Source organism: Macrosteles quadrilineatus, unplaced genomic scaffold, assembly GCF_028750875.1.
Source record: "Macrosteles quadrilineatus isolate MER2022 unplaced genomic scaffold, UCM_ALF_1.0 Scaffold_2__2_contigs__length_208266976, whole genome shotgun sequence".
NCBI lineage: Eukaryota > Metazoa > Arthropoda > Insecta > Hemiptera > Cicadellidae > Macrosteles > Macrosteles quadrilineatus.
Genome location: NW_026542595.1, coordinates 115,596,228 through 115,715,137, shown reverse-complemented (window position 1 = coordinate 115,715,137; position 118,910 = coordinate 115,596,228). Strand labels below are relative to the sequence as shown.

At 36.1% G+C, this 118,910-nt stretch overlaps 2 protein-coding genes across 2 annotated transcripts; one reads left to right on the top strand and one right to left on the bottom strand.

The window, feature by feature from the left end:
* Positions 1-32,200: 32,200 nt before the first annotated feature.
* Positions 32,201-32,689, bottom strand: LOC128984797 (uncharacterized). Its single transcript, XM_054404165.1, has one exon. The coding sequence runs from the start codon at positions 32,687-32,689 to the stop codon at positions 32,201-32,203; it is 489 nt and encodes a 162-aa protein (XP_054260140.1).
* Positions 32,690-46,197: 13,508 nt separating this feature from the next.
* Positions 46,198-104,185, top strand: LOC128987830 (paired mesoderm homeobox protein 2B-like). The gene is made up of 4 exons (XM_054408866.1): positions 46,198-47,081; positions 60,609-60,805; positions 86,448-86,622; positions 101,972-104,185. The coding sequence occupies exons 1-4, from the start codon at positions 46,790-46,792 to the stop codon at positions 102,232-102,234; spliced, it is 927 nt and encodes a 308-aa protein (XP_054264841.1). The 5' UTR covers positions 46,198-46,789; the 3' UTR covers positions 102,235-104,185.
* Positions 104,186-118,910: the final 14,725 nt, after the last annotated feature.

The window sequence follows — 118,910 nt, the reverse complement described above, 5'->3', positions numbered from 1 at the left end:
CCTATCAGACAAGCCACACCACCCAGTGAAAGATGCAGTACCTCACAGACAAGACACACCACCCATTGAGAGCTTCAGTACTTCATAGACAAGACACACCACCCAGTGAGAGCTTCAGTACTTCATAGATAAGACACACCACCCATTGAGAGCTTCAGTACTTCATAGACAAGACATACTACCCAGTAAAAGCTACAGTACCTCACAGACAAGACACACCACCCAGTGAAGGCTTCAGTACCTATCAGACAAGCCACACCACCCAGTGAAAGATGCAGTACCTCACAGACAAGACACACCACCCATTGAGAGCTTCAGTACTTCATAGACAAGACACACCACCCAGTGAGAGCTTCAGTACTTCAAAGATAAGACACACCATCCATTGAGAGCTTCAGTACTTTATAGAAAAGACACACCACCCAGTGAGAGCTTCAGTACCTCACAGACAAGACACACCACCCATTGAGAGCTTCAGTACTTCATAGACAAGACATACTACCCAGTAAAAGCTACAGTACATCATAGACAAGACACACCACCCAGTGAGAGCTTCAGTACCTCACATACAAGACAGACCACCCATTGAGAGCTTCAGTACATCATAGACGAGAAATACTACCCAGTACAAGCTACAGTACATTATGACAAGACACACCACCCATTGAGAGCTTCAGTACTTCATAGACAAGACATACTACCCAGTAAGAGCCACAGTACATCATAGACAATATACACCACCCAGTGAGAGCTTCAGTACCTATCAGACAAGCCACACCACCCAGTGAAAGATGCAGTACCTCACAGACAAGACACACCACCCATTGAGAGCTTCAGTACTTCATAGACAAGACACGCCACCCAGTGAGAGCTTCAGTACCTCACAGACAAGACATACTACCCAGTGAAGGCTTCAGTACCTATCAGACAAGCCACACCACCCAGTGAATGATGCAGTACCTCACAGACAAGACACACCACCCAGTGAAGGCTTCAGTACCTATCAGACAAGCCACACCACCCAGTGAAAGATGCAGTACCTCACAGACAAGACACACCACCCATTGAGAGCTTCAGTACTTCATAGACAAGACATACTACCCAGTAAGAGCTACAGTACATCATAGACAATATACACTACCCAGTGAGAGCTTCAGTACCTATCAGACAAGCCACACCACCCAGTGAAAGATGCAGTACCTCACAGACAAGACACACCACCCATTGAGAGCTTCAGTACTTCATAGACAAGACATACTACCCAGTAAAAGCTACAGTATATCATAGAAGAGACATACCACCCAGTGAAAGCTTCAGTATCTCACAGACAAGACACACCACCCATTGAGAGCTTCAGTACTTCATAGACAAGACATACTACCCGGGAAAAGCTACAGTACATCATAGACAAGACATACCACCCATTGAGAGCTTCAGTCGTTCATAGACAAGACATACTACCCAGTAAAAGCTACAGTACATCATAAACAAGACACACAACCTAGTGAAACCTTCAGTACCTCACAGACAAGACACACCACACATTGAGAGCTTCAGTACTTCATAGACAAGACATACTACCCAGTAAAAGCTACAGTACATCATAGACGAGACATAACTCCTGGCGAGAGCTGCAGTACATCACAGACGAGACATAACTCCTGGTGAGAGCTGTAGTACATCACAGGAGAGACATAACTCCTGGTGAGAGCTGCAGTACATCACAGACGATACATACCACCAAGTGAGAGCTTCAGTACTTCACAGATGAGACGTAACTCCTGGTGAGAGCTGTAGTGCATCACAGACGAGACATAACTCCTGGTGAGAGCTGCAGTACATCACAGACGAGACATAACTCCTGGTGAGAGCTGTAGTACATCACAGGCGAGACATAACTCTTGGTGAGAGCTGCAGTACATCACAGACGATACATACCACCAAGTGAGAGCTTCAGTACTTCACAGATGAGACGTAACTCCTGGTGAGAGCTGTAGTGCATCACAGACGAGACATAACTCCTGGTGAGGGCTGCAGTACATCACAGACGAGACATAACTCCTGGTGAGAGCTGCAGTACATCACAGACAAGACACAACTCCTCTGGTGAGAGCTGCAGTACATCCGAACAAGACCTAACTCCTAGAGAGAGCTTCATTACATCACAGACAAGACATACCCCCCAGTTAGAGCTGCATTACATCACAGACAAGACATAACACCAAGTGAGAGCTTCAGTCCTTTACAGACGAGACGTAACTCCTGGTGATAGCTGTAGTACATCACAGACGAGACATAACTCCTGGTGAGAGCTGTAGTACATCACAGACGAGACATACCTGGTGAGAGCTGCAGTACATCACAGATGAGACATAACTCCTGGTGAGAGCTGTAGTACATCACAGACGGAAATAACTCCTGGTGAGAGCTGCAGTACATCGCAGACGAGACATAACTCCTGGTGAAAGCTTCAGTACCTCACAAAAAAAACACACCACCCAGTGAAAGCTTCAGTACCTCTCAGACAAGACACACCACCCATTGAGACCTTCAGTACTTCATAGACAAGACATACTACCCAATGAGAGCTTCAGTACCTCACAAAAAAACACACCACCCAGTAAAAGCTACAGTACATCATACACAAGACACACCACCCAGTGAAAGCTTCAGTACCTCACAAAAAAACACACCACCCAGTGAAAGCTTCAGTACCTGATAGACAAGACACACTACCCAATGAGAGCTTCAGTACCTCACAGAAAAGAGACACCACCCAGTGAGAGCTTCAGTACCTAACAGACAAGACACAACACTTAGTGAAAGCTGCAGTACTTCATTGACAAGACAAACTACCCAGTAAGAGCTACAGTACACTATTGACAAGACACACCAACCAATGAGAGCTTCAGTACCTCACAGACAAGACACACAACCCAGTGAAAGCTGCAGTACCTCACAGACAAGACACACCACCCAGTGAGAGCTGCAGTACCTCATAGACAAGACAAACTACCCAGTAAGAGCTACAGTACACTATTGACAAGACACACCAACCAATGAGAGCTTCAGTACCTCACAGACAAGACACACAACCCAGTGAAAGCTGCAGTACCTCACAGACAAGACACACCACCCAGTGAGAGCTTCAGTACCTCATAGACAAGACACACAACCCAGTGAAAGCTGCAGTACCTCACAGACAAGACACACCACCCAGTGAGAGCTGCAGTACCTCACAGAAAAGAATTACTACCCAGTGAGAGCTTCAGTACTTCATAGGCAAGACACACCTTCCAGTGAGAGCTGCAGTACATCATTGATGAGACATACCTCCCAATTAGAACTACGGTACATCATAGACAAGACACACCACCCAGTGAGAGCTTCAGTACTTAATAGACAATACATACTACCCAGTAAGAGCTACAGTGCATCATAGACAAGACACACCACCCAGTGAGAGCTTCAGTACCTCACAAACAAGACACACCACCCAGTGAGAGCTTCAGTACTTCATAGACAAGACACAACACCCATTGAGAGCTTCGGTACCTTACAGACAAGACACACCACCCATTAAGAGCTTCAGTACTTCATAGACAAGACATACTACCCAGTAAAAGCTGCAGTACATCATAGACAAGACACACCACCGAGTGAGAGCTTCAGTACTTCATAGACAAGACATACTGCCCAGTAAAAGCTACAGTACATCATAGACAAGACATACTACCCAGTAAAAGCTACAGTACATCATAGACAAGACACACCACCTAGTGAAAGCTTCAGTACCTCACAGACAAGACACACCACCTAGTGAGAGCTTCAGTACCTCACAAACAAGACACACCACCCAGTGAGAGCTTCAGTACTTCATAGACAAGACACACCACCCATTGAGAGCTTCGGTACCTTACAGACAAGACACACCACCCATTGAGAGCTTCAGTACTTCATAGACAAGACATACTACCCAGTAAAAGCTACTGTACATCATAGACAAGACACACCACCCATTGAGAGCTTCAGTACTTCATAGACAAGACATACTACCCAGTAAAAGCTACAGTACATCATAGACAAGACACACCACCCAGTAAGAGCTTCAGTACCTCACAAACAAGACACACCACCCAGTGACAGCTTCAGTACCTCACCGAAAAGTCACACCATCCAGTGAGAGCTTCAGTACCTCACAGACAAGACACACCACCCATTGAGAGCTTCAGTACTTCTTAGACAAGACATACTACCCAGTAAAAGCTACAGTACATCATAGACAAGACACACCACCTAGTGAAAGCTTCAGTACCTCACAGACAAGACATACTACCCAGTAAAAGCTACAGTACATCTTAGACAAGACACTTTACCCATTGAGAGCTTCAGTACTTCATAGACAAGACATACTACCCAGGAAAAGCTACAGTACATCATAGACAAGACACACCACTCAGTGAGAGCTTCAGTACCTCACAGACAAGACATACTACCCAGTAAAAGCTACAGTACATCTTAGACAAGACACTTTACCCATTGAGAGCTTCAGTACTTCATAGACAAGACATACTACCCAGGAAAAGCTACAGTACATCATAGACAAGACACACCACTCAGTGAGAGCTTCATTACCTCACAAATAAGACACACCACCCAGTGAAAGCTGCAGTACCTCACAGACAAGACACACCACCCAGTGAGAGCTTCAGTACTTCATAGATAAGACACACCACCCATTGAGAGCTTCAGTACTTCATAGACGAGACATACTACCCAGTAAAAGCTACAACACATTATGACAAGACACACCAACCATTGAGAGCTTCAGTACTTCATAGACAAGACATACTACCCAGTAAGAGCTACAGTACATCATAGACAATACACACCACCCAGTGAGAGCTTCAGTACCTATCAGACAAGCCAAACCACCCAGTGAAAGATGCAGTACCTCACAGACAAGACACACCACCCATTGAGAGCTTCAGTACTTCATAGACAAGACACACCACCCAGTGAGAGCTTCAGTACTTCATAGATAAGACACACCACCCATTGAGAGCTTCAGTACTTCATAGACAAGACATACTACCCAGTAAAAGCTACAGTACCTCACAGACAAGACACACCACCCAGTGAAGGCTTCAGTACCTATCAGACAAGCCACACCACCCAGTGAAAGATGCAGTACCTCACAGACAAGACACACCACCCATTGAGAGCTTCAGTACTTCATAGACAAGACACACCACCCAGTGAGAGCTTCAGTACTTCAAAGATAAGACACACCATCCATTGAGAGCTTCAGTACTTTATAGAAAAGACACACCACCCAGTGAGAGCTTCAGTACCTCACAGACAAGACACACCACCCATTGAGAGCTTCAGTACTTCATAGACAAGACATACTACCCAGTAAAAGCTACAGTACATCATAGACAAGACACACCACCCAGTGAGAGCTTCAGTACCTCACATACAAGACAGACCACCCATTGAGAGCTTCAGTACATCATAGACGAGAAATACTACCCAGTACAAGCTACAGTACATTATGACAAGACACACCACCCATTGAGAGCTTCAGTACTTCATAGACAAGACATACTACCCAGTAAGAGCCACAGTACATCATAGACAATATACACCACCCAGTGAGAGCTTCAGTACCTATCAGACAAGCCACACCACCCAGTGAAAGATGCAGTACCTCACAGACAAGACACACCACCCATTGAGAGCTTCAGTACTTCATAGACAAGACACGCCACCCAGTGAGAGCTTCAGTACCTCACAGACAAGACATACTACCCAGTGAAGGCTTCAGTACCTATCAGACAAGCCACACCACCCAGTGAATGATGCAGTACCTCACAGACAAGACACACCACCCAGTGAAGGCTTCAGTACCTATCAGACAAGCCACACCACCCAGTGAAAGATGCAGTACCTCACAGACAAGACACACCACCCATTGAGAGCTTCAGTACTTCATAGACAAGACATACTACCCAGTAAGAGCTACAGTACATCATAGACAATATACACTACCCAGTGAGAGCTTCAGTACCTATCAGACAAGCCACACCACCCAGTGAAAGATGCAGTACCTCACAGACAAGACACACCACCCATTGAGAGCTTCAGTACTTCATAGACAAGACATACTACCCAGTAAAAGCTACAGTATATCATAGAAGAGACATACCACCCAGTGAAAGCTTCAGTATCTCACAGACAAGACACACCACCCATTGAGAGCTTCAGTACTTCATAGACAAGACATACTACCCGGGAAAAGCTACAGTACATCATAGACAAGACATACCACCCATTGAGAGCTTCAGTCGTTCATAGACAAGACATACTACCCAGTAAAAGCTACAGTACATCATAAACAAGACACACAACCTAGTGAAACCTTCAGTACCTCACAGACAAGACACACCACACATTGAGAGCTTCAGTACTTCATAGACAAGACATACTACCCAGTAAAAGCTACAGTACATCATAGACGAGACATAACTCCTGGCGAGAGCTGCAGTACATCACAGACGAGACATAACTCCTGGTGAGAGCTGTAGTACATCACAGGAGAGACATAACTCCTGGTGAGAGCTGCAGTACATCACAGACGATACATACCACCAAGTGAGAGCTTCAGTACTTCACAGATGAGACGTAACTCCTGGTGAGAGCTGTAGTGCATCACAGACGAGACATAACTCCTGGTGAGAGCTGCAGTACATCACAGACGAGACATAACTCCTGGTGAGAGCTGTAGTACATCACAGGCGAGACATAACTCTTGGTGAGAGCTGCAGTACATCACAGACGATACATACCACCAAGTGAGAGCTTCAGTACTTCACAGATGAGACGTAACTCCTGGTGAGAGCTGTAGTGCATCACAGACGAGACATAACTCCTGGTGAGGGCTGCAGTACATCACAGACGAGACATAACTCCTGGTGAGAGCTGCAGTACATCACAGACAAGACACAACTCCTCTGGTGAGAGCTGCAGTACATCCGAACAAGACCTAACTCCTAGAGAGAGCTTCATTACATCACAGACAAGACATACCCCCCAGTTAGAGCTGCATTACATCACAGACAAGACATAACACCAAGTGAGAGCTTCAGTCCTTTACAGACGAGACGTAACTCCTGGTGATAGCTGTAGTACATCACAGACGAGACATAACTCCTGGTGAGAGCTGTAGTACATCACAGACGAGACATACCTGGTGAGAGCTGCAGTACATCACAGATGAGACATAACTCCTGGTGAGAGCTGTAGTACATCACAGACGGAAATAACTCCTGGTGAGAGCTGCAGTACATCGCAGACGAGACATAACTCCTGGTGAAAGCTTCAGTACCTCACAAAAAAACACACCACCCAGTGAAAGCTTCAGTACCTCTCAGACAAGACACACCACCCATTGAGACCTTCAGTACTTCATAGACAAGACATACTACCCAATGAGAGCTTCAGTACCTCACAAAAAAACACACCACCCAGTAAAAGCTACAGTACATCATACACAAGACACACCACCCAGTGAAAGCTTCAGTACCTCACAAAAAAACACACCACCCAGTGAAAGCTTCAGTACCTGATAGACAAGACACACTACCCAATGAGAGCTTCAGTACCTCACAGAAAAGAGACACCACCCAGTGAGAGCTTCAGTACCTAACAGACAAGACACAACACTTAGTGAAAGCTGCAGTACTTCATTGACAAGACAAACTACCCAGTAAGAGCTACAGTACACTATTGACAAGACACACCAACCAATGAGAGCTTCAGTACCTCACAGACAAGACACACAACCCAGTGAAAGCTGCAGTACCTCACAGACAAGACACACCACCCAGTGAGAGCTGCAGTACCTCATAGACAAGACAAACTACCCAGTAAGAGCTACAGTACACTATTGACAAGACACACCAACCAATGAGAGCTTCAGTACCTCACAGACAAGACACACAACCCAGTGAAAGCTGCAGTACCTCACAGACAAGACACACCACCCAGTGAGAGCTTCAGTACCTCATAGACAAGACACACAACCCAGTGAAAGCTGCAGTACCTCACAGACAAGACACACCACCCAGTGAGAGCTGCAGTACCTCACAGAAAAGAATTACTACCCAGTGAGAGCTTCAGTACTTCATAGGCAAGACACACCTTCCAGTGAGAGCTGCAGTACATCATTGATGAGACATACCTCCCAATTAGAACTACGGTACATCATAGACAAGACACACCATCCAGTGAGAGCTTCAGTACTTAATAGACAATACATACTACCCAGTAAGAGCTACAGTGCATCATAGACAAGACACACCACCCAGTGAGAGCTTCAGTACCTCACAAACAAGACACACCACCCAGTGAGAGCTTCAGTACTTCATAGACAAGACACAACACCCATTGAGAGCTTCGGTACCTTACAGACAAGACACACCACCCATTAAGAGCTTCAGTACTTCATAGACAAGACATACTACCCAGTAAAAGCTGCAGTACATCATAGACAAGACACACCACCGAGTGAGAGCTTCAGTACTTCATAGACAAGACATACTGCCCAGTAAAAGCTACAGTACATCATAGACAAGACATATAACCCAGTAAAAGCTACAGTACATCATAGACAAGACACACCACCTAGTGAAAGCTTCAGTACCTCACAGACAAGACACACCACCTAGTGAGAGCTTCAGTACCTCACAAACAAGACACACCACCCAGTGAGAGCTTCAGTACTTCATAGACAAGACACACCACCCATTGAGAGCTTCGGTACCTTACAGACAAGACACACCACCCATTGAGAGCTTCAGTACTTCATAGACAAGACATACTACCCAGTAAAAGCTACTGTACATCATAGACAAGACACACCACCCATTGAGAGCTTCAGTACTTCATAGACAAGACATACTACCCAGTAAAAGCTACAGTACATCATAGACAAGACACACCACCCAGTAAGAGCTTCAGTACCTCACAAACAAGACACACCACCCAGTGACAGCTTCAGTACCTCACCGAAAAGTCACACCATCCAGTGAGAGCTTCAGTACCTCACAGACAAGACACACCACCCATTGAGAGCTTCAGTACTTCTTAGACAAGACATACTACCCAGTAAAAGCTACACTACATCATAGACAAGACACACCACCTAGTGAGAGCTTCAGTACTTCATAGACAAGACATACTACCCAGTAAAAGCTACAGTACATCATAGACAAGACACACCACCTAGTGAAAGCTTCAGTACCTCACAGACAAGACATACTACCCAGTAAAAGCTACAGTACATCTTAGACAAGACACTTTACCCATTGAGAGCTTCAGTACTTCATAGACAAGACATACTACCCAGGAAAAGCTACAGTACATCATAGACAAGACACACCACTCAGTGAGAGCTTCATTACCTCACAAATAAGACACACCACCCAGTGAAAGCTGCAGTACCTCACAGACAAGACACACCACCCAGTGAGAGCTTCAGTACTTCATAGATAAGACACACCACCCATTGAGAGCTTCAGTACTTCATAGACGAGACATACTACCCAGTAAAAGCTACAACACATTATGACAAGACACACCAACCATTGAGAGCTTCAGTACTTCATAGACAAGACATACTACCCAGTAAGAGCTACAGTACATCATAGACAATACACACCACCCAGTGAGAGCTTCAGTACCTATCAGACAAGCCACACCACCCAGTGAAAGATGCAGTACCTCACAGACAAGACACACCACCCATTGAGAGCTTCAGTACTTCATAGACAAGACACACCACCCAGTGAGAGCTTCAGTACTTCATAGATAAGACACACCACCCATTGAGAGCTTCAGTACTTCATAGACAAGACATACTACCCAGTAAGAGCTACAGTACCTCACAGACAAGACACACCACCCAGTGAAGGCTTCAGTACCTATCAGACAAGCCACACCACCCAGTGAAAGATGCAGTACCTCACAGACAAGACACACCACCCATTGAGAGCTTCAGTACTTCATAGACAAGACACACCACCCAGTGAGAGCTTCAGTACTTCAAAGATAAGACACACCATCCATTGAGAGCTTCAGTACTTTATAGAAAAGACACACCACCCAGTGAGAGCTTCAGTACCTCACAGACAAGACACACCACCCATTGAGAGCTTCAGTACTTCATAGACAAGACATACTACCCAGTAAAAGCTACAGTACATCATAGACAAGACACACCACCCAGTGAGAGCTTCAGTACCTCACATACAAGACAGACCACCCATTGAGAGCTTCAGTACATCATAGACGAGAAATACTACCCAGTACAAGCTACAGTACATTATGACAAGACACACCACCCATTGAGAGCTTCAGTACTTCATAGACAAGACATACTACCCAGTAAGAGCCACAGTACATCATAGACAATATACACCACCCAGTGAGAGCTTCAGTACCTATCAGACAAGCCACACCACCCAGTGAAAGATGCAGTACCTCACAGACAAGACACACCACCCATTGAGAGCTTCAGTACTTCATAGACAAGACACGCCACCCAGTGAGAGCTTCAGTACCTCACAGACAAGACATACTACCCAGTGAAGGCTTCAGTACCTATCAGACAAGCCACACCACCCAGTGAATGATGCAGTACCTTACAGACAAGACACACCACCCAGTGAAGGCTTCAGTACCTATCAGACAAGCCACACCACCCAGTGAAAGATGCAGTACCTCATAGACAAGACACACCACCCATTGAGAGCTTCAGTACTTCATAGACAAGACATACTACCCAGTAAGAGCTACAGTACATCATAGACAATATACACCACCCAGTGAGAGCTTCAGTACCAATCAGACAAGCCACACCACCCAGTGAAAGATGCAGTACCTCACAGACAAGACACACCACCCATTGAGAGCTTCAGTACTTCATAGACAAGACATACTACCCAGTAAAAGCTACAGTATATCATAGAAGAGACATACCACCCAGTGAAAGCTGCAGTATCTCACAGACAAGACACACCACCCATTGAGAGCTTCAGTACTTCATAGACAAGACATACTAGACGGGAAAAGCTACAGTACATCATAGACAAGACATACCACCCATTGAGAGCTTCAGTCGTTCATAGACAAGACATACTACCCAGTAAAAGCTACAGTACATCATAAACAAGACACACAACCTAGTGAAACCTTCAGTACCTCACAGACAAGACACACCACACATTGAGAGCTTCAGTACTTCATAGACAAGACATACTACCCAGTAAAAGCTACAGTACATCATAGACAAGACACACCACCCAGTGAGAGCTTCAGTACCTCACAACGAGACACAGAAAGCTGCAGTACCTCACAGACAAGACAAAACACCCAGTGAGAGCTTCAGTACTTCATAGACAAGACTCACCACCCAGTGAGAGCTTCAGTACCTCACCGAAAAGTCACACCACCCAGTAAGAGCTTCAGTACCTCACAGACAAGACACACCACCCATTGAGAGCTTCAGTACTTCATAGACAAGACATACTACCCTTTAAATGCTACAGTACATAATAGACAAGACTCACCACCCAGTGAGAGCCTCAGTACTTCATAGACAAGACATACTACCCAGTAAAAGCTACAGTACATTATAGACAAGACACATCACCTAGTGAGAGCTTCAGTACTTCATAGACAAGTCACAGAAAGCTGCAGTACCTCACAGACAAGACACACCACACAGTGAGAGCTTTAGTACTTCATAGACAAGACACACCACCCCGTGAGAGCTTCAGTACCTCACCAAAAAGTCACACCACCCAGTGTGAGCTTCAGTACCTTACAGACAAGACACACCACCCATTGAGAGCTTCAGTACTTCATAGACAAGACATACTACACAGTAAAAGCTACAGTACATAATAGACAAGACTCACCACCCAGTGAGAGCTTCAGTACTTCATAGACAAGACATACTACCCAGTAAAAGCTAAAGTACATCATGGACAAGACACACCACCTAGTGAGAGCTTCAGTACTTCATAGATAAGACATACTACCCAGTAAAAGCTACAGTTTATCATAGACAAGACACACCACCCAGTCAGGGCTTCAGTACTTCATAGAAAAGACACACCATCCAGTAAAAGCTACAGTACATTATAGACAAGACACACCACCTAGTGAGAGCTTCAGTACATCATAGACAAGACATACTACCCAGTAAAAGCTACAGTACATCATAGACAAGACACACCACCCAGTGAGAGCTTCAGTACTTCATAGACAAGACATACTACCCAGTAAAAGCTACAGTACATCATAGACAAGACACACCACCCAGTGAGAGCTTCAGTACTTCATAGACAAGACATACTACCCAGTAAAAGCTACAGTACATCACAGACAAGACACACCACCTAGTGAGAGCTTCAGTACTTCATAGACAAGATATACTACCCAGCGAGAGTTTTAGTACTTCACAGAAAAAACACACCATCACGTGAGAGGTGCAGTACCTCACAGACAAAACATACCTTCCAGTTAGAGCTGCAGAACATGATAGACAAGACGTACCACCCAGTAAGAGCTGCAGTATATCATAAATAAGACATAACTCCTGGTGAGAGCTGCAGTACTTCACAGACAAGACATGCTATCCAGTGAGAGCTGCAGTACTTCCCAGACAAGATATACCACCCAGGAAGATCTGTAGTACTTCTCAGACAAGACTTACCACAAATCGAGAGCTGCAGTATTTCACAGACAAGACTTACCAACCATTGAGAGCTGCAGCACTTCCCAGACAAGACCTACCACCCAGTAAGAGCTGCAGTACATCACAGACAAGTTATGACACCTAGTGTGAGCTGCAGTACATCACAGGCAAGATATACCACCCAGTGAGAGGTGCAGTACTTCACAGACAAGATATACCACCCGGTGAGAGCTCCAGTACTTCATAGACAAGACAGGCTACCCAGTGAGAGCTTCAGTACTTCATAGACAAGACATACTACCCAGTAAGAGCTACAGTACAACATGGACAAGACACACCTCCCAGCGAGAGTTTTAGTACCTCACAGACAAGACACACCATCCAGTGAAAGCTGCAGTATGTCAAAGACAAAACATGCCTCCCAGTAAGAGCTGCACTACATCATGGACAATACGTACCAGTCAATAAGAGCTGCAGTATATCATAAACAAGAAATAACCCCTGGCGACAGCTGCAGTACTTCACAGACAAGACATACTATCCAGTGAGAGCTTCAGTACTTCACAGGCAAGACATACCACCCAGTAAGATCTGTAGTACTTCACAGACAAGACTTACCACCCAGTGAGAGCTGCAGTACTTCCCAGATAAGACATACCACCCAGTAAGAGCTGCAGTACTTCACAGACAAGACCTACCACCCAGTAAGAGCTGCAGTACTTCACAGACAAGACATGACTCCTAGTGAGAGCTGCAGTACTTCCCAGATAAGACATACCACCCAGTTAGAGCTGTAGTACTTCCCAGACAAGACCTACCACCCAGTAAGAGCTGCAGTACTTCACAGACAAGACATGACACCTAGTGAGAGCTGCAGTACTTCCCAGATAAGACATACCACCCAGTTAGAGCTGTAGTACTTCCCAGACAAGACCTACCACCCAGTAAGAGCTGCAGTACTTCACAGACAAGACATGACTCCTAGTGAGAGCTGCAGTACATCACAGACAAGACATAACACCCAGTGAGAGTTGTAGTACTTCATAGACAAGACATACCACCCAGGGATTTAGAGCTGCAGTACTTTACAGACAAGACATAACTCCTAGTGAGAGCTGCACTACTACACAGACAAGACATACCACCCAGGGATTTAGAGCTGCAGTACTTTACAGACAAGACATAACTCCTAGTGAGAGCTGCACTACTACACAGACAAGACATACCACCCAGTGATTGTTGCAGTACTTTATTAACAAGACATATCTCCTAGTGAGAGCTGCAGTCCATCTCAAACATGACAAACCTCCCATTTAAAGCTACAGTACTTGTGATACAAAACATACTGCCCAGTGAGAGCTTCAGTACATCAAAGACATGTCATACCTCCCAGCAAGAGCTTAAGTGCATCATAGACAAGACATAACTCCCAGTAAGAGCTGCAGTACTTCACACACAAGACACAACTCCTGGTGAGAGCTGCAGTACTTCATAGACAAGATATACCACCAAGTAAGAGCTGTGGTATATCATAGACAAGACACACCATCCAGTGGGAGCTGCAGTACTTCACACACAAGAGATAACTCCCGGTGAAAGCTGCAATACTTCACAGACCAGACACAACTCCTGGTGAGAGCTGCAGTACTTCATAGACAAGACACACCACCTAGTGAGAGCTTCAGTACTTCATAGACAAGACATACTATCCAGTAAAAGCTACAGTACATCATAGACAGGACACACCACTTAGTGAGAGCTTCAATACCTCCCAGACAAAACACACCACCCAGCGAGAGTTTTAGTACCTCACAGAAAAGACACACCATCCAGTGAGAGGTGCAGTACCTAAAAAGACAAAACATACCTTCCAGTTAGAGCTGCAGAACATGATAGACAAGACATACCACCCAGTAAGAGCTGCAGTATATCATAAATAAGACATAACTCCTGGTGAGAGCTGCAGTACTTCACAGACAAGACATGCTATCCAGTGAGAGCTGCAGTACTTCCCAGACAAGATATACCACCCAGGAAGATCTGTAGTACTTTTCAGACAAGACTTACCACAAATCGAGAGCTGCAGTATTTCACAGACAAGACTTACCAACCATTGAGAGCTGCAGCACTTCCCAGACAAGACCTACCACCCAGTAAGAGCTGCAGTACATCACAGACAAGTTATGACACCTAGTGTGAGCTGCAGTACATCACAGGCAAGATATACCACCCAGTGAGAGGTGCAGTACTTCATAGACAAGACATACTACCCAGCGAGAGTTTTAGTACCTCACAGTAAAAACACACCATCCAGTGAGAGCTGCAGTACTTCACAGACAAAACATACCTCCCAGTTAGAGCTGCAATACATGATAGACAAGACTTACCAACCAGTGAGAGCTGCAGCACTTCCCAGACAAGACATACCTCCCAGTTAGAGCTGCAGTACATGATAGACAAGACTTACCAACCAGTGAGAGCTGCAGCACTTCCCAGACAAGACATACTACCCAGCGAGAGTTTTAGAACCTCACAGTAAAAACACACCATCCAGTGAGAGCTGCAGTACTTCACAGACAAAACATACCTCCCAGTTAGAGCTGCAGTACATGATAGACAAGACCAACCACCCAGTGAGAGCTGCAGTACATCACAGGCAAGATATACCACCCAGTAAAAGGTGCAGTACTTCCCAGACAAGATATACCACCCAGTGAGAGCTGCAGTACTTCCCAGATAAGACATACCACTCTGTGAGAGCTGCAGTACTTCCCAGACAAGACATACCACCCAGTAAGATCTGCAGTACATCACAGACAAGACATGACACCTAGTGAGAGCTGCAGTACATCACAGACAAAATATACCACCCAGTGAGAGGTACAGTACTTCACAGACAAGATATACCACCCGGTGAGAGCTCCAGTACTTCATAGACAAGACAGGCTACCCAGTGAGAGCTTCAGTACTTCATAGACAAGACATACTATCCAGTAAGAGCTACAGTACAACATGGACAAGACACACTTCCCAGCGAGAGTTTTAGTACCTCACAGACAAGACACACCATCCAGTGAAAGCTGCAGTACCTCACAGACAAAACATACCTCCCAGTAAGAGCTGCATTACATCATGGACAATACGTACCAGTCAATAAGAGCTGCAGTATATCATAAACAAGAAATAACCCCTGGCGACAGCTGCAGTACTTCACAGACAAGACATACTATCCAGTGAGAGCTTCAGTACTTCACAGAAAAGACATACCACCCAGTAAGATCTGTAGTACTTCACAGACAAGACTTACCACCCAGTGAGAGCTGCAGTACTTCCCAGATAAGACATACCACCCAGTAAGAGCTGCAGTACTTCACAGACAAGACCTACCACCCAGTAAGAGCTGCAGTACTTCACAGACAAGACATGACTCCTAGTGAGAGCTGCAGTACTTCCCAGATAAGACATACCACCCAGTTAGAGCTGTAGTACTTCCCAGACAAGACCTACCACCCAGTTAGAGCTGCAGTACTTCACAGACAAGACATGACTCCTAGTGAGAGCTGCAGTACTTCCCAGATAAGACATACCACCCAGTTAGAGCTGTAGTACTTCCCAGACAAGACCTACCACCCAGTAAGAGCTGCAGTACTTCACAGACAAGACATGACTCCTAGTGAGAGCTGCAGTACATCACAGACAAGACATAACACCCAGTGAGAGTTGTAGTACTTCATATACAATACATACCACCCAGGTATTGAGAGCTGCAGTACTTCACAGACAAGACATACCACCCAGTGAGAGCTGCACTACTACACAGACAAGACATACCACCCAGTGATTGTTGCAGTACTTTATTAACAAGACATATCTCCTAGTGAGAGCTGCAGTCCATCTCAAACATGACAAACCTCCCATTTAAAGCTACAGTACTTGTGATACAAAACATACTGCCCAGTGAGAGCTTCAGTACATCAAAGACATGTCATGCCTCCCAGCAAGAGCTTAAGTGCATCATAGACAAGTCATAACTCCCAGTAAGAGCTGCAGTACTTCACACACAAGACACAACTCCTGGTGAGAGCTGCAGTACTTCATAGACAAGATATACCACCAAGTAAGAGCTGTGGTATATCATAGACAAGACACACCATCCAGTGGGAGCTGCAGTACTTCACACACAAGAGATAACTCCCGGTGAAAGCTGCAATACTTCACAGACCAGACACAACTCCTGGTGAGAGCTGCAGTACTTCATAGACAAGACACACCACCTAGTGAGAGCTTCAGTACTTCATAGACAAGACATACTATCCAGTAAAAGCTACAGTACATCATAGACAGGACACACCACTTAGTGAGAGCTTCAGTACTTCACAGACAAAACGTACCTCCCAGTTAGAGCTGCAGTACATGATAGACAAGACTTATCAACCAGTGAGAGCTGCAGCACTTCCCAGACAAGACATACCACCCAGTGAGAGGTACAGTACTTCACAGACAAGACAGGCTACCCAGTGAGAGCTTCAGTACTTCATAGACAAGATATACTACCCGTTAAGAGCTTTAGTATTTCCCAGACAAGACACATCACCCAGTGAGAGCTTCAGTACTTCATAGACAAGACATACTACCCAGGAAGAGCTACAGTACATCACAGACAAGACACACCATCCAGTGAAAGCTGCAGTACTTCACAGACAAGACATACTCTCCAGTGAGAGCTGCAGTACTTCATAGACAAGACACACCATCCAGTGGGAGCTGCAGTACCTCACAGATAAAACATACCACCCAGTGAGAGCTCAAGTTCTGATACAACACACACCATACACTGAGAGCTGAAGAACGTCACAGATAGAACAAACAAAGAAAACAAAACGCACATCATCCAGTGTAATCTTAAATATGTCACAGATAAGGCCCGCCATGCAGTGAGAGCTGCAGTACATCTCTGACAAGACAGATTAAGCAGATACATCATGGGCAAGACACAGCACCTAGTAATAATTCTGTATGTTTACACTAAACCCAGTGCGAGCTACTCTTCTTCATGGATAAGTCCCAGCACTCAGCGAGAGCTACAGTACACCACTCAAGTTACACTATTTTGTGACTGCTTTTGTACCTCATAGACAAGACACACCGTCCAGATAGAGTCTACAGTACAAGACACGCCGCCAAGTGCATGTTAATGTCGGGAAGGCGGACAATCAGAGGGTTGATTGAGTTAAGCGAGGGTCAGGGGTCGTGTTTGACTCATTAGCTCGACAAACACTGTCTGTCCGTCTGTCTGTTGTCCGTGCTTTGGCTCTCCTTCTCTCATTAATAGTTGCCTTCCTCCTGCGAACTGTGTTAGTACTGTAAATGCCATAGCAGTATACATTACAGCAATTTTTTTCTATAGCGATATAGTTTCGTTCTTCGTTGGTTGACATTCTGTACATTAACTATTAGAGATTCATGTAGAATGAAGTAATTATTTAACGTTAATCAATTATTTACTGTATCAATCACAGTATTTGTAACAAATGTGTTACTATGCATTCCTCCATTATCTACTTTGATGGGTACTGACATTGAGTATACACGTAACGTACTGTTTTTCATTCTCAGAATTGAATGGCTTAAATAGGTTTTAAGGTGATTAAATAATCTTAGCAATTTTTAAAGCAATAGTACGAGTAATCAATGGAAAATTATGATACTATACTTCCTACGTTAATCCAAACAAACTTATTGTAAAGGACAACTTCAGGACTACAAACAGCACTCTCCTCTTGAGCATATGATCAATTCAAAACTATAAGACAAGAAATATGCATAACCATTTTAACCTCAAGATACTTGTCCATAACGAACTGTAGCTCTCACTCGGTGGTTTATCTTGTTCACGACGAAGTGTAGCTCTCACTCGGTGGTTTATCTTGTTCACGACGAAGTGTAGCTCTCACTCGGTGGTTTATCTTGTTCACGACGAAGTGTAGCTCTCACTCGGTGGTTTATCTTGTTCACGACGAAGTGTAGCTCTCACTGGTTACTGTATCTTGTCCATGACGAACTGTAGCTCTCACTGGTTACTGTATCTTGTCCATGACGAACTGTAGCTCTCACTGAGTAGTGTGTCTTGTCCATGACGAACTGGAGCTCTCACTGGGTAGTGTGTCTTGTCCATGACTAACTGCTCACTGTGTAGTGTGTCTTGTCCATAACGAACTGTCGCTCTCACTGGTTATATATCTTGTCCATGACGAACAGTAACTCTCACTGAGTGTTGTGTCTTGTCCATGACGACCTGCAGCTCTCACTGAATGTTTATCTTATTTGTGACTTACTGTGGCGCCAGTAATTCACAAATAAATATTTTTGGTTCGACGTGATTCTAACAATCTTTTTTTTACTAAATTCTTCGTTTCATTTTTATTTTTTTCTATAAAGTTATAGTTACATATATTTCAGTTGCCTAACTCTCGGCGAGAAATAGTTATCAAATTTATCCCTCACGATAACTTTCGTTACTTTAGTTTACCCCATATATTACCAGTTGTCACATAAATATCACTGGTTTATTACTAGAACTCTAAGCGTTATTAGGTACTTCATTTCACTTAACCTGCGTTTACAAGTGTTCGGCTATGCTCGCGAGTTTATTAATAGCTTATTTAGTTTATTTATGCCCCAGATATGTATCTCACTTTAAGTTTCAGATTGTAAACACTGTTACTCAATGTTATGTATTATTGTAACAATTTGCATTTTGATTTTAGCAGAGAATGTAATTGTACCACTTACAATATGAAGAAGTCACAGGTTTAAATGCTGCTTTCTTAGATTTGTTTTTGTTTATTTTAGATGAAAACTTTTTTACTTCATGACGAATTTCAGCTAACCATCTACTTTACTGTAATCCCATATATTGATTAGCCTACCCTTTATAAAAGTTTTCCCTCAATGTACCTAATGTTTTTTAACTTCATCCCAAACAATGCGAATATTATTATTCTTATAGTATCGCTGTCAACAGTTTACAGTGGTCCTACATATTGAACATAAAAGTGAGATTTTGTTGCCTCGAGTTCATGTTTTCAGTTCTGTACTGGGATAGAAAAATCTGACTCTTAGGAAACACTAACCTGCAAAAAAAAAGAAAATACAATATTTTGAGAACAAAGCCTCTTGATAAGTGAAGCACAGTTACCAAACGTAACTTACTCATTGAAAGAACAATGCATTTCATTTTGAGATATTGGTTAAGTTATTAAAAATAGGTGTGTGTTTTTTTTTCTTTTAAGAGGTTGGCGGCCTCTTTTGACCTTGCATTTGCCCGTCCTTATAGACTACAGATCTGTGCGTGGAACGTATCTAGCAAAACAAGAAAATAAATGACAACATTGCTAAATACAATATTAGAATGGGAATTTTAAACAACGCCCAAAAAACGATAGGCTACTTGTGATTAAATAAAAAAGAAAAAAACTAATCTGAAGGAAAACTAATTTTCGGGAGTTGAAAGAATTGACGAGGCTTAAACTTAACTAGTTAAGTGCAATTAATTCTTCTCAATTTTTAAGTACGTTTTATAGTTTAATCATTTTGCTTGCAAAAACACGATACATTTCTACGGTCATATTAAATTGCTTACTGATTGACTAAATGGTGGAATGTTCCCCTCAAACTCAAAGATTGCAGGTTCGAGCCTAAAATGATTACCAAGATTTGTGTCTACGCATAGTAAACACTGTATTGATTACTAGAAGGGTTTTCTCTAAAGAGAGAAATTACCATGCTTAGGGGACCATATTATTTAGTAAGTTAATTTTGTTCCAAACCATAGGCACGGTGTTCATCAAGAAATTGGTGATAGGCGGGACTCGAACCGAGGACGTCAGGACAGAAGTCATCCGCTATAACTAATATACCTAATAGAACATCCACACCCTCAATTAAGGCTCAGACAGTTCCCTTAAAGATCACTGCCTAACAAAAATAGGCGAAATCTAAATTCCCTCCCCCACACTTCAGCATGCTGCAAAGCTACCCCATAACTTCAGGGGAGTTATGTTGGAGAGAAGGCAGGCAGGAAATCTTGGTAGAGGAATTCATTAGAGTTGTCTCCATGTTTAATCACCTGGGCTGATCTATAGCATGAAGTTACTAACCCTCCCACGGGTTACTTACTTAGTCTTGTAACTTATCGCTGTACAATGAAGTTACCCAGCTTGGTTGGTAGACACTAATAGTATTTGCTCGAAATCGGTCAATCGTCCGAGTTTATCTTATCAATATGTAAAAGTTTGGATGTTTTTGAATATGTCAAATCGTAAAATTTACTTGGATTGAGCTGAAATTTTTCAGGTATAGAGCCAAACCAGTCATTTAAAACTCCCATGAGGGTTTACACCAATATCCTCGTAAGCTGCCATGTTATTCTTATTGTGTGTGTTGCTATCCTAGTGGATATTTATAGAGATGCACTGTGGATGCGACACACCCTGGTGTGGAATAACGTCCGCACTAGTGAGTACGACGACTATCCGCAGTACTATCCTGATAATTAGACCAATTCGTTAATACCGAGGCAAAAATGTGGTTCGGATTCTACTATAAACTGTAGGTCCCTTAGTTGCCATTAGCTGTATGGCCTGTTAATTAACAGCTGTATCTAAGGAATAAGTCGGCCTTAGTCACTAACAAGACTACAATATCACGTCACTCATCCTACACTCATTTTCCATTCATACTTGGCTTAAAATACCTACTTTGTATGGTCGCCATTTCATAGAACAGTATTAAAAGTGTGGGAGATATTTGTGATATTTAATAAGAGGGTTATACAGGGTGCGGCAAAATAACCTCCCGATTTTTGTTGCGTCGTGGTGAGTGGTGGGAGACACTTAGAGTGGTGGGGATGGCGGCCGTCGACGCGGGGGAGAGGGAAGTTTATGTGGCATCATTCGGCACGTAGACACCATACGCCACCATGGCGTGGACGAGTGAACACAAAGCCTTTGCAGTTGAAGCGTTCATTCGCAACAATGAGTCTGTTATCGCGGCACAGCGTGCTTTTCGAACGCGATATCAAATTCCTCCTCGTGGATCTGTACCGGACAGAAAGACTATTCTGTATAAAACGGGGTGGAAGACATCGTAGTGCCCGTACACCTGAAAACATCAATGCTGTCAGGCAGTCAGTGTTGCAGTCCCCTCAAAGATCAGCTCGCAAACACGCAGCCGCCCTTCGGATGTCTGACCGTAGTGTTCGTCGAATCCTTCACATGGACCTCCATTTTCATCCTTATAAGATGGTTGTTGTGCAAGAACTGTCTCAACCTGATTGGCAGAGTCGCACGGAAGCTTGTCGAAACATCTTGGAACGACTTCCACCAGACGCCATTGTTTTTTTCAGTGACGAGGCACATTTTCATTTGACTGGCAATGTTAATAAGCAAAATTATCGTTATTGGAGTCAAAACAATCCCAATGAAATCCACGAGAGACCACTTCACAGCGAGCGTGTAACTGTGTGGTGCGCTATTTCACGACTTGAAATCATCGGTCCATATTTCTTCGAAGAAGAAGGCGTTGCAGTGACTGTGAACTCACACAGGTATACCAACATGATTCAGAATTTTTTTGAACCAGCATTGCAAGAGAGGGATTTTGAACATGTATGGTTTCAGCAGGATGGTGCCACATCTCATACTGCTCGGTTAATAATGGGCGTTTTGCGGCAGATGTTTCCTGGCAAATTAATTTCTCGGGGAGGGGACATCGCGTGGCCAGCACGATCCCCAGATCTCACTCCATGTGATTTTTTTTTATAGGGTTACTTGAAGGCCGAGGTGTTCATACGTCGCCCCAGGAATCTGCCAGACCTGAAAGAGGCAATACGCCAGGAAATTCTGCGAATACCTCAAGCCATGCTCGAGAGAGTCCACAACAGCTTCAGAGTTCGTCTGCAGCAGTGTATCAACAGTCATGGTCACCATTTAACAGACATTCTTTTTAAAACTAAGTAAAAGTAAACTTCCCTTGTTAGAGAATAAGTAAAAAAAAATCAAAACTGTTTTATTTTGAAAACCTGTTTTTTTATTTACGTTTAAAAATAGGGAGGTTATTTTGCCGCACCCTGTACTTTAAGGAAAGGAATTAAACTGTAGAATTTTTCTTGTAGATTTCTGTGAAATTTATACTATGTGCTACAGGCAAAGAGGTTAGACTTACAATCAAGAATTAGGTTAAAACATTGTTTTAAGCGGCATCAATGTCGTGAAATTATTTAATTGCTACAATATGGTACGTTTTTAGACCCTTTGTATTGGTTTGAAAGTAAGTATTTTTTTATGTAAGAGTATATTTTTTTCAGTTGGTAAAGTTACAGTACTTTAAAACAAGCACCAGCAACAATTAGGTATACATTCTACTAGACTGCCTAGACAAATTTAAACCCTCTTCCCAGATCAAAAGAAAAGAGTTTTATCAAACTAAACGATAAAAATAAAAAAAGTTATGAATTATTTTACATTTTTACCTAATCAAAGATGCATATCAAACACTTTAAATTCTTTAGATTTGAGAGGTGAATTTACACGCACAAATATAAAAGGTGAGGAGAGATGTCAGCGACGCTATGTATTATTAAGGGCCTTTTCCCCAGGGAATCGGAATTACAATGCACACCTCTTTCTTTTCTAAGCTTTCCTTTGACAAAAACTGAGGATTAAATGTATCAGCTTTTTATTTGCCATTGTAACACGATCAAAGAGTTAAGATTAAGTCGCATTTATTCCTCAGTAAATTATAAGCCATTACCAATCAAGAGTTTTATTTTACTACTTATTATGCAAGGCATTAGGTTAGACGCTTGGGTATTATTATTTGTAGTAAGTACTAATTGTATGCTAAACATATAATTAAGACAATATTACTTCGTAATGCAGTGAAAACGGATGTTTGAATACATACGTTACACGGCAAAGTAAATCTTTTATATCTAGGTCAAATACTAGCTGGAGTAGAGCTCATCATCTTTACTTTTTCCGGTTTTGAAAATTCGTCTGCTAATTGTTCTAGAAATATAATCCCGTTTGGTAAAATTAACTGTCGTATCTCTATTCCATTTTTATATGAACTTTTGTGTCTATTTTGGGAGCTAATTTAAGGTAAATAGCTACTTCCCTATAGGGTAATTCGCTAAAAATGAGGAAAACTTTGGTTTTGTGAGGTAATTAGCTTAAATAATGGCACAGAATAAAATATATAGGGTTCATAGAATTAGTAAAAAATCACGTATTCGTGGTCAAAAATATATTTTCACATTCTCTTTCCACTTTAGAGTTAAAATTGAGTTAGTGTGGAAAAGAGTCACTTTCAGCCCTCTTAATCCTAATATTACCTCCTTTAAAGCTACTAAATTATGTGAAATGTTAATACGCATATCCTAGAGCAAAATCCAAAGTTTATCAAAAGGATCTTTCTAGTGGACCATTCAGCAATAAAATAACGTTCAATTTTTTAAGCATGTCTAAGTAGACTTTTTTCTTGTTCAAGGTTTCCTATTCTCTGTGTATAGCTCTTCATCGCTTCATCCGTTATTTCTGCTGTATCTTTCGACAGAACTAACTGTGAAGGAAAAGAACGTTACGCAACTATTGGAAATCTTGTCTAACGTATCAGATAACAAGCTGAATTATGGAATACTTAAACATACAGCTTCGTCTGAAGCTCTCTTAACAGCCTACTATGGACTTGTCTATCCTTATCTGACATCTGTTGTACCTGTCCGGGGGCATGAAAGCCAAAAAAAGGCTCTCCGAACTGTTTTCCCCCTTCACCGTCGTCAATCCTGCAATGAAGTCTTCAGATCATATAAAGTTCTAACTTTCCCGTCCATTTACATTTTAGAAACATTATCATTTGTTAAGAAAACCCATTTATAGCTCTCCAAGTATCCATAGTTATCCTCTCTCAAACAATTTCAATCCGTCAGTACCACGACATTCAACCATTTCCTTTCAGAAAAACATCCATTTCAATGCAGTAACTTTTTAATGATCTTACTCTACATTTGAAAGCCGAACAGGACATCGGCAAATTCAGGAATTGTTTTAAGTCCATCTTGATAAATAAGGTCTGCTACAGCGTCCGGGTATTCTTTATTGGGGTAGTAACCTTGATTTAACAGCAAAAAGATAGGTTGGTGTGACGCAACTGAAAAATTTGTACATATATTTAGTACCTACTTAAATCATTTAAAAACAAAATGTTATCTTATAAGTTAAGAACTTGGCCAATGCAAAATGTTTGTCAATCTGGCTGAATAAAGGACTTTGGACTTTGTTTTTTCATCACTTAGTTATAAAGAAACTTTTTCAAAACGAGCTAAATTAAGCCACAGTTTAAGTCGGGAATTTTGAGGATCATACACCTTTGGTCTATGTTATGGTCTGTATTTTCGTCATTTTTCACCACAATTCTACAGCAACAGGTAGTCTAGTATATCACGCACTTGTCTACAGGTTCACCGCCTCACAGTATATATTCTGTGATGAATGAGGCAGTTTCCTCTTTGTATTTCGCATATTAAACCTTGAAAGTTATTCATATGTAAGTAGCCCTTGAAGAATGGAGGCGCTATATGTGAAGATTAAAAACGCTTAAACCTATAGGAAGTAACTAGAGTTTCTAAGTTTTATTTTTAAAATCAAGTATGGGGATATTGGAATAATTAATTGTATCTGATATACTTAAATTACTCACAAACAACGAGTTTCAAAGGAACTAATGAATGAAAAAATAATTTTAAGATCGTCATTAAACATGGATGTAAAGCTAGTATTTTTTACTAGATAGTGGTTACAAATTTGTTATTCACTATTAATTGAGTACTAGCTCTGTACAATTTTAATTAATGAACCTTATTAACTGTAAGTGTTTGTCTAAAAAAACAGGACATTTTAAAGTTGTATTTAAAAGAAATTGAATGCAATCGTTTTTGTTGTTATAGATTAGTTTGTTGATATATAACATTTTAACAACTATATACTTCTTGATCTGGAAATGTAAATTAACAAACATTTGAACACATGAATAAATATCCCATCGGCAGCAAACCTACAGTCAACGCGAATTTCCATTTCCCTAGTTGGATTACTAAAAATGTTCATAACAGACGTTTAACTAAATGCTTTTTATAAGTTCGCTTGTTCAGGGAAGATAATAAAATGTGGTTTATTAAAAGGTTAATAGCTCAATACGAATTAAACAAATTTACCAGATATTAAGTTATGTTGTAGTTCCCTTTGAAATTTTTAGATTACATCGATCAAATTTATTTACTTCACACTAATCACGTTTTACTACCATCCCTGTAGCAGTAACCCCCCCCCCCCCCGTAACAGTACTAGTTTAACTTATATTTGATTTTAAAGGGTTAAGTCTGTTTGCTTATATATAATTTAGGAAATATTTTTATTCATTTTGAAGTCTTCCGGAATTGGTAATCAATTTTAACAGGCTACGCACCTTGACGTCCACAATTCCTCAGCCGAACTTCCGTTGACTAGTTTCGACTACTTAGTTATAATTGAAATATTTTAGTAAAAATCCAATAAGGCGAATGGAAATTAGTTTATTTTTCAGGTCTTTTGTGGCAGAATTAGAAACTTATTGTTTTAGCAAACTTGTTAGTTAGAGTGATTCAAAACATAACCTGACAATTGGCCGTATTAAAATGTTTTTACACGAGGGCGTTTGTACGACAGATGTTTCATTGTTGCTATTCAATCTCCTGGCATTGTCATCCCCCCTGTAGGGCGGTCGTGCGAAAACAATTGACACTTGCACAAACGGCGACCCTACTTGCCTCTGTCTTCTAAATGCTCTACCGTCAGTGATATGACTATTGGAAGTCATTCCATTAGTTCAATCATAGAAAAAAATTAATATAGACTGTCAGCCGTGCTGCGGTTAGGTTCTGGCGCAGACCGCTGGAAGCGCCGTCTAGTTACGTAGCGCGTAAGCCTAACTACACGGCGCTCCCACCGGTGTGCACCAGAACCTATGGTAACCGCAGCACAGCGGACAGCCTATATTTTATTTTTGTTTGTCTATGGTTCTACAGGGTAAACAAGATTGTGTATTCAACAGAAATGAGTAATTTAGATCAGCACAATCTGTCGGTCGCTCAGATAAACTACGACGATTTCTATTTAAAACACTAGCGACAACATAGAGATGGAATGTTTAGGTACATCAATAGTCAAAGGTGATATTCTTTGAGAAATATACCAGCTGATGTTATACATTTTGTGAAACTAATGGAATGTTTAGTTTTGCTATTGTTATTGTAATTTTCGAACCGAAATTTTTTGGGTGATTACTGTGAAAACCTATGGACGTTTTCTACAACGACACATATTGATATAGTGATATTTTTCTAGAAAGTTTTATATCAAGGCCTACTATTCAAATTTGTGGTTGATAGATTCAAGGCTTTGAAGCATAGTTCGTGAAATATGCTTTAAAATGAAATCCGCTTCAGGTTTTCCAACATGAGGAGTAGTTTTTCACCATTAAATTTAATTAAGTTAAGTTTTCAGTAATAAAAGCTCACATTTTGGTATCCCTGTACAGTATTCTTTATTTTATTGCCAATCAGCTTATAATCAATGTTGCATGGTTGTTATCTAAACTCCGTTCAAACAGCCGTGGCACCTGAGGGATTAGGAGGCCCCAAGGGTTTCCATGGGGTCTCTTAATCCGTCAGGTGCCACGCCACGGCTGTTATAAGATATTTTTGATGTGTTGATTTTGTGTTAATGGTAATTTATTGTTAATAATACTTAACAGGGGGTTTCCGTGACTCGGAAAGTATTACAATTAGAGTGTATTAAAAGGGTCGATCCTGAGAAAAGTCAGTAGCTTTTTGATGGTTCGAAACTGGACCCAGCTGATCCTGATCATTGGGCTTTAAATAAATGATCCTGGCTAATGAAACAGCTGATCTTAGTCAGTAACAAAGCTACACAAATCATCACACACCATTCTACACTCATCCTGCACTCATATTTGGATTAAAATTGGCACCTATAGTTCGGCCGCTTAGAAAACGACCTGCGCGCTAATGCTAAACCAATGCTGGAGGAGGTCGCTTTCTAAGCGGCCGAACTGGTGGCGAGTCCATCTCAATGATTGATAATAATTGATAATCATAGGTTTTATGCCAAGATAGTTTTGAAGTTAAAGTTCCCATATGGGATTCCAGTACCTACAAAATAGGAAATTGGATGATTAGAAAATAAAAAAAACACCGTAGACCTAATACATTATCTATTTGATCTTGCGAAAATTCAACGTCGAGTCTTATTTTCGTCAAATTCTCAATCACTGACTCGTGATATCTATGCAGCAACGCATATCAGCTGATCGGCAAATTGAACAGAAAACTGGCCAAACTGGGATATAAGCTGTGTTTGTTGGTAGTTAATTATTTGGGTTACGTAAAAAAACACCCTGTATAACATTTGCTGATTAAGTTTTAAGTAACTACAACTTACTAATATAATCGTTACTACTTTCAAACCTTATTTCACGTACGTAGCCTTGTTTAATCATACTCATAATTTATTTACAAGTTGATCACATGTTATTCACTATGCAGGACGGCAAGTGGCGTCCACGTGCCGAACAATCAGCTGTACAATAATACAGTTAGTGTAATGGATCATGCTGTGGTGGCACTACTGCTCCAGCCACGTGTTGTGTGGTTGGTACCCCTGCTGGTCACGTGGCCTAGAGTACACCACATGTCGCTGTAGTGTTTGTTGTTTTTGGAGGTCTTTGAGCGTTGGACACTCTTAGCTTAGAGTTGAGAGCTAAACTATTACTGTATTGTTTAATTTGAGTTTTAGGTAAAGCATTAGCGAATTTTTTTATGTTAAAACAGTTTATTTTATCACTATAGTTGTGGACAGTTTATGGTGAACTAAGGGTCCTTGTTTTAAGACGCGTATTTTCCAACAACCAATGGAATACTTAGCTCAAGACAACGACTGAAACCCTTAGGCCATAGGCTATCCAGAACTATAGGACCTTAAAAGGTTTAAACACAAACTTTAGTTCCACGACCAAAGAAAACCTGAGACTAATCAAACTTTTATTGCTGGTAATGTTTTGCCGATTTCGAAACACTTTGTTATAAGTATTGATAGATTGAAATGTCTAAACAACGAATGATTACTCCGACATTTTAAACTGTTTTTGTCATATTTTAAACTGTTTTTGTCTTATTTGAAACTGTTGTAGATTTACATACAAAAAGTAAATAGCTAAAAGATGTCATGACTACTGTAGCTTAGGATCGATCATGATCTAAAACAAATAAATTAGCACAAACTTATAACTCAATAACTCCTTTATTCGACCAAAGTAACAAAAGCAGATTTGCATTGGTCATGTCAAACAAAATGCATCTTAACGTCTAAAAATTGAAATAAAACAATTGTTCTTAAATCTAACAAGATTAATGAATCACAAGCCTCCTCAAACTTACTAAACTCATCAGCGACACATTCACGGACACTGTAGCAACTCTTGGTCAGGAGTATTCTTTTTTACTTGCCTTTTGAAGCAGACCAAGTCCGGCTCCAGCTGAAGGCAGTGAGGAAGCAGATTGAAAAGTTTAATGCCGTTGTAATGGAAGTGTCTCTTAAAGAATGACGTTGAATGAGATGGTAATTTGAGATGTGAATCGTTATGTAGTGAATATGAATGAGTAGGTGAAGTTTGATATTGGTGAAGGTTCTTTTTGAACCTTGATCGTAATTTAAAATGTTAGATGGTAATAGAAATGATTATTGCATAGCTAATGGACTAAATTATCAAATAAACAAAAGGTTTTCCTCTCCTATATCTTTAGTTACCCAGGGTAACTAGCCTTAATGCATATTGTGTTCTCGCATTAAGGCTGGATGCGAGACAATATGATCATATTTATCCATTTGATAAAATGGATTATAACCATTATTGGTGATTGGAGAATTTATCATTTATTTACATTTCTGCTGCTATTATTATGTATAGATAGGTGCCTGCCACAAACCACCATAGAATTAGTAGCGCTAGAAATATTTATATTTGTTAAAAAGAAAAAAAAAGAAAAAAATGTAAATTTTGTTTGTTAAATTTTTGTGAATCAATTGGACCTCGCTGACAAGTTTTGTAAACCTGGCGAGGCCAAGATGTTGTATTATCACAAATAAATATATTTGAATTTGAATCCGAGTTTTGAAATCGCGCCGTGACATTCTCTAGACGCAACACCCGCAGTACACGCGTGGCTCTGTATTGCTAGACAACGCCGTTGTATCTATGTCAAGAAAGGTAGTTGCCAAATCAAAACAAGATTACACGTTCAAACATGCTCTTTTCATTACACTACTGTTAAATCACCTGTTTTACGTTATACTTTTATCACCTGCGAAAATTCATCATTACATTTTTTACTAGGAACATTATTGTTAACTATCTTTTAAGAATTTTGCCGACGTAAACATACAACGATTTGTTGTTTTTTGTCAACTGTTTCAATTTGCATTTTGCAACAAAACTGTACAATCCATGTAAATTTGAACCTAAAAAATTATATTAGTTTTTAAACGTTTCTAAACGTGACCAAAAATATTCCAACGTCTGGTTTTTATTAGTCTTTATGATGGAGCGAAAAGTAGGTTCAAAACACGAGTGTAAGTGGGTCATTAAATATTCTTGACCATATATATGCTTGATAAATCTCGCACTTTTAACATGTTGTTATGATGCTACTTAGTTGTTGTTTTCAAATAAGTAATGATTCACTTTCTACTCTTGTTACGAAATATACTATTCCATTATTGGCATTAAAGCTGTTTTAAGGCCAACAGAAAATCCACGCTATTGCACGATTATTTTGTAGAATAAAATGTATTTTTCCTACAGTCACCTGACAAAGTGGCCTTCCTTGCACTGATTATAGCACAGAAAGTTGCTAACCGCTGCATCTACCTACTTTTGCCGCACACCTTTTACTTTTTCCACAAAGCTATTTTTTGCCGCACACCAGTATTTCAACCAAACAACACAAAACAGCGTGCTTATATTAGGTACGATACGTGTACCCTTGAAAATAAGTTGGCAACACTAATTACGACAACGATCAGCTGGTGCAGCGTTTCCCATTTCGTTCAATGTAGGTATTTAACCTAACCTAAAAACGAGTTGTACAGTGTTTCAAAGACTAATTATTTGTTTTATAGTAGGCCTAACTGTAGGAAAAATATAATATGTGTTGCTGTCTTTGCCCACTAGTTACACAAATAACTAGTTTTTCATGACCATAAGCTATACTTGTTGTTACTCACCGGTCAGAAGAATACTGCCGCTGTCCTCAGTTGACTCCTTAGTTGACGACAGTTACTGATAGGCTATTGGGCTTTTGGTAATATGTGGCCAGTTCATATCATGTATAACATCCCTCCTTTCATAAAATAAACTTGAGACTGCTGGTAAGATTTTTGTTTCGTTGTAAATTAAATGCTGTCATAACCAATTTCTTCTTTCACAAATTAACACAAAATTCTCCCTTCAAAATAAACTTCTTTCAAAAAAATAAAACTCTTTCTTCACACAGAAAACAAAATAAAAATTCTTCTCGTAAATAATAAAATACTCTTCTTACAGGCCTAGGTATAGAATGTGTCTTCATAATAAAAACAGAACAAACTAAACAAATAAAAATTACTTCGTAGGCCTGTAGTACATGTCTTGCTTAGTGTTTGTATCGTTCTGGAGTCTTGACGTGACGTCCAGAACGTGTCACTCGTCTGTTAGGTGTATTAGTTTCCATATCGAGTGGTCTCATATCTTGGTCATGTAAAGTGTTGTCTACGATTGGAGCTGATTTCTTAGTGGGACTGTCAACTTGGGTCCTGTTGTCGTCTGCTACTCGGTCAGGTTCATTGTGTGTTAGGGCCGCCTTTGGTGCATTTAAGAATTCTCTGTTTCTTCTATACAACTTTCCACTAATATCTACCACGTACGACCTTGGTGATTTCTTCTCAACTATCTTTCCTGGAGACCACTTGGGATCACATTTTGTCGATTGCTTCACGTAAACTTCTTGGCCTATGTCTAAATCAGGCAATGTCTTGGAAGTTCTATCGTAATAAAATTTATATTTTCTCTTCTTTAGGCTAAGTTGGTCTTGGACTGAGCACTCTGCCCTTGGTACTAACAAGTTCTTCACTACTGGTATAAGCGTTCTGGTGCGACGAGACATCAAGCGTTGAACAGGACTTGAGTTGACTCCTTCTGTGGGAGTGTTGCGCCACTCTAATAAAGCCATCCATAGATCTTCTGAATTTCTTTCAGTCTTCTTAATTAAGTATTTTGCTATCTTTACAGCTGATTCAGCCTTGCCATTACCTCTCGGGTGATATGGCGACGATGTGGCGTGATTAAACTCCCATTCTTTTCAAATCTGTGAAAGTTAGCTGTTTGAAACTGAGCTTGAGAATTGTCAGTCACCACTGTTAAGGGGCAGCCGTGACGACTGAAGTTTTTCTTCGCAATTTCTACCGTAGTGGCTGATGTCAGATCAGGTAGTTTGTCCAATTCAAAGAAATCTGAGTAATAGTCTACTGTGACTAGATAATTGTCATTTTTGTGGTGAAATATGTCAAGCGCTACTCTCTTCCACGGTAGATCAGGGATTCTATGGGTCTGCATAGGTAAATGAGCAGGAGCGGGTGATAATTCCAAACAGGCCGAACACTCTTGAACTGTCAATTTAATGTCCTCCGACATATGTGGCCAAAATAACGTGAGCCTTGCCTTTCTGAGACTGGCATCAATGCCTTGATGACTCGAGTGTATCCTGTTTAACATTTCTCTTCGTAGGGATTTTGGCACTACTAAGCGTTCACCCCTAAAAATGAGTCCATCTTGAATACTAATTTCATCTCTGTATGTCCAATATTGTTTCACTTCATTTGGAAGGGCGTCTTTTGCCATTGGCCATCCATCTTGTATGATTTTTTTTCATTGCAACAAGCTCTTTGTCCTGGTTGGTGTGCTTTTTTATCTGATCAAGTCGATCTTTGGTGACATTTAAATGCTCCGTGGACGATATTTCTTCCAATCTGTTAAACATATTTTCCTCCTCTTGTATTTGGTGTACTTGCCATGATTCTAGGTCCTTTTCATCATTTCTCGTCATAGTTTGCGCAGCTCGTGACAGGGTGTCTGCCATATACATCTTGCTTCCTTTCTTGTAAACGAGGTCAACGTTGTACTTTTGTAGTTTAAGCATCATACATTGTAATCGCTTGGGTGCTGACAGAACAGACTTTTTGAAGATGTTCAGCAGAGGCTGGTGATCTGTCTCCACCGTTATGTCTTCTTTGCCACATATATACTGTCGAAAACGATTGCAAGCGAATAGGATGCTCAGGCATTCTTTTTCTATTTGAGCGTAGCGTCTCTCTGTTTGGCTCATTGTCCTAGATGCATAGGCCACTGGTTGGCCTAATTGGATTAAAGCACATCCGAGACCTGTGTCACTGGCGTCACATTGTAGCGTTACCGGTTTAGTGACATCATAATATCGTAATACCGGAGTTTTTGATAGCATATATTTAAGATTCTCGAAGGCATTCTTATGGGTAACATCCCATGTCCATGGCACGTCTTTTTGTGTCAGTTGTCGTAAGACTTCACACCGATCGGATAACGTAGGGACAAACTTAGCCAGATAGGTTACAAGTCCTAGAAATCTCTGCAGATCGGTCACATTTTTAGGTTGAGGTATCTTCTGAATGGCTAAAATTTTTGTATTGTCTGGTTTTAGACCGTTTTGAGTTAGTACATGACCCATATAGGCTAATTCTTTTTCTCGCAGTTTGAGCTTTTGTTTGTTTAACTTCAAGTTCGTTTGCCGAGCTCGTTCAAGTAAATGCTTCAGCTTTATATCATGGTCCATGACCGCTTCATCGTATGTGTCACCACACCCGTAGACCAGAATGTCATCTGCTATGACGTTGACGCCTTCTAAGCCGGATAATACTTCGTTGAGCCGTCTCTGAAATTCCTCTGCTGCCGGTGCTAAGCCAAACGGTAGGCGCAACCAACGGTAACGACCTTCAGGAGTCCAAAATGTGGTTAAGAAGCTCGATGGTTCATCTAACTCAACTTGCCAATAGCCATCTTTGGCATCTAAACTAGTAAATACTTTAGCTTTGGCTAAATTTGGTAGAATTTCTTCAATCGTTGGAATTTGGTAATGCGATCGTTTTAGAGCCATATTCAGATCTTTAGGGTCAATACAAATGCGTATCTTATCGTTACGAGTCACAACAACCATGCTGCTTATCCACTCTGATGGTTCTGCTACTTTTGTGATTACATTTTTTTCTTCCAATTCTAACAATTTAAGTTTTACTTTTTGTTTGAGTGCTATTGGTACTCTGCGAGGAGCATGTTTTATGGGAACAACATTACTATCTAATTCTAGATGGTATTTTCCTGGGAGTTTGCCTAGGCCTTCGAAAACATCATTAAACTCACTAAGAATGTCCGCTCTGTCCCAAGGCTTCATCGTTTCTTGCACGGAGCACAGATTCGCTTTAACTTCTATTAGGCCTAGTTTCGCACAAGATTCAGCTGAAATTAAGGGTTTTTGATAAGGGGACTTAACTATTTGAAAGACTAAGTTGTAAACCTTGTTGTCAATACCACATTGCAAGACTTGTTGCCCTACAGGTTCAATGACTTTGCCATCATAGCATTTGAGTTTGATTTGACTTGGCCTGAAATGAGGGCTGTGATCACAAATTAGTTTATTGTAATCCTCAACGTTAATCACATTACTGGAAGATCCAGTGTCTAACTGACATTTAAAAGTCCTAAATTTACCGTTACAACTTAGTTGTAACTCAGTGAACCATTGCTTCTTAGATTGATTGTGTACAGTAGGCCTACAAGGAATGCTACTACTGACTTGGAAAAGTGAAAACAAAGAATCTTCGCTATCATCATTACTTGATGGTTGTGATTCTTCACCAATAAAATGCAGTTGCTTGCGGTTATATTTAGATTTGGGCCTACTAGAGGTCTGCTGTCTGTTAAAGTTTGCGTTTGGTTTGAAATTAGCTCTGTTAAATTTACCTTGTTTGCATACAATAGAGAAATGGTTAAGTTTACCACAATTTTGACACGTCTTGCCAAATGCCGGACATAAAGATTTTTTCCATTGATGAAGGTTTCCGCAATAGATACAAGTCTTAGGTTTAGAATAACTTGAGTTGGTCCTACCTTGTGAGTAGACAGGCGATGTTTTATTCAATACCTCATCTTCGGTCTCGTTTTGGGTAATAATCCTCTTCAATTGTTTATTTGTAGCTTCATGCGCTTTACAAGTGTCAATGGCCGAGGTTAACGTAAGCTTAGAATCTCCCAGTAGCTTTTTGCGAAGGCTGACATCTGAAACACCTAAAACTAGACGATCACGTATGAGCTCAGACTCCAAGTTCTCATATTTGCATGAGGATGCTAGATGACGCAGCCTACAAACATATTGATCAATGCTTTCATACGCTTCTTGGTTGGCGGAGCCAAATATGAATCTTTCATACACAACGTTTTTGTCAGGTTGAAAATAGGCATCCAAAGCCTCTAAAATTCCTTGGGCAGAACTTTTTTTGTCATTATCTATGTCTAGCCTAGTAAAGATCTTTAAACAATCTTTGCCTATGATTGATAAGAGTGTGGCTACTTGCACCTCACGTGGCTTTTTATCTAAACCTGTAGCAATCGAATAGTTTTCATATTGCAATTTAAAATATATCCAATTTTCTACAACATTGTCACCTTTCACATCCACTTGTGAAGGTGGAGGTAGGCCTAGTGTTACTGCATTTGAGTCTAAGCCTAGGCCTAGGTTAGCATCTACATTTTTTACCTCAGGCTCTGTTGATTGTCCATCTTTTCCTGGTGGCATTGTTTAGAGATAATATTAAAGTAAATTTGAATACCATGTATACTTTTATCACGAAAATCTTGAGTAAAGTAAGTTATTTTTCTTGATGACTGTACGGGCTATGGCTACGACAATCTTGCCGGCTAATCGGTTGATAATGAATAACTGCACATATTTACAAGGTATATTACTTTAAACTGGATTAAAACAATAAAAATAACTTCTGGACTGAAAATAAACTAATATTAGACACTTCCGACAGTTAAAAATGTGAAAATTTGTATTTTTGCAAAACTTTGCAAACTTTTGCAGGTTTATGGTCACCGACGCGCACTGAATAATGGCGATGACGCTTGGTTTCTTTCCAGTCTCTTCTTCTATAAACAGGCTTGGGGCACCACCGCTGCCACCATGTTACTCACCGGTCAGAAGAATACTGCTGCTGTCCTCAGTTGACTCCTTAGTTGACGACAGTTACTGATAGGCTATTGGGCTTTTGGTAATATGTGGCCAGTTCATATCATGTATAACACTTGTCGGTCAAATAATTTCAAACAATTCTCTAGCGATGCAAACCACTGACTCCTGTTGCGTAGTTGATGGTCCATGCAGCTTCCCATGGTCCAAGCGTTGCTCCCCCGTCACCGCGGCGTCGGCGTCGGCGTCGGCATCCCTAGGGTCACATTACAGCGCCGGGACTCCATGGGAGTGAGCGACGCACTTGTTCTCACGGCAGACTGCTCTTAAACCCTACCATAAAACTAATGAGGTTGTGGGAAACAGTTTGGTGGAGAAGTCGGTTTTATGGGAGTTCGAATGTGTGGATAGCGTAACGCACTATGACTTCGGACACTGAAGCACTGAAGGACAACACTAGTTAGAATTAGCATGAATATATTTACAACTTTCAGCCTCTGCCATCTTGAAAATCTAGTTTTAGTAAAAAAGTTTGGAGAAACCATTGGAATAAGTAAATATCTTAAATCGAATCATTGAGCGCATTAAATGGTGTGGTCATTAGGGAAAATTGAAGATAATCTGTGCATTTTAAAGAATTACAAGGAAGAAAATGTGATACTTTAATACTTTTCAATTAAATGGTGACCATACAAAGTAGGTATTTAAAGCCAAGTATGAATGGAGATGAGCGTAGGATGAGTGGCGCGATCTTGTAGTCCTGTTAGTGACTAAGGCCGACATATTCCTTAGACACAGCTGTTAATCAATAGCCCATACAGCTAATGGAAACTAAGGGACCTACAATTTAGTGGAATCCGAACCACATTTTTGCCTTGATATACGAATTGGTCTAATTATCAGGAAAATACTGCGGATAGTCGTAGTACTCACTCGTGCGTACGTTAATCCACACCTTTCCTTGAAAAATGATAAAATATATATTTGGTAATTAATAAACAATCTAGTTTTTACTCTAGTTGTACATGTAAAAACTTCTTGGAAGATGCATACTATAGCCAATGGGGTATTGTTTTCGATTCGACATTTTGCATAGTTTGCTGTGTGAAGCAAGACAGAAGTTGATTTTAAGTAGATTATTCTTATGTTTTAATTTTCAGGAAAAGATTTAACTATAATTTAAGATCAAGATTTATGGCAAAGCCTTTTATAAATAACTTAATTCCCGAAATAAAATTCTCTAATATTGAATCTTGACGACATTGAGATATTTGCCTTTCGTCTATCGTGGCTGATGATGATTGGAGTGTCCAATTGAAATCTATCACCACTCAACATCTCTTTACATTATGTATTTACCGTAGTGGGTTAACAGAAATTATACGTTTAAAGTGTTATTAGACTATTTTAATACACTTTACATAAATTTAATAACACGTACAATTCTGATCAACTAGTCACATAAAGATTCACATTTTAATAAATAATATAAAATGTAAACACCAAACAACTGATAATCAATAACTATTAACCTCTAATTAACTATTGACGATTCCCAAATACCGAAATTGCCAAGTAGGTTGATGAGACGCCCTGATTATAAACCAAAATTGTTTAACAACCCTGCCACAACCCCATTACGCCCCAAACAGTGTCGAATTATGAAAATGTACTTAGCCCATTTTGCTGGTGTAATGGCCAAGCAATTCTATTACGGCTGCTGCCCTTTGGGCTAATTTTCGTTTTTGCCCAACCTGGAATTAGACTCAGGTATCCGTACAATTTGCTGTGTAATTTACCATGTGAGTTTATGAGTTGCAAAATCGTGATCCTTTTTTACGCTTTTAATATTCGGAAATTACCTTAATTGTGGATTTATGTATTCAAAAGTTAGATATTTTTTCATTATTACTAAGGATTATGATAACCATACTTCTAAAAACAGATTTAAAAATGATTAGATGTATTTTTGGTATTTAAAACAAAATTGAATACTCAGGTTCACGAAAGAGCTGGATAAGCTGTATAATCTGTTTGCAAAAAGTTTGGTTTTTACAACCTTTCTTTCTCTAATGTTTATCAAAAGAGGTATCTTACATAATATGTAGTCCTTTTATTCATTTTTAAACCTTTAAGATGAAAATACAATTAAAGGAAAACATTTGTTTTAAAATATTTCTCTTTGTGTAATGAAATGCTAAGAAGATCCTTTAAGAACGTGTAAACCAATTATCTGTATAAAATAGTCATATCTGTAACTACAAACATAAGAATGTATTTTTTATTTAAAATAAGTTTAGGTTTAACTATAGGCCTAGTAAACTAATGTTAGTATACAGAGTGATAAAATAAGTAAAAAAAAAAAACACGCTGTAACTCAATAACTCCCATTTATAAAAAGCAAATTTAAATTCTTAAAATAGCTACAGATCACCCATAAATGTATATCAAAACTCAACTAAGGCCAAACATAATTTCGCAAATTACTAGCGCAATTCCCCATAAAACCACGGATTTAAAATAATCCAAGATTCACAATGGAAATAATTAGTTTCGAACGATCCAGTGCGAGTTTAAACGGAGCTTAGCGTCCTGTCGAAATTCAATACCATTCGCAGACGATTCAGAAAGAAATCCAGCGCTTCAAAGCGTTGGTAATCTCGTGGGATTTTGTACCATTATTTCGGCAGGTTACCCCCGTCAGTTGGCAACAGTGGGTATAATTACAGCTGACTTTCGACAGTGTGATCCACGGCCAGCGAATATCGTTGCTTTTAATAATATCAGTGATGCCAACTCGATTACGCGCTTTTCACTCCGGATTTATTCTAATTTAATTCCGCAATTCAGTTGGTAATTGTGTATTGCCACCTGGTTATTCTAATTACTGGCTTGCTAAACGCTAATGCGAGATTCGATTGGAAAAACATTTAATTAACTCCGCTGTCACTATATTTATTATTCCGGTAAAATTGTGAAAAACATTAAGCGACCATGATTTTATTAGATTAGCGAGTTTATTTTCATCGCTAGTGTTTTAAAAGCGTTAAATGTTAATTGCTTTTCTAGTTTTGTTGCGTAATTGTTGTGTTGATCGTTTTGGCTTTTTAAACTGGTGGTAATTAGTGGGGTGTTTTCCCCTAGAGAAAATATTTAAATTAATATTTTGTTTTATATGTGGTTTTGAAATAATTCAGTATTTTTAGTTTTCACAAATACTTTCCTTTGCAAATAGATATTGTATACCATTTGTTTAGATAAACAATTTAACAAGGTTACTACTAATCTCGTGTTATTACATATATATTACAATCTACCGGCAAAAAAATATCGTAGCTTCCGTGGAGCACTAATAAATTTACCCAGGATGAATATCAATCCTATAAACAGGATTAAAAAATCACAAAAAGTCAAGAATGTAAAGTTAGTTCTCGCAGTATTATTCGTGACCTAATCTTCACATATAGCGCCTCCATTCTTCAAGGGCTACTCACATATGAATAAGTTTCAAGGTTTAATATGTGAAATACAAAGAGGAAACTGCCTCATTCATCACAGAATATACTGTGAGGCGGTGAACCTGTAGACTGGTGTGTGATATACTAGACCACCTGTTGCTGTAGAATAACAATAATACTAAACAAACTCCTTTAAAGTACTACCATAGATAAAACATACTCCCTTATTTCTCATCCTTATTGATCAGCTGAAGACAATGTTACTGTTAGTTCCGTGCGGTGTACTGTGTAGTGTTTTGTTTACAATTTGTTTCTTGTTTTTCAGTAATTTAAAACCTCGTTTAGCGATAAAACTATATAATCATAAACAATAACTCGTCCTTTAGTCACATAACCAAACAGTAAAGCAACAAATAATAAAATTTACCCTAAAATAATATAAACAAAATTTCGTTTGGACTAGCGATTAGTGTCGCCGGACATGAACTAGACACGAGCTTCATTTACAATGGGATGACGTCACTTGTGTGGAAAGTCTATGGTACTAAGGGTTTGCAAAATTTTTGTATGAGTATAAAATAATGTGACATAGGATGAGCAAATGCTGAGTGGTTATAGCGTTCGCTTAGCAATCAAAAGATTGCTCGTTCGATTCTGAGAAAAGTCAGTAGCTTTTTGATGGTTTGAAACTGGACCCAGCTGTTTCTAATCATTGGGCTTTAAATAAATGATCTTGAATAATCAAACAGCTGATCTTAGTCAGTAACAAAACTACACTGATCATCTCACTCTATTCTACACTCATTCTCCACTCATATCTGAGTTAAAATACGCACTTAGGAGTCGTCCCCATACTGGAATCGCTCCAACCGAATGCGAGGCATTTCCAGCACAGCAACTCGACCAGTACTAAGCTGAAAAAAGACCACAAACTGAAAATACCAACCTCAAAATCATCATTATTGATGATAAACCTATAAATAAGTGGCTTTTAATTGATGGGAGCTGTTTACTAATACCACAGGTTTCTTTGGTTAGGCCATTTTGCAACATACTAATGCCAAAGACATTTTTGTCTGGTTTTAAAACATCGAAAACCCTCTGACTTCCCTCGTAATCAAATCAAAGACTTTTTAACTGTTAGGAGAGTGCTATGACCCCTCAGATATCATATCCATCTATCTTTGTTTGAAATCAAGATGAACACTTTTATTTAGGACATGTGCAAAATCAAGATGATAATTTTCTAGGTAACTACGTGATTATGTTGTTTGTCTTATTCTAAAGCCTACTAGTTCGATTCTAAGCGTAATCAATTCTGAATCTAGAAACTATTTGTCTTTTTATTATATAATTAAATTATACAACAAAAGGTTTACGAGCGATATTAACAAGGGTTTAGACCGTGTCCTACAAAAGACATAAAAAATTGCTAATAGGAAAAAATACAAAAAAAGACACCAAACACACTGCCTACTTCAGATTTTACACAAAAATGAAGTATATGATACGAAGTGTAATACAATTAATGCATACAACTCGACTCAATTCGTAAGCATTATTTTTAAAATGTACCAATGAAACCATTTATGCCCTGTGCCCATTTAAATCTGTGTATTTTCTATTTGCCTTGAAACAGCTGTTAATGAAAAAAATGGAAAGATGTTTAAAAGTTGATTTTGACATGGTTAGGTTTAGTCTTGGCTACTTGGTTAGCTTTTACAGACTTGTTTATGAAAGTGTCACTGATAATCCTAACATTGTGTTTGACTTAAAGTTTGTGGTTTGGGGAGCGAGCTGGTCTAGTGATAGAGCACGGGACTCCGGTTCCTGGGGTCCCAGGTTCGAATCCCGCCATTATTTTAATGGTCAAACGAAAGGGATAAATTTCTTCCCCTAAAACCCGCCTAAATATTGTGAACGAATAACCATTTTTCCTACTTTATCATTATGAGAAATACTTACACTCGTACAAAAAACAGTAAAATACGTCATTTATAAAGATTCCCCTAACTGTTTGTAAGTCTCATAGTTAATTAAGTAGCCAAGGCAAAACAAACCATAACAATACTCATTGTTGATTCTAACAGCTGTTTTAATCAATGCAATCTGAAAATCCATCTGTTCAGTTTTGCACCGTTGTTTCTGTATACGTGTGTTTAAGCGATTGTTTGTGTGCGTGAGAGAGTTAGTGTGTGTGTGTGTCTGCGTTTGATATCTGTTACAGTCCCACCGCAGGTAAGTGTAGAGACTTAGCTCTAAGCACATTCCCAGTTATAATGCATAACATTTGCAGGTTCACTGGGACTCTCCCCCAACCTCACACCCCAGCATCACAAAAGCTCCCTTAATTCTCACCCCTTCCGCTTAACACCGCCGTCTAGCGCAATCTGGGCGACTGCTTTATGTCTGCTACAGGTCTCAGTGTCTTTTGGAATCGGAAATACTGACTTTTAATGATCACAGAATTAAATATACGTTTAGGGACAATTTTACAGCCTTAATTGGTGTGTTCACTGTATTTTAATTCTGATTGCGTCGGATTTTATAATTGATCTACTGTCCCATTCATCTAGACCTACCCCTTAAGTCCTGTAGGGGTACTTAACAATAACACATGCTGAGAAACGAAATCTGTATGTCACAATACGATTTAAGTTACGAAAAAACGACGGTTATGAGTTTTAGAATGTGTGCAACCTTGATTGTCCTCGTATATGTACGTAGTGATTATTTGACTCTTTTGAAAAGTTTAGAGATTAATTAAATTGTTCATACATGTAGAGAGGGTAGTACCTCCTCTCTAAATGTATGCAAAAACTAAGAATAAAAAAATTAATTTTACTGTCCTTAAATTGAATTGTGAGTTTGTCAAGTTTGAGCAAGCCCCTGGTATTTTCACACGAAGTTAAGGTGACATTGGCAGTTTTCAAAACCTTAAATAATACTTTCTGATTTATACTTCTAACAATTTTTTATCTTGCCACATGGATGTCAGAAGAACTAACCTTTTACTTAATTCTAATTATCGTTATTTTTTTTTTAACTATACTAAAACCACATCCAGAATAAATATGCATTGCAAAGTTTTTGTTGTTGGCATATACAAAGATAGAAAGTTGGTCTGCTGAAATATGTCATTTATATGATGGATTTTAATGATTAGATTATCAAATAACTTAATCTACCTTTCGTTACCTCATCACTACTCAGCTGTAACTTTCATTATCAGCAGAGTGTCCTCCTTGCTGTCAGTGACACTAGTCTACCTGGCGTTACCAAATCACCATTCATCTGTCACTTTCATTATCAGCAGAGTGTCCTCCTTGCTGTCAGTGATACTAGTCTACCTGTCGTCACATCATCACTACTCAGCTGTCACTTTCATTATCAGCAGAGTGTCCTCCTTGCTGTCAGTGACACTAGTCTACCTGGCGTTACCTCATCACCACTCATCTGTCACTTTCATTATCAGCAGAGTGTCCTCCTTGCTGTCAGTGATACTAGACTACCTGGCGTTACCAAATCACCACTCATCTGTCACTTTCATTATCAGCAGAGTGTTCTCCTTGCTGTCAGTGACACTAGTCTACCTGGCGTTACCTCATCACCACTCATCTGTCACTTTCATTATCAGCAGAGTGTCCTCCTTGCTGTCAGTGACACTAGTCTACCTGGCGTTACCAAATCACCACTCATCTGTCACTTTCATTATCAGCAGAGTGTCCTCCTTGCTGTCAGTGATACTAGTCTACCTGTCGTCACATCATCACTACTCAGCTGTCACTTTCATTATCAGCAGAGTGTCCTCCTTGCTGTCAGTGACACTAGTCTACCTGGCGTTACCTCATCACCACTCATCTGTCACTTTCATTATCAGCAGAGTGTCCTCCTTGCTGTCAGTGATACTAGACTACCTGGCGTTACCAAATCACCACTCATCTGTCACTTTCATTATCAGCAGAGTGTTCTCCTTGCTGTCAGTGACACTAGTCTACCTGGCTTTACCTCATCACCACTCATCTGTCACTTTCATTATCAGCAGAGTGTCCTCCTTGCTGTCAGTGATACTAGACTACCTGGCGTTACCTCATCACCACTCATCTGTCACTTTCATTATCAGCAGAGTGTCCTCCTTGCTGTCAGTGACACTAGTCTACCTGGCGTTACCTCATCACCACTCATCTGTCACTTTCATTATCAGCAAAGTGTCCTCCTTGCTGTCAGTGACACTAGTCTACCTGACGTTACCTCATCACTACTCAGCTGTCACTTTCATTATCAGCAGAGTGTCCTCCTTGCTGTCAGTGACACTAGTCTACCTGGCGTTACCAAATCACCACTCATCTGTCACTTTCATTATCAGCAGAGTGTCCTCCTTGCTGTCAGTGATACTAGTCTACCTGGCGTTTCCAAATCACCACTCATCTGTCACTTTCATTATCAGCAGAGTGTCCTCCTTGCTGTCAGTGACACTAGTCTACCTGGCGTTACCAAATCACCACTCATCTGTCACTTTCATTATCAGCACAGTGTCCTCCTTGCTGTCAGTGATACTAGTCTACCTGGCGTTACCTCATCACTACTCAGCTGTCACTTTCATTATCAGCAGAGTGTCCTCCTTGCTGTCAGTGATACTAGTCTACCTGTCGTCACATCATCACTACTCAGCTGTAACTTTCATTATCAGCAGAGTGTCCTCCTTGCTGTCAGTGATACTAGTCTACCTGGCGTTACCAAATCACCACTCATCTGTCACTTTCATTTTCAGCAGAGTGTCCTCCTTGCTGTCAGTGATACTAGTCTACCTGACGTTACCTCATCACTACTCAGCTGTCACTTTCATTATCAGCAGAGTGTCCTCCTTGCTGTCAGTGACACTAGTCTACCTGGCGTTACCTCATCACCACTCATCTGTCACTTTCATTATCAGCAGAGTGTCCTCCTTGCTGTCAGTGATACTAGTCTACCTGTCGTTACCTCATAACTACTCATCTGTCACAGTCATTAACAGCTGAGTGCCCTCCTAGCTGTCAGTGATACTAGTCCACCTGTCGTCATCTCATCACCACTCATCTGTCACAGTCATCAATAGCTGAGTGTCCTCCTTGCTGTCAGTGATACTAGTCTACCTGACGTTACCTCATCACTACTCAGCTGTCACTTTCATTATCAGCACAGTGTCCTCCTTGCTGTCAGTGATACTAGTCTACCTGGCGTTACCTCATCACTACTCAGCTGTCACTTTCATTATCAGCAGAGTGTCCTCCTTGCTGTCAGTGATACTAGTCTACCTGTCGTCACATCATCACTACTCAGCTGTAACTTTCATTATCAGCAGAGTGTCCTCCTTGCTGTCAGTGATACTAGTCTACCTGGCGTTACCAAATCACCACTCATCTGTCACTTTCATTTTCAGCAGAGTGTCCTCCTTGCTGTCAGTGACACTAGTCTACCTGGCGTTACCTCATCACCACTCATCTGTCACTTTCATTATCAGCAGAGTGTCCTCCTTGCTGTCAGTGATACTAGTCTACCTGGCGTTACCTCATAACTACTCATCTGTCACTTTCATTATCAGCAGAGTGTCCTCCTAGCTGTCAGTGACACTAGTTTACCTGTCGTCACCTCATAACTACTCATCTGTCACAGTAATTTACAGCCGAGTGTCCTCCTAGCTGTCAGTGACACTAGTATACCTGTCGTCATCTCATCACCACTCATCTGTCACAGTCATTAGCAGCTGAGTGTCCTCCTAGCTGTCCGTGACACTAGTCTACCTGGCGTCATCTCCTCACCACTCATCTGTCACAGTCATTATCAGCTGAGTGTCCTCCTAGCTGTCCGTGACACTAGTCTACCTGGCGTCATCTCCTCACCACTCATCTGTCACAGTCATTATCAGCTGAGTGTCCTCCTAGCTGTCCGTGACACTAGTCTACCTGGCGTCATCTCCTCACCACTCATCTGTCACAGTCATTAGCAGCTGAGTGTCCTCATATCTGTCAGTGACACTAGTCTACCTGTCGTCATCTCCTCACCACTCATCTGTCACAGTCATTAAGAGTTGAGTGTCCTCCTAGCTGTCAGTGACACTAGTCTACCTGTCGTTACCTCATCACCACTCATCTGCCACAGTCATTAACAGCTGAGTGTCCTCCTAGCTGTCAGTGACACTAGTCTACCTGTCGTCATCTCATCACCACTCATCTGTCACAGTCATTAAGAGCTGAGTGTCCTCCTAGCTGTCAGTGACACTAGTCTACCTGTCGTCATTTCCTCACTACTCATCCGTCACAGTCATTATCAGCTGAGTGTCCTCATATCTGTCAGTGTTACTGGTCATTACCACTCACTCTGTTTATAGCATTCTTGTACAGCGACCTAGACGTGACCTCCTAGCCTAGTTAATTCTTGTTCGAATCCGGACAACCTTACTTCACCGAGTTTGTTATTTTTCCATTTTAGATATTGTCACCGTCTAAAAATCTTTATTAGGAGGCCTCGCGAGGTGGGGCGGCCAATAGGCTCACGCCGGGGGATGATCCGTATTGGTGCGCGGGGTGGCAACCCCCAAGCCCCGCCTCTGCCACCCTCGCCCCCCGCAACGCCACTCTTTTCTATAAAGCTGTTATTGAATTAAAGGCTATCATTTGATTTCCGGCGAGCAACGAGTCGGGTCCGAGGAGCCTCTAAATATTTCTATATAATAACATCTTCTTTCTCCCTCTCTCAAGATTGTGACCGGATTCCGTATAATCCGATAGAGCTTATCCGATTAGCGTCTGTCTGCGCCGAACCTCCGTTTTTTGCCTAACCGATTCGCCGATTTGCCGACTTCAGAGTGCCGTTCGCGAGTGCTATATGACCATGAGGTGACGTCGGTGTGATTTTTCGTTTGGATTTCTTATTTTCGATTCTTTTACAGTTCGCCGCTCAATTTTGTAAGTCGTAAACTTTTAACTCACGTTGTAAAATCGCTTCCAACAAGTGACTGAAATCGATAAGTTTTTTCGCCTTAATCAAACTATACAACCTTAAACACTTTTAATATTCCTCAGCAAACATTTCAAGTGATTAGACCACTATTACAAGTATATTCGCGGTCGGTTCCTCCTGTATTCCTCCAGCCTCACCATGGACTACTCGTACCTGAACCAAGCCGGAGTCGCGGCGGGGTTCGACACCTCCTCATGTTCCCTGACCCCCGGGCTGGACCCTGGCCTCGGTCCCTGCTCGTACGGCGACCTCACTTCCTGCTCCCAGATGAGCTACCGCTACACCGCCTCCATGGCACGCTCCTACAACCCCGGCGCCGCCACCATGGGTCACCACCTGAGCGGAGCCCCTGGACAGTGCGGAGTGATGGGAGGTCCTCGCCACCAAGACCACAGACCACCAATGTTTCCCACCGCCATGAACCTGCAAGGTAAACCTTCAAGTTTACGTTTTATATATGTGTTTTTACAGTAGTATAATTAATTCATACAACATGAATATTAGTAATAATTGACAGAATGATCTTATCTCCAATTCAGTTAGTCATTAGTTTTTTGTATTTGTTTTTTTTTGGGGGGGGGAGGGGGGAAATGTATACAAACAAATAACACGTTAGTTTCATGTAATTTACATGCAAATTAATTAAAACCAATAGTAGAAAGATTTAAGTGTAGATCAGCCTTCACAACAAGTGATATCTAAGTAATTATTTAATTTGTAGATTTTTCCTTCAAATACCAAACTTCCATGATAACCTATGTCTTAGTAAACACCTGAGTTTGAACTATAAACCTGGGGTTTCTTTAAAATTTTGAAACTAAGGTTACTTGAGAAGTTCTGAGAAAGCGTTTTATTTGTCAGGAATAAAAATCTCTTCATTTAAAAACAATGGTAGTATATGTTACTAACATAATCACCAGTACTAATGATAATAATGGTAACAAACAAAGAAAATACAATGAAAACTGACTTATTAAATTCAAGATATAACCTACCTCTTACACTTTACCGTACTTAAGAAAGTGGAAATGTTTTTACAAATAGCCTAGCAATGAATAATATCATGAAGTTTAAATCAAGTATAGTTTTTTAATAAATAAATAAAATCTAGAAAATTAAATCTATGATTCATTAATAGTCAATAGTGGATTTCAGACTTTAGTTTGTTGTGTTAAAATAAAATGAAAACTAATTTTAAAATCATTTGCTTCAACAGTTTAAATACTATCTAAATATTTATCTTTTAATTGATAAAACCTTAGTTGATATTGTTCATTACGTTATTTATAATTATATATAAATAAATGTGTTATAATCCGTACATAATAAGAAAAACTCATGTCTTATGAGAAAAATAAAATACATTGCATTATAAAATAAAAATACAAAATTGATGTTTTAAATAACTTTTAAAAAGGTGATTTTACTAATTCTTTATGTACTGCTCGGGAAAAAATAAGCCACTTCTATTACGTATTATTGCTTCAATATGATAACAATATTTCAAGTGTCCAAAGAATTAATATTTCTTCATTAATTGACAATTATTACACTTATTTGTAATATTTAAACGTCAGCAAATGAAAATGACTATCTACAAAAAATATTACAGTACATAATTAATTGTTGAAATTTAAGTTTGAAATCAATTGCATTCTTTTTTGAACAAATCCAATGAATCAGGTAATGATATACTTGTACCTTTAATTTACTTATTAGAATCTCTAGCAACTAAAAATAGCACGTAAAAAATATACAAAACCGTAACGAAATTTAAAATTAAAATATCCAAAATATTTTGAAAAATTAAAAGTATATTAGTTATTAAAATAAAAAAAAAATATAAACTACACCACAAATTATAATAAAATATGGTTTTAACCATCATATGTTTGTTTAAATCGCATTACCTAATGGAGAAAAAAACATTTTCATAATTTTGTAAATATCAAAATAACCATAATATTTACATTAAACCCTCTCCATCCCCAATGATGTAAAAGCACACCAGTTACGACTACAAAAGCAATCTACCAAGCTAGGGGTGAGCAGATCTAACCGCAGATCTAACCGCAGAGGTGAACCGCATTTATCCACTGTAACCGCACACGTCGACTACACACAGGTAGTGCAGTTGTTATGTACTGTGGCCGATCTGTCCATAGACATATTGGTTGTTGACTACACAGTGTATTTGGTCACTATAGTGTGTGATTGGGTTATTTAGTACTGTGATATTGGCTGTACTAAGGTGTTATTGTAGAAAATGTGTTTTTTATGTTGTTGGTTGAATGATTTCCTCTGTGAAACGGTGTTATTTCGTGCTTTTGACTCTACTAACTGTGCTAATTGCTGTACTGAAGGTGTTATTGTCTCTACGAAGTGTGTTTGTTATTGTAGAAACAATGTATTTGACTCGGATAATAATGATTTTGGCTGTGAAACGGTACTAATCTGTGTTATTGGCCCTACTAACTGTGATAATAGCTGTACTAAATGTATTAATGACTATATTAACTGTGTTATTGTAGAGAAGACAGTGGTATTAACTCGCGATCTACTGTGTTATTGTTGTTTTTGTCTCTGATAATTATAATTTTGGCTGTTAAACGTATCATTTCGTGTGTTTGTCTCTACTAACTGTTATTACTATCTGTTATTGTCGTGGACACTGTGTTTTTGGCTATGATAAAAATTAATTTGGGTGTAAAACGGTGTTATTTTGTGTTATTGACTATTTTAACTTTGCTAATGGCTGTACTGACTGTATTAATGACTCTGCCAACTGTGTTACTGTTGTAGAAACAGTGTTATTGACTAATAATTACGTTACTGGCTCTACTATATAAAGTCTACAGTAATCGAGCTATTGACTCTACTGAATGTGTATTGTTCGTACTAACTGAGGCATTTACTGAAAAAAATCTATATATTAATATGCAAGCATGTTTCTTTAAAATTTTTTTTTCTCAGCTCGTGTGCATCGTATGGAAAATCTACGCATACTGTTAGAAAGATATTTTTCTCTAGGTGTGCAGAATCCCTTTATAAATTAGAATAGGTTAAAAAGTAAGTAGAAAAAATGAATTCAAAATTAAAAAAAAATTAACATGGTCCTTATGGGTTGCCATGCTGGTGACAAAATAACAACGAAATATAAACAGAAAAAATAAAAAATTGAAGAAATCCCAATCACACGTTTTATTTACAGTGTGGGTGGAAGAGAATTCTGTACATTCATATTTTTGTTCGAGTTTTCGACCATTGGACGACCTCTAGTTTAACTAAATCAACTCCAGCTGAGTTATTTTAAGTAAAATTGTTATTCTCTCACTTACTGTACTGTTATTTTGGTATTAATTACTTCAAGTACTACTATTGACTTCAACCATGTGTTCTTGACTGCAACATCAACTCTGCTAACGTTTATTGGCAACGGCTTTATTAACTCTAAAATTGAGTCAATGTTCTCTATACTAACTGTGTTTTGACTAGATGGTAATCCAAATACTACAAACAGTCAATGATTATATGTACCGTGTAGGAGTAATTAAGGTTCCATGTTAGTACAAAATAAAATACGCAGGGCTTCAAATGCTTTGCTGGCATCGTATGGCTTATTCTTTGGCTCAAACCATAATATTGTGGAAATGGACATGTTAATTTAGTTAATCTAATCTTTATTATCTCTTTAGCTTGGTAATTTTATAAATTGTTTTTTATTGTTTTTTTTACTTGATAAAATTTTTTTTTTATGATGCAAGGATTGGCATATTATCTTTCAAATTGCTTCAATTTCCTCCCACTGGACTTCACATAGACTTACGTTACTCTGACATACTTTCATAAAGTTTTCTTTCAACTGCCAAGTTGTTAATGTTTTTCCTTCTAAGCTTCTTTAATTTGCTTCCACAGTTCTTCTTTCCAAGTCATTTATTTCCACCAAGTTATCCTTTTCAAACTTCCAAAAATTTTCTATTACTTCCATAGTGCACCTATTTATCCTTTTTCACCCCTAATTTTCCCCAATTTTCTTCTAACATTCTTCCATTTACTTCCACGGTGCCTCCATTCACCTTAAGTTAATTCCGTAGTCTTCAATCCTTGTCCCATTTCTTTCTATTTTGCATCAATTCTTCTCCTTTGTATTTAGCATTTACTTACATGACACCCTTCGCATTATTTTACAAGTTACTTTCAGTTTCCTATATCGCTTACTTTAATCATGCCAGAAAAAATATACTAGTATGTAGGCCTCTAATTCTTTAATGAAAATTATGGTGAGAGAGAGATACTACGGAGTAAATAGGGAGGAGTGAAAGTAGAGAAAATTGATGGAAGATCTGCGTGAAACGCGTTAAGTGAATCTGTAAAAGTTCTGGTCCATGTTGCGCCATGTTCTTCTCCTCCCTGTGGCGGAGTGATACAATTAAATAATTAAACTCCCCCGAGGTGGACCACCGTCACCTAGCAGCTGTAGAAACTTACTTCTTTTAATTGTGGAAAGAATTTGAGTCCGTTCCAGACACTTGATTGGTCGGAAACGAGTTTTAATTTAACTTTTCACATTTTCTAGCCACAACGAGAATGAAGTAACCTGTTGTGTTGAGCCAACATTGTGTTAGTACTCTTTTAATTCTTTCAGAGGAAATTTACTTGAATTTTATTTTGAGTGAAAGTTCAAACTACAGTTGCTGCTTTTAACATTTGTTTCTGTCATACTCTGTATGAAGGAACCTGACTCTTGACTCTTCGTCTACCTGGGGTAAATGGTTTGAGGTGCAGGCCAGTTACAGGAAGATGGAGAGTCAGCAGACAGGTTCCTTAATACAGACTATAGTGATTCTTTAATTCAGAAAATTAAACGTGTTTAAGACAAAACGGTCCATACCTTTCAACGATATGCTGAAGATCGGATCTTTCACTCTATAGTCTGATGTGGTAACTACTACAGTCTGTATGATGGAACCTGTCTCCTGAACCTTCTCTTATATGGGCTAGCCCAGGCCTTAAAGTATTTGCCAGTCCTTAGGTGGACCAAGGGTAAAGAAATTTGTTCCACCGTATGGACTATAGGCTATCAGTACACAACATTATGTGGAGGTTCAACCACTAGTCTTTGCGAAACAATTTATAATTAACTACAAAATGTCTATGGTGTTTTCCAAAATACAGGTTATGACCTTTGTTCTAAAGTAAAATCGTGATTGAATGTATTCGACCCCGTACCTTTGAGACAGAAGGCACCACCCAGAACAACCTTTACAACTTTATGGTATAGGATAACAAATGTCATATGAGACGTCGGAGTATACGAGTTTGAGTCCTAATAGTTGGAGTTTCGGCCAGTTTGGGGGATGAGCGATGGACCGAGAGTGTATCAAAGTGCTCGCTACATCAGGCCGATGTTCACGCTCATTTCTCAAAACGATCCACCCTCAACCCCAGCACAACACGTCACGTTTCACTTACCCCGACCATTGACTTTGGATTATCTCTTTTGTCCTAAGAAGCCATGCTTTAATATCGTCGTTTAAACATTACTTCAGAATACACCTAGGTGTAGTGGCATTATCACTTGGCTTGGTCGTTTTCTCCTCTTGGTTTCTAAAACTATGTGCATGGACGAAAATGTTTAACCTACATTAATCTCAAAGTTGTGACCTAGAATGCTGTGCAATGCACCATATAGGTAATATACAATACATACCGTACTCATATTGCCTATTTTTACTTGGCTTAGGTTCCATTGCTATTTGGTATAAACAGTTACTGTACATGGCCTTCTCTAAGGCCTTCTCTAATGCAAGGCAGCGGCGAGATAAAAGTGGCAACGTTGCAGGCACGTCCTACTGATACAGCTGTTACACTATATAATGGAGCTTATGCGTTACTACCATGGTTATTACCATGGTAATAACCATCGTTACCGGCTATCGTTGGCTATCGTGGCCGGTGCGACGATGCCACATGTTGGTTATACAGAACGAACTGTGCTTTTGGATTCTAGTGACTCATAAACGAAAAAGTTCAGTATATGTACATATTTAATTTCTACATAGAATTTCACTAATAAACACAAAAACTAAGAATCTAAGTCATACTTGAAAACTAAGTAGCCTACTGACTGAGTGTGTTTCTCTGGAGAAAATGTAAGAATGCGACCATTTTAAGATGACAACCGAAAACGAGGGGGTGGAGCAGTGTAATATAATGGCATGCAGACATTGTGAATAAAACAGAGACGAGATAAGAAAATGTTCACTCAACGGGAAGACGAGTTGGGGTCTTGGGAAAAGGAGGGAAAATTTGTAAAAATCCCGCCTTTTCCATAGAGTAGTCCGTTTTAAGTAGGATATGCATAGGTAAGTGTAGTAAAAGAAGACAATGTTATTATATTTTTGGTTGTTGTTAAAATTGTTCTAGAGTTGATTTTGACTCAATTATTAAAATAGTTCACTTATTTACATATTTTAAATTGTACATTGTGATTAAATAGATTTATTTAGTGCTTTAAAACAATTATTTGAACCTTTCGAACCAAAATGAGCAATCGGTTTTGAAATATCCTGCGTCAACTAAATCTGTAGATAGTGCAAACGATTTAAATCGCTCAGCTTATACTTATGTATTTAGGGTCAAATACAAAACAACACCTTTATCATGTGCTATATTTTATCTTTAGCCAACGTATTAACATATTAAAATAAAAGTTGGAAAATGTCGAACTAAACTATTTTATTTACAATAAAAAACAATGAACTTAATATGTGAACAATTATTGAGTGGGAATATACTGTATGATATTTTATTCCAACACAAAGAGAGTCCTAGAATAAACATCGAGTGAGTTAACCTGTAAACTGAAAAGTTCAGTATTTTGGTGAAGAAGAAGAAGTTAACGAAACGCAACAAACTGAAGCCATCAAAGCTTCCCTCGATTCTATTTGGTATTAAATTAATTAATTATAATCGGGGGAAACGGGAGAAAGAGGGGAGAATCCAAAGCTGCAGTTTGGCTATCGTCAGTCGTACCAACCGCGCGGGACGATATAACATTGGAGTAGACGATACTATATATAATGTATAATAAATGGTGAGAACAGTGTTTTCTTTTCTTTTAGTTATATATATTTTTTTATTACCATTTTATTAAGTACGATTTAATAGCTTGATATTTTTTTAAATAACTTCATATGGCGTGTGTATGTTCAATCAATTAAAAAAATTAATAACTATTGATACATTGAAAACTTTACTGTACAAAGCTATTTTAGTTGTAAGTGATGTATTGAATATACGTTTTTCATGATATACTTTAAAAGTTTGAATTAATAAGTTCTAAAAAGTTCCTAAAAATTAAAACTAATAATATACCGTACATTTATATCTTTTTCTTCATTTTTGTATTTCAATTTTTTTCTCGTCAAATATTGTATCAAAATAAACAATAATATTTTTATGATACATAATAATGAATAGATTTTTCAATATGGTATTCATAGTCTACGTCATTATTACCTATCGTTCATTGTATTGATCATTTGTCTGTTAACAATTTGTTTTTTATACTCTATGTTATTGTCATATGATATTTATACCATTGTTATTTTTGGTTAAATCTATTATGTTATATCAATTATATATACTAACAGTCTATTTAGAATATATTCGTATTTGTGGATTTGTCTTTAAATCTCATAGCCGTTTACAGTTATTATTTACATTTCATTGTAACAGTGTGTTCCTGAAGATTTCACCAATCTCAACTCAATGTTTTCCTAAATCTCAATAAAAACAAACGTAGTTTTCAATTTTATTGCAAAAAATGGAAAATTCGATATAGGTTAAACTTCACTCTTGTAAAATGTTAGATAGTATAATCATTGTATTTCTTCTTATATAATCTTTTAATGTATATTCTGGACTGTATTTACTGTAGTAATAGTGTACATACCGTATAAATAAATTATCTTAAATATTTACTAAAACTTAATTTAAATTAAACACAATATCAAATAATGCAAAAAGTTTCAAAAAAACATAAAACACAAAATAAGAAGTTGTGTATAAAAAAAATTATCTGAATTAACATGTCTTAACAAATTTAATATAAATTTACTTTTCGTAAGTGTTAAGAAATGTTAGCACCTTAGAGAAGTCAAAGAGAACCTTTTTCTCCTTGTATTATCGCTAAGGTGACATTAAGGCCATTAGCGAAGGTCTGTTGTTCTAATTGCGGTAATGGAACCTCCTGCTGCTACCAACTTAAACTTTATTTCACCTTAAAATAATGTTTAAAATTGTTATCTAACCAAAACTCGGTTGTATTTTTCTAACAATAACTTGAGTTTTTTTTATTAAAGCCTGGATAATTAAGACATGTTTGACTGAATACAACATGTGTGAGAATTTAGTATTTTTCTTCTAGTGCAGGATTGGTCGTTTATATTTCATTGTTGTGGCAAATAGTTTATTTTATCATTACGATTATTGCGAATTTTTCCATCAGTAGGAAATAAACCTGAATTTAATTATGGTTTGGGATTTTGAATCTGATCCTTAAGATGGGGGAGAACCTAGAACATGACCAGATCAATTTAGAGCCCAAGCTCTCGTTCATTTCCTGGACACATATTTTATTTGTAGCTTGGCTATAAATTCATGATACTATCCAACAAAAGGTCTCCGCATAGTAACAAGACTAGGATTTGGACCGTTCCCTTTTGGAAAACGTTAAAAATGCCATTGAATTAGGAATACAAAAACACGATATTTTGTGTGCATTATGCACTGACATACTCCAATGTAAAAACGCTCTACATATAAAAGTAGAATAACACAACATGCACTACTCAAACCCAACCACTAATCCAAAAGATTTAATTTTTATGGAGGAAAAAAAACTGTTGTAGTTTGTTGGTTTATGGAAATTTGTTGATCAAATAAATGTATTTATTTGATCGTATACTGTTAAAATTTTATCACACTTTTTCCTGTAGCAGCAAACCTAAGTACTCTTTGAATCCAATGTTATTTGAATCTGGAATGTTCCATGGCATCTTTGTAGAAATATTTGAGCAAAAATCCAGTCAGACAAATTTAAATTAGTATGAAGGTTTGCTGCGGTGGGGGTATTTAACACCAACAGTTTTTACCGCCCAAAAATGCACCATTAATCACTGTCATTTAAAACCATCCTTGAAACTCCGTGTTTCGAAACCAATGTATAAACCTTGAGTATCCTTGGGCTTAAATATATCTGGACGCAAATAGGCATTCAGCATCCCACACGCCCCAAAACACTTTGTGCATCATTTACAAATCTCCCTAACGTAGCGGTCAGCTTCTCCGGGGGGGGGGCGTAATTGGGGGGGGGGGTACGGAAGGGGGTTGTGGTTTCTAAGGTGACTGTGGCTAATTATCTTGGTTCAACATTATATATGTATGGCAACCGCATAAGCTTCCTATACTCTTGGCTGTTTGGGACGGTAGATTTACTGTTTTTTTTTAATGATTTGAGTCTTTTTCAATTGTGAACAATGATACTTTAATAGCCTTTTTAAATACATTTAGGAAAAAGAAGTTAACAAATTTGTGATTGTATAAAAATGTTTTATTGGTGTTTCTGTGATCGCAGTAACGCAGAAGTTAGTTATTCTGATATTTTGTATAAGCTAAATACTGTCTAAATTCTAATTAAATGTTATTTTGCTGTTAAAAATAATACTGACCTTTGATACTGAAGAAAGTTGCAATTTTTTATTGACCAGCCTTTTCAAGTTTCTTTTTCTAAAGAGAGCATAATTGTTTGATAATTTTATGGCACCACTATTAAACATGTGTTATCATGTAAGTCTTAATTGATCACCCAATTACCGTCAAACAGCTCAAACTATGCTCCAAGAGTTTAGTATTTTTTTTATTTTGTTTTATAAAAGAAATTAAAAGAATATAAAGAAGTTGTGAACATATTATTGTCGTTCAACACTAAACTAACTAACAGACTCTTCAGACTGATAATACTGTAGTTAAAAAATCAAATAAATGAGGAAATATTTTGTTCAATATCGCAAAGACAAAGTCAAGACATTGTAATCGAAACATTCCAAAATCGTTATCCAACTATAGAGCTATCAACAGACAACTCAAGAATCATAATAGTTCAAGATATAAACGAAGAAATCTTTCAAAATTACAAAGACAAAGTTAAGACATTGTATTCGAAACATTACAAAATCTTTATCCAACTATAGAGTTATCAACAGACACTTCAAGACTAATAATAGTTCAAAATCCAAATAAACGAAGAAATAGTTTAAAACTACAAAGACAAGGTTAAGACATTGTAAGCGAAACATTACAAAATCTATTTTCAACATGTCTACTGTTAAAGTGGTTTAAACGGTTCAACTAAAGGAATTTTAATACAATAATTTAAGTCATACCGATGGTTCGTTACTAAAGGCATTGTCACTGTAATTGTCTATCAGATAGTATCTCAACCCCAACCAATATGCCTCAGGGACCTCAATAGAACTTCCTCCTCGGTTGTATAATGTAGTCTCATGTAAGACACTGTCAGATACCGAGACATGTGTCTATCAGATACACAGTCCCCTGATACTCTCTAACTTGTGTAGACTTTCATGTAGACACCATATCTATATGGACAAGATGTGGACGTAATAAATAGATTAAGATAACAAAATTGATTGAGTTACAGGTTCGGGGATTTCTTTAGTTTTTGGTATGATAATATTTTATGTGAGCTTAAGCTAAAAAACATGTCTCGAGTTTACCTTTAGAATTTACTTCGTTCAAAGACGTTGGTATTGGTCATTGAAATTATCGCACTTTGTAGTTGGTAAAATTAAACTAACTCTATTTTCATTCTAAAATAGCATAAGATTGGGATGTCTGTTTCTATCACTAGTGAAAACTCACACCTATGTTTTATTCCTTACAAGATTTTAATTTAGATTTTAAGAAATTTTAGTTTTACTTCACAGCTTCTTTGCCATCTCAAATAATGATGATGAAAATAAACTAGTCAATAGAAATATTGTGGGACTTTTTTTCTTCTTCATACAAACTCTTGAAAGAGTTTTTGGATAGCAAGTCTTGTATTTTAGTTTTTGAGTAATATAAGTTTAAGCTATTGATTTTGTTGAAAGAAAAAACAAACAGTTAATAAAAATGGTGAAGGATTGTTTTTTTCTTCTTACGAACCCTTGACTATTTTTATAGCTCTCATTTTAACTACCAAAGGTTTCCCATGGTTGAATTGAAGTATTAATTTTCCGAGAAGACTTTAACGCCAAATGTTTACTGTATTGGATATTTTAGGAAATTTCTAAAGAAATGTTTTTTTATATATATTATTATTTTTATATAAGGATTTGTAATTTTAGAAAAGTTCTACCCTTTCTGAAGCTATTGCAGTACTTCACACAAATTAATTATGATTTCATAAATTTAATGAGTTTTTATTTTTGAACATACGAACCATGGCATTCATGACAAACTCCTTATGGAAAAAACTCCATATGAAAGTACGTTCTCAACGTTAAACGTCACATAACCGTTTACAACAACACAGAGAATTGCGTGGATTAGAAGCTCTTCTCTGGTGTTTTTCTTCGATGGTCGTCCAATTAATACAAGTGTAGGGACAAACAGACGCTGGACCGAGAAGTATGTGCGTCTGCTGCCATTAAGGAGGGAACACCACCGGACACCGCTCCAATCCACTTTCTTTTATTACGAAAATACCCGCGCTTTTGTCGTCTTAATTCGCCTTCCAACCTTTCTCTCTAATGGGTTGGTACTCGCTGGAAATGTTGTTAAGTGAGCGTTACAAGTGTTGGTTGTAAGTTCATAGTTGTATAGTATGTGAAAATTGGTTGTGGAGTATAGTGTAAAGGAATTTGTTATAAAATATGAAGGTTTACACATTTCATCAAGTTTTTTAAAAATTGTATGATTTTGATGATTGTGCTGAGGAGATGTATAACGATTTGTATGAACGTTTTCAAGGCTTTAAAACATTCAAAAGATGAAAAGTTCTAGTTTTGGACCCATACCTTACTGTGGAGACTGGACTAGTTACTTCGGACAGAATCTGATAATATTTCGCCAATTTTATTCTATATTTAAATTGGAACATATTGCTTCTATGAAAGAAGCATTATTATCTACAGTTGAACGTATAATATAATACAATTGCCAATGAGTAAATCTATACTTCATAATAAATAAAATAATTTTCATATACAATGAAATTATTTAAAGGTCGACAACAAGACAGATCGCCAACCTATAAATTTACATGAATAAATAATTGGTTAAATATTAAAAAATAATTGACAACAACTATAACGATCACAAAACGCAGTTACATCTGCAGATTTCCACAAACCCTCCATACATCACCTTTTTCCCTCATCGAACACGAATCCCCTATAGTATATCGACGGAGTTGAATATTAGTTCTGTTAGGTTGGCAATAGATCACAAAGCGGATGTTGGCATCCCTGTGTCGCAACAGCTGGCAGACCGAGACAGACGGAGATGTCTTGTCTTGAGGATGGCCGCCATTTTCCTCCGTATCGATCCTTCGAACTTGTCATCCCTTATGTGTCCGCCCTCCTTGGGTTTACCCTCCATCTCGCAGCGGCCAATCCAACCCCCCCCCTCTTCTCTCTCTCTCTCTCTCTCTCTCTCTTCCCCCTTCTGTCTCTCTCGAGAAGGTTTATTTGCAGTTTGCGCCCCTAACTCTGCTACGTGATGTCGCAACCCGTAAGACTGGACATGAGGCTCGAAGGGATTTGGTTCAAAGTAGATAACTGGCAATATCACAGCAGATATTTATTTTAATAAAGAACATAAATTAACATAGAAAATTGAAAAAAATATTCATCGAGCGTTTGGGGGTTGCATAATGTTCATTTATAAATGAGAGGTGCATTCACCCTAATAATTACGAAAAACTTAACTACATTCTTTGAATATTTGTACCGATAACTTTTTATATTGAAATAAAGTATTCCTATATTCTATAGTCTGTATGGTGGAACCTGTCTTCTGACCACCTACCTGAGGACTGGCCGATGGTTTAAAGCCCCAGGCCCAGTTAGAAAGTTCAGAAGACATGTTCCTTCATACAGGTGTTGCCAATTTTTTCTAAGACTCCGATTGAGTGTGTTTGGTCAATTTTTCTCATACATCTTCTTTTCAACTATAGTAATCTGAAAAGTCAATTGGTAGTTGACTAAAGCATCTTCTGTGTCCCTTCGATTATGATAGTATTGAATACTAAATAATATATAATTTTCTAAAACCATGAGCAAATTCTGTGAAAGCATTTTCAACGGTGTTCTTTGTGGAACAAAAATTGGCTTTCCGATATAAAGCTGAAATATCTAATTTAGTAAGCAAATGACACTGGTTTAACTTAGTACACTTAATAATTCATTGAAGCTGTACATAACGATGGGTCTTAGGGGATTCCAGATTAAATTAAAGTAATCAAGACCTATCAACCCAGTAGACAGTCAATACGAATATAATTCGCAATAGCAAAAACGAGTAAAAGTACAGTGTGATGCCAATTGTAAGACATGTCAAAATAATCTTTTCTAGATGGATCTTTGAAGGGTAGATTAGCAATGCTTTGGGATCCCTGATTGAGTTAAGTCGAAATATGGAACCTTGGGTACCAACCTTAAAACTTTTACTGATGTGTCTCCTTTGGACACTGAGCTAGAAATACAATTGGAGATAGCCCGCCATGTGTACCAGAGGATAAAGTACATTGTACTTAGTACATTTAATCTAGGGAAAATTTACCTACCGGTACTCAAAACTGGATCAAATGTTCTATGCACTTTTGTTTCCCGTTTTTCAGGATATCCAAAAAGGTTTCTAAAGCTACCCTTATGTATTCTTGTTCCAGGAGGACTGCCGTACAAGGTCTATCCAGGACATGACGGTGTTCTAACAGAGAAAAGGAAGCAAAGAAGAATCAGGACGACGTTTACATCAGCACAGCTCAAGGAACTGGAGAGAGCCTTTCAAGAAACACATTATCCTGATATCTATACGAGAGAAGAAATAGCCATGAAGATTGACCTAACAGAAGCTAGAGTTCAGGTAAGGCTATTGAGTGTTTTTTTTTTATTGTGTTTAATTATTTACAGCATTTTTTGTAGACTGATTAAACAAAAAGTAGTTCGTGATTAAATTGCCTCATTGGCTATTTCAAACGTGTATATTGGGAAGGGATGAACTGCGTTTGGTCAACTATTGATGTATCGATAATATAGTCACGAAAACATATTTTCAATGAAAAACCATACATATTTTGTTTACTCTCGTCTGCTTTATGCCTTAGCTAATTTACCTACCTAGCTACTAGCACGTCGTTCTAGATTGGCAGTTTATCTTCCAAATTGCAAGACGAAATTTCGGTGTTTGTTAATTATATAGTAGGAGTGCTTCTGCCAAATGTCCAAATGAATTGATTTTTTCAGCATTTAGGATAAGCACATCAACAATGTAGATAGTTACCTTACTCTATTCTTTTCAAAGTATAATCCAGTTAAAAGTTTGTTTCTGGATCCTATACTTCATCATTTTTTCAATTATTGTTTAGGTACATAAATGCAGTCAAGGAAAAAACATTGATCTTTCTATAATTGGCCAAAAACATCGACGAAAACATCAATCCAACAAACACATAAACATCGAATATCGGTAGAAAAACGTCGATGTTTCTGTAACATCGGCTATCGATTCTCGTCCCTAATGGTATGGTGAATTTCGTGAGTCAGTGGTGTTGATAGAGTTTATGTTTATGATGCCATTAGGTTTGAGCTTTGACAGTATTCAATAGTCAATGGTTTTGAGTCCGTTGCTGTAAATAGTGGTAGGTATAGTCCAATCTCATGGTGATACTGTTAATGAACCTACTTTAAATTTACCAAAAAAGCAAAGTACAAGTTTAAAATACACATTAAAATAAGAGATAAACATTCACTGTACATCAGCGCACCCATACGTCACCAATATGAAACACCCATAAAAACTTCAAATGTTGGAATTAGATAGTCCACTATCCAAAGTCAATAATAACGGATCACTAACACTACTCGTGTATTTTCTCATCATTTAAAAACTCTTACAAACACAGACCTTTTTTCTAATCAGAAAAAGTTAACTCTTCAAAATAATTGTTACCATTCACTTGTACGTTCCCGCGACATCAAAATCTTCCCCCAAATCATTTACGAGTTTTGCAGCCCGTATTTGTTCAAGTCGAGGGCGCCGTATTGTTTTTAATCAGGTGGCTGTGTGTTTGGTAAAATGGCGCCCGCACACGCCCTCTGTGTAAGGCTCCGTGAATTGCTATGGCCCCGTAATTCGCGGATATACACACACACCAACACACACACGACGCAAGGGTAGTAATTGAACAAAGTAATTGTCTCACACTGCCCTTTGTCATATGAAAAATTGCAGAACCCGGCAATTTCAAGAGTTTATCAAATATTCCATATGGCTGTCGCTGCGGCCGCCCAATTGATGACGTTTTTTACGCTCCGCTCCCAAATTGAGCGCGTTCCAGCTTTTTTATTAGCCCCGATAGAAATGTGTTGCGAGTTGGAAATTTCAATCATCCGTTTTTTAATTGATGGCGATGAATTTTTTACGTTCATTGCAGCTACGCGTTTGGAGGAATCGATTCTATCGTGGTGGAGTTTTAACATTATCTTTACAGAAAAGGTTTCGTTAGGAATATGAATTGTAATGTTAAATTACTGTACTTAATTTACTATTGTATTCAATCACTAATATTGACCCTAAAGTATCTCTTTTACTTAGCTAGACAGCAAGTCCCTCATTGATAAAACGAGCTTTAACCAGGTTCTTATTTTAAAATGCTTTAGTTGTAACATATCATAATTTGAAATACATTTCTCTCTTTGAGCTAATCATACTTTGATAGATAATAAGTATGTAAAATTGATGATTGAGTTCTACACACGATGTTACATTATTTAACCCAATATACAATGCAATTTGTATGTTTCATTCATGATCATGGGAAGAATCTGTCTTTAAAAAGAAGTAAAAGAATTGTTCATGGTACCCAAGACGTTTTCAGCACAATAATGTGTACTTCCAAAATGATAATAAGGTTCTTGTGATGTTTTAATAACTTCTATAAAATAGTACGGCTGGACTAAAAAAGCTTCAATAAAAAATTAGTTTGACTTTCTTACAAATATAGATTTTAAATTCAACCGTTCAAGAAAGTCACAAGCATGGCTTACGTTACATTTCACAGCTTTTAATAAAGTCCAAAATCTATAAAAATTTCGAATAATTAAACTAAAATTCGTTAACAAAAACATGCATTTTACATCCTAAACCCATACAAATCCCCTTCAATGAATTAAGTAGACTTTAAAGTGCACTAACATTTTATATACAGCTCTAGTAAAATAACACGGCAAATCGACGCAACACCTGAAGCAGCACAAGATGTTTTCCCACCAAAAGTGACCGGGAGCGCGGTCGCCATTTTGTCGTTTTGGAGGGAGTCGCGCACCCCCTCGCCACCCCCGGGGGAGTTGCTGATTTAAGACTCTGCTAGCAGACGAAGTGTCACCACATCGTACACGCTTGCTACGTTCGATTGTTGGTTTTATTACGCGCCATAAAACAGAAAACATAACCTATAAAACCGATATAAACCTATGGAAATTGTCTTCAAATTGAAAACTTGCTCGTAAATCTAGCATGGGTAATAAATTGTAACAGGTTGTTGTTTTTATTATTAATGTGCATATTTTACACGTGGTAATTTATATATGAGTATATTCTGCATCGAGCGATCGACTGTCCTTTTATTACCTGTCATAAAATAGTAAAACTTAATCTACCAAATCCGTATAAATCTATCAATATTTTGTTCAACTTTAAAATATAGTCTTAAATCTACCGAAAACCTCGAGTATTCAATTAATGCTTTGATTTACAAGCAATAAATTTCAAGTTAAATAAATACTTCATAAATCGGTTTGTGAATTAACAGCCTTGATTAATTAGGCTATGTTATAGTTTTTGCTATGTGCTTTTTAATGTGGTGAACGTACATATAACTTTACCTTGAATAGGTTTTATTGTATGCCACAAAACTTCAAGTTTAAATTTAAATACATACCAACATTTTATTAAACTACGAAATACCATGCTTGCAAGTACATCTAGATATTTTGAGTTGCATTAATTGTGTTTATTTCTTATCAAATGTATCTATTCTGCATCAAGTTTTCTATTTCCCCCCTGCCTTAACAGTTAGACTTGACCTATGGTTCTATTATAAACATATCATGAATACATCTTTGAAGAAAATACAGTAAAGACTCCTCTTCTGACTTCTCACACAATTATTTCACGGTTAACAATGAGATTATCCCACAACAAGAACGACATCCGTTGAAAATCGTGACGCGTGTACACGAGAGGCGTTACATCCACGTGTGACATCATAATCTGCTAACTCTCCGTGAACTGTGGCAGCTGCAATGTCCAGTGGGGCGAAGTCCCCCGTCTCCCATGGCCGGGGTTCAAGTGGTAGAAAACCCATCGGTTCTGCCCTCGCGCCCGTACCAGTGCTAATGTCACAAGGGCTGTTTAGTGCTTTGAAGTAGTAGCGTAAATTATAAATTATAAATACGGGATGAATCAGACCACCCGTGCACCTAGTTGGGATATACAGCCGCTTGTTGTAACTCACTTACCATTTTTTGTGGAGGTCTTAAACCACCCAGAAAATCCAAATAAGTTATATTTTCTAATTGCAATTCCCTCTAGAAAAATTTCCTTGAATACCTTTTTTTCGAGAAAAAAAAACAGGCTTTTTGAACGGCTATAGCTCGAAAACTAGCAAAGATTTGAAAGAAGACACCCTTTTACGTTTTTCAAATGCACTTCTTCACCTTCAAAAAACGCTTTACTTCTAAAATTTGTAAAATGTCTTGGATTTTCAAAGGAGTTTTAATTTTTTTAATTACTTTTTGGACATATATTTGTACTTTAAACGATCCCAACATTGAAAGAGATTAACCTAAAGTAAAATTTTAAAATTATAACCCACTAGAAAATTTTAAATGGTGGATTTTCAATAAAAATTGTCCATTTAACGTTTGATGGACCAAACCGTTGTGCACGGGTGGTCTGATTCACCCTATTATTTTGTATCTCATTGTGCGCTTTTTAAGGTAGTTAAAAATTTCCAAACACACAAAATTCAAACGAGAATCAACAATATAAAGTTCTCACAAAGTTCTCACAATATTAAGTTACTATGTGAACCGATTTTCACCGGTTGTTTACACAAACTTCAAAGGCCCCTTCAATGCACTTTCTCACATTATCGCATATCGAGTTACTTTGTGAACCGATTTGTTCGCTTGTTTACAACTTTATTGATAACAATCGACGCGTGCACGCGTGTTGTAAGACTACAGAGTCAACAACTTGTTATGAACGATTAGTGTTGGGGGGGGAAGCGTGCGAGGCGTGTGAACCGACGGGACGAACTATCGAGTTACATATGTGCGACGAATATTTGGGGGGGAGGGTAGGTTTTTTGAAACTTGATATCTCAGTTTGGGTGATAAACATGATAGTGTTGTGTGTATGTAGTAGGTGTGGGAGATTAAAAATATTGTTTTCGATCCCGGGATTTGTGGGAATTTATATTCTATGCAAACTTTTTAGTGGGAAATAATTTACGTAATATGTTGATATAAAATTGAAATTTTGGGAGTATGATTTTCTTGTTGAAATACTTCAAAAGATTATCTCATACGTGGTGCAAAATTAAAAACAACAGATGTGCCCAATAAAACACATCTTATTGGTAACGTACTGCAAAATAAGTAATTTTTTTAATTTTACATGACAAAACAGATGATCGTTTCATAGATAAACTGAAACAACAATTAAACAGACGTAAATAAGTAATTGATTTTCTTCTTCTTATCACAATCTGCTTCTTATTTGCTAAGTTTTAATATGTAAATATATTTAGCATGTTAAAGATAAAATGTAATTATGTTCAATTTATTGAAATCTTTAGTCGCAATCGTATTTTTGTAATTCCTAACAAAGTTTTAGGACGAATACTGTTACCAACCTTTACACTTTTAATATGTGAATAAAGTATGTAAAAATAATAGTTTTAGGACAAATTTGATTCATTAGTAAAATAATTACTTTTGTAGTAATTTTAGGCCCTTCCATGTGTGGAAAACGACGTTAAAAAAGTATTTATAATAATATAAGTTTAAAAGAAAAATGTTATTACAGTCTAAACAGATCTAGTAAGGCGCAGATATGCAATAAGGCTACTGCAATATTTTTGCCTATCGAGATAGCACGGCACCTCGTTTGTTATTGGAAGACTGTTTTTATCTTATACAATTATTATTACTCTTAACTATTTATTATTTTCTAAACGTTATCTTTGGATGTAAATGCTGTATTAGTAAGTAGACTAAAGTTAAAGCTGTTGGTTAGAATTAAAAATTACCTCATTCAAGGCACTGACAAATAACATGCTGTCAATTCCAGATTTATATAACATACATAGACTTTAAAAACGTATCTAAAAGTGTAACTTTTTCGAAACTACGTATTCATTCCAGCATATTACGATAATATGAGAAGTCCACAAAAAAATATAACTTCCTCACATTTACGGCACTGCATTAGCACACTCCACGGATATTTGAACAGAAACTGCATGGATCGTAAACGTAAACAAATTACGTCACTGGCCCGAATCTTATACTAATAACCGTAACAGCTGGTTTTGACGTTTATCGATATTTCCATTTGAAAAATATTACAAACTTGTTTACTTTTTGGCCAGTTACGTAATTTGTTTGTGTGAATTCATACCGTGTCTGTTCTAATATCCGTGGCACACACTATGCAATTTATTCAAGTTACAAATCGTACTTGTAACTTTCTTATAATTGATAGGAGTTTAAAATATACTATAGCTCACAATCTCCTCTTTGAGTTTGACCTACAAGTTGGTTAAAAATTTGTGTATAAAAAATATGGATATTTTACAAAGCACATAAAGCATATGGGTATTAGCGGGGAAATTTAACAAAGTTCTATTATATATTAATGTCTAAAACATAAAATAAAAAAATACAACTATAATAGCATGAGATTAAAATCGATACTTCTATTCAGTATACGTATATTACAAGCAAAATCTTTACGTCGATTATTAATGTAATAAAGTCAGCAAGTGTAATGAAAAGTCAGTGGATAGTTGTGAGTTGTATTGGTTTGCTTGACTTATTTTGAGTTGTAAGCTAATAAGTTCAACGAAATAAGTTTTATTTTTGTATAATCTTTATTTATTCCAAGTTTTAAAAATTTTCAATTTTAATCAGTAACAAAAATAAACAAAAGAAAAGTACAAAACACAAATGTCGCTAAAGACATTGCAGTAGTAACAGCAAGTACATATTATTACTGGATATTGTCATTGATTAAACATATTCCCTTATAGATTTATTGTATATGGGAAAGCTGAAGCCAATTTTAGGATATATTCTTTCCATTTGGCGAGGGAAAGCTATTCTAATTTGTGTCTCAGGATTTAATCTTTTTAAAGTGTTCCCCAAATAAAAATAACCAATTATAGACAACAGTTAAGGCACCATACGCAACACCAATCCTAAAAACAATAAAAGACAAAAGTGACATTGGCAGTCTAAACATTACCGTATTTTTGGGGACTTTTGGAGAAATTAATATCTAGTTAATTACTACCGATTAGTATAAAATATAGTCTTAATTGTCTCTAATTTGCTCCAACGTAAACCATTATCGACTGAGCTAACACTATTCAAGGTAAATTATATCATTTTCAACTATAAATATCCCTTCCACCTAAAACCCCCTGAGTACAACGATTCACAAAAATAACCTAAAAGAGTGGAAAAGTCAATGATATAATTTCCAACCCTAAACACCCTTACCTAAAACCCTAAGTACAAAAATAACCTAAAAAAGTGGGAAAGTCTATGATATAACTTTAACCCCAAACACCCTTACCTAAAACCCAAAGTACAGCGTTTTACAAAAACAACCCAATAAGGAAAAAAGACAAATTTAGAGGACATAAAAGTTTCATGTGCTCCAGGTGGGTGGTTTTTCTTCTCGGACAAATGTCTGCTCTGTCCCCCCTTCCCCCCCCTCGCCACCCCCCCCCCGGACCCCCGGGTAATGAGGCAGACCGGCTCTGATTCCCCCCGGGACTCCCCTGTCCCACAACATAACTCCCCCCCCCCCCCCGCCGCGGGGATGCTGTGCTCTTTTATTGGATAATCATTAGTGATATTGGGTTTGAACCGATCTGATTGGATGTCCTGCTAGGATTGTTATAAATACATTTTTGTATTAGAAATTTATGGTTTAAAACGTCTCTTGTCTGTTGGGGAGTTAGAGTCTATGGTAGTAGAATTTTATTAAGGAATTACAAACGCTTGGGGAAGTGGTTCAAACATATATTTTTGGGTCCTTCTCGTACCGAAACACGAGACGCTAACTCCCACGCATATTTGAATGTAAACGGTATGGATCATAAACGTAAACAAATTATGTCACTGGCCAAAATCTAATGATAATAGTCGTAGCTAGTACTCTAATTTTAGTTTTTAAATCACTCATAAATAAGCTACCATTCTATTTAGTAAAAAAAATAATTTACCTCTTTTCGACTCGTATCACTAAAAATCATAAACGATTAATTACCTATATTTCTTACAAAGCTACCCTAACCTAACCTAGATTAACCGTTTGTTTTTAGTGACACAAATTAATCATTTTTATAAACCGCAGTTAAATTTCAACGTTACCGTACTTTTCTTCCAGAAACATTATTTACTAACCAATTGATGTTTCAAAACAAAATTAAAAGTTACAATTCATTCTCCTAGGCAAACAAAAGACAAATTCAATTCTCTTTTTACACTCCTTAAGACAAATTTTAATTCACAATATCGATAAGACAGAATCGATTATCGAGCGCCTGTTTTGCCGACGACGCAAGTGTTTTAATCCGCCAAAGACAACAAGCTCCCCTGCAGTAAACAAAGTGTAAAGATAACATTTGGGATTAACACTCCCCGTTTGGTAAATACGTCACGTCAGGCCATCTGTCAGGAATTGCATCATTCCAGCGAGTAACAACTTCGTCCTTTTATTTTTCAATGCGAGAATGCATTAATTTGAGGCCTTTGCAAGAGATTTTTCGATAGTGAACTGAAATTATGTGTACATTACTTGTTTTAGTCAGTGGTGTACGTCATAAATAGAATGATCCTAATCTCAACAATTGTAATGTTGTATCAAGCTTACTTCAAGTTCTATGCCATTCGCATTTCATTTTAAAATATTCAAATATACTGGAAAGGAAGATATTTTTCGTCAAAAATATATTTTTAATGTCAACAAACGATTCAAAAATATCTTTTACAATAATGACATAATCCTTAACAGGTTTATAATTTTTTCTGAGCTAAAGACTGTTCCAAGGTTTTTGAATGGTACATGGTGTTTTTTCTAAACGCAACCAAAATTACAAATGCCGAGATTTGGTAACCCTGTTTTTCTTACTTCACTGTCGATCAGCTGATATGCATTGTTGCATTGATGTCTACCCAGTTAAGTGTACTTGGGAATTTGTTGCGAATAAAACATGGTTATGGTGTTTTCATAAGGTCAAAGAGAATCTATTGTGGATCAATAAATTAAAAGTAAAATCATGAGTTTTATGCTAAGAAAGGTTTCAAATTAATGATGAAATGTGATTCGGGTATCTAACAAATAAATTACATTATTTATAGACCTGTTAAAATTTTAGGAAACCGTATCTGTAGAAAACAATATAAGTTGACCTGCGATACAAGTTTAGTTTGTAAAAACACAATGTAGGGTCTTATTCACAACGAAGTTCCTAATAACACTAAACCGTGCTGGCAACAATGCAAATCAGCTGATTGACAATAAAGTAAAAGAAACATAGTTTGCTACAATAACCTAATTTGTCCTTCAGGTCTTTCGGTACTTGAAATTTGGGCTGCGTTTAAAAAACATCCTGTATCTGAAAAATTTTAACGTTTACTGTAAAAGCTACTAAATTTAAAACTATTGCAACCAATTAAAGCTACTTCTTAAACCCCTCTATTTATATAACCCAAAATAAACTAAATGGACTGCATATATTAACTCTAGAGTAACCAAGGACACACATATCAAAGGACGCTTTAGACCTTCTTAAGAATGAGACAAGACAAATCAAAAGCACACGACTCGATTGGTAAAGTTTGAACGACGTATCCTTGAACAAAATTTAAATGATAAATCTGTAAAAAATGATTTAAAATAAAAATTATCATGTTTCCTTTGCCTTTACATATTACATTGCAGACTTCAATGCAATAAAGACCTAAATGACAACAATGCAACAAACAGCTGATAATATCAGTCAATGTTTTGAGAACTGTTCACACAGCTACTCTCATTTGGAATGCATAGCTTACAGAGAAATTATAGATTCATACGATCATTGACTTTGGACACTGCAAGTAGACTTGACATAATTTAAAATATAAGTTTTAATGTGTATCTACTCGTAATTTTAGGTTACGCTTGGGTACCGATGTATCTTTTATTGGAGTATATAAATTTAAAGTGTGTATTTCACTTTCGGATTAAAATCTATATATTTATTATGTTGTAGAAATAGTTTAAAAGCTTTAAAATTAAGAGTAAACATATAAATGCTTATAAATACCAATTTGAATATACCATAAGTTGAATTTAGTTTATATGTAAGGATGATAAAATTCAAAATAGCATATTTGATATTTTCTATTCGGTTGGTGTGTCTTAAAAAAATAAATGCTTTAAATATTGTTATGTCATGTCTGCTAATATTTTTATTTGAAATATAATATTCTAATGATACGTATGTCAACTAAATAATTATGGAAAATTACATTAGCTTTTACTTTTAATTTACTTAATTATTATTATGTTTGACACAATTTAATTCTACCTGATTTGTAATTAATATTATGGTCAGGTTATAATAGTTCACCCAAATAATTTTCTCATTACCTCGCTCAATTTAATAAAGTGATCCCTACTGTTACCAACCTTTTAAAACAAAATTCAAAACGGCGATGTTTTTCAAAAACGTTTTCTTACGTAGTATTCTGTTGAATAATTACCAAAGGATAAACAAAGCCTACTTTCTCAGTCCACCTGCTCGCTCTAATCTGATTTGGGTCTGTCTAGCTAAATATTTAACTCCGCTCCCTTAAAGCGTTTACATTCTGATTCCCTAAGGTAGGGTTTTCAGTCCATTCTTACGTGAAATAAAATGTTTGTGTCTCGTTCGGTTGAATGTAAATGCTATAGTATATATCGTTATAAACTGTATACTGAAGATTGATATAACTGAGTGAACATATTGTGATGTTCTATGATTTAACGTTTCCATTCTAAATTCATTCGGATTACTGAGACCATTTTGGATTAGTTTCTTTTAGATAAAAATCACTATTGTGTTTTAATGATCTCCATTATTATTATTAAAATAATTTCAAAATTATCTATCAAAATAGACTGATCAGTTAAGCACTTTACTTGTTTTCCAAATGATTTGTATTGGTGATTACTCTCTGTATTGTGTACTTTATCTGTATTGATGATTTTATTGATAAGATACAATAATTATACAAAGGGTTTGAAAAAATTATAATCTAAATCCATACGTAGTTGGGCATACAATAAATTATTCAAAGCCACATAAGCGTGTAAAACATAAAACGTATAGTTAGAGCCAACATAATAAATTTGTGTATAGTAATATGTATCGGCCATTCCGTTGTTAAAACAAAAAATATAACACATTTTGTAATGTCTTTCAAATAATATTAAGTATCTAATCTTCCTATACATTTACTGGCATAGATAACTCATAAACCATGCTTAATTTACTATGGGATTAAGAATCCCTTGGCTCTAGCACTATTTTTGATCTCAACAACTGTATTCAGGCGCAGGTATGCAATTTAGTTACAGCAATCGTTTTGCCTATCAAAATAGAACGGCGTTGCGAGTACATTAACTATTTTTATATTTATCTTTTTATTTTTTTGTTTCTACGCCTGTGGAGTTTTTTACGTTTTGAAAGGGAACGGTCCAAACCCTGGTTTGAATACAAACATATTGTATACAAACACACTATCATAAAACAAATCTTTAATTCGCATGTTAAAGTTGTATTCAGTTTAAGTTTTATAATAGAATAAACCTAATTTATTAACTGACTGAATAGGTAACTGTTTGTAAACTATAACAATCTTTAAAATACAAAGATAATGGGCACATTTGTTTACAATAGTTTGAAAATCAAATTATATAACAGTGAATTATGGCATCGAATTCACATTTTTTATATAATTTCCTTTAAGTAAAGATTATGATATACTCATTTAAGATTTGTCATCCATATTAACTCAAGACGATTTCCAGGTTAGTTTCTTAAACTTTAAACTGAATTAAGGCGGTATGGTTCTTCTTCGATCTTAAATTCCTATTATTATACAAATGCTTAAAAGTTTTTGTGTCCAACCTATATAGATTCAAAACATTCAATTAAATGCATTCCATCAGATCCTTTTTCTATATTTATTATCACCCGATATTCAAAATTTGTAAAAGCTTAAAAACTTAACAAAATTCAATATATCAGGTTATTTTTCGATCTTAAAACCTAATAAATAATTCCAATAAAACAAAACACATTTAAAATAGTTGAGAAAACGTTTATAAAATTTGGAGGTGCAACAGTGGGTCTTTGAGCAAAAGTGTTGTGGTATAGCTTCTTTTACAGTATATGTTCACAGCATCTTTATTAATCTAATATTCAAAATTTAATGTTCAACAATTTAAAAACTTACACTAAATAATTCACATTAAATTCCTTTTTGAGTTTACAACCTTAATATTACTGCAATATACAAAAAATAATGTTTCCCTCTTCTTGGAAAATTCCCCCAAAAATTGGCGAATTTCAAAAATTGAGAGGTGCAAGAGTGGAGTTTATGGGGAGGGTAATTCAACGAAAGTGTTGTGGCATCACTGTCAGAAGCAACATTGATGACTCCAATCAGCTGATGAGTGTGGCCAGAGACTTCCCCCCTCCACCCCCACTCAGAGTCATCTAGCAGCTACAACTCTGTCGATCGCTGATGGTGATGAGATAGTAGTCCACTTGCGATAATTGGAGATGGCATCTGGATTGGTTGCCGAGCTTTAAATTGTTGGTGTGTTTGATAAACTGTTAGGTTGTAGATAGTAAGAAGATGGGATAGCCATGTTGACTACAAAAAACTAACTCTTGTTAAAGAGGAATACCTTTGGTGACTGTCGGGATTCGAACCCAGGAACTCGGTGACAGAAGTCCCGTGTTCTATCACTAGGCCAGCTCCCCTGTAGACAGTATATTAGAGAGTAAGCTATGTTGGGATAGCCATATTGACTACAAAAAACTAACTCTTGTTAAAGAGGAATACCTTTGGTGACTGTCGGGATTCGAACCCAGGAACTTGGTGACAGAAGTCCCGCGTTCCATCACTAGGCTAGCTCCCCTATAGACAGTATATTAGATAATAAGTATTGTTTTGGTAGCCATATTGACGTCCAAAAAAACGTGACACTATTTCTTGTTTGAGAAACTCAAAAATCTTGTCTGTACTGACTAATCTATTGGTTTAGTACCTCCTTTTCAATTCTCATTAAAACTATGACATTCGCTAAAGGGGTGAAGTGAAAGGAAAAGAGTTTTCTTTTGGTTAAAAGTCATAAGTAGTTGGCTTAAAAACAAGTCTCATGGGAAAAAATACAGAATTATTGATCTCATTATATAAACGAACCATGCATATATTTTAATTAGTTCATGTTAAAATAAATCTTTTGCCGCCGTAAACACAGTACTACAGCCATGCAAAATCTTGCCACACTCTACATTATGTTTGAATTTTTCTCATAGAAGTGGCCATTTGTTGTCGTAATATTAGCAATACGGGATATTTGTTTACATCGCTTATTAATTAATTCATTTATTCATTCTATGGGTTAAAACGAAATCACATTGTTTTTCCTGCGTCCTCATCCATAGCCTTCTCTAATACAAGGCCTTGGCGAGACAAAAGTGGCAACGCCGCAGACCAGGCCTACCGAAACAGCTGATTCTTCATGGAGCGTCTGCGCAATGTTTATGTTTAAACGTTTGTTATTACTGCTATTACCGTGATATTAGGCCGGTGCGACGTTGCCAAACCAACCTTTTATCAAAGGACGCTATGCCTCATCCCGTTAAAAACACTGGTGAAGATAGTTATAAAATTGTAAACAAATATGAACAACAGCAGATCATTTACAAACACTCTACCATCCCTTAAACGATCGACTTGACACTTACGCACATTCTTTTCACTTTTCGCCCCGTGAAACATCACCCTCGACCGCCACGCGGGGGACGAACCCCAAGAACATTTGGGCATCCCCCCTCAATCGCCTAAGTACAAAAACACACAGTGACGAACTACCAGTTCGGATATAATTTAATATTCATTACAAACAAGTGCAGTGGGGCCATCCCCTGCCCCCCGGTTACACACTGTTTATCATCTATTTACCCCTCTATTTAGCGAACAATACGACTTAGATTCAGCTGTCTTTGGTGTGGACGCGTTTGGCTTTGTTAGGGTGTTTAAACATTAAACACCTTGCAGGATTTTTTTAGGTTTAGTTTTGATCTAGAGTTAAAGAGGTGCGTGGTAGAAATGGCTTAAATGTTTTTATATGATTACAACCTATGTTCAGAGCCTCAGCTGTAGATTCTCCCGTTCTAACATGAACCAAACTATATCCGTATTCTGACAACCATTTCCCATTCGCTTGTCAAAAACCCTTATCTTGGGTAAGCGGTTGGAGTAACTACAGTATGATATTTTATGGGGGAAAGCACAAAAGATTTAATTACTTTTGAGCCGTATTGTTTACAGAGTTGGAGGTTGTACCATCTGGTTTAGAATTAAAAGGACTGTAACCATTGACTGTAGTCAACGCTATAACGTACTACATTTTATTCAAAGTAGTTAAAGCAGTTTTTGTGAAATTTCGATTTTTTGTCATTTTATGGACGTTTATAGGCAAATCACAGTTATAAATCTAGATTTACAAAAAAATAAAAAGCCTGAAGATACCATGATAAGTAACTACATACCAAATTTCACCAAAAAGAGATACAGGTGTGGTCTGTAGCTTGAAAATAAACTCGAATTTTTCACAAAACCATACACTATGTACAGGTAGTACAGGTAGAAAGTAAAAATTATTAGGTTTTTGAAAAAGAACGTTTTGTGTACAGAAAATTAATAATTAAATTGTGGCTTTAATTAGAGGAAACTCTAAAATATAGTGAAAGTTCTCTGTAAGTGATGGCAGCATATTTTGACGATGTCGTAGGAATGTAAATATACAAATATTACCATTTTAGAAATACAGTATGACAAAAGTTAATTAGGTTTATTGAGTTTTCGATTAAATTACCAGAAAATAAAATAATTTATGCTCTCTGGGCAAATTTATTCTTGTCGCGAATTAAATCCATGGCTTATTATATAACTGTTTTCAAAAGAATATAGCTCAGCTAACTTACCTGAAAAATGTGGTTACCTTTTTATATTTGTTACTGTAGGTATTGTGCCTTGGTGTTGTTGTTTGGTAGTCATTGATGCTCATTTTGTCTAATTGAGGCATCTTCCGAGTTAACACTTTAAAACTGTCAAAAATTACTTGATAAAAATTAAGAGTCAACGGGATAATAAATACACAGCAAAATAACACAAAATATAACTGCAACTTTAATTTATATATATAATGAATGGAAGTATTATTAACTATATAGTTTAGAATGGATTCCCACCCGCAAGGTTACGGAATTATCACAATACTCCAAATTATTATTGTCAAGATTTAACCCGAGTTTTGTCGAACCGAAGTTCTCCACATAACATATGTGTTTTTAATAATGTCCAAAACTTTAATAGTGTCTGCAATCAAAAACAAAACTACAATTGTCAAAGAACAATAATTATCTTAAAGAATCAATTTGTTCGGAATTCTCCACACTTAGAAACCTAACAAGCTTTGTCAGGTTGTCGATAATAACCAGTAACACTCTGGTTTATATTGTTTGAGATAATTAACTGGTAATAATTAGCGAATTACTAATTCAGCCGTTGCGGATCTCGGTAATAATTACGTACTAATTAGATCATTAGCCTAGGCTAATATATAGCTGCGTCACGTATGTAAGAAATAAATTAAATTTCCATGTTTCTATTTGGTTTGTGGAGACTAAAGATATCAAGTTTCCAAAAGTTGGAAAGAATACTCAACTTTTATCCATATTTTATTTATAAATACAGTTTTTTAATCGATCAGCTTTTAATTTTTAGAATATAGGGGTTATGTATGTTCGTGTTCTTGGTTTGGTATTTTTAGATAGAGGTATTTGTATTAACATATTTGTTCAATTTATTATTAAATCTAAATGTTCTGTAATATTTTGTTATATTGATTTAGGACCTTTTTAATTAGTCAAATACCACAGTAATGTATTTTATTGCAAAATACAGGTTTGACCACCTTCTTTTGTGTCATTTTGATTTACTTTTATATTATCTTGTATTTCCTGAGCATGAGCACTATACTATGTAAGCATGTTTAGAAATGCAATGGTTTTCAGTTAAAAAGAAACACCACCTTATTACCAGAAATAGAAAAAATTTAAGGCTATTTTGGTTTGATGGACTCAAATATTTATCATTATCTATTTAATTTATGAGTTAAAATATTTTTACTGGAGAACTGGAGTTTTAATGTCTATTATTTTTCTTTGTTGACAAGTTATAAGTGCGTAAAGGTGCCATTATTTTACTTTGTATACCGTTTTACATTTCAATTTGTGTCATTCGAAAAATCATACTTTGAAATATGGATGAAATATAATAAAATAAGAATCGTTTGAATTAGACGAATAAAAAGTTTTTTGTTCATTTTGATATTTTATTTGACTGAAAAAAGACAAATTTAAATGAAGAACCTTGCGATACCGATGTTTGTCTGTCTTACATTCACATTTTCGTTCAATTTAATTTCAAGGCTAAAATATTTACAGTATTTATATTTTTTGGATTTCATCCCCTACAATAAAGGCCAAAAAATAAAGATTAATTTCAAAAATATAAATTTGACGATTTTCCACTGGGTTGTTTACAAAAGAATTAATTCAGGTCAAACCACATAAACCGTAGTTTAATTTTTTGCAGTTTAATTGTACTTGGCAAACTGTAAACACATTGTTTTCTTTAGTGTATAAATTCAACGTAGGGCTAACTACTACCCTCAGACATTATGAAAATAAATAGTCCTGGTACATTTGTTGTAGATTAACACTATCTATTCTCGTCACCAAAAGAGGAAGAAGAACACGACCAGCCAGATGTGAGCGAAAAGGGCGCCGATTAATCGAGCGGAAATCAATGATTCACTTTGCACTTCCGGTTGAGTGAACGGAAGTCTAATCACGTCAGGATGGCCAACTGCACAGCGCTGAAACGCTCGCTACATGTTACATACTATATAAACAACAAGCGTTGCATTTTTAGCTAATACGATTACATCGACGCGTTTGACACTCAAAAACGAGCTTGTTTGTTGTAAGTTGTCAACAGTGATTTAGGGGATTAGTGAAAACAAAAGGATTCGTTTTCATATTTTTAATATCTCTTTCCCTGCCAGTTGTTTTTACAAAATTTGTGTGGGACTTTTTTACGATTTTAGCAAGTCTGACTAAAGTTAATACATTATTATACATTTTCTAAGATTTGCCATACATATTATTATGGGCACACATGTACTTAATTGCATTTAAATATATTATGGCAAGTGTACTGTACTTAATGAACATCTCAATATAGAATATTGTTAATTGTACACCGTGTATAGTTTATATATTTCCATAAATTAAGTATTCCATTTTAAGTTTAGGCAGTGATAATATCCATTTAAACGACGGAGTGTGCTGTAAAAAATACAATTTATCTGCATAAGTATAATCTTTTAGTCATGCCACAATTAAAGGTCATATTACAGTAAACTAGATTTATTTTTTTATCAAATAGGACTATAGTGTGAAAAACTAAAAGATCAAATGTAAATTTCATCGTATAACTCGATAAGCTCATGCAACAAGGTGTAGTTAACATAAACAATTAAAATTGTTCATTTCGTATCAATAATTTATATCCAAACCAATGACATTACATTTTTTAAATAAAAAATCTAAACAAACTCATCTCTAGTTCACCAATGTGCATTTTAAACAAACGAAATTGAAACTTTTCTATTCCTATCAGAAGTTAGCACAACAGTAATCATAGTTGTAATAACAACATCAACAACCTACTCTCCTTAAAACACAATCAAAACAAACAGATTTAGAACCCTTTCTATTAATTGGGAAATGAGAAAATAACATTTCTCAAACTCTGAAAGTCCGATAAATTTAATTAACACTCTAGTAAATTCGAAAGATTTCGGAAACGAGAAATCACCTCTTTGGCGATCTACCAGTTCTGAGACATATTTCCAGTCGATTCTTACTCTTTTCACCCTGACTCAGGACGAAAGTTAACTGGGGATGAAACGTGGGGGAGTTCAGAGGGTGAATATTGATTTAATATCTCGAGTGTCTCCCGGCAAAATATTATCGCATGATTAGCACAAGTTCCCGCCAACGACAACCGCCCCAACCGCCTGGGTAGTGTCGCAACTTGGTGACATACCAGTAATATTAAACAGGGAAATTTGGATGTTAGAGTGTAAATGTGAGTCTTTGATTCTTGGTAGAGGTAATGTTTTGAATAGGGTCGTGATATTGAGTAGGATTTGAATCAAAGTAGTTAAAGAAATAATTATACTGTATTTATAATCAGAGATGTATAGTTTAGCAGGAAATCACATTAGTTTTTCAGTAACTTCATGTGAGAAAATTATCCAATAAAATGTCTTCCATGGAAAAGATTTTAAAATGACAATGTTATCATTTTATTTTCTGAAACCAAAACACAGCTGGTTGAAACAAATCAAATAAAATATAGAACGAATCTATTTGATCAAATAGTGTACAAGTAAGTGGTACTTTATCTGTGGTTAACATTTTTCAAACAATGTTAAATACTAGATGCTTTCTACTGTATAGCTTGAAAAGACTTATTTTAAAAATATTACTTACATTTCCCGTTGAAAACATAAGTAAAGATACAATTTCCATAAAGTACTTTAAATATCAACGTACAAAATTATTAACTCATGAATACAAAGATAGCATAAAAATGTCAATGTCATTCCCCTCCAAAAAGGCACCCCACCATGTTAACACTTGTCACATGTTTTTTACGCGGGGAAAAAACGTTGTAATAATTACAAGAGTCATCTTACCATTAGCAGAGAGAGGAGCATCTGGTTTTGGCGGGAAGGGAGGGGGTAAATGGCGCGAAACGTGCCACCTGTGCCTCATACACACACTCGTGCATGTCCTTGCTGGCTATTGGACCCGACAAACACACACACACACACGCACACACACACACACACGGTATTGTGCAGTGGTTAAACGTCTCTATTATTGTGCCAGCCTCCCCTTTTATCCGGCTTTTATTAACTTGTAATTTATGTTTATCGACTCGCCCCTGTCAAAGCGGGTTTTAAATGTTTGTCAGGACATCTGCGATGGTGCCTTGGTGCGATTAACTTAGATGTTTCAATTCGTAGGTCATAGATTTATGATGAGCATTACGACATTTGAAAATATGAGAGTAGATAAAGTCTTCGCCCATCATCGTAGTTAGAACTTGAAAAAAGGTCAATAGCTTTTTGAAAGTTCGGAATCGGGCCCAGCTGTCCTTGATTAATTGATCTGGTTAAATAAACAGCTGTTATTAGTCGGTAACAAAGATTTCATCTTGTTACACCAATCCTTCCCTAATATTTTCTTTAAATGCACTCTCTTAAACTATCTTTGTCGTAATGTATTGAAGAGTTTGTGACAAAAATATTCGGCGAATTACAATTTTGTTGTGAATAATATTAGGTTTGGTTTATGATAAAAAAGAGATAATTTGTTCACTGTAATAAATAAAGGAACTATATTTAACCTGTATTTACCAACTCCTTATAGATTGATGAACAATTTGATTTATTTTAATTTTTTTTAAGGTAATACTTAATGAAAATTACACCACTCATTTGATTTTGACCGAAGAGAGTTTCTAATACAGATTTTTAGAGATGCATCTTTTACATTTCACAGATGGACACATGAAACATCATTGTGTTGTATCCCTACGATCAAGTTAAAAAAATAAATATGGCATATTTTGTATGACCAGAGATAACACTAAGGTGATCAACAATCTTTAAATTGAATATGAATTGCCCATGACTAAAAAAACAGCCTTGCATTAGTAATATAGAAATTTGTGTTACAAATTTAAAACAACGCACTATAAGAAAGTAAATTTCGGAAATGCTCATGGATTAAGTTTTGTTTAAACCCAGCTCGGACAAAGTTGCAATCGAATATACCCAATGTCACTCAAGCTATCCAGGGACAAGAAATAGCTAACGAAGCGAATGGCTTACTCACTTCCCTTCCCGACTACACGGTTTAACAGATATGTATATTTCTTTTTCTTATCCCAAAGAATGTCTTTAAAATAGTTACGTGGAAAGTGAAGCAAAACTCTCAATATTCCCTTCTCATTTAATATAGTCTGTATGATGGAACCTGTCTTATGACCCTCATTATACATGTGGTCAATGGTTTAAGTCCGAACGTGGCCCATCATACAAACTATATGACATAAGAGACAAAGAAAATTTAGTATATTTCATCACTATAAGTTTAATGAACTCTATTAGATGTGAGCTTTTAGTTAATCGACAGAAGAAGCTGAGGCCATTAAAATTAGTGTGGTTTGATAAGACCTCAGATTTAATAAGTGTGTCAGATTAGATTTTCCCTCATACTTAACAAGTTTTACCAATTCAAAAATGAAAATTGCATACATTGATTACCATTATAAAAGATTTTGTTCGTCAAGCTCTTCTGATTTCAAGATATGTTACTGTTTTGTTATGCAAATGCAAGATGTATTACTTGTTGTAGTTCTATGATTACTCCGCAGCACTATAAGGGAATACAATTAAAATTATTATTATTTTTTTTAATTTTATAAGTGCAATTACAATTAGTCGAGATTGCATGGATGAATATTTTATTTAAATAACACGTTTACTATAACGATATAATGTTTTTATTGATCGGGACTATTTTCGTCGGAAAAAAAACAGCTGACGAATTTTAAAGTGGAAAAATGTCCTATGTGCTTCACTCTTATTCTTTTTCCTCTAAAGATAAAAAAATAGTATTTCAGCGGTGCAAAGCTTTCAAAGAAAACAACCGTTTTGCTTCAGTAAAACAAAACAAATTATAATAGCACATAAACCATTCAATTGAAACTGTAGTATATAAAGCAGTAAATAATTAGTACTGTAGAATTAATTCATGATGCCAATAAAAACTCCTTTTTCCATATAATATGTGCTTATAGCACATATATTTTTTTAATACTTAAGTTCAAGTTTACTAAGATATCCGTGACATAGAATAATTGCTTATTATCTAATCAAATTTCAATATTTTGATGGTGTACTGTAATTTTTAATACTCACGAAATAATTTGAAACCATAAAGTAAACTACATTATTCTATTAAACAATACTCAATGGATGTTTGTAGTGTTTTAATTGCCGAATTCAAACAAAAACTGGATGAATAATGTAAATAAAATTCCATTTTAATTAGGAACTCGTCGTTTACATACAGAGATAGTGGGTGCTTTCCGATAGTAATTTTATTTTCCCACATTCACTGTAAAAACACTCAACGATCTTTTAAACTAATTTTCATTTATGACAACTTTTTCACAATTTCTACACTTTTATGTGATATATAATAGACTTGTTGGATAAATAATTATTGTATACGTCTTTTAATGCTATACAACAAGTCTAAAACGTAAACTTTTACAATCTCTTATTACTTTAAATGTGGGTTTTGGATAATATTAAAATACATAAATAACAATTTGTTATAACTAATTATTGGTAAACATATTGATATAAATAGTTTTAATTGTTCTATGAATATTAGATTGAATATGAATATACATTTTAAGTGTTCATTTTATTATTATTTTATTATTTATTGCACAGTGACCTGAAGGAAAAACAAGCAATTCATAGGAAATAAATTACACAAAAGTCATTATCAGCTACATTAAAATCAATAATAAGTTTGGTGTTTATTTTTCGATTTCTTAACGTCTGTATTTTTCTACATACATTTATTATAAAGATCGTTTTTAGTAGCCCTTTAAATTATACATTATAATTAATTGTATAATATTTTAAGCTTCTTTGGTGACAGAATTGATTTCAGATAGCGCAAGTAGTTAAAAATGAAAAATTTTAAACTGGTTTTTAAGGTTTACTTTTAAGTCAGTTTGTATCTGATTTCCAACAAATGATTTCTCCATTTCTCCAGAATAGCACAAAATAAGCAGTAGCATACTCATCGAACCGCGTATTCAAATGTCAGAAACATTCAACAATTCCCTTCGGATGACCCATAAGGATAAAATATCTTTAAACATCATTTGATAAACGATTTTTGCTCATTATATATCTGAAAACACAAAAAATAGTAAAATAACACTTGTAATAACTTATACTATTTACTCATAAGACGGTAAATACAGATAAAAGATTGTACGTGATGATCGATTTCACCTATTGGGTCTGATGATGATTGGAGTGTCCAATCGAAATCGACCACCACTTTCCATCTTTTATACGTATTTACCGTCTTGTGAGTAAACTAATTAAACTTAATTAGCCTAACTTAAGATGGAAGGTTGCCTTTGTTTTATATTATATATGTCGACGTGAGTTGTTTTGAAAAACATATGTTGTAATATGAAAAACGCTCAAGAATAAAGACGATTATCATTTCATTTCATTCATTTAAACAGTTTAAGTGTAAATATATTATTAAAAGTTTTTTTAACGTATTTTTGTGCTTTCAGGTAATTTAATAACAATTACTATACTGATATAGAAGTTATTCATGTACAAAAAAATATTTGAAAAATCATTGATACTATATATACATATTTGGATTCAAACAGAATATCAAACTGAACCTATTCCGAAAATCTGTAAAACCTCCCGATTGACGAGGCTTCGCAAAAACTAAACTCACTAATGAAATAACTCATCAGCCGTTTAAACACGCACTGTTTATTTGTAGCGGGAAACGCTAGCAATAAACAGTGAAATTTGGCGCGAATAAACAAGCATTTGGCGGGACAGTGTAAAACGTCACACGGACAGACAAATCAAAAATAGCGATTAGTTGTCATTGTCAGTGCTGTAGTTAGTGTAATTCAGTAATTGGTGGCAGTGTTGGTGTCGGGGGTGGTTTTGGAGGGGGGTGTTCGTTTTACATAAATAAATACCCGCGCAAATGTACGACCCACGGCTCACCACTGGCTTAGCGTTCATCGGCGTTTTATTATAATTTACACGATTGTTGGAATTTATATAGCTTGTAGTGTATAATTTGGGTAATTTAGTAAAATATTTGTATAATTTTACTAGTATTTTTGTATGTTTTAAAATGTTTACTTTATATGTATTTATAATTACATGAATGAGTTGTTGCAAGCGCTACAAAGGCTTTTGTAGTACGTCCAAAGTTTTCAAATATGGGCAATATAAATAAGTGTGTGTACAGTTCGTCATTGGATTTTGTACTTTTAATATACTGAAAACTGCCTTACAACAAAAATAATCATATATTTTCTACTTAATTCCAATGAGCTTATGATTATTAGCACAGAAAACATACTACCCTAGTATGTTTTCTGTTATTAGGTTGATTTGTTAATAATTTGTTTATGTCGATTCGTTATAAACATTATTTTATCTACGAGCCCTTTATCATACTAGATATATCTTTAACAACCGAATAATAGTTTAATTCGCTCAAAAAACCAAGTCCTTATTAAGATCATTAAGATTACTTATAATTATTCTACATACTCCTTTGACGGAGAAAATGTATAGGAAATACATTAATTTTATATTGATTAGCTTTAAGATTTTCATTTAAGTTTGCACGTGAAACAAAGATAAATAAAATTAACTTTGTAAACTTTATCCCGCAGGAAATATTAACCTTTACAGTACACAGCTAAATTTACCAAAAAATAATATGTAAATCGTTTAGTCATTAACAAAGCACTACAGTAACCGAAAACTGGAATCAAATCATTTAGATTTTGGAATATAATTAGAATACCACTTGCAGCATCCAAATTTAGAGGTATAATAAATAGCAGTATATTCCCTAACACATTTAAACGCACGCACTACCCTCAAAATGTAATATGTATACGTGTTTAGTGTTCTCGTCCGCAAATGTGACATCTCATAATTATATTCTGCAAAAAACTTCGCCGATTGGGAATTTGCGCTCGCTGACACCAAACATAAACATTGTCGAGTTCATTATAAATAAATAAATCTGGATATCACAACATATCGTTGATGTCATTAGTAGCGACGAAAAAACCCGGGTATTTATCGAGGATATCACTGATAATTATCGTCATTCTGAAATCTGTGTTGCTTTATTATCACGTTTGAAAAGTAAAGTACACATTTTTATCCAGGGTAAAAAACAATTTATTTAAATATAAACAAGTTAATAAAATATTAAACTGTTTTGATGTTTCATTTAAGCCCTCCATTCCCACAACGATTGTTAAAGGATTTGCAATTTTTCTATTTTTTAATTAATTGTGTTTTTTAACTAATTATAAAATAGATAAGTAACTACTAATACTAACACACGTGGATTTTTGTCACACCAAGCTGGAAATGGTAATGGTATAGCATAATTTATGCCCTCGTCCAATATAATATCTTGGTATGAGATACTAAAAGTAAAATAGAAATTGATACATGCTCAATAAGACTCAAACTAACTTTTCTTTCAGCAAGAGATTGACTTCAACTGGTCTGTATAAATCACAACTCAACCATAAAACCATCTCTTCCATTGTTCCTTTTACGTATATAAGTGTGAAAATCTTTGAAAATAAAATTAAAAAAGGAAATGAATTAAATCATCAAACTTAACGTTTAACAGACAAGTTAAATGTAACTTCCCGTTAGAATGAGAAGTTTAAGTAGCTCACGCCTGTCACATTTCTACAGTGACGTTACGTTTCATAAGTCTTTGAATTAAACTTCTAGGAAGGAATAATAAATTGGAACCTTGAGTCTGACAGCGATATCGCGATTTCATTACTTCTCAAAGATTTCTTTCAGTAACTTCAAAAATGAAAAGTATCATAACTTTGCCAATCTCTGATTTGAATTCAAATATTGTACATTGTTGCTTTTAGAGGTTTTAGAGTGTTTTGTCTGTAGAAGTTGTATGTCTTAAATAAATATGTAATCTTTTTAGGACATAGTGCATAAATAAATCTTATTGGTTTCAACAGTTTTTGACATCAATAAATTAACAATAAAAACCATCAACTCAAACTTCATCTGAAATGGACATAACCGAAATCATTCTTCAGCTGATTCATGATATATGATAACTATATAGATCCATCTTTAATCAATGCCATTTAGGATAACTTCTTCTGCAATTAAATCCAAACCTTTTGTCTGACCTCATTCTTCCATTGTTCTTTCATTTTGATCCTTAAGTGATCACTGACGCAAACTCCTTAAAAGGAGCGAGGGATATCTCCAGTAGCTTTTTAACGGTTTCTAGACTAGACTAAATGCCTTTAGCTTTAGTGGTTTTGGTTAAAGAAATCAGCTGTTCGTCAGTAACAGTAACTGGCTGGGTAGCTGAGTGGTTATAGTGCTCGCCTATTAATCAAAAGGTCTCCGGTTCGATCCTGTGAAAAGCCAGTAGCTTTTTGATCGTTCGAAAGTGGACCCAGCTGTTCCTGATCATTGGGCTTTAAATAAATGATCCTGACTAATGAAACCGCTGATCTTAGTCAGTAACAAAGCTATAGTAGTTCGGCCGCTAAGAAAGCGACCTCCTCTAGCATTGGTTTAGCATTAGCGCGCAGGTCGTTTTCTATGCGGCCGAACTACACACCATTCCATGGTGGAAGTAAATACACCATTCTACACTCATCCTTAACTCATATTTGGGTTAAAATACGCACCTAGGTGGCGTCCCCATCTCAACGATTGATTATTGATTTGATTATTATTGATTAACATAGATGTCATTTCGACCAATCCTTAGTCATATTTGCCTTAATATATGCTCCCTGGTGTGTTGTCGAGGAAATCAAGATGATTCCAACACCAAAGTTCAACTTAGTTCTCCAGTACAGATTACCACCATCTTCTAGAGGTTTTCTAATACAAACCTCGGTTTCAGGTGTGGTTCCAGAACCGGAGGGCCAAGTTCCGGAAGCAGGAGCGGCTGGCGCAGCAAAAGGCGTCGTCCCAAGGTGAAGGGTCACCAGGGGTCAAGTCGGAGGTCAAGGTCAAGGAGCTCAAACCTTCAACCCCCAACTCACCACCTCAGGACGTCAAACCTGTCAATGGCTCCGGTATGTAAATCACCCTTTATTACAGAAAACATACTACTATAATAGTACTATTGTAGTACTATAATCCTTATATATAATACGTGAAGGCGATTTCTACGAAACACTACTCCTCCGTCAATAATGGACGGATTTTTACAAACGATGTGTCACAATTAAGTATTTTTTGTGTAGACGCCCCCTTTCACCAATTTCTGCAATAAAAGTCCTAGGGCTTTGCCCCACAGGCCATCAAAATCCCCATGTATTTCTTATGAAGAAAAGATTATGTTTACTTAAACAGAGGAATATTTGTAATAATTACAGCTGTTCTTAGATACAATAAGAGCGTTCGTTTCCAGTTTGGATAACTGGAGTGGAGTGAACGTTCGTTTTCAGAATGAGTTCAGTTCATTTATACTTTCGATAACTGGTGTGGAGTGATTGATTATTGATCTTTGAGTTGACTCTTTTTAAGTCATCGAAAATTATGACTGTTATTCGTTTTGAAATAACGCCTGCAACAATTTGCAACGAATTCGAGCAACAGGTGCACTAGTAGTACTATAGTAGTACTATAATAGTACTATAGTAGTACTGTAGTAGTAGTAATAGTAGTATGTTTTCTGTGTCTTTACGCTCTCCACTGTCAAGGGTTGTAATAAATGCTGAATACGTATTCCCATGTTAAAGTTGGCACCGGTTTTAAAATCAAAATCGTCGTAGTTTATGTGAGCCACCGACAGATTGTTCTGATCTAAATCACTAATTTCTGTCGAATAATGGAATGACTTATGTTGAGCTAAGCAACTGTTACGACCAATCAACTTGGTCAGCAACAAATATGGTAGAAAATGGAACTTCATGCCATAGCGCATTCTGTGCCTGGCTCACATAACTGTATTATTTTTAAATAAAAAAAAAATGGTGACAGCTGTTCCATATAGATGGGATGTCTACTTCAGTATCCAATAGTCAATGGGCTTACAAGTAGGAAGTAGAAAAAAGAAATGGAAAAAAACTGTGCACATAAAAAATTGTTACAGATAGATTTAGAAGCCGTTCAATGTTGAAAATGAACGATTAAGTTAGTTAATTGTCAGAGTAGTTAATTAGATGTGTAATTTACTTCTTTAACGATAATTCCTAATTTAATCTAAAATATTGGAAAGTACAGTAGACGGTGCGGCGCGTCGCGCCATATATTAACCCTACGCAAAATGCATTCTGCACTCATTTTGCCTATTTTCGCCTGGCTTATATTATAATATTCTGTATATCAGTACGTTATAATATTTGTCCACTTTTTTCACATTTTGGTAGTCGGGGTTTAAAATGCGATTTATAATTAACCTTGAATTGCTATTTTCATTATTTCTTAGTTGGTATAAAGAGGGACACAGCGTAATTCGATTGGTTGCTTGTATAATAATAAAATTGGCAAAACAGTTAAACATGGGAATGGAATTTCTACAAAATATAAACACTCAAGGGAATTTAGATATTTTGCAGAACACTAATAAAATGTTTAACACATTTATTAATTGCTTTAATCAAATATATTTTCTCTAACATGTAAATTAACAGTTTGAGTTTTTTTATTTGTTTTAGCCACACTTATCTGGCAGATGGATTGCACGTTTACAATTGTTTTTGATCATCATTTTGTAAATTTTATAAATTGAGTGTTCTATAATCAAAAAGAATTGCCCACCACTATCTTTTTATTCCTTTTGTTTGTCTTCATTTACCTGTAGTCTCGTGAAAAATTAAGCTAATTTCATCTATTTACCACATCAAAAAATCTCAAACAGACAATCTGTGTTCAAGGAGAGAGTGTTGTTTTTTGTTCTTGTAAACGCAAATGTTATAAGGCTACATCTTATTACAAATTGGTATTACAACACTGTTTGATGAGATATGGTCGCACTTCTGTTCTTCTCTCTTTCACATCCTAGTACGCTAGCTCCAGCCCGGAACTGTTTTACACATTACTTACAACCCCAATATGAATGTTAGATTAGTGTTCGTTTAGTATTGTGAAACTTTGTTACGGATTAAGCTACTTATGAAGCCAGAAATATTTAATAAAGGCTAAATGATTAAACAGGTAAATTCTTAATACTTTAAGTACTTTAGTACTCTTAGGTACTTTAATAGTTTGAAATGGTGACGAATGTAGGTGTGTTAGTGAATGGAGAGTTTAGGAAGATTGGCTCCGATATTTACACTCTGTAACCACTAACTCACTCCAATCCACATCCAAATGTCAGTCGAATCCAATCCGTCTAACTACTGCGACGATCCCGCACTTAACCTAATGCGTTTAAAAGTTAATTACGGCTGCATAGAGTGCAGCACCGGCCGGGCGCATGTGCGCATCTGACGCTAATGGATAAGAACGATCGTCCAAGCAATTTTCTAGATTAAACGTCAACCGGGGGGGGGGGAGCGCAACAGATAGCCGGCAAAAATGATCGAGAGAGTAGTCCGTTCCGGCGTTCCGCGTCGATGAAATATGGGACAGGGAACAGCCGGACCGGGCCACTTTGTCTTGGAAAACTGGTATCAATCTTTCCGATTTGACGTTCACTTGAATAAATCACCTTTTATTCGGTTCGATTTTGAGGAGGGTTGTATATGGATTGAATATCCAAAGGTTCAATATGTGAATTTATTTAATTTTATAAACAACGGTTTTGTCCGCTTATTATTTGTGCAGTTTTACTATATAATTGGATACCGTCTAAGACTTAGTATTATTAGTATCCTATGTTACGTTTTGTTGATAATCATTAATTGAAAGTTTATAAATATTGCTTCTGTGTTGAGAAATCGATCCAGTTTGTAATTGGAACAGCAAAAAAAAACTTGGGTACAAAGATATTTTAGTACTATTTATTAACGTTTCTACTTCAATATTTTTTAGGCATGACAGCCTACTTATTTTGATATAAATACCACATTGAGATAAAACATGAATGTACTCATATGTGAATTGTAGCTAAATTACTTTTAATATTTATTAATTACTGTATTTTCAAAAATAATATTTAAATTTAATGAAATATAAATTAGTGAAGAAGAAAAACTATATTCAAAAATACCATTATAAAATTAAATAGTGTCTAGGTAGGAAATATTTCTTTTGTACTGTCCAGTGTCCAGGTGTGAAGTAATTGTTGGAAGGAAAGCTAAAGAAAAGGAAGAAAATGTGCTTGTGGTGGAAGATATAGAGAGAGATGGATGTGGGAGCCAAGTCTCCAGTGATTTAAATATCCAAAATTGAAAATTAACATTCAGAATACATATAAATATTGAATATAAAGAGACATAAAGAAAGAAGATAATCACTATTCAACAAATTGGTAATATCAACTTTAATTAACACTTCAAAAACTCATCATCAATTTACAACCACCATCACACCACATTGTGAATTGACTAAATTCAAGTGACTTTCAATTAAGAACTTATATAGCCTAAATTTTTTTATTCTCATTATTAGCCTATCTCATATTATTTAGCCTATATTAGTACTGTATAAATTAAGTTAATCAGCCTATCAGAATTCCATACCCGGCACGAACCAACCCCTAGATTTAAGATAATTTGCTCTCCAAATTGTTATCTAGCCTAGCCCATCAAAAACTTAGACCAAAATATATTTCACTGTCATAGCCTAGCCCAATGAGATTGTTAATAGCTATAGAACCTAAATATATTTTATTGTAACTTCATTGTAATTTTATTATCTAATTTAAGTAAATTCATATTTTGAAATTCATTAATAAAGAGGAGTAGGTTGCAAAATGGCGTCCCAACGAGTGGGCTATTGAAAATTCTGATCTAGGCCTAACCTACGATTAACCTACACAATTTAAGATAGGCCCTAGTAACCAAATTAACACACAACTAACAAACCTTCAAATACACAAATAAAAAGTATATGCAACAACACAGGGAATAATCATTTATTTAATCAATATGAGTGACGATGACAAAAGGTACAATTTACGACCAAAGCCGAAGTTATCGTGGAAGGCAGCCGAAAATAATTTGCGTTACAATACCGACAGTTAATCAGACCCAGACGATAATTGTGGCGAATTAGCAAATGCTAATAAGCAAGATAATTTTGTGAACACCGTAAACAACATACAATCAAACGACATGAATACACAGCACAACGAAGGACACAATCTACAAGAAAATATTCATACACAAAGCATCACTAGAACAGCAACAGACAACACAGCAGCAGACGCACAAGACAACGCCGCCATGACATCCGCATCGAATTCACACCAGCCAATGGGAACACTGGGAATGGTGGAACGAGAACTGGACACAGCAGAAGGACTTGACATAGAGGAGAAGAAGAACGGCGGAGATGAATTGTCACAACAGCAGACAGACAAATCAGCTGATGTGAGTGACGTCACTATGAAAGCCACCACACTGACATCGAATGAACATACGACTGGAGTCACAGACATCGCATCACTGCCTCTAACAGCTGCGAGTGAAATAAATATGAATGATTCTATTCTTCAATTAATGCGAATGGTTCAACAGAATAATGCATTAATAATTTCACAACACGACACATTAAAATTAGAAATACAATCTGAAATGTCAGAAATAAAATTACAAAATGATAATTTAAAATCAGAAATTCAGCGTGAAATCAAACAGTGCCAGATTTCCCTTGAAGAAAAAATCACCTCTGTTAAAACCAACCAAGAAAACATGCGTAAGGAAATGGATCAGATACAAATAACTCAGATTCAACATTCCAAAGAGATCCTTACAATGAAAGAAACGTTTAAAGCAGAAATATATGAATGTGATACCAAAATACGTGAAAATTTAATCCAAGACTTAGAAGAACAAAAATCCAAAATGAAGTCCATGATAATCCAAAATAATTCTCAAACTCTTGAAAAAGTGAATTTGGAAATACAAAAACAAAAATATGATATTCATTCACAGATAAACCAATTCAGGTTGGAACATGAACAACTTATAACAGCAAAATCAAAACAAAATGACCATGAAATACAAAATTCACTGATCGTTATTAAAAATCAAGGTCAAGAAATTTCAGCTATCCAACAGAATCTACAAAAACAAAGTGAGGAGATTATTAAAATAAAACAAAATATCACTAAACATGAACAAGTAACATCGTCCCCTCAACATATCTATGTTACATGTAACGGAAACTCCGGAATCGTGTCAGATATGACATTACCAAAATTCAATGGTAGAGGACATAACCCTAAAGAGTTCATTGCCAAATTATATAAATATTACAAGAAAAGTCTCCTTAAAAAGAATCCAAACGATGACGATGTTGAATTTTTAACTGACCTTATTGAAAATAGCCTAGAAAATCACGCTGCACGTTGGTTTAACCTAGTGAAACGTGACGTAAGTAATTGGGAATGTTTCCAAAACATGTTCGAAAGCAAATACTGGAATAAAGACACACAACGAGGAATCAGACAAAGACTGGAATCTGAAAAATATCGTAACAATGGTAATCTTTCACGATCTGAATATTTTGTCGAACGTGTCCTCACACTACAATCATTGACACCACCCCTTGATGAAGAAGAAATAGTGGATTGCCTGTGCGAACATTTCGAAGAACTAATCCAGAATGCACGACGAGTACAAAATATAACTACTATCCAAGGGTTTGAAGCCTTACTTTTACGGGAAGACATCAAAGATCAACAGAAGAAAAATCAACATAAACCATACATCTCAAACTTACATCAAAATCCGCAAAACAAATTCAACGAGCAATCACGAAGAAATGAAGATTATAATGATCCACATAAGAAAGAATGGAGGGGATCAGATTCAAATCGAAACCGTTACGATAATAGAGCCTATGTTCCAAAGAACCAATACTACCGGACAGCACCTCAACCAAATGATCACCCTTATAATAGATATAACGACCGTAGGACAAATAATTATCAACCATCAGCGAATAACCAGCAAAGTTCCAAACCCAATTACCACGTTAATCAAAATGACAGAAGGCGATATCCTACCCATGAACAAAAACAAATATGCCACATGACTATCGAACGAAGTCCAAATCAACCAAATATTTCCCCAACAACTCCTAACGAATATAAAGAGCCTTTAAACTGTTAGGCACTGTCGATAATAGTTGCCTACAATCAACATCAGAATCTAAATTAAATGAACAAAGATCTTCAGTGCCAAATATTAACAAAATCGGATTAAGTAGGCAAATTAATAATTATAAACCAAATGACGAAGACGCTCAAACTATATGTAATATCTATTGTGACCGAGAATTCCTACTTACAGAAGAACCAAGTCTTAATGAACAATGCTCATTAAAACAAATTCCAATTCATTATCCAGAAATCAAAATTAAAATTAATAATATTTCTGTAAATGCTCTTATTGATACAGGTTCAAACGTAACGTGTATGTCTGAAAATTGGTACTCTGAGAACCAAATAAACATTGGCCGTCATGAACAATTACCAGTTGTCGGTACAAGTATTAAAACCGCTGTAAATGATAAATCAAAGAAAATATCAAAAATAATAATGTTGCCAATCACCATAGATAATCAAATCACGAACATTCAAATGTTGATTGTACCCAATTTAGTAAGACCTATTATATTCGGAATGGACGTGTTAAGCTTATGGAAAACTGTTATGGATTTCAATCAAGAACAAATAATAATAAATATAAATGATTCACAGAAAATATTAAAGTTTAACAAAGTTAGTACAGAAGGGATATTATGTCATATAATAAAAGAAAAGTGTAATAAAATAGCCAACAATCTTAACAAATCACATATAACTTATTTTCATCCAGGCGATTTAGTACTCATAAGAAATCATCCTCTTTCAAATTTAGCGCAAGGCGAGACTGCCAAACTATTTGAAGTGTATGAAGGACCATTCAAGATTAGCAGAGTGTTAGGATCATCGACATACTTCATTAGTAGCTTAGAAAACCCAGAAGAATTCGGTCCATACCACATTTCTTCAATCAAGAAGTATTTTCCCCCCATGAACAACGAAAATGTTTAATTCCCTTTCCTGTTCTCTGAAAATCAAGTGCATAAACAATCTTTTAGTGAAAATGACCGTATTGTTTAAAAGACAATTATAGTGCTCAAGATAAACTTTTATAAAAGATGAGAGGACTGTGTGTTCAGTGGTGATAAACTGATAGACAATAGGAAATGGTTAATTCCCACACACTCACACATCACAAATATATAGACACAAAACCACTTTATGTTTTCCACTGTTTCTGTTCTTTACCACTGTTTGTTTGTAATAATAATACTAGGGTTGCTTTCAGAGAGGTGAAAGCCAGTTGAGCGGAACAAACGTGATTTGATATTTGTATAAAAGTAACTAAATGTAAAAAATCAATAGATGCTGGTTTTATTGATTAAAATTATAATAATTCAGACTTGTTTTTACTACATCTTGTTATTCAGATACCTCTTCCAAAAGTGCATTATAGTAGTTTTGACCAGGAAAATATTATCAGTTTATTTGGTGCAACACAAATAAACAACTCGATCACCTACCTATAACCATAGATAAAACATACTCGCTATAACCTACACTTTACCTCCCAAATCTAACCTTATTTCAAAACATGTAGTCACGAATACTCATAAACCCCGACCTACCTTCCCCACATGCCTAAATTAGACCAGTGTTCAATCTACGTTTTATTAATAAGTGTAATAACTTACTGCACCGTCGATGTAATTCAACATAATATAACCTGTGATGTACTATCGGATTAAATATCGATTTCGATTCGGTTCAATATATCGCTTATTAAATCCTGATTTCTAACATTGGCTGTTTCTGATCAGCTGGCAACACAAATAGGTTCCCAAGAAAGTAGTCACTGGTTCTCTTGTTTACATTTTTCTTGTAAACAAAAAACTGTCATATGGCTACTTTAGTCCCATAAGCCTAATGTTAAAATTTGGAAATTTTAAGTTCGTTTTAAATTGCATTAGCATTATCTAATTGAAATTTGTTTGTTTATTAACCATCTCACTATTAGTCTAAGTAATCTTGTTAAGTTTAGCTGAAATGTGTTCTGCCGTTATTGAGTGATGTTGCTTTATTTGTTGCATTGAAGTTGATCCCAAAGAGCTACGCTCGCTTCGCTCGCTCCGCTCAATTATTAATCATGTTTTGTTGTGTTAACGTCCCATGTTATGTTTTATCAGGTTATATTTATGTTTTCAATGTTTGTTTTTATTCTAGATAAAAAAAAGGGTTCTGTTTATGTAAATTAGTTAAGTTGTCATACATTCATTCATTATCTTATCGAAATAATTTTCTGTTGATTCATCACCATACCATCATTTCTGAGGGGATATTGAGATAAAACATGAATGTACTCATATGTGAATTGTAGCTAAATTACTTTTAATATTTATTAATTACTGTATTTTCAAAAATAATATTTAAATTTAATGAAATATAAATTAGTGAAGAAGAAAAACTATATTCAAAAATACCATTCTAAAATTAAATAGTGTCTAGGTAGGAAATATTTCTTTTGTACTGTCCAGTGTCCAGGTGTGAAGTAATTGTTGGAAGGAAAGCTAAAGAAAAGGAAGAAAATGTGCTTGTGGTGGAAGATATAGAGAGAGATGGATGTGGGAGCCAAGTCTCCAGTGATTTAAATATCCAAAATTGAAAATTAACATTCAGAATACATATAAATATTGAATATAAAGAGACATAAAGAAAGAAGATAATCACTATTCAACAAATTGGTAATATCAACTTTAATTAACACTTCAAAAACTCATCATCAATTTACAACCACCATCACACCACATTGTGAATTGACTAAATTCAAGTGACTTTCAATTAAGAACTTATATAGCCTAAATTTTTTTATTCTCATTATTAGCCTATCTCATATTATTTAGCCTATATTAGTACTGTATAAATTAAGTTAATCAGCCTATCAGAATTCCATACCCGGCACGAACCAACCCCTAGATTTAAGATAATTTGCTCTCCAAATTGTTATCTAGCCTAGCCCATCAAAAACTTAGACCAAAATATATTTCACTGTCATAGCCTAGCCCAATGAGATTGTTAATAGCTATAGAACCTAAATATATTTTATTGTAACTTCATTGTAATTTTATTATCTAATTTAAGTAAATTCATATTTTGAAATTCATTAATAAAGAGGAGTAGGTTGCAAAATGGCGTCCCAACGAGTGGGCTATTGAAAATTCTGATCTAGGCCTAACCTACGATTAACCTACACAATTTAAGATAGGCCCTAGTAACCAAATTAACACACAACTAACAAACCTTCAAATACACAAATAAAAAGTATATGCAACAACACAGGGAATAATCATTTATTTAATCAATATGAGTGACGATGACAAAAGGTACAATTTACGACCAAAGCCGAAGTTATCGTGGAAGGCAGCCGAAAATAATTTGCGTTACAATACCGACAGTGAATCAGACCCAGACGATAATTGTGGCGAATTAGCAAATGCTAATAAGCAAGATAATTTTGTGAACACCGTAAACAACATACAATCAAACGACATGAATACACAGCACAACGAAGGACACAATCTACAAGAAAATATTCATACACAAAGCATCACTAGAACAGCAACAGACAACACAGCAGCAGACGCACAAGACAACGCCGCCATGACATCCGCATCGAATTCACACCAGCCAATGGGAACACTGGGAATGGTGGAACGAGAACTGGACACAGCAGAAGGACTTGACATAGAGGAGAAGAAGAACGGCGGAGATGAATTGTCACAACAGCAGACAGACAAATCAGCTGATGTGAGTGACGTCACTATGAAAGCCACCACACTGACATCGAATGAACATACGACTGGAGTCACAGACATCGCATCACTGCCTCTAACAGCTGCGAGTGAAATAAATATGAATGATTCTATTCTTCAATTAATGCGAATGGTTCAACAGAATAATGCATTAATAATTTCACAACACGACACATTAAAATTAGAAATACAATCTGAAATGTCAGAAATAAAATTACAAAATGATAATTTAAAATCAGAAATTCAGCGTGAAATCAAACAGTGCCAGATTTCCCTTGAAGAAAAAATCACCTCTGTTAAAACCAACCAAGAAAACATGCGTAAGGAAATGGATCAGATACAAATAACTCAGATTCAACATTCCAAAGAGATCCTTACAATGAAAGAAACGTTTAAAGCAGAAATATATGAATGTGATACCAAAATACGTGAAAATTTAATCCAAGACTTAGAAGAACAAAAATCCAAAATGAAGTCCATGATAATCCAAAATAATTCTCAAACTCTTGAAAAAGTGAATTTGGAAATACAAAAACAAAAATATGATATTCATTCACAGATAAACCAATTCAGGTTGGAACATGAACAACTTATAACAGCAAAATCAAAACAAAATGACCATGAAATACAAAATTCACTGATCGTTATTAAAAATCAAGGTCAAGAAATTTCAGCTATCCAACAGAATCTACAAAAACAAAGTGAGGAGATTATTAAAATAAAACAAAATATCACTAAACATGAACAAGTAACATCGTCCCCTCAACATATCTATGTTACATGTAACGGAAACTCCGGAATCGTGTCAGATATGACATTACCAAAATTCAATGGTAGAGGACATAACCCTAAAGAGTTCATTGCCAAATTATATAAATATTACAAGAAAAGTCTCCTTAAAAAGAATCCAAACGATGACGATGTTGAATTTTTAACTGACCTTATTGAAAATAGCCTAGAAAATCACGCTGCACGTTGGTTTAACCTAGTGAAACGTGACGTAAGTAATTGGGAATGTTTCCAAAACATGTTCGAAAGCAAATACTGGAATAAAGACACACAACGAGGAATCAGACAAAGACTGGAATCTGAAAAATATCGTAACAATGGTAATCTTTCACGATCTGAATATTTTGTCGAACGTGTCCTCACACTACAATCATTGACACCACCCCTTGATGAAGAAGAAATAGTGGATTGCCTGTGCGAACATTTCGAAGAACTAATCCAGAATGCACGACGAGTACAAAATATAACTACTATCCAAGGGTTTGAAGCCTTACTTTTACGGGAAGACATCAAAGATCAACAGAAGAAAAATCAACATAAACCATACATCTCAAACTTACATCAAAATCCGCAAAACAAATTCAACGAGCAATCACGAAGAAATGAAGATTATAATGATCCACATAAGAAAGAATGGAGGGGATCAGATTCAAATCGAAACCGTTACGATAATAGAGCCTATGTTCCAAAGAACCAATACTACCGGACAGCACCTCAACCAAATGATCACCCTTATAATAGATATAACGACCGTAGGACAAATAATTATCAACCATCAGCGAATAACCAGCAAAGTTCCAAACCCAATTACCACGTTAATCAAAATGACAGAAGGCGATATCTTACCCATGAACAAAAACAAATATGCCACATGACTATCGAACGAAGTCCAAATCAACCAAATATTTCCCCAACAACTCCTAACGAATATAAAGAGCCTTTAAACTGTTAGGCACTGTCGATAATAGTTGCCTACAATCAACATCAGAATCTAAATTAAATGAACAAAGATCTTCAGTGCCAAATATTAACAAAATCGGATTAAGTAGGCAAATTAATAATTATAAACCAAATGACGAAGACGCTCAAACTATATGTAATATCTATTGTGACCGAGAATTCCTACTTACAGAAGAACCAAGTCTTAATGAACAATGCTCATTAAAACAAATTCCAATTCATTATCCAGAAATCAAAATTAAAATTAATAATATTTCTGTAAATGCTCTTATTGATACAGGTTCAAACGTAACGTGTATGTCTGAAATTGGTACTCTGAGAACCAAATAAACATTGGCCGTCATGAACAATTACCAGTTGTCGGTACAAGTATTAAAACCGCTGTAAATGATAAATCAAAGAAAATATCAAAAATAATAATGTTGCCAATCACCATAGATAATCAAATCACGAACATTCAAATGTTGATTGTACCCAATTTAGTAAGACCTATTATATTCGGAATGGACGTGTTAAGCTTATGGAAAACTGTTATGGATTTCAATCAAGAACAAATAATAATAAATATAAATGATTCACAGAAAATATTAAAGTTTAACAAAGTTAGTACAGAAGGGATATTATGTCATATAATAAAAGAAAAGTGTAATAAAATAGCCAACAATCTTAACAAATCACATATAACTTATTTTCATCCAGGCGATTTAGTACTCATAAGAAATCATCCTCTTTCAAATTTAGCGCAAGGCGAGACTGCCAAACTATTTGAAGTGTATGAAGGACCATTCAAGATTAGCAGAGTGTTAGGATCATCGACATACTTCATTAGTAGCTTAGAAAACCCAGAAGAATTCGGTCCATACCACATTTCTTCAATCAAGAAGTATTTTCCCCCCATGAACAACGAAAATGTTTAATTCCCTTTCCTGTTCTCTGAAAATCAAGTGCATAAACAATCTTTTAGTGAAAATGACCGTATTGTTTAAAAGACAATTATAGTGCTCAAGATAAACTTTTATAAAAGATGAGAGGACTGTGTGTTCAGTGGTGATAAACTGATAGACAATAGGAAATGGTTAATTCCCACACACTCACACATCACAAATATATAGACACAAAACCACTTTATGTTTTCCACTGTTTCTGTTCTTTACCACTGTTTGTTTGTAATAATAATACTAGGGTTGCTTTCAGAGAGGTGAAAGCCAGTTGAGCGGAACAAACGTGATTTGATATTTGTATAAAAGTAACTAAATGTAAAAAATCAATAGATGCTGGTTTTATTGATTAAAATTATAATAATTCAGACTTGTTTTTACTACATCTTGTTATTCAGATACCTCTTCCAAAAGTGCATTATAGTAGTTTTGACCAGGAAAATATTATCAGTTTATTTGGTGCAACACAAATAAACAACTCGATCACCTACCTATAACCATAGATAAAACATACTCGCTATAACCTACACTTTACCTCCCAAATCTAACCTTATTTCAAAACATGTAGTCACGAATACTCATAAACCCCGACCTACCTTCCCCACATGCCTAAATTAGACCAGTGTTCAATCTACGTTTTATTAATAAGTGTAATAACTTACTGCACCGTCGATGTAATTCAACATAATATAACCTGTGATGTACTATCGGATTAAATATCGATTTCGATTCGGTTCAATATATCGCTTATTAAATCCTGATTTCTAACATTGGCTGTTTCTGATCAGCTGGCAACACAAATAGGTTCCCAAGAAAGTAGTCACTGGTTCTCTTGTTTACATTTTTCTTGTAAACAAAAAACTGTCATATGGCTACTTTAGTCCCATAAGCCTAATGTTAAAATTTGGAAATTTTAAGTTCGTTTTAAATTGCATTAGCATTATCTAATTGAAATTTGTTTGTTTATTAACCATCTCACTATTAGTCTAAGTAATCTTGTTAAGTTTAGCTGAAATGTGTTCTGCCGTTATTGAGTGATGTTGCTTTATTTGTTGCATTGAAGTTGATCCCAAAGAGCTACGCTCGCTTCGCTCGCTCCGCTCAATTATTAATCATGTTTTGTTGTGTTAACGTCCCATGTTATGTTTTATCAGGTTATATTTATGTTTTCAATGTTTGTTTTTATTCTAGATAAAAAAAAGGGTTCTGTTTATGTAAATTAGTTAAGTTGTCATACATTCATTCATTATCTTATCGAAATAATTTTCTGTTGATTCATCACCATACCATCATTTCTGAGGGGATATTGAGATAAAACATGAATGTACTCATATGTGAATTGTAGCTAAATTACTTTTAATATTTATTAATTACTGTATTTTCAAAAATAATATTTAAATTTAATGAAATATAAATTAGTGAAGAAGAAAAACTATATTCAAAAATACCATTATAAAATTAAATAGTGTCTAGGTAGGAAATATTTCTTTTGTACTGTCCAGTGTCCAGGTGTGAAGTAATTGTTGGAAGGAAAGCTAAAGAAAAGGAAGAAAATGTGCTTGTGGTGGAAGATATAGAGAGAGATGGATGTGGGAGCCAAGTCTCCAGTGATTTAAATATCCAAAATTGAAAATTAACATTCAGAATACATATAAATATTGAATATAAAGAGACATAAAGAAAGAAGATAATCACTATTCAACAAATTGGTAATATCAACTTTAATTAACACTTCAAAAACTCATCATCAATTTACAACCACCATCACACCACATTGTGAATTGACTAAATTCAAGTGACTTTCAATTAAGAACTTATATAGCCTAAATTTTTTTATTCTCATTATTAGCCTATCTCATATTATTTAGCCTATATTAGTACTGTATAAATTAAGTTAATCAGCCTATCAGAATTCCATACCCGGCACGAACCAACCCCTAGATTTAAGATAATTTGCTCTCCAAATTGTTATCTAGCCTAGCCCATCAAAAACTTAGACCAAAATATATTTCACTGTCATAGCCTAGCCCAATGAGATTGTTAATAGCTATAGAACCTAAATATATTTTATTGTAACTTCATTGTAATTTTATTATCTAATTTAAGTAAATTCATATTTTGAAATTCATTAATAAAGAGGAGTAGGTTGCAACATATTGTTTATAATTGTACTACGAAAACAACGTGTACTCTCTCTATTAAGACAAAATTAATACACATTGTATACCAACCAAATAAAAATGCTAAAATTCCAATTTAATTGTTACATAAATAATGTTGATCATCAAACGTAGATAGTAATTTTATAACAATAATTATTGTATATTTTATTTATTTAATACCATTGTGGCTATGGACTATTCAAACAACACACAGTGAGTGTACGTGATTTCGAAGTATCATAAGAATATTTCATTGATGTTTTCTAGATAAATAAAAAAACTATGTATAAATAACACCACACGTTTGGTTGACTTGTAACATGAAACATTTTGATACTAAGGTAGCTGAGGGGGTATAGTACTGCATAATAATCATAAGGTTGTTGGTTTGTTCTTGAGAAAATCCTTAGCTTTTCTACGGATCGAAACTGGGCTCAGCTGTTCATCTGGATTTGTAAACTAAAACTGCTCCTTGCTGAAGAACCACCAGCTGATCTTACTCAGAAATCTATCATCTCATTTATTTGACACTCCTACATATTGTTGTCCTAAAATACCTACCCTGGTGTTTTAGAATGATACAAATCTCATACACAAAAGTTAACCATATTTTTCTTTTACAGTTAAAATGGCCGAAGACGGGACCAACTCGATATCCTCCACGAAGTGGCCTCTGTCGCACCAGCCTCATCACCAACAGCATCAACCTCCGTGTTCTGTGAACAACACGAGCTCGTTGCTTCAGCAAGCTCACAAAGCTCTGAGCTCGCACCAACAACACCATCACCACCTGAGCTCACCGTTCACGTCACTGCTTGGTACGAACCCAGCAAGCTATCTGTTGGGGCCCGGAGACCACCTGAAAGCAGCCAACCACCTCTTCTAGACCAGAATGCTACTGAGCTGCAGAGAGTTCAATAGCACCTGAGTGTGCAGTCTTTGTGAATACAACCCTGACAGTTGTCTCGTGGGTTTAAGAGACCACCAAGACTGGAGTTGCTTTAAGCTGCAAGAATTTTAAGACACTTTTAAGAACTCGATCTCCAAATACAGGTTCCCTGTAATTTTTTGGGACTTAGAACACTTGAAGACACACTTCAAATTTGGGTGTGACTCTTCTAGTACCTTAATAGGACCTCGAGAACACCTTAAACATTCAAATCACCTTTTCAAAGTAGCTTGAAGCTATAGAAAGGTCTAAAAACCTAAACTTTATCTGAACCTGAGGGTACATCTCTTCCAGTAATCTTCTGGTAACTGGAACCATCACTTCTTTAACGCCAGAGAATTTCTGACCTGCTAAAACGTCAAAGTCACCTAAGGTCTAACTTCACTTATGGGTTCAACCAGTAAATCGTTGGGATCTAAGGCAACATTTGGAAGTATCTTTGTTTTTGATACTTTTAGAGACCTCCCAAAGGTAGCCAATGACGCGTTCAAAATCTAAATATTTCTCTATAGGAAGTTCAAAAGATACCCAAGATATATTCTAACCTGAGGGTACATCTCTTCCAGTAGTTTTCTGGTACCTGAGGACACCCCTTGAATGTATACCAACCACGTATTCAAGTAACTCTGAGCTGAAAAAAAATTAAAGACACCTGAGTTTGACTTAAACCTGTGGGAACATATCTTCCAATAATTTTCTTGGACCAGAGGGACAGTTTGGAAGTAACCAACCACATTTTCCGGACAAGCAAAGATTTGATCTACTCCTGAGATTTATCATTACCTTTCTAGACCACACTTATCTTTTAACTGGCTTTCAATTTAGTTTGCCTATAATTCTGTAAAATGTTGCTAAGGAAACAGATAGTTTTTATAAATTTTCAATTCAAGGTCTACTTATTTTGTAAGTCGTTTAACCAGAAGTTGTATGAGGATGATTTTTGTATGTGTAGATTTAATTAAGAGCTACAGGAAATTTAAATACACTTGAGTTTGTAGGATTGAGAACATTTAGGTTTCAACTGTTACAGGAAAACCATTTGATTTTAAAATAATAATTGCTACGCTTTACTTCGAAAACTAAGCTAAGTATATTTTATAACAGGTTATCAAATAAATGAAACAAATCGCTAAATAATAAGTATTTAAAATATAGGCTTATACAACATTAAAATTTATAAAGCTTCATTGATTGTACCAGCGTGAGGAATTTATTAAGGTTTTGACGATTCTATTTTGATCAAAACCTGATCTGATTCTAATTCAGACTTGAATCAGGAATTGAACGATTTCTAGAATTGAACGAATTGAAACTGATCAGAACATGATTCAGGAATCGTTCCATTTCCTAATTCAGGTCTGAACCATCGATCTCTATTATTAATCGATGGTCTGAACATTTTTTATCAAACCCTGAACAGCGATTTCCATTCTTAAGGAAGAGTAAAGTTAAAAATAGACAAGCTGTAATTCTATTCCCACTGATATTTTTGTCAATATTGAAAATTATATTCTAAAGTGTATGATCTATTTTCAACGAGTGTGTTTTAGGGGAAATCCTTAATACTTTGTTTATAACATAGTTTGTCCTCCATCAGTCTTTTTTGTTCAACCTCAATAAACCTTCATGCAGCTAAATACCCTTAAGACCATTGTTACTGACTCAATAAAATGTAATCATTGTGAATTTTCGTTGTACATATTCTATAAATACGTGTGTTAATACGTCTTTTCTACGGTGTTTAGAAACGATGCGAATATACAGGGAAGTGTGCAGTTATGTTAATATCTAATTGTACATTTGTATGTGTAAATAGTGTATAAATGTGTTTAACTAGGCCCTATATCATTAGTCTAAGTGTATATGTGTGCCTACCATCAACATAATAAAGTCCGTTCCAAAAACTATTTGTGGGTTGTGATTTTCCTAGTTTTTAGCGAATTTCCCATATAAGGAATAAGCTATTACCGTAGTACTCATGGTAATAGCTTATTCCTTATATAATAATAACATATACTGTATATAACTTGTATGGGAATTTTAAATTTACAATTTTCTCTGTAACCATTAGGCGCATAATAACGCTTCAATATACTAAATTATTTGTTTTTTAAGCTCTACAAAATGGTTTGGAAAGAAATTGTGAAATTTCGTGTTCCCATAGTCCGATCATGCTGGTTCACAAACTCGTTCGAATAAATGTAGGTTTACACGTTTGTACCAAGTTTCATCAAAATCGGATCATTTTTGCTCTGCTTAAATTGAAGCGTTATTATGCGCCTAATGATTACAGAGAAATAAAAAAAAATTAAAATTTAAAATTCCTATGTTATTTTTTTAGGGAAAAAGTCAACTGTTGTAGTTTGCTTGTTAATGAACATATTTTGATCAAATTTGGAAAATACATTAATTTCTTACAAAACTACAGTATTAACATTTTACAAGCACTTTTTACCTTACTTACTTACTTTTTTAGGTTGTTGCAGCAAACCTAAGTACTCATTAAACTAATTATATTTAAATAGGGAATAAATGTGGTATTTTTAAGGAGACACTTTAGTGTAAATCCAATCAGGCAAATAGAAATTCGCGAAGTCTGCAGATTCGCTCCGGTGGGGGTATTTTTACATCTTCTATTTCCTAGATATATATAGATTTAATAACATAATAGGTTTCTGTAACATCCCCTTTTCGTCCGTCCTACTTAACCAATTTATACGATTGAGGTTTCATTTGAAAGCTTATGATCCAGCGGGCATAGGAAAAAGACAATTACCTAAGGCTCTCCTAAATTTGTTTTATTTCTGTTTTATTTATTTCTTTTATTGACAATAGAAACATGATTGAGGTACGTAAATTATCATTTCTATGGTATGTATGTGCAATATAAATGTTTTAAACATTTTAAATTACAAGTGTTATTTGTATAGGCCTAATTGCCTCAAACTAACAATCAGATTATATTAAATCTCAGATCACGATTTTTTCTTGGATTTGAGAATTTCAGCTATAAAGTCATTTTAGAAAGGCAAAGGGTTATTGCGTTATTCATTATGCAAAGAAGAGGAATTTTGAACCTTATTAAAATACGCATTTTGCACCAGTGTCCCCTCTTACAAATTCTTTATTTATACTCAAACTCATCATCTTTATTGATTTTTCCCTTAAGAGTTTTCTAAACACAATTTATGAAAATAACGGTTGGTAAATTAGTTTTACTTATAAGTAAATAAATAAATAAATAAACAGTAAATATATTTAAAACATGATTGCTAAAAATACGGGATTAAATCTTTTGAGTGGTCCTATTATAAATCCTTCTGCATTTTTGTACGGAAATCATTAATAATCACGTGTTAATTTCATTGTAAATTACAACCAGGTAAAACTAATATCCTTTAATTAAGATATATACATGAATATAGTTTTTTTTTTTTTTTTTTTTTTTTTTTTAGTTAATGAACTTGAAATATACATCATTTTATGTCGTAAACAAATTACAAATCTGAACTGTTCAATGTACCATAGTCTTATTATAACTTCATTGAAGGACATCAAGTTGGATATCTCCTTCTGCATGTTTGTACGAAAATCATAATTAATCTCATGATAATTTCATTTCAAATTATAAAGAGATAAAACTAATATCTTTTAATTAAGATATTCACATGAATATAGTTTTTTTTTAAGTTATTGAACTAAAAATAAACATTATTTTTAAATGTTGTAAACGAATTACAAATCTGAATTATTGTGGATTTCGTGAAGACTTTAATAGCCATTTTGTAATTGAACACATAATAGGTAATGAAAAGAATGCACCCAAAAAATGTAGTTGTATCTTTTTTCTGTAACTTTTTATAACCCAACTAGCCACTATCCTTGTGCTTCTCAACGGGGAGAGGAAGCGGAAGAATTATGTAGTTCTTTACACCTGCTCCATAGTTGATTTTCGAATCAAAAAATAATTTTAAAACAAAGTTGAATTCAAGGTAAGGCGTTAAAATTTCCTACCTAGTGTTGTTTATAAGAGGCGCTTGTGCATGTTTTAAAATACTTTAACTATTTAATTTTAACAGATACACTCAATTAAAAGTATACTTACTTAAAACTCCTACTTATATTTAAATATAACTAAAAGAATCTATCACAGTAGTATAGTGACAAAATATAGATTACTCGATATTAATGTTTAAAATATATATGTTTTTAGACAACATTTTTCGAATTAATGTACAGTTCATTACAAAAATTTCACAGAAAACGATACAGTAGGCGAAATTCTACAAAACATTCACTACCTTTCGTATGTGAAGCTTAGGAAACCCTCGTATTAATAACACACAAAATTCAAGAGCAAGTAAAAGCCCAACCAAAACATGTTCAAGCAGCTAGTTTATTTTAATACTAGTGTACATGTTGCTCGAAATCGAGCAATTGCAAAGTAGTACAGGAGTTATTTATAAACAAATAACTTTTTTTAACTAATAGAAGTCATAATTCCCGATGATGACGGGAAAAGGTAAGCTTAAAATTTAAGTCAACGTAAAAAGGCTGTCAGCTTTTATAAAGTACCGTACCTAAGTTATTTAGCCAATTTTATACAATAAGGTGTAGGCTACTTTAAACTCTACAGGACAGAGTTAGGCAAAAACTGGCAGAACTCTGAAATGGTGTTATTTATCATAGGCTTACTCATATGCCAAATCCTCAAAATAAAAATTCTATAATTAATAACTTATATCATTAAACACAAACCAACATCCAAAACTATACACATTTTTAGATAATTTACACATTGACTGTTTACAATTAACATATGTTCTTCTTCTCACTTTTAATTTTTGCTTCGCAACGGGAAAAATCTGTTTCATAATCATTGAAATAGATTTATGATGAATAATCTATCATAAAGTTTAAGCATTGACTATTGGATACAGAAGGTTTAAGATTCCTACCACATAGTTGTTTTATTTTTTTGGATCAGCTGTCTGAAATTGTGAAATAGGCATTTGACAGTTCTCGTTGTTTACATTTAAATGTAAAAGCAAATGTAAACATTGTGAATTTTCTCATGCTTCCATGGAGACCAATCTATCTATATATACTAGGTGGCGTTCGCAGAGGCATCCACAAAATTGAGCGGAGTCATCAAGGGTTCATATTATATTGTTTTTGTCTTACTGCAGTAAAAACAGTATTTTTTCATGCATGCGCTGCGGGTCTAAAGTAGCATTTTTAATATTTAGGGAGTAAAAATCGTTTTTAGCCTCTATGGAGTAAAAATCAGCTGTTGTCAACTCAGTTGTAAATTTCGATTGTAAACGATTGCATGTATCGAAAATATGTATCGATTTGTGCTTCGTAATCATTTTAACATATTACAGTCTACAGTCTCTTCCCGTAGCATTTTAGCATTGCAGATACATTAATCCATTCCAAAACTCAACACTGCTGACCTTTACTACTTCCTTCACCACACCCTACGTCGTGGACCTGTTTCCCTCTCTTCCCATAGCATTTTAGGATTGCAGATACATTAATGTAATTGCCAAAGACAGTTCCCACACTCTGCGATGTTAGCCTTACTACTTCCTTCACCATTTACTACGTCATTGGCCTGTTTCCTTCCTTTCTCATAGCATTTAAGTATTACAAATTCATTTATCCATCTGCTCAAACGGTTCCCCCACTCTGCACTGCCGCCAGCCTTTACTACTTCCTTCACCACTTACGTTGTGGACCTGTATTCATCGCTTTCCATAGCATTTTAGTATTTTAGATACGTTAATCTAATTGCAACAAACATCCCCACTGTCCGTACTGCTAGACTTTACTACTTCTTTCACAATTTCCTATGTCTTGGGCATGCTTCCATCCCTTCTCATAGCATTTCAGCATTGCAGATACGTTAAAACTGCTACAAACGGTTTCCAGTTCCCACACTCCACACTGCTCACCTTACTACTTCTTTCACCTGTTCCTACGTCGCGGATCTGTTTCCCTCTCTTCCCATAGCATTTTAAGATTGCAGATACCTGAATCTAATCGTCATAAACAGATCCCACACTCCGAACAGCTCGCCTTTACTACTTCCTTCGCCACTTCCCACATCGCGGACCTGTTTCCCTCCCTTTCCGTAGCATTTTAGGAATGTAGAGACCTTAATCTAATCGTCATAAACAGTTTCCATACTCCAGACTGTTCACCTTTACTACTTCCTTAACCTCTTCATACGTCACGAACCTCAAGCTAGTGTCGTCATTTGATTATAGTACCTGGGGACCGAGCTTTGCTCGGGGAAAATCATTAGTTCACTCTGAAAGCACCGTAGTATTGGAGATACATAAATCCACACATCTACATCCTACACAATTTCCTACGTCATGGATCTGTTTCCCTCCATTCCATTGCATTTAAAGATTGCAGATACCTTAATCTAATCGTCATAAACAGTTCCCACACTCCGGACTACTCGCCTTGACTACTTCCTTCACCACTTCCTACGTCGCGGACCTGTTTCGCTCCGTTCCCATAGCATTTTAGGATTGCAAATACCTTAATCTAATCGTCATAAACAGTTCCCACACTCCGGACTACTCACCTTGACTACTTCCTTCATCACTTCCTACGTTGCGGACCTGTTTTTTTCCCTTCCCGTAGCATTTTAGGTTTGCTGATACCATAATCTAATTGTCATAAACATTTCAAACACTCCGGACAACTCGCCTAGACTACTTCCTTCACCACTTCCTACGTCGCGGACCTATTTTCCTCCCTTTCCATAGCATTTTAGAATTGAAAATACCTTAATCTAATCGTCATAAACAGTCCTCACACTCCGGACAGCTCACCTTGACTACTTCCTTCATCACTTCCTACGTCGCGGACCTGTTTTCCTCCCTTCCCGTAGCATTTTAGGTTTGCTGATACCTTAATCTAATTGTCATAAACATTTCCAACACTCCGGACAACTCGCCTAGACTACTTCCTTCACCACTTCCTACGTCGCGGACCTATTTTCCTCCCTTTCCATAGCATTTTAGGATTGCAAATACCTTAATCTAATCATCATAAACAGTTCCCACGCTCCAGACAGCTCGCCTTGACTACTTCCTTCAACACTTCTTACGTCACGGACCTGTTTCCCTCCCTTCCCATAGCATTTTAGGATTGCCCATACCCTTATCTAATCGCCATAAACAGTTCCCTCACTCCTGACAGCTCGCCTTGACTACTTCCTTCACCACTTCCTACGTCGCGGACCTCTTTCCCTCCCTTCCCATAGCATTTTAGGATTGCCCATACCCTTATCTTATCGTCATAAACAGTTCCAACACTCCGGACAGCTCGCTTTGACTACTTCCTTCACCACTTCCTACGTCACGGGCCTGTTTCCCTCCCTTTCCCATAGCATTTTTGATTGCCCATACCCTTATCTAATCGTCATAATAGTTCCAACACTCCGGACAGCTCGCCTTGACTACTTCCTTCACCACTTCCTACGTCGCGGACCTGTTTCCCTCCCTTCCTATTGCACTTAAAGATTGCAGATACCTTATTCTAATCGTCATAAACAGTTCCCGCACTCCGGACTACTCGCCTTGACTACTTCCTTCACCACTTCCTACGTCGCGGACCTGTTTTCCTCCCTTCCCATAGCATTTTAGGATTGCAGATACCCTAATCTTATCGTCATAAACAATCCCCACACTCCGGACTGCTCGCATTTACTACTTCCTTCATCACTTCCTACGTCACGTACCTGTTTCCCTCTATTCCCATAGCATTTTATGATTGCCTATACTACTTCCTTCACTACTTCTTACGTCACGGACCTGTTTCCTTCCCTTCCATAGCATTTTAGGATTGCAGATACCTTAATGTATTCGTCATAAACAGATCCTAGACTTCGCACTGCTACCCTTGACTACAATGTATCGAGTAATCTTAAGTATAATCTTTGCTCAATATTAACAAGTGATATTTTCCTTTTGTACTGTATTTGTAATTTCCTAGTATACTGTGGGTAGTTGGCTTATTATGAGCACATGCTAAAACTTCAAATCTTTTGTTTACTTTTTACTTGTTATTTAATTCAGCCAACATGGTTACCTAGCAACCCATAAGACTAATGTTAAAAAAATGTGATTTTCAGTTTCATTTTTCTACGGATTCCTGACAGACTTTTTTAACGCCATATAGATGTTGGCACTCACCGATATGGTCTTTATCACCATGCAAAATTTGAAAACGATTGATTCAGCCGTCTAGGAGGAGTTTGCGTATTACGAAATGCATAAAAGTCGACGTATAAGAGCTTCGCTCGCTTCGCTCGCTCCGCTCGCTCCGCTCAATAATACGCTAAGCCGATTTTTGTAAACAGAACTCCTCCCTCATTTTTGGACCGATTTTGATGATTAAAGTGTCAAACAAATGGCCCTGATCTGTAGTTTTGCAAAGTGTTTATAGTTTTTTGATATCTTTATTAGTTTGGGCAGGATCTTCCATCAAAGTTGGGTTTTCTCCCATAAGATTAACATGGGGGAATCTAAATATTTAATTGGAAACTTTGTCTCCACTAATTTGAGAGAACGACTGGGCGTAGAAACTTGGTAGAGGTGTCCAAAGAAAGTTCTTGGTCTGTAGATGAGTTATCTAAAGAAAAACGAAGTAAATTCGCTTAGGGCTCTGCCCCAGAAGCCTTTAAAGATCCCTCCACAGATTTGTTTACGTTTTGGCCATGTGGATAATACTTTTTAATGAAACAGCTGTTAATTTTAAAATTTTATTTTAAACAACACTCATTTATTGGGAGTTAGAATTGTCCAAAAGAAGTATTTTCAATGTCATTTTCTGATTTTAAAATTGATTTTCTTCTGTATTATGTCATTTGCATTATTTGTTGCAAATGAAGCCGCACGACCATCTATATGAGGAGGCCCCTAAAAGTTCAAGAATAAAATCCAACTTCACTTCAAGTATATTCCACTACACCTAACATTCTGTAGAGAGATTATATTGACAACTTTAAGTAATTGATAGGGCTGAGACAGCTAACTGACATCCCCCGGTATGTCAAGGAATTCCAGCTTTAACAGTAACCCCACAACAAATTTCTCAAAATATTGCTAGAGGGTTATTCATTGGCACAGAAGTATGATATGAACTGAAGTGACCACGTGATGAAGGAAAACTCAAACTTACACTGTAACGGATATCCGTTTGAAGTTATACCGTGTCTTCCCAACAAACAGATATTTTTTTCAAATAAAATCTCAGATTAATCTGCATTACACTGATGGGATCACGGAAGTGTTTAACTACAAAAGATCCACCAATACGATTTGAATACTGTTTAATGGTTCTTCCAAAGGAAGGGATACCAGATAACATACTAATATAATAACTCCGATGACGTACAGTATGGGGAATGTTTTATTCATTGAATGATGAACCATATTTTGGTAACTTAGGCAATTGATATCATTATTGTTTTTACACTTATTAATCTTTAAACAATGCTAAATGCTCAAAATATTTATAATTTCACTAAATTTATCGCAGCAGATGAATTAGCGTACGCCTTGAAAGTAACCGTCGATTTCGACGGGTTTCAGCTAGTTATTATTAATATTTAATTTCTGACAACAGCTGGAATTTCAAAACAATGTTTGTTTCCCATGTTAATCTTATGGAGAAATACGAAACTTTAAAGGGCCCCAGGGCCTCACTCTCTAATTATTTACCTAAAAAGAAAGTTTCCTGCACAACTTCACGTTACGCTTCTTCCAATGACACCAAAAACATGTCAATCGGTTCAGTAGTTTTGGAGGAGTAATTGTCACAAAAATCTTGCTTGAGTATTAAATAAGTAATAGATATAGATATTATAGATATAGATGGTAGCTGTAGTATTAAGAATAGTCGTAAGGATACCATGACAACTTTGGAAGCTAGTGGGGTGGAGCAATTTACAATAACAATTTCTAAATCAAACAGAGCTATGTCCATCTATTGTATATTGGCTATATTCCAGCAACATTTTTGGTATCAATTGGTCAAGTACTTTTCACGAAATTGTTTTTATGACATACTCACAAACATCAGTACCGTACTTAAACATGTACAATATTAGTGAAATAAAATCAATTCAAAACTAAAACGATATGGAGAAACGTTACTTCTTGTAAAAATTGTTTTAAAGTTCTCAAATTGTATAAAGTTCTCTACAGTTGTAGTTGACAAATGAGGATCTGGTACTCATTTAGTATGTGCAAAATATTTTTATGTAAACTAATATTGAATTGAATTAAATTGAAAATTACTTTTATAAGAGGCGAAGTCAGGACTTATAAGTCCTCTCTTCCACTTAACTTCTTAAACACCAATAAAACTAATCCCTTAGATAAAGATAATATTGTAAATTAAAATACTATATACATCATGAAATTAAAATTGAAATTGACTAATTCTTAATACAGCCACTCACAGAGTAGAGATAAAAGGACCGTAACATACTAAAGCTTAAACAAAATCTATTGAGCCGTTATTGTAAGAATCAGATCATCCGTAATTTTAGGGATTTTATGAGAAAATTACCATAAAAAAAACTAAATTTCAAAGAAAATAATAATTCCTGTACATACCATGGATTACCTTCATATATCAAATTTCATCAAAATCTGACCACCGATGTAGTCTGTAGCTCTGTACACATCCACACACACATATATCACTTCGAAAACTACTTTTTTATTCTGGGGGGAGGGTGGGGAACAAATATTTCATCCAACATTTAATTCAGAAATGTTTATGGCAACTACAATTTTCCGTATCTGCTCACTTTGTATGACGGGACAAAGTAAAAACAAAATTTTCACAACGTGTTTCCCCCTAAAAATCCAACAACTTATTTACGGTATTTATTGTTCTACAATAACGTCTTGGATAACATAAAATCACAAAAAAAAAACATCAAACAACATTGTTAAAATTTTTAATCCATCCAACCTACTACTCGAAACCTAAGAGTACCAACATAACTAAGTGGAGGATTGTAAAATTGAACGAGTAACAAAGGTAACGCTAACCAAATTAAAGCGGTGCTTTGCCGGATGCTGGATTCATGCAGTCACATGTTTTATTTCAACCCTTTAAATTCCACTGCTTGAGCCCTCTGCTGCTTTTAAGTCCCAAAATAGATTACTTTTGTTTGTTTGTTTTTCACGCTCTCCGCTCACAATCAGCTGTTTTGTGTTTACTTTTGTCCACTTTGTGCTTCTGCAAGGGTCGTTGTTTTTGGTCGACGTTTTTTGTGAATTTAGAGATAGGAGTTATGAGAATTCGGCCTCTTTTATTCAATGCTTAGTTTGGATAAAGCTAATTTTTAAAGAACTCATCCACCTGTGATGTTAGTTGAAATTCTGTAGCTTTCGATGGACACAGGGAGTTTTAAGTAAATGTGTGTTAATTTTTATTATTTATTTATAGGGGCTTTTGAGAGGTGAGGATTATGAACATTCTACTTTTTAAAGGTATTTATTATGTTATGTCTACTTTGGTTTTCTACAAGAAACAGTTGGGGACGGTAATTTACTTTAGGGATTGAAAGTGAAGAAATGTAATCACTTTTATTTTTACTCTAAAGTTTTCATTGAGATGTTTTGTCGTGTGAAAATTTGTTTGCAAAATTTCAAAACAAATATTATAGCAATTCTATTGATTTTAAGATTATTAATTAGTAGTCTAATTTTTGAATTTGCAAGTCTCGTCGTTTACAGTTTTTGTTATGAAAAGTCAGACGAAGGTAGGATATCATTACAGTAGAATTCCACAAACTTAAAGAGGATTTTGCTTCTGTAGTTTTCATTGTCACATGAAAGGTAAGCAACATGCATTTATAATATTGGCTAAACATAACATTTTGTAACTTGTTTTGGTGCTCAGTTAATTAGAATGAATTGCTACAATTACACACTCTGTACACATGTAGCTTTAACATGTTTAGCTCCTAAGATTCATAGTTTTAATTTTTAATCGTGACAATGAAATGATTAACACGATTTTAACCTAAACAAGAATCATCTTGTTGTTAAGAAAATTTTATGGTATAACTTCTAAGATTATGTTTTAATTACCACCTCTATTTAGAACAGGTGAAACTATTTTGAAAATCTTTAACCTATGTGGTAAGATTCTTTATCCAAACAAAACATTTACACTATCAATGCAATTCTTTGCACATAAATATGATAATATTTAGAGTTTGTCTGAAATTTCTAATTTGTAGTTTTGATAGAGTTAAATATTTTAAGGTTTTGAGCGTTTAAGTAATGTTTGAGTATTTATTCATATGTGAAAATCAGACATGGTCCTTTAAGATTAAGCAGCACCACTTCCAATTATTGTCTTAGAGGACTTCGCTCTCTAACCCAAATTAAAAAAAAAAAACTAATAAAATTTTAAAATGTCATTTTTACTGGCCTACTTTTATTTTAATTTACTAAAATATATTCATCCAAGAAAAAATTCTATACCCAACAAACATCGCCTCAATTTCCATCAAACGATGTCGCAAAAACGACTGTCATACTCGAAATTTCAACTCGATCCAAAAATGACTGACAGCAAAACTTGTTACCAGTTTGATTGGCACGAACAGAACGAATCCCGGCTAGTAATGATTGAATTAATGAGTAGTTTTACACCGGCGCGAGCGAGCTAACGCAATAAGGCTTCCCTAGGGCACACACTGCCCGGGCATAACAATAAAATCGTACCAATTACGTGGCAAAAACCGGGTCCGAATCAGTACAATTAAGCCCTGCCCGACCAACTCTCCGTGCTCGGCGCTCGGCGCTTACTGATTTACAGGTTTAATTAATTTTAAACAGCTCTACAATAAAGTTAAAATTACCCATACCGCGCTGGCAAACTTGTGGATTTATTAGGTGTTTTGTGATGTATTACTGTATTAGCCCACCTTTTACAGTGTAAAGTTTCGTTGATTTATTTTGTGTAGGTTTATGTTGCATTGTAAACACTTAGGTACTTAAATGCACTAGTGTATTTCAATAAATGTGCAGGGTTTTCATAAAATAATTGTGGTGTTTTAACTGTCTGTTAAACTATTATAAGACGAATTAAATATTTTATGTAGGTATCCCTGGATCCGACAGTTCAAACAATTTTTTTTACTTTGATTAAAAAAAATTGTTGATTGCAATAATCGACAACCTACTTATTTTTAAAATAAACTTCAAGTTGTATTTTCTTTGCAAACATGTTCTCCGTCAAAAAAAGATAAGTATTTAAAGCTATTTAAGTAAACTAAAGTCAGTGACTCTAGTGAGCATTTAGAAGGACATTTAACAAAGCTCTACCTCTTTAAAACAAAATTTGTCGTTGAAGCAAGCATTTCACGAACAATGGGTAAGTTAAAAAACATGTTGAGTTACATGGTGGATTGGTAGATGTGACCCTATAGCATGGTCTCCAATAAGCCCGGGCCTAACTCAATGTGATTTTCTCTTTGTAAATGTTGTGAAAAACATACTTTATTTAAAAAAATTATAAATTTGGCCCATCTAAGAGAAAGGATTAGAGATGCTGTCTCCATTGTTATAAGAGAAATGCTGCACAACAAATGGACGGAACTTGATCATCTGGACGTCTGTATTGCAAGAAATGGTGGCCATGTTTAAGTTTATTAGTTATGTATAAAATCTTTATGATATCAGGAATCCAACAAAGATAATAGGTTTTTTGGCATCTTTGCACGTTTTCTTTTTATTTAATAATCAAACCCCACCATTATTTTATGAAAACTCTGTATTTTGTAGTATATTAAATTTAGGAATACAACTTTTCATTGATTAATTGCATTACTGTTTCAAAAATTGGGTTTGAAATTATTATTTGAATATACCTCACTTTTGCGAATGCAAAAACAGAAAATTCTTTCTATCTTCATTAGTACTCTATTTTCCCAGGAGTAAGCTGCGAGAATTGGCATCTTAGCTAACCGACACAACCCAAAATATACAGGCATAAATTGATATGAATCTGCTCTGAGGCTATGGAACGTAAAAAAATCCCAAAATATCATCATCCTACTCAATCTGTACGGAATTATCGAGAATACAGGGTACCAACGATTACATCTAAATTATGACATCCAAGTCGTACAAATGTTATGTCAATGTCGTACAAATGTCAATTCCTAGCTGCCAAAATTGTCTACTCAAACCATTTGTTATTTTTGTTTTTGCAGCAATGATGATTTGGAATACTTTGCTGTTAGCTAGCACTTAAATACAATAAACACAAAATTAGATTCCTTTACTGCAAAGTTCTCGTCATACTGAACACATTTTTACGATTGAGGTGTCACGTCAAAGCTAGCACTTGAGTGAATGATTATTAAAAGCTAATTTCCTTCAGGACTTCTCTCGATGGACTCTCATTTCGAAATATTGTTGTAAGAATAAATTGTTGTAATGAATAAAATTGAAGTAAGAAAGACTTAGTAAACCAAAAGTAAGTAACTTTACTTGTTTCATACTCTCGTTAAAATATATTAAAATGCTTTGAAAACTATTCTTTACTTTACACAATGACCCTAAAATGATTTCTACAACTGCTATATACAATAATTCTCTGAAATCTTATTTTAAAACAATATTTAATTCTACTTACAACGTCTACAGCAACCACTTTCAATATACCACAATTTCCAGTAAACTTAACTGACAAAAAGAACTTGAATTTGTTATCTAGTACCACTACCAACCTACAAGTTAAATCTTTTAAATGCTGGACAATATTTCTTAAGCTTACTCTTGCCAATGATTAAATAATATAGTTTTGTTTTGGTCATTTCAATAAATATTAATTTACTTCGGTACAGTTGGTAACACTAGATGACAGATTGGTCAACTGTAATTATCTCTACTGATTAAATAACTTCTTGATCAGCATTGTACGTGTTATTAAATTTACGGAAAGTAAATAAAAGAAACGTCTTATAACACTTAAAACATATATTTACGCTTATACTGTTACTCACAAGACGGTAAATATACAAAAACGATGGTAAGTGGTGATCGATTTCGATTGGACACTCCAATCATCATCAGACCCAATAGGCGAATGACAAGAATCTTGAATGGCGTCCCTACTTATACCCTATTGGCTACCGGAAGCACCGGCCAATACATTTTTATAAGTACAACTGGAATCAAAATGTATTTGTTCATTAATCAACTTATTTCTATCTTTACATTTTTCCTTATAAATATACAATTCTTCCCAAGCATTCATTACATATCCTTTCTTACAATTCTTTAAAATATCTAGACTATCCTCCATTTTTCCTAGTGAGTGCCCATTTTGTAACAGGTGTTGTGCGACATTTGATCTTTCCGGTTTGTTGTTCCTCCACGCAGATATGTGGTTTTTGAAGCGGTTTACGAAGTTCACAGTCTGTCCAATGTAGAAGCTATCACAATCGTTACAATTGATTTTATAGATGCCCGAAGTGTCAAATTTGTTACAATCTTCTATTTTTGGATGCAGTATTTTACTCATAGTGTTCTGAGTCCTGTAGGCTATTGAAACTCCGTATTTCTTGAATCTGTTAGCAGTCCTTTGTGTTGTAGTCCCCGTGTAGCTAAATGTGATATATCTGGTGCTTTCCTCTTTTATCTCTTCTAATGTTGTTCTGCTGTGTAGTGTATTCTGTCTATCGATTTTTCTCCTCGTCTTCCTTGCGATGTCCTCTATCGTCTTGGTTGACTAGCTTCACTAAATAACTTCTTGATCAGTTATTTAGAAGTTATTTAGTGAAGCTAGTCAAGCAAAGTTAGCAGCAAAATATAGGGATACAAGAATCAAGATTTCCATGAAGATTGCAGATATTTACTTCAACAAAGAATGTATCAAGAAGAGAATTACACCACAATACGCTAAAATCAAGGTCAACTGTAACACCACTGCCGCTAAAAGAACCAAGGAACAAGGAGAGGTATTATTCATCAAAAATATGATCAAACAACTTTACTGTGAAAAAGAAGAACTGAACCAGATTGCCTACGACATCCACCTACAATTTTTGAGATTATACGGACTAATTGCATGGAATTTACTACACGAAGTCGTCAGTGAAGAGATTGAAGACGCCATGGACCGGAAATATTTACGGATAAACGACAAATTAGACAAACTCGTAGAGAAGAATACACCCAATGAAGACTTGGATAGGACCAATACAGAACACAAATTCCAGAAGAGAGTCATCAACCTTACAGACATTCAATTCAGTGAAGAAGAAACGAAAATACTGAACTACGGAATGAAGTACAATTTCCCAATGAAGAAGAAGGACGAAAACGAACTACTAGCTACTGAAGTCGAAGCAAATGTAAAATCACTCAGAGACGTAGACCATTATGCCGTTCGGAAGGAAGTTACAGCCAACGATTTCACCAGCCTAGGACCCATAGACCCCAGCAGAAATGAAGAACTGAAGACATGCAACAATATAAAGAAGAAGCTGGAAGAGAATAGCTCAATCGTTGTGAAAGCAGACAAAAGCAACGCCATCGTAGTGC

Coding starts and splice junctions, on each gene's coding strand:
- LOC128987830 (XM_054408866.1), top strand. CDS start 46,790: ATGGACTACTCGTACCTGAACCAAGCCGGAGTCGCGGCGGGGTTCGAC. Junction 47,082..60,608: donor CACCGCCATGAACCTGCAAG/GTAAACCTTCAA, acceptor TTCTTGTTCCAG/GAGGACTGCCGTACAAGGTC. Junction 86,623..101,971: donor CAAACCTGTCAATGGCTCCG/GTATGTAAATCA, acceptor TTTCTTTTACAG/TTAAAATGGCCGAAGACGGG.
- LOC128984797 (XM_054404165.1), bottom strand. CDS start 32,689: ATGTTAAACAGGATACACTCGAGTCATCAAGGCATTGATGCCAGTCTC.